Below are 144,179 nucleotides of genomic sequence, written 5' to 3'. Positions count from 1 at the left end.
GAGGCCTGTAATTTTCATCATAGGTACACGTCAACTATGACAGACAAATTGAGAAAATAAAATCCAGAAAATCACATTGTAGGATTTTTAATGAATTTATTTGCCAATTATAGTGGAAAATAAGTATTTGGTCACCTACAAACAAGCAAGATTTCTGGCTCTCACAGACCTGTAACTTCTTCTTTAAGAGGCTCCTCTGTGCTCCACTCGTTACCTGTATTAATGGCACCTGTTTGAACTTGTTATCAGTATAAAAGACACCTGTCCACAACCTCAAACAGTCACACTCCAAACTCCACTATGGCCAAGACCAAAGAGCTGTCAAAGGACACCAGAAACAAAATTGTAGACCTGCACCAGGATGGGAAGACTGAATCTGCAATAGGTAAGCAGCTTGGTTTGAAGAAATCAACTGTGGGAGCAATTATTAGGAAATGGAAGACATACAAGACCACTAATCTCCCTCAATCTGGGGCTCCACGCAAGATCTCACCCCGTGGGGTCAAAATGATCACAAGAACGGTGAGCAAAAATCCCAGAACCACACGGGGGGACCTAGTGAATGACCTGCAGAGAGCTGGGACCAAAGTAACAAAGCCTACCATCAGTAACACACTACGCCGCCAGGGACTCAAATCCTGCAGTGCCAGACGTGTCCCCCTGCTTAAGCCAGTACATGTCCAGGCCCGTCTGAAGTTTGCTAGAGTGCATTTGGATGATCCAGAAGAGGATTGGGAGAATGTCATATGGTCAGATGAAACCAAAATATAACTTTTTGGTAAAAACTCAACTCGTCGTGTTTGGAGGACAAAGAATGCTGAGTTGCATCCAAAGAACACCATACCTACTGTGATGCATGGGGGTGGAAACATCATGCTTTGGGGCTGTTTTTCTGCAACGGGACCAGGACGACTGATCCGTGTAAAGGAAAGAATGAATGGGGCCATGTATCGTGAGATTTTGAGTGAAAACCTCCTTCCATCAGCAAGGGCATTGAAGATGAAACGTGGCTGGGTCTTTCAGCATGACAATGATCCCAAACACACCGCCCGGGCAATGAAGGAGTGGCTTCGTAAGAAGCATTTCAAGGTCCTGGAGTGGCCTAGCCAGTCTCCAGATCTCAACCCCATAGAAAATCTTTGGAGGGAGTTGAAAGTCCGTGTTGCCCAGCGACAGCCCCAAAACATCACTGCTCTAGAGGAGATCTGCATGGCGGAATGGGCCAAAATACCAGCAACAGTGTGTGAAAACCTTGTGAAGACTTACAGAAAACGTTTGACCTGTGTCATTGCCAACAAAGGGTATATAACAAAGTATTGAGAAACTTTTGTTATTGACCAAATACTTATTTTCCACCATAATTTGCAAATAAATTCATAAAAAATCCTACAATGTGATTTTCTGGATTTTTTTCCTCATTTTGTCTGTCATAGTTGACGTGTACCTATGATGAAAATTACAGGCCTCTCTCATCTTTTTAAGTGGGAGAACTTGCACAATTGGTGGCTGACTAAATACTTTTTTCCCCACTGTACAGTATATATATCATTAGGCTATATGTATTTTTAGATATGTACCTATTGTAAATGTGTATTATTGTAGTGTCACCACCAACAGTTACAGAAATCAGGAATGCAGACAAAGACTTCTATATATGAGTGACCGTGTCCAACACACCAAGGGCTGTGGCGGTCATGAAATTTTGTCAGCCGGTGATTGTCAAGCAATTATTGTTTTGGTGGACGGTTGTTGTGGTTGGTCCTGTGTTCTCCCTGCCGTCCTTTCCCCCTTGCGGCAGGTGTGGGATGCAGGCACGCGCTCGGCCCCTATCCTCCGCAATCAGCCATGTGGAAATTATCTCAACTGAGATAAATGTCCTCCTGTGTGCTACCTATATCCCCCCACTAGAATCCCCATACTTTAATGAAGACAGTTTCTCCATCCTGGAGGGGGAAATCAATCATTTCCAGACCCAGGGACATGTACTAGTCTGTGGCGACCTAAATGCCAGAACTGGACAAGAACCTGACACCCTCAGCACACAGGGGGACAAACACCTACCTGGAGGTGACAACATAACCAACAAAAACGGGTCACGACTCCTGCAGCTCTGTCGCACACTGGGTATGTACATAGTCAATGGTAGGCTTCGAGGGGACTCCTATGGTAGGTACACCTATAGCTCATCTCTTGGCAGTAGTACTGTAGACTACTTTATCACTGACCTCAACCCAGAGTCTCTCAGAGCGTTCACAGTCAGCCCACTGACACCCCTATCAGACCACAGCAAAATCACAGTCTACTTGAACAGAGCAATACTCAATCATGAGGCATCAAAGCCAAAGGAACTGTCACGCCCTGGCTCTGGGGACTCTTAAATGTTGAGCCAGGGTGTGTAGTGTCTATATTTTGTTTTCTATGTGTTTCTTTCTAGATCGTTTATTTCTATGTTGGCCAGGGTGGTTCCCAATTAGAGACAGCTGTGGCTCGTTGTCTCTGATTGGGAACCATACTTAGGCAGCCTATTGTGCACTTGTCTTTTGGTGGGATCTTGTTCCGTGTAGATTTGTGTTTATGACCGAGGACTTCACGTTTCGTTTTGTTGTTTTGTTTCATGTTTGTAAGGTACTCATTAAAAGATGGACGCATATCACGCTGCGCCTTGGTCCACTCATTACGACGACCGTGACAGGGAGATCGTTTTTACTATTAGGCTGATGGCATGGTAAAACATTTTCGTAGGTTCTGGATTTATTAAACAATAGGTTTATATTTTTATAAATTAATGCAACAGGTTTAAATCAGTAGATTACCGGTAAATGGTTATGGGTTTGCTATTTATAGGTTTAGTGAATTTAATGAAACGTGGAGTTATCCGACGTGTTCTTGTCATGCCCTGACCTATATAACTCTAGTTAGTTTGGTCAGGGTGTGCATGTTTAGTTCGATGTTATGGTAGATCTATGTTTATATCTAGGTTTTATACGTCTATGTTTGGCCGGGTGTGATTCCCAATCAGAGGCAGCTGTCGCTCGTTGTCTCTGATTGGGGATCATACTTAGGCAGCCAGTTTTCCTGCCTGTGTTGTGGGATCTTGTTTGTGTTCGGTGAGTTTGGGTTTGTGTGTATAGCCTTCCGCCGTCACGTTTCGTTGACTTTTGTTGTTGGTTTAATGTTTATACGGTTTTATAAACATGGATGCATTTCACGCTGTGCCTTGGTCTGACCCGTCCTTCAACGTCCGTGACAGTTCTGAGGGAGTGTTTTTTTGTTTTCCTTTCTTTCCCAGGATTGATGGAAATCCCCTACAGTATATGTTAAGGGACAGTAGGAGACAACGTATCAAACATTTTTTTAAATAGATGCCTGGGATAAAATATCACTGCTTACTTACACGGAGTAAGGGATTATATTGGCAAATGAGTGAAATATGACATTAAGAAGGGTGACTGGAACAATATGGGGAAACAGATATTTCCTATGTTCTTGATCAAGTAAAGAAGAGGGGCAATCCTACGAGATCTATTAAAGTCACTGTTTCATTTCCAGACCCAGGGACATGTACTAGTCTGTGGCGACCTAAATGCCAGAACTGGACAAGAACCTGACACCTTCAGCACACAGGGGGACAAACACCTACCTGGAGGTGACAACATAACCAACAAAAACGGGTCACGACTCCTGCAGCTCTGTCGCACACTGGGTATGTACATAGTCAATGGTAGGCTTCGAGGGGACTCCTATGGTAGGTACACCTATAGCTCATCTCTTGGCAGTAGTACTGTAGACTACTTTATCACTGACCTCAACCCAGAGTCTCTCAGAGCGTTCAGTCAGCCCACTGACACCCCTATCAGACCACAGCAAAATCACAGTCTACTTGAACAGAGCAATACTCAATCATGAGGCATCAAAGCCAAAGGAACTGTCACGCCCTGGCTCTGGGGACTCTTAAATGTTGAGCCAGGGTGTGTAGTGTCTATATTTTGTTTTCTATGTGTTTCTTTCTAGATCGTTTATTTCTATGTTGGCCAGGGTGGTTCCCAATTAGAGACAGCTGTGGCTCGTTGTCTCTGATTGGGAACCATACTTAGGCAGCCTGTTTTGCACTTGTCATTTGTGGGTTCTTGTTCTGGAGAGGTTTGTGTTTGTTAACCTTAGGACTTCACGTATCGTTTTGTTGTTTTTGTTATTATTAATAGTACTCATTAAAAGATGTACGCATATCACGCTGCGCCTTGGTCCACTCATTACGACGATCGTGACAGGAACTGAATAAAATTAAGAAATGCTATAGATGGAAGGAAAGTAGTGTTGAAACCTACCAAAAAACAATTAGGAAACAACTAATTCAATCCATTCTAGACAACTTCCTGGACAAAACGTTCCACTGTAATAGTGAAGGTGTAAACTTGGCAGTAGAAAACCTAAACAGTATATTTGACCTCTCAGCTTCCCTATCTGAGAGGTCAAATGCAAATCTTAGAATCAACTACTAAAGACTACCAGAACCCACTGGATTCTCCAATTACATTGAATGAACTACAGGACAAAATACAAACCCTCCAACCCAAAAAGTCCTGTGGTGTTGATGGTATCCTCAATGAAATGATAAAATATACAGACCACAAATTTCAATTAGCTATACTTAAACTCTTTAACATCATCCTTAGCTCTGGCATCTTCCCCAATATTTGGAACCAAGGACTGATCACCCCAATCCACAAAAGTGGAGACAAATTTGACCCCAATAACTACCGTGGGATATGCGTCAACAGCAACCTTGGGAAAATCCTCTGCATTATCATTAACAGCAGACTAGTTCATTTCCTCAGTGAAAACAATGTACTGAGCAAATGTCAAATTGGCTTTTTACCAAATTACCGTACGGCAGACCACGTATTCACCCTGCACACCCTAATTGACAAACAAACAAACCAAAACAAAGGCAAAGTCTTCTCATGCTTTGTTGATTTCAAAAAAGCTTTTGACTCAATTTGGCATGAGGGTCTGCTATACAAATTGATGGAAAGTGGGGTTGGGGGAAAAACATACGACATTATAAAATCCATGTACACAAACAAGAAGTGTGCGGTTAAAATTGGCAAAAAACACACACATTTCTTTCCACAGGGCCGTGGGGTGAGACAGGGATGCAGTTTAAGCTCCACCCTCTTCAACATATATATCAACGAATTGGCGAGGGCACTAGAACAGTCTGCAGCACCCGGCCTCACCCTACTAGAATCTGAAGTAAAATGTATTCTGTTTGCTGATGATCTGGTGCTTCTGTCACCAACCAAGGAGGGCCTACAGCAGCACCTAGATCTTCTGCACAGATTCTGTCAGACCTGGGCCCTGACAGTAAATCTCAGTAAGACAAAAATAATGGTGTTCCAAAAAAGGTCCAGTTGCCAGGACCACAAATACAAATTCCATCTAGACACCGTTGCCCTAGAGCACACAAAAAACTATACATACCTCGGCCTAAACATCAGCGCCACAGGTAACTTCCACAAAGCTGTGAACGATCTGAGAGACAAGGCAAGAAGGGCCTTCTATGCCATCAAAAGGAACATAAAATTTGACATACCAATTAGGATCTGGCTAAAAATACTTGAATCAGTTATAGAACCCATTGCCCTTTATGGTTGTGAGGTCTGGGGTCCGCTCACCAACCAAGAATTCACAAAATGGGACAAACACCAAATTGAGACTCTGCATGCAGAATTCTGCAAAAACATCCTCAGTGTACAACGTAAAACACCAAATAATGCATGCAGAGCAGAATTCGGCCAATACCCGCTAATTATCAAAATCCAGAAAAGAGCCGTTAAATTCTATAACCACTTAAAAGGAAGTGATTCCCAAACCTTCCATAACAAAGCCATCACCTACAGAGAGATGAACTTGGAGAAGAGTCCCCTAAGTAAGCTTGTCCTGGGGCTCTGTTCACAAACACAAACAGACCCCACACAGCCCCAGGACGACAACAACAACAACAACACAATTGGACCCAACCAAATCATGAGAAAACAAAAAGAGAATTACTTGACACATTGGAAAGAACAAACAAAAAAACAGAGCAAACTAGAATGCTATTTGGCCCTAAGCAGAGAGTACACAGTGGCAGAATACCTGACCACTGTGACTGACCCAAACTTAAGGAAAGCTTTGACTATGTACAGACTCAGTGAGCATAGCCTTGCTATTGAGAAAGGCCGCCGTAGGCAGACCTGGCTCTCAAGAGAAGACAGGCTATGTGCACACTGCCCACAAAATGAGGTGGAAACTGAGCTGCACTTCCTAACCTCCTGCCAAATGTATGACCATATTAGAGACACATATTTCCCTCAGATTACAGCGATCCACAAAGAATTCGAAAACAAACCCAATTTTGATAAACTCCCTTATCTACTGGGTGAAAAACCACAGTGTGCCATCACAGCTGCAATATTTGTGACCTGTTGCCACAAGAAAAGGGCAACCAGTGAAGAACAAACACCATTGTAAATACAACCCATATTTATGTTTATTTATTTTCCCATTTGTACTTTAACTATTTGCACATTGTTACAACACTGTATATATACATAATATGACATTTGAAATGTCTTTATTCTTTTGAAACTTCTGAGTGTAATGTTTACTGTTAATATTTATTGTTGATTTCACTTTTGTTTACTATCTACTTCACTTGCTTTGGCAATGTTAACACACGTTTCCCATGCCAATAAAGCCCTTAAATTGAAATTGAATTGAATTGAAATAAATGCAGACAGAGACCTACTTGAGCAGTACTGCCCCCTCAAGATTCTGAGCCTGCCTGGCAGGGTTGGTCCTACAAAGCCAGAGCCCCCAATGGGGGAGCATAATATACAAGGAAATTCTCAAAGCTGCTAATGAGAACATTGACGACCTTGTAGCTAGCCAGTGGTGATTCCGGTGGGGTACCCCCACCCAGGTAGTGGCAGTGCTGGCAACACTGGCTGCAGTAACCCATGGGGAGGGAGTCACACTCGGACAATCAGAGAGGGGGCTTACTATTGTGGCCCAAGTGGTACAAAATAATCAAAGGTATGACTGCACGGAGATGCTTGGGAAAATGGTTACAACGGGGGACCAGAGTGTTTGTGTCTCAGGTGAAGAGGGTGGATCTGATCTCCATCACCTAGGATTTAACATAGATTAAATAGATTAATCAAATCTCACATTGTTGTTCACTTTTGCTCAATCTTGCATGCTTTCTCAAACAGCTGTAACTGTATATGCATTCGTAAATCAGGTCCTTTCTTGAGTTGGGCTCTGGGTTGTATCAACCATTGAGCATCTGATCTTGTGGCTGGTTGTGGGGGGGGGGGGGGGTTGAGTGTGTGAGCGTGTGTGTGTGTGTGTGAGTTTTAGTCCAGCATATATTGCGGGGGGGGGGGGGGGGGGTTGAATCGCATTGGTTGTTTGCTGAAGTGGTAGTTGCTTGTTAAAAATATTATGTAATACAATGGCAATTTGGGTTATAGGTTAAAATCCTACGCATGAATGCCGACATTATTACGCACATTAATTGATAATGATGGAAAAATAAGATATGCAAGATATTTGAATAGATCTTTTTTTAAATAGCTATATAAATATATTGAGGTGAGAGCATTGGAAATGCTTTTGGCGGTTGACCTGCTTCTGTTTTGTGGGTGGCACTATGTGATGTTTTCGATGGATGGGTCCTGGCCACTCGGGGGCATAGGGATCCGGGGGGACAGGGGTGGTATCCTGATCACTGGGATTACGGCCCAACTTGGGATGGGGAGGGGTTTTAGCTGGGGAATTAGTAGAGAACAATTGGAGGGTTATTTAGTAACATTGCAAATATCATGGTATAACTATATGGACACTCAATCACTATGGTATTTTCTATTGGTAAATTTACAAACATATATAATGACAAATAGATTTGAAACTTGTATCTCATTATGGTATGTGGTGAAATATGTATAGCCAGTTATCATTGTAATGGCTTAGCAGATATCAACAAAAGAAGAACAATATTTACATGGCTCAAAGAGAAGGAATATAATATCTATTGTTTACAGGAAACCCATTCAACAATTCTAGATAAGGTTGCGTGGAAAAAGGAATGGGGGGGCGAAATATACTTCTCCCATTGTCACGATCGTCGGATACAGAGGACCAAGGCGCAGCGTGGAAGGCGAACATACTTTTATTTATTAGAATAATCACCCGAACAAAATAACAAATCGATACGTGACGTCCTCGGTTCAAACACAAACCTACACTGGAACAAGATCCCACATAAAACAATGCCAAACGGCTACCTAAGTATGGCTCCCAATCAGAGACAACGAGCTACAGCCGTCTCCGATTGGGAGCCACCCTGGCCAACATAGAAATACAAAACTAGAACAAACAAAGAAAACTCACACCCTGGCTCAACATACAAGCGTCCCCAGAGCCAGGGCGTGACAGTACCCCCCCCCCCAAAGGCGCGGACTCCGACCGCGCCAACCAAACACCACAGGGGAGGGACCGGGTGGGCACTCCGCCTTGGCGGCGGATCCGGCTCCGGGCATGATCCCCACTCCCTCTCTAACCCCCCAAAGTACCCCTGGTCCGGTCTGGCCCTGCTGGCCGGAGCTGGACTGAACACTGGTGGAGCGGATTGCTCTAGGTCCGGCGTGGAGCAGCTGACCGGTGCCGGACCAGGCACCGGTGGAACAGGCACGGGCTGTGCCGGACTGACGACGCACACCACTGGTTTGGTGCGAGGGGCAGGAACAGGCCGGACCGGGCTGGCGACGCGCACCACAGGCTCGGTGCGAGGGACAGGAACAAGCCGGACCGTACTGGGAACACACACCACTGGCCCTACGCGGGGATCAGGAACGGGCCGGACCGGACTGGCAACACACCCCAGTACCTCTCGCCGTGCCTCTACATCCTCCTTCCCCCTGGTGACCAGTGACTCCCGTAACCTGGCGGCCTCCTGCTGCCCCGTCGTCCACGGCGTGAGCCCCCCCCTAAAAATGTTCTGGGCGTCTCTCCTCCCCATGGGCCAGGCCTCCATAGCTCTCGCCAGACTTTCGCTCCTCTGCTTCCAAGTCCAGCCTCTCTCCTCCTCCCGCGGCTTGACCCAGTCGAGGTGGATATCCGCTAGCGATACCTCTGGCGTTGGCTCCTGGACACGCTGCTTGGTCCAGTCTTGGTGGGATCTTCTGTCACGATCGTCGGATACAGAGGACCAAGGCGCAGCGTGGAAGGCGAACATACTTTTATTTATTAGAATAATCACCCGAACAAAACAACAAATCGATACGTGACGTCCTCGGTTCAAACACAAACCTACACTGGAACAAGATCCCACGTAAAACAATGCCAAACGGCTACCTAAGTATGGCTCCCAATCAGAGACAACGAGCTACAGCTGTCTCCGATTGGGAGCCACCCTGGCCAACATAGAAATACAAAACTAGAACAAACAAAGAAAACTCACACCCTGGCTCAACATACAAGCGTCCCCAGAGCCAGGGCGTGACACCCATGGGCTAAGAAACTCAAAAGGGGTGATGATATTAATTAACAGTAATTTCGATCCGAATGTGCAAATTGTCCAAACAGATACGCAAGATAGATGGATTATTTTAAATATGTTATTGGACCATAAACAAATATGGCTCATTAACCTTTACGGACCAAATAATGATGATCCACACTTCTTTGAAAATATATATAATAAATTATCGACCTTGCAAGTAATTCAAGACTCTATTATTATGGTGGGAGATTATAATACCGTTTTAAATAGCTCAATGGACCGTAAAGGAAATCACACTACAAACAATTTTTTCTATTGATCATGTAAAATTAACAGCCATACAGAAAGACTCATGTGAAGGTGAAATTACAGAGGAGGAACATCTGGATGCAATTAAAGACTTTAAGTCCGAGAAAACTCCAGGGTTGGATGGCATACCAGTCGAGGTATACCAAACCTTTTTTGATATACTCAGAGGACCGTTATTAGCATGTTTTAACCACTCCTATGTAAATGGTAGATTATCAGACACTCAAGAAGAAGGCCTGATTTCATTATTACTGAAACAGGATACAAGTGGAAAATATAAAGATCCAGTCCATTAAAAAAATGGCGGCCCCTTAAACTTCAGTGTTGTGATGCAAAAATTCTAGCAAAATATATAGCGCATAGAATTAAAAAGGTATTGTCGGACATTATTCATTCTAATCAGACAGGTTTTTTACATGGGCGATACATTGGAGATAATATAAGGCAAGTACTGGAAACAATAGAACACTATGAAAAATCTGGGAAGCCAGGCCTACTATTCATAGCAGACTTCGAAAAGACATTTGATAAAGTACGACTGGGGTTTATATATAAATGCCTGGAGCATTTCAATTTTGGAAAATCTCTTATAAATTGGGTTAAAATCATTTATAGTAACCCTAGGTGTAAAATAGTAAATAATGGCTATTTCTCAGAAAGTTTTAAACTGTCAAGAGGAGTGAAACAAGGTTGTCCACTATCGGCATATCAATTTATTATTGCCATCGAGATGTTAGCTATTAAAATCAGATCCAACAATAATATCAAGGGATTAGAAATCCAGGGCTTAAAAACAAATGTGTCATTGTACGCTGATGATTCATGTTTTCTTTTAAATCCACAACTTGAATCCCTCCACAGCCTCATAGAGGATCTAGATACATTTTCTAACCTCTCTGGATTACAACCAAATTATGATAAATGTACTATATTACGTATTGGATCACTAAAAAATAAAAATGTTACATTACCATGTAGTTTACCAATAAAATGGTCTGATGGTGATGTGGATATACTCGGAATACATATCCCAAATTGATAGAAGAATTTGGTAATGACTAATTATTACACCCCGAAACTTTGGGAAATGTGTTAGAATCATAAGACTATAATCTGATAATGTGTGTAGTACAATGAGGCAGTTGTCTTATTTTTGTAGTTAGGCAAGCAGAAGTGCAAAACGATTGAAACCAATAACAGGAGACAGGTTTCAAAAACAGATGTCCCCACACAGGAAAAGGGAGTGAGAGGCTTGCAGAATATTGTGAGAACAGCGATAACTGTGTATGGGAATAGAGAAAAAATGCAGCCTGCCCGAGAAAGGAGTAGGCTATGATAAGAACATGTGTGTGTGTGTGTGTGTGGCCTGATGGTCAGGAGTGCAGAGGATAACCACATGAGCTGAACCCAGGTGTGAGTTTACAAGATGTGTACAGTGGAAAAATACAGCCCGCCTAAAGCGGGGTGGGATTTTTCCTCTGATGTATGTGTATAAAAAGATTGTGCGCCCATTTTGGGACAGAGTGCTCTCTGAATAAACATACTGACCATTGCAGAAAGGAGTCTTTGTTAATTCATTATTTAAACTAGAGATTTACAACCTCTGGGAATTATTCAAAGATTTGAGAAGTAGTTGACCAACCATTGAGATAACAAAATTCTCGTGACAATTGGTCCTTCGAGCCGGATCTCAAGACCCGTTGTTGTCATCCCAGGGAACCCCGAAACCGTGCACGGGCGGATCTAGGATCCGTGAGACAAAGACCTGACATCTGAGATTGATGGTTTAATTCAGGCCGGTGGTGACTTGGTTCACGACAGGAATGGTGACGAGATCTAACCAAAATTGAAAGTTCAGTAATCTTTATTCATGGGTTTTGGGGAATTGAATCTGTAACCTACAGTAAAAATTAATAGTTAAAATTTGCTGTAGTGAGTTTCCGTCAAATAATCAAAAATGGGATCGACATCGCGGTAGCCCGTTTTAGACGTTTATCTAGAGAAAACCCAATGAGCTAGTATTCTAGATAAATATAAAACGGGGAAAGGCTGGGTGTAAGATCAAAACTGGAGTGGGGGTCCGAAATTGACTCCAGGTAATTGAGGCCATTACCAAAAATAAACTAACCTTGTGTTGTGTTCAATCTGGGATTGTCAATAGTACCCAGGAAGGAAGTAAACTTTGGCGTTTTTAGATGTTCATCTAGAGAAAACCCAATGCGCCAGTATTCTAGATAAATATAAAACGGGGGTGAAACTTCAAGGAGGGAAATAACTATTATCGTGAGAGATAGATACATTAAACAAGTCAAAAGTCATAAACAACTGTAGATTAGCCGTAACTCTATCAGTTTCAGTGAAAACTGGAGCCTTACAAACTCCAGGTTACCGATAGTGTTAACTAATAATCATATAAGGTTGTATACGTGTGAGACCTAATGATACCGGTACCCAATGATAGCCTTACCCAATCCATTGGCAGGGGCTGAGGGATCCCCGGCAACCTTAGATGTATACAGGGCATGGACGCAGAGAGATGTGGTCCGAGCCGTAGAAGGGGTGGTACACCCGAAAACAGGAATAGAGGGATTCAGGAGAGATATGGAAGGGCTCACTGCAAGGTTTAAGTTAAACACGGGGGAATTGGAAAGGGCAGTGAGACAGATAGTGGTAGGAAAGGATTGGGCAGCTGTGAAGGGAGACTGGAACCCAGGAAGGGGTGACAGAGTTATTTTACAGTGGGCGGTAGACGGAGAGTATCGAGATAAACTTAATCAACTATGTAACAATCTCAGAGATTACTACCATAGACATACTGATTTTTCTAAAATCCATGAGTGCAAACAGGTAGCAGATGGGCCGTATCATCAACAATTAAAAATAGCCTTTTTAAGAGGAATAAGGCCTGAAATTTCTCAAACAATGAAAAATACCCTGATTGGCTGGGGCACAGCAACACTGATTGAGGTTAAAAGGTATGCCGTTCACCAAGAGCAGAACAGGAGAGAAAAGAGGAGTAAGAGAGACCTGAAGGGAGTTGAGTATCTCATGCCAACTCTCGGGGAGATAGGAGGCCAGAACAAAGGGTCTGTTTTTTGTCAGTTCTGCTGGGAGTATATTTGATGAAGGGGATTTGTGTTGAATGAGAGGCTAGAGATTTCATAAAATAATAATTGGAATAATAATAATATATTAACTTGCTCACCCAAATGTAGACATACGTCATGGGTGAGACATAATTAATATGGGTTTTCTGAATCAACTGACCATAAACTCCCGAGTGGCGCAGTGGTCTAAGGCACTGCATCGCTGTGCCACTAGAGATCCTGGTTTGAATCCAGGCTCTGTTGTAGCAGGCAGCGACCGGGAGACCCATGGGGCGGTGCACAATTGGCCAAGGGTAGGGGAGGGGATGGCCGGCAGGGATGTAGAGCATGGCGTTTGCAACGCCAGGGTTGTGGGTTCGATTCCCACGGGGGGCCAGTATGATTTTTAAAATGTTTTATAATGTATGCACTCACTAACTGTAAGTCGCTCTGGATAAGAGCGTCTGCTAAATGACTAAAATGTAAATGTAATGTATAAGTAATGTGGTTAAAGACGTAAGTTATAATATTGTACAAAGCCAATTTAGGGTTTCCATTAAGGAATGTCATTTTGTATCAGATGGTAAGACGACAAACCATTGTGATAGTAGTGGGATTTATTTGTCATTTTAATCACATAGAGTGAATAAATCTGTCTTTATGAGTGTACATCATCTGCTGGTATGTGTTGCTGGAACGGATACCACAGAGTATCTGGTTTGGGGATGTATAAGGGAAGGTTTGAAACGTTTGCGTGGTAGTCATTTATTTATTTGTTTATTTCGTTGCCTAAGGGTTTGCTAGAGTAATGTCTATAAATAAATTGGATATTGATAATATGGATATGAATTCAATATATGATGGTAAAATACAGCAAGTGTTCGGTGTTACTTGTAGCCTACTTAGAAAGGACAGATGCCTAGATCTGCTGTATTCTAAACAATGACGGATTGGGGGTTTCATAAGAGGTGGCTATAATTTTAGTTGATAACAGAGGTAATAGGATGTAGTTTACGACGCCTAGAGAAGCGAATGTCTTATATTCATGGGAAGTGAAGTAAGGGAACTCAGAGAATAATAGGATTATTAAACAAACACTAAGAATAATGAAGCAGTGTTGGAAGAAAGCAGAGTATGTAAGATAACATCGACTAACTGGTCTAATTGATACATTTATACGAAAGAGATTATCCTAGCAACACATGGTGGATAGTATAACATAGTAGTTTAAGTTGCATCTCTGGGAATAGATGTTTTGTTTGTTTTGACTATAACTTAAAAATAATTGGTTATCTGTTAAAGCAATGTTAGATGGAAAGACAGCGGTAGAGGATAGAGATTGTACAGGGTTTCCTGTGTAAAAAAAAAAGTGAGTTATGCAGACAGTTCACATTGAACAATGGGAGTGTCACGCCCTGGCTCTGGGGACTTTTATATGTTGAGCCAGGGTGTTAGTTTCTATGTGTTAGTTTCTGGGTGTTAGGTTCTATGTTTCGTTTTCTATGTTCTTGTTCTAGTTTATGTGTTTCTATGTTGGCCGGGGTGGTTCCCAATTAGAGACAGCTGTGGCTCGTTGTCTCTGATTGGGGACCATACTTAGGCAGCCTATTGTGCACTTGTCTTTTGGTGGGATCTTGTTCCGTGTAGGTTTGTGTTTATGACCGAGGACTTCACGTTTCGTTTTGTTGTTTTGTTTCGTGTTTTGTAAGGCACTCATTAAAAGATGGACGCATATCACGCTGCGCCTTGGTCCACTCATTACAACGACGGTGACAGAAGATCCCACCAAAACAGGACCAAGCAGCGTGTTTCGGAGCAAACGCCGGGTAAGGAGCTGGAGAAGTTGGCGATGGCCCAGGTGGGCCAATGGTGGTCCTGGGAGGACATGTTCGCGGGCAAAGGGCCATGGGCAAAGGTTAAAGCCCTGGCGAGAGAGGAGGTACGGCGCCAACAGTGTCGTCGTCGGACAGGCGAGAGGCACCCCCAATAAACATTTTTGGGGGGGCACACGGCATGGACGACAGGGCTGCTGGAGGCAGCTACAGGGCGTATCTGCAGAATAGGAGAGGAGGCCACCAGGTTATGGGGGCTATTGGTCATGAGGGAGCAGGAGTTAGTTGGTCAGAGGGAGGAGCTACTGGAGGCGATAAGGGAGAAGGAGAGAGTAGAGGCACGGCGAGAGGAACTGAGTAGGCAGCAGAGGGAGCGGAGGTTTATGAGGAAACCCAGTCCCGCTCCTCGCACCAAGCAAGTGGTAAGTGTCACCAGTCCGGTCCGGCCTGTTCCTGCTCCCCGCACCAAGCCAGTGGTGCGCGTCGTCAGCCCGGTCCGGCCCGTTCCTGCTCCCCGCACCAAGCCAGTGGTGCGCGTCGTCAGCCCGGTCCGGCCCGTTCCTGCTCCCCGCACCAAGCCTGTGGTGCTCGTCGTCAGCCCGGTCCGGCCCATTCCTGCTCCCCGCACCAAGCCTGTGGTGCGCGTCGTCAGTCCGGCACAGCCCGTGCCTGTTTCACCGGTGCCTGGTCAGGTACCGGTCAGCTGCTCCACACCGGAGCCTAAGCAATCCGCTCCACCGATGTCCAGTCCAGCTCCAGCCAGCGGGACCAGACCAGGGGCGCTACGGGGGGTTAGTTAGAGGGTGGTGGTCACGCCTCCGAGGCGGAATGCCCACCCGGCCCCTCCCCTGTTGGGTTTAGTTGGCGCGGTCGCAGTCCGCGCCTTTGGGGGGGGGGGTACTGTCACGCCCTGGCTCTGGGGACTTTTATATGTTGAGCCAGGGTGTTAGTTTCTATGTGTTAGTTTCTGGGTGTTAGGTTCTATGTTTCGTTTTCTATGTTCTTGTTCTAGTTTATGTGTTTCTATGTTGGCCGGGGTGGTTCCCAATTAGAGACAGCTGTGGCTCGTTGTCTCTGATTGGGAACCATACTTAGGCAGCCTATTGTGCACTTGTCTTTTGGTGGGATCTTGTTCCGTGTAGATTTGTGTTTATGACCGAGGACTTCACGTTTCGTTTTGTTGTTTTGTTTCATGTTTGTAAGGTACTCATTAAAAGATGGACGCATATCACGCTGCGCCTTGGTCCACTCATTACGACGACCGTGACAGGGAGATCGTTTTTACTATTAGGCTGATGGCATGGTAAAACATTTTCGTAGGTTCTGGATTTATTAAACAATAGGTTTATATTTTTATAAATTAATGCAACAGGTTTAAATTAGTAGATTACCGGTAAATGGTTATGGGTTTGCTATTTATAGGTTTAGTGAATTTAATGAAACGTGGAGTTATCCGATGTGTTCTTGTCATGCCCTGACCTATATAACTCTAGTTAGTTTGGTCAGGGTGTGCATGTTTAGTTCGATGTTATGGTAGATCTATGTTTAGATCTAGGTTTTATACGTCTATGTTTGGCCGGGTGTGATTCCCAATCAGAGGCAGCTGTCGCTCGTTGTCTCTGATTGGGGATCATACTTAGGCAGCCAGTTTTCCTGCCTGTGTTGTGGGATCTTGTTTGTGTTCGGTGAGTTTGGGCTTGTGTGTATAGCCTTCCGCCGTCACGTTTCGTTGACTTTTGTTGTTGGTTTAATGTTTATACGGTTTTATAAACATGGATGCATTTCACGCTGCGCCTTGGTCTGACCCGTCCTTCAACGTCCGTGACAGTTCTGAGGGAGTGTTTTTTTGTTTTCCTTTCTTTCCCAGGATTGATGGAAATCCCCTACAGTATATGTTAAGGGACAGTAGGAGACAACGTATCAAACATTTTTTTAAATAGATGCCTGGGATAAAATATCACTGCTTACTTACACGGAGTAAGGGATTATATTGGCAAATGAGTGAAATATGACATTAAGAATGGTGACTGGAACAATATGGGGAAACAGATATTTCCTATGTTCTTGATCAAGTAAAGAAGAGGGGCAATCCTACGAGATCTATTAAAGTCACTGTTTTGATATGCGGAAATATTGACACATCGGTAAAGCCATGTGTCAACAGAGGGGATGGTAGAGCAGGTTAGGAAACACTTTGTGGCCTATGGTATAACGAACTATTAAAAGATGTGTCATCTGTGCACAGAATAATCACCAAGTTAGAGAGAGCACCCCAGGGGGAATATCCCCTGGCAAAATATCCAGTCCAGCAATTGGAAATTGATTTTATAGAGTTATCACGGAGTGAAGGGAAGAAATTGGGTACAATGCCTACCAATAGTGTTGATCACCATTAGAGTAACCCTAGATAAAGATGGTTTATCCCCCATCGAGAAGGTATTTGGGAGACCATACAGAATGCCTGAGTTAGTCGGACCAGAGCAGGCAGAGATAGAAACTGAGCGCACCCTAGCCGAACACATGAGAAGGTTGTTTATTAACCACACCCGTATGTCAAAGGTTTTGTGCCCCACAGGAAAACTAAAGGAGAAGGTAACCCACTCTATCCAACCAGGTGATTGGGTGTGGATCCAATCCCTAAAGAAAAAGGACTGGAAGCAGCCCCGTTGGGAAGGTCCATATCAGGTCCTGTTGGTGACGGCCTTCGCTGTAAGAATTGCGGAAAGATCCACCTGGGTGCATGTCACACACTGCAAAAAGGTAAACCCAGCCACACCTGACGAACAAACACAGAGTTAGGAGAAAGAACCGATCACCACTAGGGCTCGGGGGTTGGCTCCTTAATAAAGATTCCCTTACCCTGTCTGATCATCCCTGTGTTAGTTCGATAAAAGGTAAAGCAATGGGTTGGCCTCTGGCGTCTGACATGTTCGCAGGACAAGGGTGGGAATTTACATGTTTCCTGACAGTAGGTGGCTGTCTGATTGTGGGAGCCATATTCCTAGCACACCCAAACCCGCCTGACCCGCCAGAAGTAGCAGTTAACCTAACTCAATTTAGGAAGGTAATGCCCAGGGAAAGCAAAAGTAGGCAGAAAAGACAACTTGATGTAGGGAAAGTTTCAGTGGTTGAAGGAAAGGACGCCTCATTCGAGTTCTTTATAGACCAAGTGGGGAATCTGGCCGATTGGCAGGCTAAGAGTCTCACAACCTGGGGACGATATGTCTGTATGTCACCATGTAACTCCTGGGATCATGTTGTGGCTCATACAGAGCGTGCAGGGTATGTAAATTTGAACACCCGTTACGGTCCAGATGGACGGTTGTGAAGGCAGGGAAATATATCCCAAGTCATGAGTGTAACCCCAGACGACAGAAATATAGTTTAAAAGTACGGATGAACATAAAAAAGGTACAGCAGATGGATTTCAGTCTATGGTATGTAGGGTTTGACCAAAATGGAGTGGATACCGTAGTGCCCCTATGGGTAAAAGAGCAGCAGGTCAAATCACAATACATCCTTACCACTGATAATACAATAGTGAATTCCTCTAAAGGTCAGGGAATTGAACCATTCAATTCGATGGAAATGATACAGGTAGTGGAGACCAAGGACCTAAAAGAAGTGGTGGAAGTGGAGACTGGGTTCCGGGATCCGAACCTATGGTTGGAATGGATACAGTATACGGTAAGAACTATGTCCAAATAGGACTGTTACTCCGTTCCCCTTGACGGCCTTTAACTCTCCGTCAGGTTTATCCTGCATGGTTAAATTGTTCAAGCCACCTGGGAATGTGGTGAATGAGTCTTGTGTTAACTTGCACTATCTGTATCCCCCGGTAACGAAGTCTCCACGACCTAGATTACCTCCGTTTGAAGTCTCAGGGGAATCTCATTATTGTTTTTCTAGGATGAATAAGATAGGGTAGGGCATCTTAGCTCCTGCTCCCACACAGAGAATGTCACAACTAAAGAGACCATGGCTAATCTCTCCTCTTTGTTGCAGCCAGAGGATTTTAGGCACCAAAATCAGGCCCGCGCTGACATCTGGTGGTTGTGTGGTGGTAACAGACTGTGGCCCAGACTACATGTAAATTGGACTCGAACCTGTGCGTTAGCTCAGCTGATAATGCCTTTCACTCTCATCAAACAATCTAACAGGTCAAAGACTGGTGGGTTGTCGCGTAGAAAGCGAGACCTCCTCCCGGGATCCTTTGATGAGAGAGTGTATATCGATGGGATAGGAGTACCTTGAGGGGTTCCAGAATAATTCAAAGCTAGGAATCAGATCGCGGCTGGGTTTGAGTCAAGTCTTTTAAATTACATCTACTACAACCAGCAAAGATTTATTAACCACACTCGTGATGCGATAAAGGGATTGGCTGAGCAGACAGCGGCAACTAGCTTAATGGCATGGCAGAATAGAATAGCTTTAGATATGCTTTTGGCTGAGAGGGGCAGGGTTTGTGTTATGTTTGGATCTATGTGCTGTACATTCATCCCCAATAAAACAGCACCTGGTGGGTCAGTGACCAAAGCTCTTCAGGGACTCACCACGCTGGCGAACGAACTGGCTGAGAACTCTGGTATTGATAACTCACTAACCGGTTGGTTTGATAACATGTTTGGAAAATGGAAAGCTATTGTTGCAACTTTATTAGGGGGGGCTCTGACTGGGATGTTCATGTTGATGTTATGCGGATGTTGCTTAATTCCGTGTGTGAGAGGTCTTGTGTTTAGGTCACTGGAGAAAGCAGTGACCCAACAGATGGTGAGGTATGGACCCATTCCAGACTCAGACCAATGGAACGACAACCTATATCCTCCCGCTCTGGTGGACGATGCAGACGATTTCAATCCTGATGAACCTGAATTGGATGAGACAATTATTAATGTTTAGTATACTATCTTTTCAATGAAGATCATATCGAAAATCCTAACAAGAATTGATTCATGATTGGAAGTAAAATTTGGTAGTATGCCAGGCAAATTGTGTTATTATTGTGTGTTTTGTACTAGTGATTCATTTTATATGCAAATCAAGTTATATGCTTCGATGTGTGTGTTTCATTTTATAACAATGTATATTTTGAGTGTATGTGTGTAATATTTAGTCAAAGGGTGGATTGATAGAAGAATTTGGTAATGACTAATTATTACACCCCGAAACTGTGTGAAATGTGTTTCATAAGACTATAATCTGATAATGTGTGTAGCTTAGATAGAAGTACAATGAGGCAGTTGTCTTATTTTTGTAGTTAGGCAAGCAGAAGTGCAAAACGATTGAAACCGAACAGATTGAAACCGAACAGCGATAACTATGTATGGGAATAGAGAAAAAATGCAGCCTGCCCGAGCAAGGAGTAGGCTATGATAAGAACATGTGTGTGTGATTGTGTTTACTTGATAGCTACCTACACATAATTAGCTACCTGGAATCAAATGTGTTTAAGATAAAAAATTCATTAAAAGTCTTAAAAGCAATACAAATCCATTTGTCCAGTAGGCATCTACAGAGGGAGCTAAGAGCTGTGTTGTCTGTCATTTCCCAGCAGCTTCAGTAGAAAGGCAGAGCCTCGGGAGGACTTAGCAGAGACACGTTGCCAAACTTTGATGGTCAGGAGTGCAGAGGATAACCACATGAGCTGAACCCAGGTGTGAGTTTACAAGATGTGTACAGTGAAAAAATACAGCCCGCCTAAAGCGGGGTGGGATTTTTCCTCTGACGTATGTGTATAAAAAGATTGTGCACCCATTTTGGGACAGAGCGTTCTCTGAATAAACATACTGACCATTGCAGAAAGGGGTCTTTGTTAATTCATTATTTAAACTAGAGATTTACAACCTCTGGGAATTATTCAAAGATTTGAGAAGTAGTTGACTTCAACCATTGAGATAACAAAATTCTAGTGACACAAATGAAATAAATGATCTCACTCCAAAAAAATGTAATAGAAAGTTAGCAAAAATAGATAAGATCTTGCTACCATGGAAAGGTAAATACCTGTCAATTTGCGGGAAAATCACCCTGATTAACTCTTTAGTATTATCCCAGTTTACCTATTTGCTTATGATCTTGCCTACGCCTAGCGAACAGTTTTTTAAATTAAATGAGAAAAAAAAAATCCATTTTATTTGGAACGGCAAGCCAGACAAAATTAAACGGGCTTATTAATATAATGAATATGAATTAGGAGGACAGAAATTATTAAATATTAAAGCATTAGACCTATCACTAAAAGCTTCAGTCATACAAAAATTATACTTAAATCTGAACTGGTTCTCTAGCAAACTAGTAAGATTGTCTCACCCAATGTTCAAGAAGGGACTTTTTCCCTTTATTCAGATTACAACCCCTCACTTTCAGGTATTTGAAAAGGAAATAATATCCCAAATATCACTATTTCTAAAACAAGCCATAGAAATTTGGTTGCAATTTCAATTTAATCCTCCAGAAATGACAGAACAAATATTGCAACAAATATTGTGGTTAAACTCAAATATACTAATTGATTAAAAAAACGTTCTTTTTTGAGAAAATGTTCAAAAAAAGGTATAATCTTCTTAAATGATATTATCGGTAGGAATGGTGGAGTTATGTCGCACATGCAGCTAACAAAAACATATGGAAATGTCTGCTCTACCCAAAATTACAACCAAATAATTGCAGCATTACCGCAAAAATGGAAGAGGAAAGTGGAAGGAGGAAAAAGTAAGGAACTTGTCTGTCGGCCTTGCATTAAAGAACATAATTGGTTAAAGAAAATTGTGATAAATAAAAAAGTTTACCAGTTTCATTTAAGGACCAAAAGATTGACAGCCGTCCCATATAGATTGCAAAATAGTTGGGAAGAGATTTTTGACGTACCGATTCCATGGCATAGTGTTTATGAACTGATACGCAAAACGACGCCGGATTCAAAACTTTGAATTTTTCAATTTAAATTATTATATAAAATTCTTGCTACCAATAGAATATTATTTGTATGGGGGATACAATCTTCCCAGCTCTGCAGATTTGGCTGTGAAGAGACATAATCATTAGTTCATTTGTTTTGGTACTGTCCATTTGTAGCTTGTTTCTGGACACAGGTCCAGGAATGGCTGAAGGATTACAATATTTGCATGGAGTTGACCCTGCAGATAGCACTACTGGGTGATCTGAAAAGTCATAGTCAATCGATCAATAATATAATAATACTTTTAGCAAAGATGTTTATTTTCAATTCACAAACTGTAGAAACAATGAGAATAGAAAGGTTCAGAACTTTTGTAAAACATCACAGTACAGTTGAAAAATATATGGCAAATAGAAATCCAATATGGATGGTGTTAAGAGATAGATGGGAGGTGTTGAATGGAGCTGAAGGATGGGACTAATAACAACAACTAATAACAACAAGATAACTAGTGTAAGACATGCTGTGTCCATAATAAGTATATAGGGTATATATTGTGAGCTTTTGTGAAAGAGCACAGTTAGAAAGATATGGCATATAGAAGCATACCAGATGGACATCATGAAAATGATCGGAGGAAGTTCAGGAGTAAAAACAAACAAAATATAATTAGTGACTGTGTCTATAAAATGTATATAGTATGTATAAGCATGAAGTAGAGGCCTAAGCATTGTTGTTCACTAGTTTACTCCAATTAGAGAGGGGATGGTGGGGTTGGAAAGTAATAAAGGGAAATATATATATTTTTAAAGGATAAGTATGTATGTATATATGTACAGTGAGGGAAAAAAGTATTTGATCCCCTGCTGATTTTGTACGTTTGCCCACTGACAAAGAAATGATCAGTCTATCATTTTAATGGTAGGTGTATTTGAACAGTGAGAGACAGAATAACAACAAGAAAATCCAGAAAAACGCATGTCAAAAATGTTATAAATTGATTTGCATTTTAAATGAGGGAAATAAGTATTTGACCCCCTCTCAATCAGAAAGATTTCTGGCTCCCAGGTGTCTTTATACAGGTAACGAGCTGAGATTAGGAGCACACTCTTAAAGGGAGTGCTTCTAATCTTAGCTTGTTACCTGTATAAAAGACACCTGTCCACAGAAGCAATCAATCAATCAGATTCCAAACTCTCCACCATGGCCAAGACGAAAGAGCTCTCCAAGGATGTCAGGGACAAGATTGTAGACCTACACAAGGCTGGAATGGGCTACAAGACCATCGCCAAGCAGCTTGGTGAGAAGGTGACAACAGTTGGTGCGATTATTCGCAAATGGAAGAAACACAAAATAACTGTCAATCTACCTCGGCCTGGGGCTCCATGGAAGATCTCACCTCGTGGAGTTGCAATGATCATGAGAACGGTGAGGAATCAGCCCAGAACGACACGGGAGGATCTTGTCAATGATCTCAAGGCAGCTGGGACCATAGTCACCAAGAAAACAATTGGTAACACACTACGCCGTGAAGGACTGAAATCCTGCAGCGCCCGCAAGGTCCCCCTGCTCAAGAAAGCACATATACATGCCTGTCTGAAGTTTGCCAATGAACATCTGAATGATTCAGAGGAGAACTGGGTGAAAGTGTTGTGGTCAGATGAGAACAAAATGGAGCTCTTTGGCATCAACTCAACTTGCCGTATTTGGAGGAGGAGGAATGCTGCCTATGACCCCAAGAACACCATCCCCACCGTCAAACATGGTGGTGGAAACATGATGCTTTGGGGGTGTTTTTCTGCTAAGGGGACAGGACAACTTCACCGCATCAAAGGGACGGGGCCATGTACCGTCAAATCTTGGGTGAGAACCTCCTTCCCTCAGCCAGGGCATTGAAAATGGGTCGTGGATGGGTATTCCAGCATGACAATGACCCAAAACACACGGCCAAGGCAACAAAGGAGTGGCTCAAGAAGAAGCACATTAAGGTCCTGGAGTGGCCTAGCCAGTCTCCAGACCTTAATCCCATAGAAAATCTGTGGAGGGAGCTGAAGGTTTGAGTTACCAAACGTCAGCCTCGAAACCTTAATGACTTGGAGAAGATCTGCAAAGAGGAGTGGGACAAAATCCCTCCTGAGATGTGTGCAAACCTGGTGGCCAACTACATGAAACGTCTGACCTCTGTGATTGCCAACAAGGGTTTTGCCACCAAGTACTAAGTCATGTTTTGCAGAGGGGTCAAATACTTATTTCCCTAATTAAAATGCAAATTAATTTATAACATTGTTGACATGCGTTTTTCTGGATTTTTTTGTTGTTATTCTGTCTCTCACTGTTCAAATAAACCTACCATTAAAATTATAGACTGATAATTTATTTGTGAGTGGGCAAACGTACAAAATCAGCAGGGGATCAAATACTTTTTTCCCTCACTGTATGTACAGTGGGGAGAACAAGTATTTGATACACTGCCGATTTTGCAGGTTTTCCTACTTACAAAGCATGTAGAGGTCTTATCTATATAATATTTTTATTTGGAATTTGGGATAAATTTTGTCAGTAGTTTATAGAATAAAACAAAAATGTTAATTTCACCCAAACACATACCTATAAATAGTAAAACCAGAGAAACTTATATTTTTGCAGTGGTCTCTTAATTTCTTCCAGAGCTGTATACAGTGGGGAGAACAGGTATTTGATACACTGCCGATTTTGCAGGTTTTCCTACTTACAAAGCATGTAGAGGTCTGTCATTTTTATCATAGGTACACTTCAACTGTGAGAGATGGAATCTAAAACAAAAATCCAGAAAATCACATTGTATGATTTTTAAGTAATTAATTTGCATTTTATTGCATGACATAAGTATTTGATCACCTACCAACCAGTAAGAATTCCGGCTCTCACAGACCTGTGTAATGAATACTCGGACAGAGTGGTAAGATCCAATCGCAGAATTGCGATGCTTTATTAGAGTACAGACAAGGGAATAGCTTAATCGTGGTCTGGCGAGCTGTGGTCAAAACCGGGCAAGGCAGAGACAGGCAGAGGTACCAAGGGAGCGGGCGTAGTCGTAGTCGAGGGCACGGGCACAGGTTCAGAATACGGTAATCACTGGGATAGACAAGCAGAAGATTAAGCAATTCGGGGAGTCAAACAACGAAGCACAGGTCTGGTACACTGGTAATCAAAAACAAACTCTCTCTCTCTCTCTCTCTCTCTCTCTCTCTCTCTCTCTCTCTCTCTCTCTCTCTCTCTCTCTCTCTCTCTCTCTCTCTCTCTCTCTCTCTCTCTCTCTCTCTCTCTCTCTCTCTCTCTCTCTCTCTCTGAACAAAACGCTTAGCAAGTCACAAAGGAACAATACCTCGCACCGACTGAACTTCTGAGCACACCTTATATCCTACTCTAATTACTGACAGGTGTGCTCAGAACTCAGGTGAAACAGATCGAGTCTGATGACTCCCCCTCTCAGTAGATCGGGGAAATGTCAGACTCTGTCTAGATCCAGCCAAACCCCGATCCCTTATAACCTGTTAGTTTTTCTTTAAGAAGCCCTCCTGTTCTCCACTCATTACCTGTATTAACTGCACCTGTTTGAACTCGTTACCTGTATAAAAGACACCTGTCCACACACTCAATCAAACAGACTCCAACCTCTCCACAATGGCCAAGGCCAGAGAGCTGTGTAAGGACATCAGGGATAAAATTGTAGACCTGCACAAGGCTGGGATGGGCTACAGGACAATAGGCAAGCAGCTTGGTGAGAAGGCAACAACTGTTGGCGCAATTATTAGAAAATGGAAGAAGTTCAAGATGACGGTCAATCACCCTCGGTCTGGGGCTCCATGCAAGATCTCACCTCGTGGGGCATCAATGATCATGAGGAAGGTGAGGAAGTTATATGGAATTGTTTTAAAAAGGTAATGCCAGGATTATTTAGCTATTTCATTTAGAATATAAAAAAGTAAGTATATAAAGTATATAAAATACAAATACAAATGTATTTGATGAAACATTATTTTTTTCCTTACTGCTATTAGCACATACAAACCCATTGAATAACAGATTCACTACATGGAACAACAGATAGTCCCAAGATAATATCAAAAGGAAGTTTGTTCTGAAGTGTCTCTCCTACATCTGAGAAATATTTTTTGGCATTAAACAGTCTCCATATGAACTTCCATTAATTTTTTCAACTGGTTCCAGGGGACCTTCAGATGAGTCTTGTGAGGCCTGTGGGTATCCTAGAGCAGTGTGTAGCCCAAATGGATCGGACGCTACAGACAGATCGGCTGTACCGACTTAAGAGGAGTCTCCTGACACTTGTCAAAACGTAAAACACCATTGTGTTCTTGAGAGTCTCATCTTTCCAGAGAGGGGTCATAATAGTTTGTATGCCAAACCGTTCAGATGCTACAGATTATTTTGTGAGAAGACAGATTTTCGGGATGTCTCATGGTCTGACAAACACCGCTATAGCGCTGTCACTTTCCACCGCAGATGCGGAAGTGCGACATCGGTGGGGCGGATGCGGCGGATTGAGACGCATCCAATGCAAAACCAGATATCTCTAGCTTAAACTGACAGATTCTTATGGGGATTTTTAAAAAATGCTTATTAGATTTCCATGGGGGCGCAGACATCGACCTTAGGGGGCTAACTTCTATGCGGTCCCAAATCACGTTATTGTAGGAGCACCTACTCTAAGCGTATGAATGACGCTGTTTGAGAAGGTTTGAATCCTAAGCAACCTGCATACACATTGTTTGAAGTAATAGACCCACATAGCTACTGTAGTAGGTCAAAGCTGTGTACTGGAAAACCTTGGTAGAGCATGGGTGGAGTAGGCATTGTGGTGCTCGTGAATGTCCTTTCTTTTTCGGCTTCAGACCAATGCCTACTTCTCACTTAAAATGTAGTTTTTGGTTTTTAATATACTATATACAGTGGGGAGAACAAGTATTTGATACACTGCCGATTTTGCAGGTTTTCCTACTTACAGAGCATGTAGAGGTCTGTAATTTTTATCATAGGTACACTTCATCTGCGAGAGGCGGAATCTAAAACAAAAATTCAGAAAATCACATATGATTTTTAAGTAATTAATTTGCATTTTATTGCATGACATAAGTATTTGATCACCTACCAACCAGTAAGAATTCTCACAGACCTGTTAGTTTTTCTTTAAGAAGCCCTCCTGTTCTCCACTCATTACCTGTATTAACTGCACCTGTTTGAACTCGTTACCTGTATAAAAGACACCTGTCCACACACTCAATCAAACAGACTCCAACCTCACCACAATGGCCAAGACCAGAGAGCTGTGTAAGGACATCAGGGATAAAATTGTAGACCTGCACAAGGCTAGGATGGGCTACAGGACAATAGGCAAGCAGCTTGGTGAGAAGGCAACAACTGTTGGCGCAATTATTAGAAAATGGAAGAAGTTCAAGATGACGGTCAATCACCCTCGGTCTGGGGCTCCATGCAAGATCTCACCTCGTGGGGCATCAATGATCATGAGGAAGGTGAGGGATCAGCCCAGAACTACACGGTAGGACCTGGTCAATGACCTGAAGAGAGCTGGGACCACAGTCTCAAAGAAAACCATTAGTAACACACTACGCCGTCATGGATTAAAATCCTGCAGCGCACGCAAGGTCCCCCTGCTCAAGCCAGCGCATGTCCAGGCCCGTCTGAAGTTTGCCAATGACCATCTGGATGATCCAGAGGAGGAATGGGAGAAGATCATATGGTCTGATGAGACAAAAATAGAGCTTTTTGGTCTAAACTCCACTCGCCGTGTTTGGAGGAAGAAGAAGGATGAGTACAACCCCAAGAACACCATCCCAACCGTGAAGCATGGAGGTGGAAACATCATTCTTTGGGGATGCTTTTCTGCAAAGGGGACAGGACGACTGCACCATATTGAGGGGAGGATGGATGGGGCCATGTATCGCGAGATCTTGGCCAACAACCTCCTTCCCTCAGTAAGAGCATTGAAGATTGGTCGTGGCTGGGTCTTCCAGCATGACAACGACCCGAAACACACAGCCAGGGCAACTAAGGAGTGGCTCCGTAAGAAGCATCTCAAGGTCCTGGATGGCCTAGCCAGTCTCCAGACCTGAACCCAATAGAACATCTTTGGAGGGAGCTGAAAGTCTGTATTGCCCAGCGACACCCCCGAAACCTGAAGGATCTGGAGAAGGTCTGTATGGAGGAGTGGGCCAAAATCCCTGCTGCAGTGTGTGCAAACCTGGTCAAGACCTACAGGAAACGTATGATCTCTGTAATTGCAAACAAAGGTTTCTGTACCAAATATTAAGTTCTGCTTTTCTGATGTATCAAATACTTATGTCATGCAATAAAATGTTAATTATTCACTTAAAAATCATACAATGTGATTTTCTGGATTTTTGTTTTAGATTCCGTCTCTCACAGTTGAAGTGTACCTATGATACAAATTACAGACCTCTATATGCTTTGTAAGTAGGAAAACCTGCAAAACCGGCAGTGTATCAAATACTTGTTCTCTCCACTGTATGTAACTGACTCTCTCCTGTAGTATACTATCCCTGTTTGTGTGCACGAGAGCAATCTGAATGCAAGGACCTAACCCTGCCAACTTCTACAGGCTTGGATTCTCTCTTCCATTATTAAATACAGTATTTTCAATGGCTATTCTCATGTTTCCTTTCAGTCAACAGCCAGACAGAAAAGATAAGGTTACGTTTTTTAACATTTACAATCTGTAGAGAATAGAAAGGTTCAGAACTTTTGTGAAACATCACAGCACAGTTGAAAAATATATGACAAATAGAAATCAAAAACTGGATGGTGTTCAGAGATAGATGGGAGGGGTTGAGTGGAGCTGAAGGTTGGGACTAAAACTAACAAGATAACTAATGTAAAATATACTGTGTCTTTAAAATGTATATAGTATGTAGAAGCTGGAAGTTGAAGCCTAAGTGTTGTTGTCCATTAGTTTACTTCAATTAGGGGAGGGGTGGTAGGGTTAGGGGAAAATAATAAAGGAAAATATGTTTACAAAATACAAAAATATATATATGGGGGATTGGAAATGATTCAGACAATTACATTGATGGAAGCCACAATCTATCTGCAATATTACAGCTGTAGGAATTCTGTGATGACTTAAGCACAATGACAATGTGTTCATTTAGCATGAATATCCCAAATCAGGATTTCTTTCCTGATCGATTATTATAATTGAATAGGATGTTGATTACCCAGAGTGATTATATGGGGTAGAACATTCCATGACTTCTGATGCAATCTGCTCCATATGTGGGTGTGTTCTGTCATGTTGAGGTACCGTTGAGAGATCATACTGTACCTTGTGGACTTGGCCTTGATGTGCTTTGTCAAGGCAGTTCATTATGAGATAAGAGTGCATACCTGTTGGAACGGAATTCTTTAGGTAAAGAACACGGCTGTCACATTTGAAAGACGTCCTCAGGGCTGTTCCCCGACAAACATTGAAAGGTCACATATAACATGTACATTTCTATAGCTGACTCTATGGGTCTTTGTTTATTGAGTAACCTGGAACATTCCAGGTTGAATATACTTTCTCAGTGAAGCGTAATCCTTCTACTCAACATAACATATCATATTCAACATATTAATGTATGATAAGATACTATTTTATTCCAGAGCACTGTAGCAGTGGGGCTCTATATACTACACTAGCCAGGGCCATAGCCTATGTGAAAAGAAAAACTAATGAATAAATATGCTGAGCTACAGGGTATTTAAAGTACCTAGTACAACATACACATTTTCTGGTAGGAGGACTGTCCAACAAAAACAAGCCATTGGTTCCCATTAGGAGCGGACACACACACACACACATACACACAGGGGCGGCTGAGTGGACACAAGGCCCAGACAGAGGGCCTGGGACCGGCACAGACACTCCACCCCGCATCACTGGGCATGGCCCGCTCCTCTTCTGGCCCTAAGCCTCTGTTGTTTCAGAAATTCCTCCTCTGTTAACCAGTCACCAGCATGCTGCACTGAAGTACATGCACATCAGCCTCCTTAATATCAAGAGCTGTGAAATACAGTATAGCCTATTGGTTTGCCTTTGAGTTAAGTTTTTATTGTGGTATACACCGTCCAATGAAATGCTTACTTGCAGGTTCCTTCTTGACAATGCAACAACAACAAAAAAAACATAGCTGCAAGCAGCAATGCCGAGGTTCAGCTGTGGGACCACTGTGCCACCCTCAGGACAAATTGGACACATCGCCCTATGATGAGTTACTTCTGTACTGTTTACCACACTTGCCAAATATCAGAACTCAGAATCAAACTGATCATGCAATATGCTTATGATGTATTTTGTACAATTTATATTGATGTTGATAACTTTAAACAGCCTCTCCAGAACTGCTGGACCAATCAGCACCAAATTTGGTATATAGCATCTATGGATGCACAACTTCAACATTTTCCAGCTTGCATTAATGTTTTTTCCTGTCCAATAGCGCCACCATGCGGGCAAAACTGAACCATACTTTCAGGTTAGCTAGACTCATCCCTGAGCATGTGTGACCAATTTCATCACTCTGAGTCAAACAGATCAAAAGATACAAACATATGGCCCTTATAGCGCCACCGTGTGGTCGATCTAAATGTGCCCACATGTGTTGAGTCTTCACAGTGGTTGGAACGTGTACTAAGGTGTTACAATTTGAATATCTGTGATTGATTTATACGTACAGTACCTGTCAAAAGTTTGGACACACCTACTCATTCAAGGGTTTTTCTTAATTTTTTACTATTTTCTACATTGTAAAATAATAGTGAAGATATCAAAACTATGAAATAATACATATGGAATTATGTAGTAACAAAAAAAGTGTTAAACAAATCAAAATATATTTTATATTTGAGATTCTTCAAAGAAGCCACCCTTTGCCTTGATGACAGCTTTGCACACTCTTGGCATTCTCTCAACAAGCTTCATGAGGTAGTCACCTGGAATGCTAACAGGTGTGCCTTGTTAAAAGTTAATTTGTGGAATGACAAGGTAGGGGGGGGTATACAGAAGATAGCCCTATTTGGTAAAAGACCAAGTCCATATTATGGCCAGCACAGCTCAAATAAGCAAAGAGAAACAACAGTCCATCATTACTTTAAGACATGAAGGTCAGTCAATACGGAACATTTCAAGAACTTTGAAAGTGCAGTCGCAAAAACCATCAGACTAGCTATGAAACTGGCTCTCATGAGGACCGCCACAGGAATAGAAGACCCAGAGTTACCTCTGCTGTAGAGGATAAGTTCATTAGAGTTACCAGCCTCAGAAATTGCAGCCCAAATAAATGCTTCACAGAGTTCAAGTCACAGACACATCTCAACATCAACTGTTCAGAGGAGACTGTGTGAATCAGGCCTTCATGGTCGAATTGCTGCAAAGAAACCACTACTAAAGGACACCAATAACAAGAAGAGACTTGCTTGGGCCAAGAAACACGAGCAATGGACATTAGACCGGTGGAAATGTGTCCTTTGGTCTGGAGTCCAAATTAGAGATTTTTGGTTCCAACTGCTGTGGCTTTGTGAGACGGTGTGGGTGAACGGATGATCTCCGCATGTGTATTTCCCACCGTAAAGCATGGAGGAGGAGGTGTTAGGGTGTGGGGGTTTGCTGGTGACACTGTCTGTGATTTATTTAGAATTCAAGGCTAACTTAACCAGCATGGCTACCACAGCATTCTGCAGCGATACGCCATCCCATCTGGTTTGGGCTTAGTGGGACTATAATTTGTTTTTCAACAGGACAATGACCCAACATACCTCCAGGCTGTGTAAGTGCTATTTTACCAAGAAGGAGAGTGATGGAGTGCTGCATCAGATGACCTGGCCTCCACAATCCCCCGAACTCAACCCAATTGAGATGGTTTGGGATGAGTCGGACAGCAGAGTGAAGAAGAAACAGCCAACAAGTGCTCAGCATATGTGGGAACTACTTCAAGACTGTTGGAAAAGCATTCCAGGTGAAGCTGGTTGAGGGAATGCCAAGAGTGTGCAAAGCTGTCATCAAGGCAAAGGGTGGCTATTTGAAGAATCTCAAATATAAAATATATTTTGATTTGTTTAACACTTTTTTGGTTACTACATGATTTCATATGTGTTATTTCATAGTATTAATGTCTTCACTATTATTCTACAATGTAGAAAATAGTAAAAATAAAGAAAAACCCTGGAATGAGTAGCTGTGTCCAAACTTTTGACTGGTACTGTATTTATGTGCCAGACCACTCCCGCGTGAATGCTTATTGATCAATAGCGGCCATGTTGTTTTAGGTCTGGAAAATATTGCGTTGGGAGAACTTCGCTGCTGAACCCCTAATAATAAAAGATAATAATACGAACATAAAGTAAATTGCTCAGTAGAATAAAATAAACATTTTGGCATAAATACACTGAACAAAAATATAAACGCAACATGTAAAGTTGACCTTACAGTGAAATGCTTACTTACAATCCCTTAACCAACAATGCAGTTTTAAGAAAAATAAGTGTTGAGTAAAAAATAAATAAGTAAAAATAAAAAAAATAAGAAAAATAGAAAACGAACATGGAGTGAATACAAAAACAGGAGAAGCGTCGGAAATTGTCCATACGCACAAAAAGATTATTTCTCTAAAATTTGGTTCACAAATCTGTTTACATCCCTGTTAGTGAGCATTTCTCCTTTGCCAATATAATCCATCCACCTGACAGGTGTGGCAAATTAAGAAGCTGATTAAACATCATGATCATTACACAGGTGCTGGGGACAATAAAAGGACACTCTAAAATGTTCAGTTTTGTCACACAACACACTGTCACAGTTGTCCAAATTTTTGAGGGAGTGAGCAATTGACATGCTGACTGCAAGAATGTCCACCAGAGCTGGTGCCAGAGAATTTAATGTTCATTTGTCTACCATAAGCCGTCGTTTTAGAGATTTTGGCAGTACTTCCAACTGGCTTCACAACCGCAGACCACGTGTAACCACGCCAGCCCAGGACCTCCACATCCAGCTTCTTCACCTGCAGGATCGTCTGAGACCAGCCACCCAGACAGCTGATGAAACTGTGAGTTTGCACAACCAAATAATTTCTGCACAAACTGTCAGAAACCATCTCAGGGAAGTCTTGACCTGACTGCAGTTTGGCATCGTAACCGACTTCAGTGGGCAAATGCTCACACTGGAGAAGTGTGCTCTTCACGGATTAATCCCGCTTTCAACTGTACTGGGCAGATGGCAGACATCGTGTATGGCGTCGTGTGGGCGAGCGGTTTGCTGATGTCAACGCTGTGAACAGAGTGCCCCATCATGGCGGTGGGGTTATGGTATGGGCAGGCATAAGCTACATTCAACATTTGACCGTCAAAGGTCGTCAGAGGCGCTACCCCATTGTAGCGAGCTCATTCACGTTCGCATCAACAATTGTTTTTTGTTTGTCTTGCGTATATTAGTTTGTGTTGTAGTTGTACCGACGGCACTAAGAAGATGGAGTACTGGAAGTATTTGTTTACTCTGTTGTTAGCTGCAGTGAGTTTAGAGACTAGAGTGTACCAAACACTTGGATAATGCAGAGACCTTGATAACATACAGCCGGGATGAACTCCATGCCCTACAGCCAAGTAAAGTTGGCCGACTACAGCTAGAGCTGCCCCCTGAGATTAAACAGTACAGTTGTCCGACTACAGCTAAAGCTGACCCCTGAGGTCCCAGCCACAATGGCTAACCACGTTGCGGGCTGCGTTCAAGCCCACAAGAAAACCCAGCTAGCTTGATAGGCTGCTAGCTAGCAGCTAGGCTAGCTGTTACGCCAAACAGCTCCTCAGACCCGGCCTTGGTCAGCAGGATCACTGGACAGATAGTAGCGGTCCCAGCAACTGATGCCAACCGCGTCGCGGGATCCAAATTCAAAAGGTAGATAGCTAGTAACCAAACTTTTTCAATAGACTTCCCAAAACAACAAACCGAGCTCTCCCTCATTGCATGTTCAAGAGGAAGTGACGAGCACCGCCTCTGGATGTGAAAACCAAAGACGAGGTGGGAAAGATTTTTTTGTCATTCCCATCAAAGAAATGAGTGTTTACAAAATGACAGCCGTGCCGGGTGTATAAATTGAGCATTATTGTTACGGCAGGACAATAGTGCTCAGTGTGTTTTGTTGTGGAGTGCCAGAGTGATTTAAAGCTGCTGACTGCACCAGACGCTTACATCGCGCTCGCTTCTCGCTGGCTCTCTCTCCCTCCGTCATTTGTATGGATGAGCGCAATCTGTCTGCCTGCATGGTCTGGTCACAGCCTGCTGCTGCCTGTCTCCCTGCCAGTCACCCACAATGGGCACATGCTCTCACTCGCTCTCAATTCAATCGTCTATTGCTCTCTCTCTGTACTGTCTATCTCCCCCATAGTCGCTCTCTCTGATTCTCTCTCTATTTCATTCACTCACTTAATCTTCCTCTCTCCTCTCCACAAACACACATCCCTCTCTCTCCCTAACTCCTCTCACCATACAGCGTCCCACCTGAGTGTAACAGTCCTGAGTGTAAGAGTCCTGAGGGCCTTCTGGTGTTTTAATTAACTAGCTGGTGGCTGTGACTGAGCAAATTAGTCAGGGATGGGAGGAGGTGAGAGGAGAGTAGAGGAAATAGGATGAGAGGAGAAGAGAGAATAGGAGGAGAGGAGTATGTCATGACAACGATAGTCAGAGAAGTTGGCCAAACAAAGCACATTCAGATGGTACCAGACTATCTGCTGTTATACACTAAGACATTCACAACAACAGGTAGGTCTGGTCTCCATGGCAGCCCACACTGATAAAACAGAAGGCACCAGAATACAGGGAGGTGGAGGTACAGTGTACACATCCAGAACACACTTCCTGGCGACGGGAGGGGTTGTTGACCTGGAGTACCCACCACAATAAACACACACACACACAATACATGCATGTAGAATAATCGTCAGTGCAGTGAACACGTCTGGCCGCTCCATTCTGTCTGCAGAATAGTCCAGTACCTCTCTGCATGTCTTTGTTTCACAATAAAAACACACAACTGATCTTGTTGTTTGTGTTGTTAGAGTTTTGTTCAGACCAAAACATTTCCTTTTGTTGTTTTTGTTAGAAGTTAAAGGTAAAACAGAACTCTGAGGCCCTATGAAAACGACATAACAATATGGCTGATGGAACATACACTTTTTAAGTGATTTATCGCACCATGTTGATACTCTTGTCTACTGTTCATGAAAATTATGTGATTGGCATTATGACACCCATAACACATTTCCCTATCCATCTCTCATAAGCCTATTTGAAATCATGACAAGCTGCAAGCACATGCTTTTATCCAGTTGAGTTGCACAAGGGTAAAGGAATGGGAATATGCTGTAAGAGTCGTTCTGCCCCACTGTCTCTGTCCCTTGGTATTTTAGGCCTACTGAAACTCTTTTTTTGTCCGTTGCCTGCCTCTCCCCTGTTGTTCCTCATCCTCTTCTCTCCAGACTGCTTTTTGTCTAGCTTGTCTGGGCGTCAGAGAGCATGCGCGGTCGCCATGTTAGCAAGTTCTCTCCTCCTCGGTCGTCACTAGTTACCACAGCCACAAATTCATAAACCACGCCCATTTCTACAAATTGTCTTCCGATTTTAAACCTAACCCTAACTTCAACCACACTGCTAATATTATGCCTAACCCTAACCTTAAATTAAGACCAAAAAGCTTTTTTGTTTTCATGAATTTTTACGATATAGCCAATTTTAACGTTGTGGCTGTGGTAACTATGTAGAAAGCCTCCTCCCGTCACACTCCAACGGCTCGAGCCACAGTGCAAGAACAAGAAGGCGGACTGGCTGTGGATAGCTTTTGGAAGAGGGAGTGATACAGCAAACATTGGACTAGCTAGCTATAACAAAGACTTTTCAGAATGGATTAACCCGTTTTGCGAGACAATTAAGTGGATATATTCTCCTAAGGACAACATTATATCGGTAAAGGATTGCTTGTTTTCATTTTTTGCTTCTGAGAAATTCAATAATGCAACTCACCACAGTGTGTGGATAGTGATGGAGTTAACGTTGCACTTCTGTATCAGCTCTCGTTTTGGATGTGTATTGCTTACTCAGTTTGTGTTATAACAATTTATTTGACCTATTGAGATAATATATTAAACGACGAAATGTTGGCTTGTATGTGAGAACATACGCGTCTGTAACTGGCTAGCAAGCCCAAACGCGGATGTTAGTCTAGCTAACTAGCTAGTTAGCTTGTTAGCATTTCGGCTCGTCAACTGATTGTCAAACGCGAGCATTCTCCGTCACGAGGGGAGACGTTTAGATAATCCAAAAAGCTAAATAATTTGACCTTGTCTTTCAGACGGATTATTTATTGTCGGTTGATATATTGTTAAATAGCAGTCTTTGTCAAAACGGCGGCCCTAACGAAGTGTAACGTTATCCCCTGGAATCTTTCAAAATGCACCATCCTCATTCTGCAGGAGACTCTGGCAGCGTCAGAAAGATGGCGCACCCGGCGAATTTTCCTAGAAGGGGTAACGTTAGTAACATTAACACCGGCGCCGGGAGTGTTCCCACGTTGTCAACACCGACTAGTTCGGCTGTTAGCAAAAGCCACGTTCCCATTGAAGACTACCAATCCGCCCTCTTGATGCAGTCTCAACCCCCTGTTGGATCATCCTCCCCCGGGCCTCAGCACCCTCCCCACAGCCTGAACCTGCACTCCCAGCCCCCGCCACAGCCCCAGCCCCAGGCTCCCTCCTCTGGGTCTCAGCTGATGAAGAAGAAGAGCGGTTTCCAGATCACCAGTGTGACTCCAGCCCAGATCTCTGTGAGCACCAACAACAGCATAGCAGAGGACACAGAGAGCTATGATGATCTGGATGAGTCTCATACAGAGGATCTGTCCTCTTCAGAGATCCTGGATGTCTCCCTCTCCAGGGCCAATGACATGGCCGGGGGCGCAAGGAGCTCCTCGGAGGAGACGCTGAATAACTTCCATGAGGCGGACACCCCCGGGGCCATCTCCCCCAACCAGCCCCCCCACTCCTTACCCCAGGGACCCCAGCCCGGAGGGATGGTGAACGGAAATGTGCACCACTACCATCATCACCAGGGGCAACATAATCATCCTCAGCAGGCCCTGGCTCAGCCTCCTTCCTCTGCCCCCCACTCTACCCCCACCCCTGGAGGGGCTGGGGGTGCCCTAAAGATGCCTTCTACCATGGAGGTCCCTCTAGAGAATGTTTCAGTGGGTTCTGCCAGTGTTGCTACTCAGCCTGTAGCAGCTGTCTCTCTCCCTGGAATGCACAGCTCTGCTGTGGTAGCTACCGTTAGCATAGCTAATCCCCTGACCAGCAATGTTTGTAATGTGAATATGTACAGTTCTTCCAATGTGCCTGTGATGGGAGGTGTTAGCACCAGTGCTAGCAGCAGTGGTGGTGGCTTCCCCCCTAGTGTGATGAGTAGCGGTGGGGGGGTTGGAGGTTCGATGGGGAGTAACTTTGGCAACACCAATGTCAATCCGATCCAACACCAAAGCTCTGGAACTGTGAACTCGAGCGTCACTATGCCTTCTGCTGCTGCCAGTGCCTCTGTGGTGTTGGGGCCCTCCAGTGGCACACAGGGTGGAGGAGCTGCCATGCCCCAGCCAGGGATGAGCTCCTCGGGCATGGCTCTAGCCTCTGTCCCCTCCTCTCAGCCAGCCCCAACCCCAGCTCCTGCCACCACCAGCTCCCGTTTCAGAGTGGTCAAGCTTGACTCCAGCTCAGAGCCATTTAAAAAGGGCAGATGGACATGTGCTGAGTACTATGACAAGGAGACCCCAGCTTCGGCCCCTGCCCCCATGTCCTCTGAGGCTACTGCTCCTAGTGGCCGGGTTGTGGAGAGCATGCGACCGTGTGGGCCTGAGAGTGTGAAAGGGGGGTCGGAGAGGGAGGGCACCAGTGGGAGTTCAGTGACCAGCACACTGAGTCACTACATAGAGAGTGTGGGCAGTGGAGAGGCTGGAGGCCCCCCATTACTCCAGCCCCACCCTCACTACCAGGACTACGCCAACCCCCCTCAGGCCTTCCAGACCTCCCACCCAGGTTTCCCCATGGGGTTGTCCCACCCCCAGTCTCACCTGCTGACCACCGTGGCTCCCTCAGTCCCTGCCAGCATTCACCAGCCTGCCCCCATCAACATGGCAGGCCTCCAGACCACCATAGGCCACCCTACCACTCCTATGCCCCAGCAGCCGCTCACCTACGCCCAGGCAGCCTCGATCCCGGCCCCAGGCTCAGCTCAGGGCCTAGTGGGGGTGTCCCAGCAGCAGATGGGCTATGCTCTTACCCAGCAGGCTTCTGCGCCTCCCGAGGTAGCCCTAGCGCACAGGCTGAGCGAGGGAGGGGGCATGCCTCCAGACTACCCCCAGCCCCAGGCAGGCCTACCCCAACCTGCTGTCCCGCAGACCCTGCCTGGACCCGGGCAGATGATGGGAGTCTCGCAGCAGCAGGTGGTTGGCTCCGTGCCCCAGCTCCAACCCCAGGGTCTCGTCCAACAGCAGCCCCAGCAGTCCTCAATCCAGGCCTCTGCTATAGGAGGGGGGTTAATGCCTCAGATGGGCCCAGGAGGAGTGACCGGGTTTGGGCAGCAGCCACAAGGACATACTCTCCCCCTGGACCACCAACATCAGCAACAACAGCAGTCATTCCCAAGCCAAGCCCAAGGACTTGCCACCCAGCTGTCCAACACTTTCCCCCCTAATCAGGGCTGCCTAGTCTCCAATGTGCTTCCTCCTAACCCCCAGAGCGACCCCCAGCCCCAGAACGGCGGTGGACTGGCCCAGTCTCACCCCCAGGTCAGCATGCTCCAGGACTTCAGCAGTGCCCAAGCCCACACCCAGGCTGTGGCTTCCCAGGCCAGTGCCCTGTACGCCAGCCTGCCCTCCTTCACCACCACCCAGCTGGAGGATGCCCAGCGCCTGCTTTTCCAGCACCAGTCTGCCCTGCTGGCCCAGGCCCTGCCCAAGCTGGCTGTGGAAGGTGGCTCTGCGACGGGCACAGGCCTGGGGCTGGGGACCGAAAGTAACGCTGCCGCCGCCACGGCGGTCAGTGCCTTAACCTCCTCCGCTGGACTCTTCAAAGCCATGGACAGCGACGATGATGGGTGAGTCCCAAATCAGTGCCTTTTAGTATATGTTTTTGATCTATTTATAGATTTTTGGGGTATAAAAGTGACAGTAGGCCCTACACTAGTAGGTCTGCTGATAGACAATATCACTGAAGAGATGGTCCCATGTTGTCTCCTTTCTACCTTCAGCATACTGCTTTTAAAATTCCTTCCCTAATGTTGGATCTGATGTGCTGAATGGCATTTAGACCATGAAATGTTTAGTCAGCGTTGGCCTTAAAACACAGTGTCCTGAACATGACCTTGCATTCTAGCCTTCGAGGGGGCGGGGGGGTTTCTTCCTAGTGGAGTGATGCAGCCTGCTGAGTGCCTGGTGGTTGTTTGGTTTGGGTAAATCCAGGTCGCCACGGCAGCACCGTGTGTGGGTGAGTGGGATGCCAGACAGTGTGTATGTGAGATGGCAGACAAAACCATGTGTGCACTCTCACTGTCTGAGAGAGCTCTATGCTACTCTGCCTCTCCTCCTCCTTAGACACTAGACAGGGCATGCTTAGCTGGAAGTGACATTTTGTTTACTTCAGACTGCACTGACTCTGCATTTAAAACACACAGACTAGGGATGTGACAAATTGACAATTTTGCTTGATGTAAAAAAACCCCCCACCAATTTCAGTTTTTCTATTCACAGTGCAGAATAATGGTCCTATTAGGTATGTACGAACGCTAGGGCCGGGCAGTCATGTACCCTTGAAAGCGCCTCAGCTACGGCATGTTTGTCTGTAAGGGTACACTACTGCTTTTTAAATGCCGACACGAAACCTTCTCTGGAGATAGTTTAGAAGTGCCACTGAACGGCATTTAACTTATCTGTAAAGGATTCTGCTTCTGAAGCGGGACTAACGTCCATCACTAGGCGGCCAGAATTTTCAATCAAATAATCTCAACCACTCTATCCTAAAAAAGTACTTTTAAAGTTTATTAAATACCGTAACTTACCAAGACATTTAGTATAAAGAAAACGCATCTTCTGCTAGGAATCGACTCCTAAGATTCAGTATTTTTGGAACGGAGGAGACTGATAAATTGCAGTACTTCAGAGAACACAAACACTCGCATCTTTCATAGTGAGCTAGCGAGGGATGGAGAGAGAGGGTTCGGCCACCAGGAATGCTGTATTTCGCAGTTTCTTGGCTTGCGTTGTCTCAACTTCAATAAAGCATAGCCTATCATCAATTAATAGGCTAGGATATTTTACATGCAACAGACTGAAGGCTGAACACACTCACTCATTAGCGAAGAGAGAGCAGGCGAGCCAGCTGCACTGTGATTTTAATTTTGTGGTGGAAAACCACCACAAAATGTTTCTTAATGTTAAGGATCCCAATTTAGTTTAAACGTTCACACCCCTAACACACACATAGGTACACACACACACAAACTGCCCAAGTCGTGTCAGCTTTTGACAGACATGCATCACAGACAGATTGATCCATCCCTGTCTGCTGCACAGAGCAGTATTTCTTCTTCTACCATGTTGTTTTCACCTTTTCCGATCTGTGCAGATGAGGAGGGGAAAAATAGAGAGGCTGGATTGCCCTATACACTCAGCACTTTGTTTTACTGCACTGGAAAGGGGGTTTAGGTTTCATACACATTTAATGATCTGACACAGGCCTAGAGGTGGATGCAGCAGTACTATAGGAAACTTCTTATGTTATGCTGAAGAATGAACTGTTAAATTGTTGAGACGGATGTAATGCTTTGGCAGTGCTATGAATGTAAGGGAAAGCCAATGGAATTTCACTCTAATATGTTTAGAAATCAGTATTTGAGGTTAGTGGGGAAGGAATTGTAATGTGCTTGCCTTTGCAGCAGAAAGTAATCAGCGTTTAGGTTACTAACCTTCTTAAACCTCTATTTTGTCTAGAACTGGCTCTCATGTGATGGTGTTGGAATATGGTGCCACCATGTGATCTTAAAGCCAGCGTGTAGAGCATGTTTTAGACAAAGTGTAGTGAACCAGGGATATGGACCAACAAGAACTTTGTTTCTCATTTTGAATATTCTACAGCCAGCTAGACGTGGTCATATGGCGGTCTTTGCCACTTAGCCGTAGCGATATTGGAGCTGAGGGATGGCTGCTGTTGTCACATGATGATGTACTCTGAGGAATGTATAATCTAGGAGGATAATGTGGATTACAGTCTTAAATAAATGCAGTGTTTGAGCTCGCAGCCCAAAGCCCTTCACAAATGAGCAGATCATCTTGGTGAATTAGCCTCCTAGCCAGTGGTTTACCTTCTGTATGACATTGACTTGTATTGAGTTTAGCCTTAGCCACCTCAGGATAATCTATTAGTTTGTGACAAGAAGTACAATTAAATGTTCTGCAAATGGGGGTAGTATGATAATTGATGTTTGTAACATGTAGATGTATAGACCTAGTTTTTTCAGTACCTGACAGAGCGTGCTGTAGCAGATGTCAGTAGGATATGATGATGATAATGATGAGTGGCTGTGTCAGTGACACACCTAAACAGCCCAGGCAGCTCCACTGTCAGAGTTCATCAGCACAGGCAGGCAGCAGGAATTAATGAATGCTTACTCTGTGTTAACCCCTCATTACACACGCCGCTATGCTGCACACTCAACCAGGGTGTTACACCTCGATCACACTGACAGCTTCATTGCGTTTTGGTACAAAAGAAGTACATTCATTTCCAATTGAACTCTGAATTTGCCTTGCAGCATTACGTTGCAGAGGCAGTTACAGTGCGTTCTGTGTGGTGCATACGTTGGATTTATCGAACGTGTGCATTAAACTGTATGCGTAGACAGCTTGACAGAAATGTTGAACTTTTGTTGCACACATATCCAGATGCGGTTACCATTTTGCGCAATGACGCTGTCGGTGTGATCGAGACCTTAGTGTTAGGAGATGGATAACTAATGACTGCCTTCTGAAGTTGGGCCTCTATTGTACTAGGCTAATTGACATCATGCCTTGCATCGTTTTACCTTTCGTTCTTGTAATGCTGATAGTGGTCAGATTTTTTCAGCCCTGAAATGCAAGGTATATTGAGTCATATTGCTGACGTCGTTTTCTGTTTAGTTGGATCCCCAAAACACATAGGCCTAAGGTTTCATCACGTTAGCATCTTCGTTTGCAAACCCTGCAAGAACCCACTGCTCTGGTCCCTTGCCAATAATTCTCCTTGTGCTGGCAGATTTCTCAATTTCACTGATTTGCATCTCTTTATTAGGGCCAGGAGTTTTTTTCTCTCACATTAACAGCCCAAACTCTGATGATGTTGGACATAATGATAAAAACTCACTGAATTGTAATGTTGTTAGTTTGGACAGGCATTTTTGGGAGAACAGACACATCGACAAAAGTCTGTATCTCAAAGTCTTAGGGTAAAATATAGCCATATATAGCTATATAGCCACTTTGAAAGGAAGGCTTGGCTACACACAAAAACAACAATAAGGAAAATATTCACATTTTCAAATATACCATGTATTCAGACCCCTTGACTTTTTCCACATTTTGTTACTTTACAGCCTTATTCTAAAATGGATTAAATTGTTTATTTTCCCCTTATCAATCTACACACAATACCCCATAATGACAAATCAAAAACAGGTTTTTAGAAATTATTTTTTTTATTAGGTATTTAAATTTTTTGTATATTTTTTTTATTTTTTATTTTCAGATATGTTTTTTTTTGTAATTTTAAAAAAATTCGGGGGGATGGATCAGCTTAATATTGCAGATAGATTGTATCTTCTATCAATGTAATTGTCTGCATCACTTCCAATCCCCCATGTTTTTTATATATATATATATATACTCCCCTTTATTACTTTTCAACCCTGCCATCCTTTCCCTACTTGGAGTAAATTAGTGAACAACAATGCCCAGGCCTCTACTTCCGATCTATACTTACTATCTACACCTTATGGACAGAGTTAATTTTACATTAATTCTATTATATATATATATATATATATATATATATATATATATATATATATATACTTTTTTATTTCTTATAATTTTTTGCTCCTGAACAACTTCTACTCTCAACCTCTCCGATGATGTCCATCCGGTTTGCTTCTATATGCCATATCTTTCTAACTGTGCTCTTTCCCAAAAGCTCCCAACATACAACGTATATACTTATTATGGACACAGTATGCTTACATTATTAGCATTCTTTGTTATTATTTGTTGTTATTGGTTATTAGTCCCATCCTTCAACTCTATTCAATACCTCCCATCTATATCTTAACACCATCCAAATAGGATTTCTATTTGCCATATATATTTCAACCGTACTGTGATGTTTTACAAAAGTTCTGAACCTTTCTATTCTCATTGCTTCTACAGATTGTGAATTAAAAATAAACATTTTTGCTAAAAGTATTATTATATTATTGATTGATTGACTATGACTTTTCAGATCACACAGTAATGCTATCTGCAAGGTTAGCTCCAGGTAAATATTGCAATCCTTTAGCCATTCCTGGACCTGTGTCCAAAAACAAGCTACAAATGGACAGAACCAAAACAAATGATCTAATGATTCTGTCTCTTCACAGCAAAATCTGCAGAGCTGGGAAGATTGTATCCCCCATATAAATAACATTCTATTGGTAGCAAGAATTTTATATAATAATTTAAATTGAAAGATTCTCATTTTTGAATCCGGTGTCGTTTTGCGTGTCAGTTCATAAACACTATGCCATGGGATCGGTACGCCAAAGATCTCTTCCCAACTATTTTGCAATCTATATGGGACGGCTGTCAATCCTTTGGTCCTTAAGTGAAACTGATAAATAAAAAAGTATATCACAGTTTTCCTTAACCAATTATTTTCTTTAATGCAAGGACGACAGACAAGTTCCTTATTTTCTCCCCCTTCCACTTTCCTCTTCCACTTTTGCGGGAAGGCTGCAATTATTTGGTTGTAATTTTGGATAGAGCAGACATTTCCATATGTTTTTGTTAGCTGCATGTGCGACATAACTCCACCAGTCCTACCGATGATATCATTTACGAAGATTATACCTTTTTTAAACATTCTGTCAAAAAATAAAGGTTTTTTGTCAATTAGTATATTTGAATTTAACCACAATATTGGTTGCATTATTTGTTCTGTCGTTTCTGGAGGATTAAATTGAAATTGCAACCAACTTTCTATGGCTTGTTTTAGAAATAGTGATATTTGGGAGATGATTTCCTTTTCAAATAACTGCAAATGAGTTGTTGTAATCTGAATAAAGGGAAAAAGGCCTTTCTTGAACATTGGGTGAGACAATCTTACTAATTTGCTTGAGAACCAGTTCGGGTTTAAGTATAACTTTTGTATGACCTGAAGCTTTTAGTGATAGGTCTAATGCTTTAATATTTAATAATTTCTGTCCTCATTCAAATTCATTATATAAATATGCCCTTTTAATTTTGTCTGGCTTGCCGTTCCAAATAAAATTGAATATTTTTTTTCTCATATAATTTAAAAAACTGTTCGCTAGGCGTAGGCAAGACCATAAGCAAATAGGTAAACTGGGATAATACTAAAGAGTTAATCAGGGTGATTTTTCCACAAATTGACAGGTATTTTCCTTTCCATGGTAGTAAGATCTTATCTATTTTTGCTAACTTTCTATTAAAATTTATTGAAGTGAGATCATTTATTTCCTTTGGGATATGTATTCCGAGTATATCCACATCACCATCAGACCATTTTATTGGTAAACTACATGGTAATGTAAAAATTGTATTTTTTTAGTGATCCAATATGTAATATAGTACATTTGTCATAATTTGGTTGTAATCCAGAGAGGTTAGAAAATATATCTAGATCCTCTATGAGGCTGTGGAGGGATTCTAGTTGTGGATTTAAAAGAAAACATGAATCATCAGCGTACAATGACACCTTTGTTTTTAAGCCCTGTATTTCTAATCCTCTGGTATTATTATTGGATCTGATTTTAATTGCTAACATCTCAATGGCCACAATAAATAGATATGCCGATAGTGGACAACCTTGTTTCACTCCTCTTGACAGTTTAAAACTTTCTGAGAAATAGCCATTATTTACTATTTTACACCTAGGGTTACTATACATGATTTTGACCCATTTTATAAGAGATTCTCCAAAATTGAAATGCTCCAGGCATTTATATATAAACCCCAGTCGAATTTTATCAAATGCCTTTTTGAAGTCTGCTAAGAATAGCAGGCCTGGTTTCCCATATTTTCAATAGTGTTCTATTGTTTCCAATACTTGCCTTATATTATCTCCAATGTATCTTCCATGTAAAAAACCTGTCTGATTAGAATGAATAATATCCGACAATACCTTTTTAATTCTATGCGCTATACATTTTGCTAGGATTTTTGCAACACTGAAGTGTAAGGGGCCTCCAATTTTGTAAATGGACTGGATCTTTATATTTTCCACTTGTATCCTGTTTCAGTAATAATGAGATCTTCTTCTTGAGTGTCAGATAATATACCGCAGTGGTCTAAGGCACTGCATCGCAGTGCTAGCTGTGCCACTAGAGATCCTGGTTCGAATCCAGGCTCTGTCGCAGCCGGCCGCGACGGGGAGACTCATGGGCAGCGCACAATTGGCCTAGCGTTGTCCAGGGTAGGGGAGGGAATGGCCGGCAGGGATGTAGCTCAGTTGATAGAGCATGGCGTTTGCAACGCCAGGGTTGTGGGTTCGTTTCCCACGGGGGACCAGTATGAAAAAAATAAACATATATATATATATATATATATATATATATATATATATATATATATATATATATATATATATATATATATATATATATATGTGTATTCACTAACTGTAAGTCGCTCTGGATAAGAGCGTCTGCTAAATGACTTAAATGTAAATGTTTACATAGGAGTGGTTAAAACATGCTAATAACGGTCCTCTTAGTATATCAAAAAAGTTTTGGTATACCTCAACTGGTATGCCATCCAACCCTGGAGTTTTCCCAGACTTAAAGTCTTTAATTGCATCCAGAAGTTCATCCTCTGTAATTTCACCTTCACATGAGTCTTTCTGTGTGGCTGTTAATTTGACATTATCAATAGAAAAGAAATCTCTACAATTAGCTTCAGTTAGAGGAGATGGAGGCGACTGAAAAGAAAACATATGCTTAAAGTACTTTGTTTCTTCCGTCAAAATATCATTTGGTGATTTATGGGTGACTCCGTCAATTGTAACCAGTTTCATTAAGTTCTTTTTGGTAGCATTCCTATGTTGAAGATTAAAAAATAATTTTGTGCATTTTTCCCCATATTCCATCCAGTTTGCTTTATTTTTATAATATATTACACTTGATCTTTCTTGAATAAGTTTTTCCATTTCTTTTTGTTTTTCCTCTAATTTATTCTGAGCCTCTATGTTACAGTTTTTATTGCCATTTATCTGTTCTGTTAGACTTTCAATTTTTTTTTAGAAATGTTTGCAAATTGTTTAAAAATAAAAAACAGAAATAAAACATTTACATACAGTGGGGGAAAAAAAGTATTTAGTCAGCCACCAATTGTGCAAGTTCTCCCACTTAAAAAGATGAGAGAGGCCTGTAATTTTCATCATATGTACACGTCAACTATGACAGACAAATTGAGGAAAAAAAATCCAAAAAATCACATTGTAGGATTTTTTTATGAATTTATTTGCAAATTATGGTGGAAAATAAGTATTTGGTCACCTACAAACAAGCAAGATTTCTGGCTCTCACAGACCTGTACTTCTTCTTTAAGAGGCTCCTCTGTCCTCCACTCGTTACCTGTATTAATGGCACCTGTTTGAACTTGTTATCAGTATAAAAGACACCTGTCCACAACCTCAAACAGTCACACTCCAAACTCCACTATGGCCAAGACCAAAGAGCTGTCAAAGGACACCAGAAACAAAATTGTAGACCTGCACCAGGCTGGGAAGACTGAATCTGCAATAGGTAAGCAGCTTGGTTTGAAGAAATCAACTGTGGGAGCAATTATTAGGAAATGGAAGACATACAAGACCACTGATAATCTCCCTCGATCTGGGGCTCCACGCATGATCTCACCCCGTGGGGTCAAAATGATCACAAGAACGGTGAGCAAAAATCCCAGAACCACACGGGGGGACCTAGTGAATGACCTGCAGAGAGCTGGGACCAAAGTAACAAAGCCTACCATCAGTAACACACTACGCCGCCAGGGACTCAATTCCTGCAGTGCAAGACATGTCCCCCTGCTTAAGCCAGTACATGTCCAGGCCCGTCTGAAGTTTGCTAGAGTGCATTTGGATGATCCAGAAGAGGATTGGGAGAATGTCATATGGTCAGATGAAACCAAAATAGAACTTTTTGGTAAAAACTCAACTCGTCGTGTTTGGAGGACAAAGAATGCTGAGTTGCATCCAAAGAACACCATACCTACTGTGAAGCATGGGGGTGGAAACAAATGCTTCTTACGAAGCCACTCCTTCGTCCGGGCAACGAAGGAGTGGCTTCGTAAGAAGCATTTCAAGGTCCTGGAGTGGCCTAGCCAGTCTCCAGATCTCAACCCCATAGAAAATCTTTGGAGGGAGTTGAAAGTCCGTGTTGCCCAGCGACAGCCCCAAAACATCACTGCTCTAGAGGAGATCTGCATGGAGGAATGGGCCAAAATACCAGCAACAGTGTGTGAAAACCTTGTGAAGACTTACAGAAAACGTTTGACCTGTGTCATTGCCAACAAAGGGTATATAACAAAGTATTGAGAAACTTTTGTTATTGACCAAATACTTATTTTCCACCATAATTTGCAAATAAATTCATAAAAAATCCTACAATGTGATTTTCTGGATTTCTTTTTCTAATTTTGTCTGTCATAGTTGACGTGTACCTATGATGAAAATTACAGGCCTCTCTCATCTTTTTAAGTGGGAGAACTTGCACAATTGGTGGCTGACTAAATACTTTTTTTCCCCACTGTAAGTATTCAGACCTTTTACTCAGTACTTTGTTGAAGCACCTTTGGCAGCAATTACAGCCTCGAGTTTTCTTGGGTATGACGCTACAAACTTGGCACACCTGTATTTTGGGAGTTTCTCCCATTCTTCTCTGCAGATCCTCTCTCGCTCTGTCAGGTTGGCTGGGGAGCGTTGCTGCACAGCTATTTTCAGGTCTCTCCAGAGATGTTAGATCGGGTTCAAGTCCGGGATCTGGCTGGGCCACTCAACGACATTAAGAGACTTGTCCTGAAGCAACTCCTGCGTTGTCTTGGCTGTGTGCTTAGGGTCGTTGTCCTGTTGGAAGGGGAATCTTCACCCCAGTCTGAGGTCCTGAGTGCTCTGAAGCAGGTTTTCATCAAGGATCTCTCTGTACTTTGATCCGTTCATCTTTCCCTCGATCCTGACTAGTTTCCCAGTCCCTGACGCTGATAAACATCCCCACAGCATGATGCTGCCACCACCATGCTTCACCGTAGGGATGGTGCCAGGTTTCCTCCAGATGTGATGCTTGGCATTCAGGCCAAAGAGTTCAAGCTTGGTTTCAGCAGACCAGAGAATCTTGTTTCTCATGGTCTGAGAGTCCTTTAGGTGCCTTTTGGCAAACTCCAAGCGGGCTGTCGTGCCTTTTACTGAGGAGTGGCTTCCATCTGGCCACTCTACCATAAAGGCCTGATTGGTGGAGTGCTGCAGAGATCGATGTCCTTCTGGAAGGATCTCCACAGAGGAACTCTGGAGCTCTGTCAGATTGACCATCGGGTTCTTGGTCACCTCCCTGACCAAGGCCCTTCTGCCCTGATTGCTCAGTTTGGCCGGGCGGCCAGATCTAGGACGAGTCTTGGTGATTCCAAACTTCTTCCATTTAAGAATGATGGAGGCCACTGTGTTCTTGGATCTTCAATGCTGCAGAAATGTTTTGGTACCCTTCCCCAGATCTGTGCCTCAACACAATCCTGTCTCGGAGCTCTATGGACAATTCCTTCGACCTCATGGCTTGGTTTTTGTCTGACATGCACTGTCAACTGTGGGACTTAATATAGTCAGATGTGTGCCTTTCCAAATCATGTCCAATCAATTGAATTTAACACAGGTGCACTCCAATCAACTTGTAGAAACATCTCACGGATGATCAATGAAAACAGGATGCACCTGAGCTTAATTTCAAGTGTCATAGTAAAGGGTCTGAGTACTTACTTAAATAAGGTATTTTTGTTTTTTTTATTTGTAATACAGATGGAAAAAAAATTAATAACCTGTTTTCACTTTGTCATTATGGGGTATTGTGTGTAGGTTGATGAGGGAAAAACGTTTATTTAATCAATTTTAGAATAAGTCTGTAGTGTAACAAAATGTGGAAAGAGTCAAGGGGTCTGAATACTTTCCAAATGCACTGTATATCCTTAACTAGGCTTGTCACGATACCAACATCTTTACAAACTATATACCAGGCCAAGCATCCTGTCAGCCCCGTCCCCCGGACGCTTGTTCATGTTTTCTAAACATTCTCCACAAACTTGTCACTGAAATTCATACTTCTACGCAATACGACACATTGAATTTAACTTCACAGTAGGTATGGTCTGAGGCAGGGATTGGGAGACTAGTCAGGATCGAGGGAAAGATGAACGGAGCAAAGTACAGAGAAATCCTTGATGAAAACCTGCTCTAGAGCGCTATGGACTCAGACTGGGGTGAAGATTCCCCTTCCAACAGGACAATGACCCTAATCCCACAGCCAAGACAACGCAAGAGTAGCTTTGGGTCAAGTCTCTTAATGTCCTTGAGTGGACCAGCCAGAGTCCGGACTCAAACCCGATTGAACATCTCTGGAGGGAACTGAAAATAGCTGTGCAGCAACGCTCCCCATCCAACCTGATAGAGCTTGAGAGGTTCTACAGAGGAGAATGGGAGAAACTCCCCAAATACAGATGTGCCAAGCTTGAGGCAGTAATCGCTGCCAAAGGTGCTTCAACAAAGTACTGAGTAAAGGGTCTGAATAATTATGTAAATTTGATATTTCAGGATTATTTTTTTATATATACATTTGCAAAAATGTGTATAAATCTGTTTGCTTTGTCATTATTGGGGTATTGTGTGTAGATTGATGAGGAAAAAAAACAATTTAATCATTTTTAGAGTAAGGCTGTAACTTAAGAAAATGGGTCTGAATACTTTCCGAATGCTCTGTATATAGGCTACTGTATCAATCAATCATTAATTTGTTCATGTCGTCACAAAGCATACGAGTCATTCATGATTTGAAATGCAATCAAGCATTTTAGTTTCAAAATAAAATAACAAAGCTATCCTTGAATAATTTAGCTTAAACCACAAATAAACCGTTCAATTTTGGAAATTGCATTCCCGAATGAATGGGACTGTTTTTAGCCTTTGCTGTAATAAAGGCTTGACATTTTGTTTTACAACAGACTCTGGTACGCTTAAAGTTTTAGTGTTTACATTGTTCCAAACGGTTAGAAAAATGATATTGTAATCTAACTGTACATGTTTGGCACACATAATATGCATGCAGTGCTTGCTCCTTACCTTCTTTTTCTTGACCTCCAATATTTTTCACAACTAGTCAAATTTATTCCACACATCTGACTTCCCCTTTACCTCCTGAGCAACCAGTAAACATTCCGCCGTTTGGAGTTTATTTGTCACGTCCTCTGCATCCATTTTGCTGTCAATGTGTTCGGAGTTTGTTTTAACCAATTTATTCATGTGATTATGATAGGCTTTAGGTCAAGCCCTATTGGTAACGTGCATGCGATGCATAAATGTCATGTAAAGAGGGCAAGGGTTGAGGGAATAGGGAATATTTTTCCTAAACAAATGCGATTTTTTGGTAACAGAACTTTTCAGTCAGATGGCTGTAATTATGTTGCAGCTTCAGCAACGCGGACAGTGTGATAAACACTGATGTTCTGCGGTGGTCGCTGCAGCAGGGAGGAGAGAGCGAGACAACGGGTGCTAGTCACAGTCACTCGCTGTCATTTATTTATTCATTTATTTAACACCACGCAGCAAGTCTGAGCCTGGCACAATCGAATCAATTGCGGTATTACCCCCTCTAGTCATTTGTCAGTCTTAGTTATTTCATCATTATTTTCATCACTGCATATAGTTGATTTGATTAAAACACATAGGATGTGTCTATTTACACTACCGTTCAAAAGTTTGGGGTCACTTAGAAATGTCCTTGTTTTCAAAAGAAAAGCAATTTTTTGTCCATTTTAAAATAACATCAAATTGATCAGAAATACAGTGTACACATTGTTAATGTTGTAAATGGCTATTGTAGCTGGAAACGGCTGATTTTTTTTTTTTTTTTTGAATATCTACATAGACGTACAGAGGTCCATTATCAGCAACCATCAGTCCTGTGTTCCAATGGCACGTTGTGTTTGCTAATCCAAGTTTATCATTTTAAACGGCTAATTGATCATTAGAAAACCCTTTTGCAAATTATGTTAGCACAGCTGAAAACTGTTGTGCTGACTAAAGAAGCAATAAAACGGGCCTTCTTGAGACTATTTGAGTATCTGAAGCGTCAGCAATTGTGGGTTCGATTAAAGGCTCAAAATGGCCAGAAACAAATAACTTTCTTCTGAAACTCGTCACTCTGTTCTTGTTTGAGAAATGAAGGCTATTCCATGCGAGAAATGGCCAAGAAACTGAAGATCTCGTACAATGCTGTGTACTACTCCCTTCACATAACAGCGCAAACTGGCTCTAACCTGAATAGAAAGAGGAGTGGGAGGCCCCGGTGCACAACTGAGCAAGAGGACAAATACATTAGAGACTAGTTTGAGAAAAACACCTCACAGGTCCTCAACTGGCAGCTTCATTAAATAGTACCCGCAAAACACCAGTCTCAACGTCAACAGTGAAGAGGCGACTCCGGGATGCTGACCTTCTAGGCAGAGTTGCAAAGAAAAAGCCATATCTCAGATTGGCCAATAAAAAGAAAAGATTAAGATGGGCAAAAGATCACAGACATTGGACAGAGGAAGATTGGAAAAAAGTGTTATGGACAGACGTATCGAAGTTTGAGGTGTTCGGATCACAAAGAGAACATTTGTGAGACGCAGACCAAATGAAAAGATGCTGAAGGAGTGCTTGATGCCATCTGTCAAGCATGGTGGAGGCAATGTAATGGTCTGGGGGTGCTTTGGTGGTGGTAAAGTGGGAGATTTGTACAGGGTAAAAGGGATCTTGAAGAAGGAAGGCTATCACTCCATTTTGCAAAGCCTTGCCATACCCTATGGACGGCGCTTGATTGGACCCAATTTCCTCCTACAACAGGACAATGACCCAAAGCACAGCTCCAAACTATGCAAGAACTATTTAGGGCAGAAGCAGTCAGCTGGTATTCTGTCTATAATGGAGTGGCCAGCACAGTCACCGGATCTCAACCCTATTGAGCTGTTGTGGGAGCAGCTTGACTGTATGGTACGTAAGAAGTGCCCATCAAGCCAATCCAACTTGTGGGAGGTGCTTCAGGAAGCATGGGGTAAAATCTCTTCAGATTACCTCAACAAATTGACAACTAGAATGCCAAAGGTCTGCAAGACTGTAATTGCTGCAAATGGAGGATCCTTTGACGAAAGCTAAGTTTGAAGGACACAATTGTTATTTCTATAAAAAAATCGTTATTTCTAACCTTGTCAATGACTACATTTCCAATGCATTTTGCTATATTTCCTATTCAAACTCATTTCATGTATGTTTTCATGGAAAACAAGGACATTTCTAAGTGACCCCAAACTTTTGAACGGTAGTGTGTGTGTGTACACACACACACACACACACACACACACACACACACACACACACACACACACACACACACACACACACAGTACCAGTCAAAAGTTTGGACACGCCTACTCATTCAAGGGTTTTTCTTTATTTTTACTATTTTCTACATTGTAGAATAACAGTGAAGACATCAAAACTATGAAATTACACATATGGAATCATGTAGTAACCAAAGAAGTGTTAAACAAATCAAAATATATTTTAGATTTTAGATTCTTCAAAGTAGCCCCCCTTTGCATTGATGACAGCTTTGCACACTCTTGGCATTCTCTCAACCAGCTTCACCTGGAATGCTTTTTCCCACAGTCTTGACGGAGTTCCCACATATGCTGAGCACTTGTTGGCTGCTTTTCCTTCACTCTGCGGTCCAACTCATCCCAAACCATCTCAATTGGGTTGAAGTCCGGTGATTGTGGAGGCCAGGTCATCTGATGCAGCACTCCATCACTCTCTTTCTTGGTCAAATAGCCCTTGCACAGGCTGGAGGTGTGTTGGGTCATTGTCCTGTTGAAAAACAAATGATAGTCCCACTAAGCGCAAACCAGATGGGATGGTGTATCGCTGCAGAATGCTGTGGTAGCCATGCTGGTTAAGTGTGCCTTGTATTCTACAGAAATCAGTGTCACCAGCAAAGCACCATCACACCGCCTCCTCCATGCTTCACGGTGGGAACCACACATGCAGAGATCATCCGTTCACCTACTCTGCGTCTCACAAAGACACGGCGGTTGGAACCAAAAAGCTCAAATTTGGACTCATCAGACCAAAGGACAGATTTCCACCAGTCTAATGTCCATTGCTCGTGTTTCTTGGCCCAAGCAAGTCTCTTCTTCTACCTATTGTCCTTTAGTAGTGGTTTCTTTGCAGCAATTCAACCACGAAGGCCTGATTCACGCAGTCTCCTCTGAACAGTTGATATTGAGTTGTGTCTGTTACTTGAACTCTGTGAAGCATTTATTTATTTGGGCTGCAATCTGAGGTGCAGTTAACTCTAATGAACTTATCCTCTGCAGCAGAGGTAACTCTGGGTCTTCCTTTCCTGTGGCGGTCCTCATGAGAGCCAGTTTCATCATAGCGCTTGATTGTTTTTGCGACTGCACTTGAAAAAACTTTCAAAGTACTTGAAATGTTCCAGATTGACTGACCTTCAATTCTTAAAGTACCGTAACTTTCGTGACTATAAGCCACGCCTTTTTTCCCATTTTTCGACCCTGCGGCTTATATAACTGCGGCTAATCTATGGATTTTTACAGCTAATGGCCACTAGAAGACCTCCTAAATCTATGGATTTTACAGGTTACAGTCCACCAACTTTAACTCTATGGGCTCTATGACCGGTCCGCGCCCCCCACCTTTAAGCGGCGGGCTCCAGCAGGAAAAGCTGGAGGCCGGAAAAGAGTGAGACAGGTAGCGCGCAAAAGTAAAAGTGGAACCGAGAGTGGTACGAGCGACAGAACGAGAGACAGAACGAGAGCAAGACAGACAGACATTACGAGAGCGAGACAGTTTGTCTCTTTCCCGACAATCCCCTCTGTGCACGAACCCTTACATATGGTAATTAAACATTAAAACACCTGCGGCTTATAGTCCAGTGCGGCTTATATATGTACACATCATTCAATATCATTCAATTTAGCTGCTGCGGCTTATACTCCGGTGCGCCTTATAGTGCGGAAAATACCGTAATGATGGACTGTCTTTTGTCTTTGCTTATTTGAGCTGTTCTTGCCACAATATGGACTTAGCCCTATTTGGTAAAATACTATCTTCTGTATACCAACCCTACCTTGTCACAACACAACTGATTGGCTCAAATGCATTAAGAAGGAAAGAAATTCCACTAATTAACTTTTAAGAAGGCACACCTGTTAATTGAAATGCATTCCAGGTGACTACCTCATGAAGCTGCTTGAGAGAATGCCAAGAGTGTGCGAAGCTGTCATCAAAGCAAAGGATGGCTATTTGAAGAATCTCAAATATAAAATATATTTTGATTTGTTTAACACTTTTGGATACTACATGATTCCATGTGTTAGTTCATAGTTTTGATGTCTTAACTATTATTCTACAATGTAGAAAATAGTAAAAATAAAGAAAAACCCTTGAATGAGTAGGTGTGTCCAATCTTTTGACTGGTACTGTATATGGAAAACTGCACCTCTTTAAAACTTTGACCAATCGATTGAACAGTCTACTCTCGGTCTACCAAGATTTTCGGGACAGCCCTAATATATTTGCTGCTGCTCTACAAAAAAAATCTTGGTCGACCAACAGCTTATCGACCAATCAATCGACCAGTCGAATGTTTGCGGTCAGTCCTAAAAAAAACTTAGCATGCCGGTGAAAGTTTCTTATGGATTTTTAAGACCTTTTTAATTATGTTTATGTATTTAAGATATTTTATTATGCCATGTGATGCGATCACATGCAATGCTCCAGTTAGCAGAACAACGCGTGATTGCAGTTAATATGAGAACGTGAGTAATACCAGAAATGGATCACAATCACACAGAGTAAGATTGCCTGCTATCTAGTTTGCTAACATAAGCACACTTCAGAAGCAGTAGGAAAGGCATGAACATTTATCATGATAACGTTATGCAATGATGCTGACTAGTCCATGATCATGCTGTGAAGTGTCCGTAACGGTCACAGACTAACAAAATTACAATTCACTGTGAGGTTTTTATCATAATGTTCAACAAAATCAGAGTTAGTGAATGTGAAAAAGTTAACTTTGCACAGAAAGTTTGCATACAATCATACTTGAAACGAATCTACAATAACAACTTTTACTCAAAAACGTTATGGACTTGAAACACTGCCTGTCCAAATCATAGTTTAATCTTTACTAGCTTGTATAATTCTGTACTAACACTCAATGGACTAAAATTAGTTGGATATTGTTTCATTAACCTTCCAACTTGGTCAGAAACACAGGGGGACAGATGTGAGTACCTAAAAAAGTTATGTAAGCCATTGCCAAAGGCTATGAAATATGGTTGACTGAAAAGCCTTATTTTGAGACTTTGTATCCTACTTTATGTTAAAAATAACATTCAATTTGGCAAATATAAAGGCCAAATGTTGCCTGTACTTCAAAATATGAAAGTAGTTTAATTTTAATGTTTTTTTCATGCTCAGGTTGACCTAACTATGGAATTGCTCCTCTGTGATGGAAGCGTTGTTTTTCTCCATGTAGACTGTAAATGAAAGTCATATAGCAGCCAGAAACACTGTGTCGTAGGCTGGGATTCCTCTTTGATCTAATGGCCAGAGCCATGCCATTCTAGCAGGCCATTAGGTATTTGTCCGATTTACCTCATTTAATGCTAGACATGTTGTAGACTGAAGGGGGTGTGGTGGTGTGTATGTCACACACACTGATTGATTGACTGCAATGCTAAAAGGCTTTTAATGTCAACATGGTTACTTTCGTTTAGCAGATTGAGAGGCGCTGCATGGTGTGCTGACTGTGTATGTATGCATGCATGTATGTACAGTGGGGGAAAAAAGTATTTAGTCAGCCACCAATTGTGCAAGTTCTCCCACTTAAAAAGATGAGAGGCCTGTAATTTTCATCATAGGTACACGTCAACTATGACAGACAAAATGAGAAAAAAAAATCCAGAAAATCACATTGTAGGATTTTTTTATGAATTTATTTGCAAATTATGGTGGAAAATAAGTATTTGGTCAATAACAAAAGTTTCTCAATACTTTGTTATATACCCTTTGTTGGCAATGACACAGGTCAAACGTTTTCTGTAAGTCTTCACAAGGTTTTCACACACTGTTGCTGGTATTTTGGCCCATTCCTCCATGCAGATCTCCTCTAGAGCAGTGATGTTTTGGGGCTGTCGCTGGGCAACACAGACTTTCAACTCCCTCCAAAGATTTTCTATGGGGTTGAGATCTGGAGACTGGCTAGGCCACTCCAGGACCTTGAAATGCTTCTTACGAAGCCACTCCTTCGTTGCCCGGGCGGTGTGTTTGGGATCATTGTCATGCTGAAAGACCCAGCCACGTTTCATCTTCAATGCCCTTGCTGATGGAAGGAGGTTTTCACTCAAAATCTCACGATACATGGCCCCATTCATTCTTTCCTTTACACGGATCAGTCGTCCTGGTCCCTTTGCAGAAAAACAGTCCCAAAGCATGATGTTTCCACCCCCATGCTTCACAGTAGGTATGGTGTTCTTTGGATGCAACTCAGCATTCCTTGTCCTCCAAACACGACGAGTTGAGTTTTTACCAAAAAGTTCTATTTTGGTTTCATCTGACCATATGACATTCTCCCAATCCTCTTCTGGATCATCCAAATGCACTCTAGCAAACTTCAGACGGGCCTGGACATGTACTGGCTTAAGCAGGGGGACACGTCTCACACTGCAGGATTTGAGTCCCTGGCGGCGTAGTGTGTTACTGATGGTAGGCTTTGTTACTTTGGTCCCAGCTCTCTGCAGGTGTGGTTCTGGGATTTTTGCTCACCGTTCTTGTGATCATTTTGACCCCACGGGGTGAGATCTTGCGTGGAGCCCCAGATCGAGGGAGATTATCAGTGGTCTTGTATGTCTTCCATTTCCTAATAATTGCTCCCACAGTTGATTTCTTCAAACCAAGCTGCTTACCTATTGCAGATTCAGTCTTCCCAGCCTGGTGCAGGTCTACAATTTTGTTTCTGGTGTCCTTTGACAGCTCTTTGGTCTTGGCAATAGTGGAGTTTGGAGTGTGACTGTTTGAGGTTGTGGACAGGTGTCTTTTATACTGATAACAAGTTCAAACAGGTGCCATTAATACAGGTAACGAGCGGAGGACAGAGGAGCCTCTTAAAGAAGAAGTTACAGGTCTGTGAGAGCCAGAAATCTTGCTTGTTTGTAGGTGACCAAAGACTTATTTTCCACCATAATTTGCAAATAAATTCATTAAATCCTACAATGTGATTTTCTGGATTTTTTTTCTTCTCAATTTGTCTGTCATAGTTGACGTGAACAAATTATGAAAATTACAGGCCTCACTCATCTTTTTAAGTGGGAGAACTTGCACAATTGGTGGCTGACTAAATACTTTTTTCCCCCACTGTATATGATGTGTGTGCGCTGTGCACACCTATAGGCACACATCTGGACTCTTCCTCTAGCCTCTCAGGTCAGGGTGTGATTTTCTGTACTGGCAGGTGGGTATAGGGAGATGAGATGGTTATCTGTGCTGTCTCTGTTGTGAATGTGATGTGGTAGTAGGGTAGGGAGCAACATGAGTGAGGCTGTGTGTGAGGCTGACATTGTGTGGAGATCATCTAGATAAGCTCCCAAATTAACACCAGGAACAGAGATGAAGTGGCTCAGGTCAGCTCAGTCAGATGGTACCAGTTTAGACCAGTACTCAGGAACAGACTGGATTTGACTGGGGAGCATGTCATGGGATGGTCACTATCTGAAATATGAAAAGCCCTCGGACATCCTATGATTTGTTATGCAGGTGTGTGGGAAAAGTAATGACTTAGAGAACATGTCGGAGCTAGGGCTGTGACAGTGATGGAATTTTGGATGGCTCCAATTGGCCAGCCAAATAACTGTTTAAAAAAAAATGGCCACACATTTCCTCCACTCCTGACTGCATGTTCTGCCATAGAATGATGGAATAATTGGTGGACTGGCGGCCATTTTAAAGTGTACCCATAAGAGCAAAGCAGGAAGTAAAGGCAGGAAGTAAAAGCAGGAAGTGTACCCATCAGTATGTGCTGTGATTTGTTGATTCAACTCAAGTGACATTACAAAAAATATATTCCATTGCATCATTTAAATGAACATTCTACATTACCATGGAAATTATTGAATCACAATATCCATTAGTTTACCCTTCATATTGCTAGGGTTAGAGGTTCCAAGCACAGAAGTAGAATTAATAGAATTCCCACGGGGGGGGGTGGGGGGGGGGCAGTATGAAAAATGTATGCACTCACTAACTATAAGTCGCTCTGGATAAGAGCGTCTGCTAAATGACTAAAATGTAAATGTAAACGGGTTTAGAACCTCTAACCCTGGCAATTTGACACCTACCATCTTGCTCTGTTTAATTAAACAGTTTAGTGTTTGGTGCTTAAGGTACACGCGTGACTGTTTGTGTGCGCATACCTGCCTGTGTGTGTGTGTGACTGTGGAGTGCCTTCATTAAGTATTCTACCCCATGATTTATTCTACATTTTGCTCTCGACCTTCGCCTCTCCCAAGTCGTCTGTACGGGAGTTGCAGCGATGGGACAAGACTAACTACCAATTGGAAATCACGAAATTGTGGAGAAAAAGTAATAATTATATATTAAAAAACAAATATATATATATATATATATATATATATATATATATATATATATATATATATATATATATATATATAAATAAAATAAAGACATGGTAAAAAAAAATTTGGGGACCTAATGGTTCCTCATTGCATTTTTTAAAATTGTATTTTAAATGTAGCCTATATTAAAATCCAGATGCATCTTATTCAAAAGACAGCCTATAGGATAGGCTAAAATGTTCTGTCAAACCTTGAAAGACTTTGCACTTTTTCTTTCACTAATTTAGGTTATTTTGGTACTTATTTTGTTTGGGCTACTTTATTTATTTTATAACTTGTATGCCTATATTTAGGATTTCTACAGTTCGATAGGCAAAAGCCATATTCCAATAGGCCCAGGCTGTTATAAAGAATGTTAAAACACATTTATTTAGCTAATATCTTATTGTTGACTTTTATATAAATATAAAAATAAAGTTGTTTGTGTGACAACTACGACACCCTGCTGATTGAACGTGCTGCTATGGGAGCTTTTATGCCATATTGCCCGTTGCGCAATTCAAGGACATTAATAAACACTTAGTAAATATTAGTTTAACTTGTCAAAGTAATGTTTAGTCTACTGCAACTTTTATTGACAGTAGCCTATATGTAGGTCTATAGCCTATTATTGGCTTTTTGGTTTGCCAGGAGGAATTTTCCAACTCTTTTACACTTTTCTCAAGTGGAGCATTAGGGTATCAGGTTAGTTTAAACTTCCTATTCTATTAGTCTATCTTGCAATTGTTTGTTCTCTCGTTATTACTATACTATGTTTTTATTTAGGCTATTCGCAAACAACTTTCTGAGATGGAACTCCGTAAGGCCTATAGATTCATTTGATGTTTAATCATGAAAGACTAGGCTATGCGTAGGCCAACAAGTCACATTCAAATCGAATGGGGATTGGGGAGAAAAAGGGGAAATTTAAGATTTTAAAATGATAAGCCAGACAACGGAGTGTCCGCTGTAAAAGGCCTATGATCATCCGACATTGGAGAGGAGAGAGTAAAAAACACGTTAGGCCCTATCGGACATTTTGCGCTGCTTTGGTGCTCTCCGTTCTTTATACAATCTACATTGTTCTCTTGCATTAGCCTATGTTAGTAGTCGAAGTGCCACATATGTATTGAACATTTAGGCTATGGCAAATGGGGAATAGGCCATTTGGCATGTCTCCCTGCTGTGTGCTCACTGCACTGCAGTGCTCTGCCAGACTCAAATATGCTAAAACATAGTTTGTGACATCATGATGACGTCACCATCGATGATGGCTATCAAACATCGTTGATAGACGATGCAATCGTAAAATCGCCCAACCCTAGTATGTACACTGAACAAAAATATAAATGCAACATGCAACAATTTCATATAAGGAAATCAGTCAATTGAAATAAATTCATTAGGCCCTAATCTATGGATTTTACATGACTGGGAATACAGATGTGCATTAAAAAAAGGTAGGGACGTGGATCAGAAAACCAGTCAGTGTTTGGTGTGACCACCATTTGTCTCATGCAGCGCAACACATCTCCTTGGCATAAGGTTGCAGGCTGTTGAATGTGGCCTGTGGAATATTGTCCCACTCCTCTTCAATGACTGTGCAAAGTTGCTGGATATTGGCGGGAACTTGAACACGCTGTCATACACGTCAATCCAGAGCATCCCAAACATGGGTGACATGTCTGGTGAGTATGCAGTAAGTAAGTAGCCTTGCACAAGCCTTGGCTTGTGCGAGCCGGAACGACTCACAGGGCAGGAGCCTATCTCCTGTTTCTGTAGCGTGAGGCAGCTTGATGTACAAGTACACCCCCTGGACAGGACGCGTGTCTATCGCAGGGCCTTAGCCCCAATCTATCTCCTTAATGCTGAGTGCCAAGCAGATTTGTACAGTCTTTGGTATGACTGGGCCAGGGATGGATCTCACAACCTTTTAATCTCAGGGCAGACACTCTAACCACAAGGCCACTGAGTTGTTCTTGAGTATGCAGGCCATGGAAGAACTGGGACATTTTCAGCTTCCAGGAATTGTGTACAGATCCTTGCGACATTGGGCGGTGCATTATCATGCTGAAACATGAGTTAATGGTGGCAGATGAATGGCACAACAATGGGCCTCAGGGTCTCATCACGGTATCTCTGTGCATTCAAATTGTCATCCATAAAATGCAAGTGTGTTCATTGTCTGTAGCTTATGCCTGCCCATACCATAACCCCACTGCCACCATGGAACACTCTGTTCACAACGTTGACATCAGCAAACTGCTCGCCCACATTACACCATAAACACTGTCTGCCATCTGCCCGGTACAGTTGCAACCGGGATTCATCCTTGAAGAGCACACTTCTCCAGCGTGCCAGTGGCCATCGAAGGTGAGCATTTGCCCACTGAAGTTGGTTACGACGTCGAACTGCAATCAGGTCAAGACCCTGGTGAGGACGACACGCATGCAGATGAGCTTCCCTGAGACGGTTCCTGACATTTTGTGCAGAAATCTTCGGTTGTGGAAACCCACAGTTTCATCAGCTGTCCGGGTGGCTGGTCTCAGACGATCCCGCAGGTGAAGAAGCCGGATATGGAGGTCTTGGGCTGGCGTGGTTACACGTGGTCTGCGGTTGTGAGGCCGGTTGGACTTACTGCCAAATTCTCTGGTAACACCTCTGGTGGACATTCCTGCAGTCAACATGCCAATTGCACGCTCCCGCAAATCTGTGGCATTGTGTTGTGACAAAACTGCACATTTTAGAGCAGCCTTTTATTGGCCCGGTACAAGGTGCATCTGTGTAATGATCATGCTGTTTAATCAGCTTCTTGATATGCCACACCTGTCAGGTGGATGTATTATCTTGGAAAAGGAGAAATGCTCACTAACAGGGAGACATTTGTGCATAGAATTAGAGAGAAATGAGCTTTTTGTGCGTATGAAACATTTCTAGGATATTTTATTTCAGCTCATGAAACATGGGACCAACACTTAAAATGTGCATTTTATATTTTTGTTCAGTGTATATATTGTTTATGTATGTGTTGGGCTTTATTAATTGTTTATTTTTATGTGTTTGGGCTTTGGCTGAGATTATTCTTTACGGAGTCAAGTATATTTGTCCAGGCCTTAATTGTTCCTTGACTAGCACCGTAACTTCTAATAGTAACTGTATCCACTGACTAATTGGGAGAGAGTAAGGTGATTGCCATCTAAGAGCCAACATCTTTTTTGCTGCAGTGCTTTCTGCCAGAAGTAATCATCTGATTGCTTGAGAGATTCAAGGATCTATCATCCTTAAGTAACATAATAGATGCAAAACATTGAATATTTACATTTATGCACTTCTAAACAAATTTGGTAATTTTGTGCCAGAAGCATCTAACTGCAGGGCGCTCCCACATCATATGGCGGAATGTGCCTAGCTGATTTAGGGGACACAGTGAAGAGTTGGGGCAAATTTCATCGTAAAAATGTTTCCTTTGTGTTAAATACAGTCCGTGAACAAACTTCAAATGTATAAATTGATGGTTTGCATTATAGGATGCCAAGGTCATATTTTTCCATGTTCTGTACCAGTTAAAGGTTAGTTCAGATTCAGTTAGATCTCTGCACCATACTTTTTTAATGGCTAGCTCAGAATATGAGCTTTCCAAAAGCTGTTTATATATTATTGAGATCAGTCCTTTTGGGAGCCCTCCAGATCGCATAGCGTTATTGTGAAATATTGGAGTATGGGCATGCCATTTTGATTCCCAGTTACATTGTTTTTAAATTTTGCGCCAAATATAAATTGTGTGAGAAATAATAGGACCAAAGCGTAGTTTACATTGTTTAAGGGATATATCAGTGAACACCACCTCTTCCAGGGCAATAGGAGACACCATATTTCTCTCTATTCTCAGCCAGTGGGTGCATGAATCATGCCTAAACCAATTTAGGATGGGAGGAAATGCAAGTGCCTGGAAATACAATTTAACGTTTGGTACGGATAGTCCCCCTACGGCTTTCCTTCTTTGCATGTTTGTTACCTTGCCATATACATTTTTAAACCGCACTATGGATTTTATCCCAATAGCCAGAAGGGTGATACAAGGGAAGCATTGAACTACAGAAATTCAGCCGTGGCAATATATTCATTCTGCTGGTTAAAGCAACTGGGATATTAGTCCATCTACTGAGGTCGGCTTGATCTGAAGGTTCTTGCAATGGTTTTGTCTAAGGAATCAAATATCTATTCCCAAATATTTAAAATGGGAAATGACTGGGATTCCATAAGTAGAGATGGAGTCCTCCATCGTGTCTTGAGAGGCAGTAGGGCAGATTTAGTTAGATTTATTTTATAGCTTGAGATGGAGCTGAATTTGTCTATGATCTTCAAAGCCTTTGGGAGGGATTGAGATACATTGTCTAAACAAAAGTAAGATATCTTCGGCAAATAATAAGATGACGTGATCAATATAATTGAGAGATATTGGTGTAATTTCTTTTGATTGTTGAATTGCTTGGGCCAGGGGCTCCATAGATAATACAAATAGCAGAGGTGAGATGGGATCACCTTGCCTGCTACTTCTAGTTATTCTGAACAAGGGGCTTATTTAATCATGAATTAAGACCCATTGAAGTATAATATATATATATATATATATATATATATATATATATATATATATATATATATATATATATATATATATATATATAAATGTGTGTATATATAACTTTGCTATATTATTTTTGGCCTTACTGCTATTAGCCTGTACAAAAGCATTGAATAACAGATTCACTACATGGATCAACAGATCGTCCCTCAAAAAAATCTAAAGGAAGTTTGTTCTGAAGTGTTTGTCCTATATCTGAGAGATGTAAGAAAGATCAGGAAAACATTTTTTGTATTTAACCCCATATTTTGGCAAGGATTGTAATCTGTAGCCTCATTAAATCAGCTAAAACAATTTCAATAACTCAATGCATGCACACACTCCTATTGAAATAATATGTATTCACTTGATTTGTGAACAGACCTAGGCTACATATTGATTTACCCAGTTTATCAATAGAGATTTACCATTCAAATAAATGATTAACATTATGTTGTTTTGTAGTTAGATTGGTAAAAAAAATTACGAAGTCAAATTGATTGTACTAAATTGTACTATTATGTGTGTTTTTTTGCGTTATTTGTAATTTATTCTGTACATAATGTTTCTGCCATCGTCTCTTATAACCAAAAAGAGCTCTGGATATCAGGACAGCGATTACTCACCTCGTATTGGACGAAGATTTTTTCTTCAACGAGGCGGCCGCGAAGGATATCCTACAGACACCCGACAAGGCCCAAATCCCCGTCATTCGCAGGAGAAAGAGACAGAGATATCGTGGACGTAGGTCGGGGTGCCTCGTAAGGATCCGACGGCGAGCGAGTAAACTGCCTCTTCCATCAAACCTATTAGTCAATCTTCAAACATTGGAAAATAAATTAGATTACCTACGATTATGCTTATCCTACCAACGGGACATTAAAAACTGTAATTTCTTATGTTTCACCGAGTCGTGGCTGAACGACGACATGGACAACATACAGCTAGTGGGCTATACGCTACATCGGCAGAATAGAACGGCTGACTCCGATAAGACAAGGGGTGGCGGTCTGTGTATATTTGTAAACAACAGCTGGTGCGCAAAATCAAATACTAAGGAAGTCTCGAGGTTTTGCTCGCCTGAGGTAGAGTACCTTATGATAAGCTATAGACCACACTATTTACCAAGAGTTTCCATCTATATTTTTCATAGCTGTCAATTTACCACCACAAACCAATGCTGGCATTAAGATTGCACTCAATGAGCTGTATAAGGCCATAAGTAAACAGGAAAATGCTAATCCAGAGGCAGCGCTCCAAGTGGCCGGGGACTTTAATGCAGGGAAACTTAAATCCGTTCTACCTAATTTCTACCAGCATGTTAAATGTGCAACCAGTGGGAAAACAAACTCTAGACCACCTTTACTCCACACACAGAGACGCATACAAAGCTCTCCCTCGCCCTCCATTTGGCAAATCTGACCATAACACTCTCCTCCTGATTCCTGCTTATAAGCAAAAACTAAAGCAGGAAGCATCAGTGACTCGGTTAATAAAAAAAAGTGGTCAGATGACGCAGATGCTAAGCTACAGGACTGTTTTGCTAGCACAGACTAGAACATGTTCCGGGATTCTTCAGATAGCATTGAGGAGTAGAACTACATCAGTCACTGGCTTCATCAATAAGTGCATCGATGATGTCGCCCCCACAGTGACCATACGTACATACCCCAACTAGAAGCCTTGGATTACAGGCAACATCCGCACTGAGCTAAAGGGTAGAGCTGCCGCTTTCAAGGAGCGGGACTCTAACCCGGACGCTTATAAGAAATCCCGCTATGCCCTCCAACGAACCATCAAACAGAGAAAGAGTCAATACAGGACTAAGATTGAATCGTACTACACCGGCTCTGGTGCTCGTCAGATGTGGCAGGGCTTGAAAACTATTAGACTACAAAGGGAAGCACAGCTGCGAGCTGCCCAGTGACACAAGCCTACCAGATGAGCTAAACCACTTCTATGCTTGCTTCGAGGCAAGCAACACTGAAGCATGCATGAGAGCACCAGCTGTTCCGGATGACTATGTGATCACGCTCTCCGTAGCCGATGTGAGTAAGACTATTAAGCAGGTCAACATTCACAAGGCCGCAGGGCCAGACGGATTACCAGGACGTGTACTCCGAGCATGTGCTGACCAACTGGCAAGTGTCTTCACCAACATTTTCAACATGTTCCTGACTGAGTCTGTAATACCAACATGTTTCAAGCAGACCACCATAGTCCCCGTTCCCAAGGACACTAAGAGAACCTGCCTAAATGACTACCGACCCGTAGAACTGACGTCTGTAGCCATGAAGTGCTTTGAAAGGCTGGTCATTGCTCACATCAACACCATTATCCCAGAAACCCTAGACCCACTCCAATTTGCATACCGTCCCAACAGATCCACAGATGATGCAATCTCTATTGCACTCCACACTGCCCTTTCCCACCTGGACAAGAGGAACACCTATGTAAGAATGCTATTCATTGACTACAGCTCAGCGTTCAACACCATAGTGCCCTCAAAGCTCATCACTAATCTAAGGATCCTGGGACTAAACACCTCCCTCTGCAACTGGATCCTAGACTTCCTGACGGGCCGCCCCCAGGTGGTAAGGGTAGGTAACAACACATCTGCCATGTTGATCCTCAACACGGGGGCCCCTCAGGGGTGCGTGCTCAGTCCCCTCCTGTACTCCCTGTTCACCCATGACTGCATGTCCAGGCACGACTCCAACACCATCATTAAGTTTGCCGACGACACAACAGTGGTAGGCCTGATCACCGACAACGATGAGACAGCCTATAGGGAGGAGGTCAGAGATCTGGCCGTATGGTGCCAGGACAACAACCTCTCCCTCAACGTGACCAAGACAAAGGAGATGATTGTGGACTACAGGAAAAAAAAGAGGACTGAGCACGCCCCCATTCTCATCGACGGGGCTGTAGTGGAACAGGTTGAGAGCTTCAAGTTCCTTGGTGTCCACATCACCAACGAACTATCATGGTCCAAACACACCAAGACAGTCGTGAAGAGGGCACGACAAAACCTATTCCCCCTCAGGAGACTGAAAAGATTTGGCATGGGTCCTCAGATCCTCAAAAAGTTATACAGCTGCACCATCGAGAGCATCCTGACTGGTTGCATCACCGCCTGGTATGGCAACTGCTCGGCCTCCGACCGCAAGGCACTACAGAGGGTAGTGCGTACGGCCCAGTACATCACTGGGGCCAAGCTTCCTGCCATCCAGGACCTCTATACCAGGCGGTGTCAGAGGAAGGCCCTCAATATTGTCAAATTCTCCAGCCACCCTAGTCATAGACTGTTCTCTCTGCTACCGCACGGCAAGCGGTACCGCAGTGCCAAGTCTAGGTCCAAAAGGCTTCTCAACAGCTTCTACCCCTAAGCCATAAGACTCCTAAACAGCTAATCATGGCTACCCGGACTATTTGCACCCCCACCCCATCTTTTTACGCTGCTACTCTGTTAATTATTTATGCATAGTCACTTTAACTCTACCCACATGTACATATTACCTCAACTAGCCGGTGCCCCCGCACATTGACTCTGCACCGGTACCCCCCTGTATATAGCCTCCCTACTGTTATTTTATTTTACTTCTGCTCTTTTTTTCCTCAACACTTTTTTGTTGTTTTATTTTACTTTTTTATTAAAAAATAAGTGCATTGTTGGTTAAGGGCTGTATGTAAGCATTTCACGGTAATGTCTACACCTGTTGTATTCGGCGCATGTGGCAAATAAAATTTGATTTGATCTGGGAGCCAAAACAGCATCAGCAGAGACGGTCTCACTGTCACCTGCCCTGCCTGTCTTGTCCTGTCCTTTCCTTACACAACCTCAGCTGTCTGTGTGGACAGCAGTATTGGATTTATTCAGCTGACGTATGTGGTTAGCTACCTCTTGTGTTTAGATCCCTGGCTTTCTGGATACTAAAATACTTGTCATGGTCTGCAAGCATTGATTATAGGCCTCCCTATTAGACTACCATAGCAGCATACACATTGAGCTTAGTCATAAATTGCAACAGGTTGGGATCCATTAATTCTGGAATATGTATCTTCATGTAGCGTATGTGTTGCTCTCTCTGTTATTATACTACCAGTGTTGGAACCCAGACAACATACTTAGACTCTAGTATTTCCATTTAGCAGTCAGTGTAGGCATAAATTAATACTTAAGTACTGTTGCAATACTCCACTGTCTGTGCTCCAGAGGGATCAATGAGTTAGCCAGCTAACTTTGATAAACAGACAGAAGTAACTATTGATTTTCTGATTAATTAAGAAAGCTTAAGTTAGATACAGTGGGGAGAACAAGTATTTGATACACTGCCGATTTTGCAGGTTTTCCTACTTACAAAGCATGTAGAGGTCTGTAATTTTTTATCATAGGTACACTTCAACTGTGAGAGACGGAATCTAAAACAAAATAGCAGAAAATCACATTGTATGATTTTTAAGTAATTAATTTGCATTTTATTGCATGACATAAGTATTTGATCACCTACCAACCAGTAAGAATTCCGGCTCTCACAGACCTGTTAGTTTTTCTTTAAGAAGCCCTCCTGTTCTCCACTCATAACCTGTATTAACTGCACCTGTTTGAACTCGTTACCTGTATAAAAGACACCTGTCCACACACTCAATCAAACAGACTCCAACCTCTCCACAATGGCCAAGACCAGAGAGCTGTGTAAAGACATCAGGGATAAAATTGTAGACCTGCACAAGGCTGGGATGGGCTACAGGACAATAGGCAAGCAGCTTGGTGAGAAGGCAACAACTGTTGGCGCAATTATTAGAAAATGGAAGAAGTTCAAGATGACGGTCAAACACCCTCGGTCTGGGGCTCCATGCAAGATCTCACCTCGTGGGGCATCAATGATCATGAGGAAGGTGAGGGATCAGCCCAGAACTACACGGCAGGACCTGGTCAATGACCTGAAGAGAGCTGGGACCACAGTCTCAAAGAAAACCATTAGTAACACACTACGCCGTCATGGATTAAAATCCTGCAGCGCACGCAAGGTCCCCCTGCTCAAGCCAGCGCATGTCCAGGCCCGTCTGAAGTTTGCCAATGACCATGTGGATGATCCAGAGGAGGAATGGGAGAAGGTCATGTGGTCTGATGAGACAAAAATAGAGCTTTTTGGTCTAAACTCCACTCGCCGTGTTTGGAGGAAGAAGAAGGATGAGTACAACCCCAAGAACACCATCCCAACCGTGAAGCATTGAGGTGGAAACATCATTCTTTGGGGATGCTTTTCTGCAAAGGGGACAGGACGACTGCACCATATTGAGGGGAGGATGGATGGGGCCATGTATCGCAAGATCTTGGCCAACAACCTCCTTCCCTCAGTAAGAGCATTGAAGATGGGTCGTGGCTGGGTCTTCCAGCATGAAAACGACCCGAAACACACAGCCAGGGCAACTAAGGAGTGGCTCCGTAAGAAGCATCTCAAGGTCCTGGAGTGGCCTAGCCAGTCTCCAGACCTGAACCCAATAGAACATCTTTGGAGGGAGCTGAAAATCCGTATTGCCCAGCGACAGCCCCGAAACCTGAAGGATCTGGAGAAGGTCTGTATGGAGGAGTGGGCCAAAATCCCTGCTGCAGTGTGTGCAAACCTGGTCAAGACCTACAGGAAACGTATGATCTCTGTAATTGCAAACAAAGGTTTCTGTACCAAATATTAAGTTCTGCTTTTCTGATGTATCAAATACTTATGTCATGCAATAAAATGCAAATGAATTACTTAAAAATCATACAATGTGATTTTCTGGATTTTTGTTTTAGATTCCGTCTCTCACAGTTGAAGTGTACCTATGATAAAAATTACAGACCTCTACATGCTTTGTAAGTAGGAAAACCTGCAAAATCGGCAGTGTATCAAATACTTGTTCTCCCCACTGTATGTGTTTTTAGTTTAGTCAATTAGATCATGCCCACTGATATTTAGTCATGTATAGAGTAACTTTGATCGCCAATGACATTGTTGTGAATTGCGAAACACGACGTTCATAAATTCAGAGCGTTATGTTCCTCAATTAATCTATCTACAGTGGGGGAAAAAAGTATTTAGTCAGCCACCAATTGTGCAAGTTCTCCCACTTAAAAAGATGAGAGAGGCCTGTAATTTTCATCATAGGTACATGTCAACTATGACAGACAAAATGAGAAAAAAAATTCCAGAAAATCACATTGTAGGATTTTTAATGAATTTATTTGCAAATTATGGTGGAAAATAAGTATTTGGTCAATAACAAAAGTTTCTCAATACTTTGTTATATACCCTTTCTTGGCAATGACACAGGTCAAACGTTTTCTGTAAGTCTTCACAAGGTTTTCACACACTGTTGCTGGTATTTTGGCCCATTCCTCCATGCAGATCTCCTCTAGATCAGTGATGTTTTGGGGCTGCCGCTGGGCAACACGGACTTTCAACTCCCTCCAAAGATTTTCTATGGGGTTGAGATCTGGAGACTGGCTAGGCCACTCCAGGACCTTGAAATGCTTCTTACGAAGCCACTCCTTCGTTGCCCGGGCGGTGTGTTTGGGATCATTGTCATGCTGGAAGACCCAGCCACGTTTCATCTTCAATGCCCTTGCTGATGGAAGGAGGTTTTCACTCAAAATCTCACGATACATGGCCCCATTCATTCTTTCTTTTACACGGATCAGTCGTCCTGGTCCCTTTGCAGAAAAACAGCCCCAAAGCATGATGTTTCCACCCCAATGCTTCACAGTAGGTATGGTGTTCTTTGGATGCAACTCAGCATTCTTTGTCCTCCAAACACGACGAGTTGAGTTTTTACCAAAAAGTTATATTTTAGTTTCATCTGATCATATGACATTCTCCCAATCCTCTTCTGGATCATCCAAATGCACTCTAGCAAACTTCAGACGGGCCTGGACATGTACTGGCTTAAGCAGGGGGACACGTCTGGCACTGCAGGATTTGAGTCCCTGGCGGCGTAGTGTGTTACTGATGATAGGCTTTGTTACTTTGGTCCCAGCTCTCTGCAGGTCATTCACTAGGTCCCCCCGTGTGGTTCTGGGATTTTTGCTCACCGTTCTTGTGATAATTTTGACCCCACGGGGTGAGATCTTGCGTAGAGCCCCAGATCGAGGGAGATTATCAGTGGTCTTGTATGTCTTCCATTTCCTAATAATTGCTCCCACAGTTGATTTCTTCAAATCAAGCTGCTTACCTATTGCAGATTCAGTCTTCCCAGCCTGGTGCAGGTCTACAATTTTGTTTCTGGTGTCCTTTGACAGCTCTTTGGTCTTGGCCACAGTGGAGTTTGGAGTGTGACTGTTTGAGGTTGTGGACAGGTGTCTTTTTATACTGATAACAAGTTTAAACAGGTGCCATTAATACAGGTAACGAGTGGAGGACAGAGGAGCCTCTTAAAGAAGAAGTTACAGGTCTGTGAGAGCCAGAAATCTTGCTTGTTTGTAGGTGACCAAATACTTATTTTCCACCATAATTTGCAAATAAATTCATTAAAAATCCTACAATGTGATTTTCTGGATTTTTTTTCCTCAATTTGTCTTTCATAGTTGACGTGTACCTATGATGAAAATGACAGGCCTCTCTCATCTTTTTAAGTGGGAGAACTTGCACAATTGGTGGCTGACTAAATACTTTTTTCCCCCACTGTATCTGCTCCCATACAACACAGCCCAGAGAACACCAGAACACAGCAGAGCAGCAACGTGTGTGTGTGTGTGTTGCATTGTATGAGAGGCCAATTATTACCACTCTTTGATCCAGGTGCAGATGTGCCTTTTCTTTCGGACTTTTTATTTCTCTCTGTTTTGATGATTTCTGTTATTCAAGCCATAAAGGGAATCGATTGGTGCATGTGCGTGTGTGTAGGCCTAGTTATTGCTAATAGGTTATAATGGACTGTTTGTAGTCTACCTTTCATCTCAGAGGCCTTAGAACTTTAGATAACATAACATCCTCTTTCACCAATAGATAGGAGTAGGAGGAACCACCTTTATATAAAGCAGATGTGGGATGCCATTTTAGGCTACACATTTTCAACAGGCACAGCTCCTCCTTTTAGGCCTTTTATCTCTTTGAAGGGGTATGACATTGTATTGGAACTCTTCTAATTTGAGCAGCGTTTAATTTAAACTTCAGTCATTGAATGAAACTTAGGGGTAAGTCTCTCTCGGTCTCTGTCTCTGTGTGTGTCCCTGTATTTGTATTGAATGGTGTTGATAGAGGTCGTCTACTAGTCTGTTAGCTCTCTGAACACTGTAATGTGCTGAATCATGCCTGGAATTCCTGTGACCAATACGCTGTTGGGTCCTGGACACAGGAATGTACTCGTGCACATAGGCACACGCACTTGCAATGGATTACTTTGCACATCAGACACTGTCTGCCTCAACTTACCCCACCCCCCCTCTCTCTAATGCTCTCTCTCTGTGAGCATGCTGCTGCCTTGAGTGAAGGCCCATGTGTCTCTTCTGCTCTGGTGAGCAGGCACAATTACATTTCCCCTCCTTGTGTCACCGGCTGAACAGCCCCAGTCTAACCAAGCCATGGAGCCCTCCCTAACCCAGCCTGCCCGGCCCATGTCAAATGAGGTCACGGGGGGAGACAATAGCTTGGCACAAAAATAATTTCTCCCCCTCCTTTCTTTTTCTCTTGCTCGCTCTCTCGCTGCAGTCTCTCACTTTATTACCTGAACCTAAAATCCAAGAATGAAGTTCTTCTGAACTCAAACTCTCACTCCTAAATGAGCTGCCTCAAATCTCCACTTTCCTGCTCAGTAGTACGTAGTCTCACATTTCTGAAGGACCTGAGGCACATCATGTTTGGGTTTTAACTGCCATTAGATATTGATGTTGGAGCCTGGCGCAGGTTAAATTACAGCCTTGGGCTCTAAAACAATCTGTCTATTTAAATGTATCCATATCATTTGATAGGATTATACCCCACATATGACCTGTCTCAATGGATTTGATAGCTGCTCCCCCTCACTTTGTGTGAGCTAATCCCCTTTTCTATGGTGACAGAGCTGAATGCGAGCCCAGGGGTTTTGTGACTCTGTGGCTAGCATGTTAGCATTAGCATACAGCATGACCCTTCTCTGTTAGCCTTTAGTGTAGCCTTTAGCTTAACCTTTAGATTACCAATAGAAATAGCTCCTCTGTAGCATGCTCATCCCCTGTGCTAGCCTTCAGCACTGAGTAGCCCTTGTTTTAGCCCTTAGCTTAGCAGTGAGTCATTTTTTAGCATCAATGCCAGAGCTTGCGTGGCTGCCTGCCTGCCATGTTCTCACCCCTCACCACACCTCTGACTGCCTCTTTTCTCTGGCTGGTCAATGATTCATTCCTTTCGATTCATTCTATTTCTATGCATTTAATCCTATCCGATTCTAGATAACTTTTGAAAACTGGGCCCCAGCGATTGAGCCTTCAGTCAGCCATGTAACCCCCATCTAAACCCGAGCCCCTCAGAAGCCTGTTCAGGCAGTCAGCTGGGTTAACCAACCTATGATGATGACGACAGGGCTGTTCTGTCTGTATATGTCTGACATGTTGTATTTACTGCGGTGTTGCCCCGGGTACATCTTACTGTACCTGCTTATCTGGGCTCCTTGCCCAATTTTTTCCTCCTATAATTAATTAGAATTTGTTTGTTTATTCTTTCACTCAGGTTTTTTTCACCACTGCAACCAGGTGCGTGTGTCTGTGCGTGTGTTTGGTGTGGTAGGTGCTTTGAGTTTATTATCTAAATTTAAGAGGCTGGTGACTGCTTCTGAATAACAGGCAGGCATGACAGTCAATCTGATCTTTGCACTGCAGGTTGTGTGCTTGGGTGCGTGTGCCAGGTCATAAATTGGGAACTTGTCAATCAGTTCTAATCGTTGCTGGTTCCATAGCAAGTGTTGTCTGACTGTACCCAGGTTCTGAGCTCTTCATATTTATAACGTATACAATCACAGATTATTTTAAGAGTTCTGTTATTTTACAAGCAGTTTATTGTGTTATGACACGTTTTCATGGTACCCAGTCTGTTGTGCCACATTGTACACATGCATAAGCAGACACACTCACACATTGAGCTCCAGTGTTAGTATCATGCAGTATTGATGAATAACTTTTCCTGTGGACACGCATACTAACACACACACAGGCTTGCACTGTGAGCTGTAATAGGTAACGTGTGAGGTAGGTTGGTTGGGGGGGGGGGGGGGTTCAGGCATGGCTGTTTGATGTTGCCGTCCTGTTGATAGATGAATATATCACGTGCATCAACACAGTTCTGCTCTGTCACAACTGTTTATTGTTGCATCAGAAACACATGACTCACAACAGGGTGAATGTCCTGCAATAACCACAAAACAGTTTGTTTTATTAAACCTCCTGTTTAGTCTCAAACGCACACTGAGGTCATGGGCAGTGAGTCATGCTGATCTCAGTGAGTCAGACCTTTGTTAAAGCCCTAATATTACACAGATTCATTTGCAGAGATCATATTTTCCACCTGGTTCCTACATGGTGAAATGCGTGTGTGTGAGAGAGAGAATCGGTTTGATCATGTCTTGTCAACTGACAGAACACACCCACAGGCAGAGAGGGCACTGAAGGCACTGTGTTATTTTCTAAAGCTGCATGGATTGGACACTCACACTCACCCACCTAGCTTCACCCATGCAGTCCTGTGGCGATAGAGGTGTAGGTAGTAGAGGAGCTGTCATATCTCTGATGGATGCGTTGTGTTCAGAACAAGAGAGTCGTTTTAACATTACTTACTTTGTGCTGTTTGTTTTTGGGCCAGCTAGTTACATTAAACCAACCTTTACATGCTCATGCACACATACTCAAATAGTCAGTGAAATGATAGCTCTGTAAAACATTCATGCATCACCTATATGCACAACACCTCTCATGGACTATTTATTGAAACATATTTTTTTAAGGCACACTGATGCTTTACCTTGACACTCTTTCTAGGTCTTTGTTACCATAAAGGTTGGGCAAAATGGAGGAATGGTTTACAAAGTTTCTGTTTCGAGAGGAGCATTTTGCTGCAGTGTAGAGGCCTGGGTGAGCAGAGCTGTTAGTTACAGGGTTAGTATTATCTGCAGACTGGACAGAACTCAGGAGGTAATATCTATGACGGGGCAGAACTGAGGAGAGAGAGGTAATGGGTCTATTGTATTGATTCAGCCATTACAGTCACTGAGTAGTGTTTGTTAGTCTCTTGCTCCATCTAGTGCCTATTGGCTGTCAGGAAGTTGTTTTATATTCAGTTTTCATATTTCACAAATATTTCATCTACATTCCGTTGTATACAATATCAGATCACGTCATATATTCAGATGGGTCATGCACAGTCAAGGACATTGTTGGAGGGAAATGCTTCCCAACTCCTGGCCCTGGGAACCCAAAGTGGTGCACACGCTCACATTTTTTCTAGTTTTAAAAAGTGAATCAAATCGTGCAGCCATCGACTGTGCAATGGAGGGAGGCCATTTTTATACTCAAGAACTATACGTCTCTTCGAGGATAGTAGAGAAAGCAAGAGCATCCTGCATTGGTCTGGACACAATTAACCCAGTAGGTGGTAGACCAAAAAGGGCCACCAGAGAACACAATTCTACATTAACTTGAAAAATTTGATATTGATGCAAAAACACTGGACCAAAACATAACCATCTTGGGACCAAAACATATGAGTAAGAGCTGCAGAAGCATCTCTACATCAGTCACATAGAGGGTCTAGGTTTGGATATGTTTATTTAGCCTGGACTTAGTCCAATAGATTCGATGTAGCAGCTTGAACTGAACAAGTGCATGTCTAGCACAAATATACGATGAATGAACCCCCTCAACAATACTTGCTTCCATTCCTCATCTGAGAATTCAGAGTTCAGATCTTCCCATTTTGTTTTAATGTTCAGAATAGGGGAGGGTTGTACCAATATGATGGAGGCATATATTGTTGCAATTTTCACCTTTTCAGGCCCTGGATTAAAATTGTATCTAATAGTGAAGCTGGGGGGAGTAAAAGAAAGGTAGTGAAGGTCCTACTCACAAAGTTGCGTATCTGAAAATAACGAAATAAATGATGTCTTGGAAGATCAACTTTTTTGACCAGTTGGTCAAACGAGGCAAAATTATTGTCCAGAAAAATATCAATACATGAATGAACACCTTTCTTCTGCCATACATCAAATGCTCTGTCTTCACATGATGGAGGGAACATATGGTTGTTGTGTAGTGACATGCCGAGTGAAGCAGAAAATGTTTTCGAAATTTGATCCATATTATCATACATTGTTTAACAATGGGATTAGATGTGTACCTGGATATCGGCAGAGGTATGGGTGAACATAACAGTGTGTCACAGGCTGAGAATTCAATTTACACCCAAGAGGGATGACGTGAATAATTGAGAGTCAAGCCAGTATATAATATTTCTGATGTTTGCAGACCAGTAGTAGAACTATAAAATTAATGAGGTAATAACTTGATCTAGATTGTTGAAGGGTTTAGAAAGGGAAAAACTGGAACACATTGAAATAGGTGAATAAACCTTGGAAAGACATTCAATTTCACAGTATTTATGCGTCCAGATAGCGAAAGGGGGAGAAGCGACCAGCGCTCAAAGACAAGTTTAGTATGTTCTTGTAGTTTTGAAAGTTTGCCTTTAGGAGGTCTTTAAAATGGCGTTTAACTGAAACACCCAGATATGTGAATTTGTTTGTGACCCTTTTGAATGTTAGTGTAGCCAAACTGGTGCATCCATCATGCTGGAGAATACAAAACATTTCACATTTATGCAGATTCAGTTTATACCCAGATATTTTCCCCAAGATTTCAAGAGTATTCAAAACCATTGGTGCAGATAACATTGGATCAGAGATAAATAAAAGTATATAATCAGCATGAAGTGAGATTTTGTGTTCGAGACGACCTCTTATCACCCCTTTCACTACCTCACCGCTACGTAGAGCGATGGCTAGTGGCTCTATGGCTATAGAAAAAAGGAGTGGAGACATCGAACAGCCCTGCCCAGTGGAACGTTGTAAAGGAAAGTATTCAGAAAGGATGCCATTAGTTCGAACTGAAGCCAGTGTAGATTTGTATATTATTTTAACCCATGAAATAAATGCATCTCCAAAACCAAAGCCTTTTAATGCTTGGAATAAATAATCCCATTCTATACGGTCAAATGCTTTTTCTGCATCCATCGAAGTAACTGTTTGTGAGTTTGCAGAGGGTGGAGTATTCCATGCCTTCAAAAAGTATTCAGACCCCTTGACCTTTTCCGCATTTTTTTTTTATGTTACAGCCTTATTCTGAAATTGATTAAATCGTTTTTTCCCTCAATCTACACACAATACCCCATAATAAGTTTTTAGAAATTTTTTGCAAATGTATTACAAAAAAAAAACGGAAATATCACATTTACATAAGTATTTAGACCCTTTACTCAGTACTTTGTTGAAGCACCTTTGGCAGCGATTACTTCTTGGGTATGACGCTACAAGCTTTGCACACCTGTATTTGGAGAGTTTCTCCCATTCTTCTCTGCAGATCCTCTCAAGCTCTGTCAGGTTGGATGGGGAGCATTGCTGTACAGCTATTTTCAGGTCTGTCCAGAAATGATCGATCGGGTTCAAGTCTGGGCTCTGGCTGGGCCACTCAAGGACATTCAGAGACTTGTCCCAAAGCCACTCCTGCGTTGTCTTGGCTGTGTGCTTAGGGTCGTTGTCCTGTTGGAAGGTGAACGTTCGCCCCAGTCTGAGAACCTGCTCCAGAGTGCTCAGGACTTCATCAATGATCTCTCTGTACTTTGCTCCCTTCATCGTTGCCTCGATCCTCACTAGTTTCCCAGTCCCTGCCACTGATAAACATCCCCACAGCATGATGCTGCCACCACCATGCTTCACCGTAGGGATGGTGTCAGGTTTACTCCAGACGTGATGCTTGGCATTCAGGCCAAAGAGTTCAATCTTGGTTTCATCACACCAGAGAATCTTGTTTCTCATGGTCTGAGAGTCATTTAGGTGCCTTTTAGAAAACTCCAAGCGGGCTGTCATGTGCCTTTCACTGAGGAGTGGCTTCGGTCTGGCCACTCTACCATAAAGACCTGATTTGGTGGAGTGCTGCAGAGATGGTTGTCCTTCTGGAAGTTTCTCCCATCTCCACAGAGGAACTCTAGAGCTCTGTCAGAGTGACCATCGGGTTCTTGGTCACCTCCCTGACCAAGGCCCTTCTCCCCCGATTGCTCAGTTTGGCCGGGCGGCCAGCTCTAGGAAGAGCCTTGGTGGTTCCAAACTTCGTCCATTTAAGAATTATGGAGGCCACTGTATTATTGGTGACCTTCAATGCTGCAGACACTTCCCCAGATCGGCGCCTCGACACAATCCTGTCTCTGAGCTCTACGGACAATTCCTTTGACCTCATGGCTTGGTTTTTGCTCTGACATGCACTGTCAACTGTGGGACCTTATGTAGACAGGTGTGTGCCTTTTCCAAATCATGTCCAATCAATTGAATTTACCACAGGTGAACTCCAATTAAGTTGTGGAAACATCTCAAGGATGATCAATGGAAACAGGATGCACCTGAGCTCAATTTCGAGTCTCATAGATCAGGCAGTATAGACACCACATTTTTTCAAGAAGTTTTTATATATCTCGTCCACATTGGGGGCATTCCAGATCCTCTTCTGACTGATCAAAAAAGAGTAGCTAATGTTTCTAGTCAAAGCTTGAAGCAATAAATGACTCACCACCTGACTGAATCAGTGGCTGGTGTTCAGACGCTATCACTGTTTGTATAAGTGATGGGTATTGTTACCCTAGGAACGTTTGTCATTTTAATGTGAATTGGTAATGTTAACTTAGATAACTATGTACTAAATTTAATATTTCACAGATCTGGTACTGAAGTATACTGAACAAAAATATAAATGCAACAATTTCAAAGATTTTACTGAGTTACAGTTCATATAAGGAAATCAGTCAATTGAAATACATTCATTAGGCCCTAATCTATGGATTTCACATGACTGGACTTGGGTGCATCCATGGGTGGGCCTTGGAGGGCATAGGCCCAACCACTGGGGAGCCAGGCCCAGCCAATCAGAATGAGTTTTTCCACACAAAAGGGCTTTATTACAGACAGAAATAGTCCTCAGCACCCCCACTCAGACGATCCCGCAGGTGAAGAAGCTGGATGTGGAGGTCCTGAGCTGGTATGATTACACGTGGTCTCCGGTTGTGAGGCCGGTTGGATGTACTGCCAAATTCTGTATAATGACGTTGGAGACAGCTTATGGTAGAGAAATGAACATTCAATTTTCTGGCAACCGCTCTGGTGGACATTCCTGCAGTCAGCATGCCAATTGCACGCTCCATCAAAACTTGAGACATCTGTGGCATTGTGTTGTGTGACAACTGCACATTTTAAAGTGGCCTTTTATTGTCCCCAGCACAAGGTGCACCTGTGTAATTATCATGCTGTTTAATCAGCTTCTTGATATGCCACACCTGTCAGGTGGATTCAGCTCATGAAATGTGGGACCAACACTTTAGATGTTGCATTTATATTTTTGTTCAGTGCATGTCAGTGCTTTCAGAAATTATTCATACCTCTTGACTTTTTCCACATTCTGTTGTGTTATTCTGAATTTAAAATGGATTAAATTGAGATTGTGTCACTGTCCTACACACAATACCCTATAATGTCAAAGTGGAATTGTGTTTTTAGACATTTTTACAAATTATTAAAATATGAAAAGCTGAAATGTCTTAGTATTCAACCCCTTTATTATGGCAAGCCTAAATAAGTTCTGGAGTTAAAATATGCTTAATAAGTTGCATGTTTGTCATGATTTTTGAATGACTACCTCATCTCTAACCCACACATAAAATTATCTGTTAGGTCCCTCAGTCGAGCAGTGAATTTCAAACACAGGTTCAATCAGAAAGACCAGGGAGGTTTTCCAGTACCTTACAAAGAAGGGCACCTATTGGTAGATGGGTAGAAATAAAAAAGCAGACATTGAATATCCCTTTGAGCATGGTGAAGATATTAATTACACTTTGGATGGTGTATCAATACACCTAGTCACTACAAAGATACAGGAGTCCTTCCTAACTCAGTTGCCAGAAAGGACGGAAACTGGATAGGGATTTCACCACGAGGCCAATGGTGACTTTAAAACAGTTAGTTTAATGGCTGTGATAGGAGAAAACTGAGGACAGATCAACATTTTAGGTACTCCACAATACTAACCTAATTCAAAGAGTGAAAAGAAGGAAGCCTGTACAGAATGAAAATATTCCAAAACATGCACCCTATTCGCAATAAAGCACTAAAGTAAAACTGCAAATGATGAATACAAAGCATATGTTTGGGGCAAATCCACCACAGCACATCACTGAATACCACTTTTCATATTTTCTAGCTGGTGGTGGGTGCATCATGTTATGGGTATGCTTGTCATCGGCAAGGACTATGGAGTTTTTAAAGATATAAATAAACTAAATAGAGCTAAGCACAGGCAAATCCTAGAGGAAAACCTGGTTGTCTGCTTTCCAACAGACACTGGGAGACATTCAGCTTTCAGCAGGACAATAACCTAAAACACAAGGCCAAATATACACAGGAGTTGCTTACCAAGATGACGTTTAATCTTCCTGAGTGGCCTAGTTACAGTTTTGACTTAAATCTGCTTGAAATTCTATGCCAAGACTTGAAAATGGCTGTCTAGGGGCCTGAGGGCACACACTTAATGTGTTGGGAAATCTGTTGTGAATGTATTGTAATGTTTTAAAAAATGGTATAACTGCCTTGATTTTGCTGGACCCCAGGAAGAGTAAATCCATTACAAATGCAAGTACAACAACCAACTTGACAGAACCTGAATAATGTTAAGAATAGTGTGCAAATATTGTACAATCCAGCTGTGCAAAGCTCTTAGAGACTTACCCAGAAAGACTCAGTTATAATCACTGCCAAAGGTGATCTTTTGACATCTTCTATCGATTTGAATGGACTTAATTTGGGACTACAGGGGAGGGATAAAATGGTTTGTGCAGTTTGTTATAGAGACTTATCCGCAAAGCTAGTCAACTGAGATATGCCATGCATAAAAGGTTTATATGTGTAACAAAACAAGACAGAGAAAATATCAAAATGATATTGAAATAGAAAATAGAACAGAATATGATGCTGGTCAACTGATATGCCATGCATAAAATGTTTGTTTCCTATGTGTAAAAAAAAAATAACAAAAGATGAGGCTATGTATGTAAAACGGACAGGAAGTTGAAATGAATTAATGTGATGCAGGTCAACTGTGTTCCATTATTTAAACAATTTAATGAACTGAATTAGGCTAATCTTAAAGCACTTAAAATGAACTTTTAGCAACATTTAATTTGAATAAAATTACGTTATAAGATTATAATTGTTGCGCATTGTTTTTTTATACCGATTTTAGGAAGAGTAATGAAAATGTCTGGCTCCCCTGTAAATAACCTTTTTCCAATCTGGCCCTTGCCTAAAATATCATTATTTTGTTTGCCATTGTCCTCTAAAACCTCGATTTGTATAATTGGCAGTAATCTGGAAGCATAGGGCCCTAGGCTATTTCTGGCATTTAGCTAGAGATCAAATTCATGTTGGCAAGACAACAAATGTGTTGCATACATCTGAGACCTGTGAACTATGCTGTTACCTCTGATGTCCACCAGTTGTCAGTGTCACTCCTCTAATCAGCCTCCTCCCTCTACTGCTCACTGGATAATCTCCCTGATGGGTTGAGTTTGTCTGCTGGTTTTGGAGGAAGAGGAGAGAGAGAGAGATGGCATGGGTGGAGAGAGACCTAGAGAGAAAGGACAAAACGTAGCCCTATACGTGTAAATATTCCCCACGGGGTATATTGAAGTGGTTTAGAGTCGGTAAAGATGTGCTGTACTGGTGTGAACTGGGAGGAGGCCAGTGGACAGTTACGTAATGATGTCAGCACATGGACTTTGAGCTAGGGCTGGGCGATATGGCCTAAAACTAATCTCACATTTTTCAAATGTATGGGCGATTCACGAGATAGATATATATATATATATATACACTGCTCAAAAAAATAAAGGGAACACTTAAACAACACAATGTAACTCCAAGTCAATCACACTTCTGTGAAATCAAACTGTCCACTTAGGAAGCAACACTGATTGACAATACATTTCACATGCTGTTGTGCAAATGGAATAGACAACAGGTGGAAATTATAGGCAATTAGCAAGACACCCCCCAATAAAGGACTGGTTTTGCAGGTGGTGACCACAGACCACTTCTCAGTTCCTATGCTTCCTGGCTGATGTTTTGGTCACTTTTGAATGCTGGCGTTGCTTTCACTCTAGTGGTAGCATGAGACGGAGTCTACAACCCACACAAGTGGCTCAGGAAGTGTAGCTCATCCAGGATGGCACATCAATGCGAGCTGTGGCAAGAAGGTTTGCTGTGTCTGTCAGCGTAGTGTCCAGAGCATGGAGGCGCTACCAGGACACAGGCCAGTACATCAGGAGACGTGGAGGAGGCCGTAGGAGGGCAACAACCCAGCAGCAGGACTGCTACCTCCGCCTTCGTGCAAGGAGGAGCAGGAGGAGCACTGCCAGAGCCCTGCAAAATGACCTCCAGCAGGCCACAAATGTGCATGTGTCTGCTCAAACGGTCAGAAACAGACTCCATGAGGGTGGTATGAGGGCCCGACGTCCACAGGTGGGGGTTGTGCTTACAGCCCAACACCGTGCAGGACGTTTGGCATTTACCAGAGAACACCAAGATTGGCAAATTCGCCACTGGTGCCCTGTGCTCTTCACAGATGAAAGCAGGTTCACACTGAGCACGTAACAGACGTGACAGAGTCTGGAGACGCCGTGGAGAACGTTCTGCTGCCTGCAACATCCTCCAGCATGACCGGTTTGGCGGTGGGTCAGTCATGGTGTGGGGTGGCATTTCTTTGGGGGGGCGCACAGCCCTCCATGTGCTCGCCAGAGGTAGCCTGACTGCCATTAGGTACCGAGATGAGATCCTCAGACCCCTTGTGAGACCATATGCTGGTGCGGTTGGCCCTGGGTTCCTCCTAATGCAAGACAATGCTAGACCTCATGTGGCTGGAGTGTGTCAGCAGTTCCTGCAAGAGGAAGGCATTGATGCTATGGACTGGCCCGCCCGTTCCCCAGACCTGAATCTAATTGAGCACATCTGGGACATCATGTCTCGCTCCATCCACCAACGCCACATTGCACCACAGACTGTCCAGGAGTTGGCGGATGCTTTAGTCCAGGTCTGGGAGGAGATCCCTCAGGAGACCATCCGCCACCTCATCAGGAGCATGCCCAGGCGTTGTAGGGAGGTCATACAGGCACGTGGAGGCCACACACACTACTGAGACTCATTTTGACTTGTTTTAAGGACATTACATCAAAGTTGGATCAGCCTGTAGTGTGGTTTTCCATTTTAATTTTGAGGGTGACTCCAAATCCAGACCTCCATGGGTTGATACATTTGATTTCCATTGATAATTTTTGTGTGATTTTGTTGTCAGCACATTCAACTATGTAAAGAAAAAAGTATTTAATAAGATTATTTCATTCATTCAGATATAGGATGTGTTATTTTAGTGTTCCCTTTATTTTTTTGAGCAGTGTATATATCTTGATCGATCAATTATTATTATTTTTTAATCTTTGAGCTTTGTTGTACAATTTAAAGGTCAAATACACTGCATTTAAAACAGTCAGCAATAATCCTAATGAATTCAGAGCTTATGAAATTATACCTAGGCTGAATATATGCCTTCCACAACAGTAAGACCTACAAAAAAAGTTTTTTTTTTTTTTTTTTTTTTTATACAATGATCACTGATCTGGATTTCAGGTCTGTCTATAAAAATGCCCTTTTTTGTTACAAATTTAACCAGAACCATGCATAATGCACATTCACTAATAATGTAGCAGGCATAAACAATCTCTCAATACAAGCCCACGTGCTCGAGAGTAGCCAGCTAATATTTATATTTCAAGTTTAGCCAGCTTGGATCTAGGTATAATTTCACAAGCTCTGAATTCAGATAACAAGGCAAAACAGTTGAATTTTTATGAACACAACCTTCTTAACTTCTCCAACTGTTTGAACAGCATGCTAGCCTGTCCACTTTGGTCAGATGTTGAAATCAAGTAGCCTACCTTATCAGAATGAGAACGTGTTGGCAATTCCTTTATATAATTGTTTTATGCATATTGCACATTTATAAAACAGACTAAACAGCTAGTATAACAATCTTTATTTGACTAAAATGCTGCTAGCGATACGTGGTACTGTAATGCGTGCGCGACAAACTGAGCATTAACTTTCCAGAATGAATGTTCATTGGTACATCCGTTTTAGTAGTGTCTGCTCTTCTCGAAATTTGAGGAGTTGAAATAATAATAATAATAATATGCCATTTAGCAGACGCTTTTATCCAAAGCGACTTAGTCATGCGTGCATACATTTTTGTGTATGGGTGGTCCCGGGGATCGAACCCACTATCTTGGCGTTACAAGCGCCGTGCTCTACCAGCTGAGCTACAGAGGACCACAAACATAAACTGGGTATGGTTCGAAAGGTTAATTTCTCTGGTGTAAATGGGAAGGTGCACAGCACAGAAGGAGCGAACGAGACGAGACCAAAAAGACAACATTAGAACACGCGGACATAAATGCTCATAAAAACAAAAAATACAAAAAACCTAGATTCTGCTATACAGGCATTTGAAATATTGCGCAAAAACATACATTTGAATTAATTAGTTATCGCCTAACCCTACTTTGAGCCCGGGAAACACCAGCAAGGTGACTGTTTGATTGATTGATTGATTGATTGATTTGAGAATGAGTAACCATGACAAAACCACACCCTGGCCTCAGTCTGCCTTTGAATGTATGGAACACAAAGCCTTAAACCTAGTCATGGCCTATAGATGTAATGTATGCCTATTTATGGTCATGATGTAGTGTTGATTTAGATTAGGCTGAGTGAGGATAGGCCCTGTGGCTCTGGGTTGAACGAGTCTACAGGCTTAGGGACTAAACAAAGGAAGAGTGAGCAAGAGGGTGTGTGCATGTGTGGGGTGACTCACAGGTGGCAGGGGTATCTATACTATGTGGGAATTTATTAAGAAGTGATTTTCTGTGGTGTAACTGTGTGTAGCCTACACACAGAACTACCATTATTTGTTTTGCTCTACCCTCCCCTTTTAGCCTAGTCACTGGTCCTGTCCTGCCCTAACCTTAACCTTGCCTAACACAAAACCCCTCATACATCAACACCTACACACTATTTGCCTGTGTATTATACACACATATTTACTGTAAACCTATGGGCAATTCCGTAGCAACGGAATTACGCTGAAACTCCGATTTTTCACTTTAAAATGTATACCAAACAAAAACCATTGATTTCAAAGTTTAACAAACCATACAACTCTATGCACAAGGAATACTTTTAACAATTTTCGCTGAACATTTTACAAAAACACATTTACATGAAGAACTGTGCAGATATACATTTTGATAACAGAATGAAACAAATTTTACCGTAATTTTTCCAGTAAATGTGTTTTTGTGAAATTTTCAGTAGAAATTGTTGAAAGTAGTCCTTGTTCATAGAGTTGTATGATTTGTTAGACTTTGAAATCAATGGTTTTTGTTTGGCATACCTTTTTAATGTGAAAAGTCTGAGTCTGCATAATTCCGTTGTTCAGAAGTGACTCATGGCACGGTCGCACAATTGTAGAACCGTGTGTGTGTGTACTATATGTTAATCTGTTTGTCTCCCTCTCTTTTTTCCATGTTCTCTCCTGACCTGCCCTTTCGCTAACCATCTGCAGGTAAGAGTTATCTTTCTCTGCCATTACATAAAATTGTGAAGTGTGTTAGAAATGTTAACTTAAGACTTCACTTTGACCACTTGACAGCAGTTTGGCAGGGTTGACCAGTAATGGCATCAGGTGGTGGACCCCAAATGGCCCCAGGCCCTATGTTTACCAGTCAGCCCTGTGCTTTTACTTACTACTGCAGGCCTCTGGCTAAAGCATTCTAACTGTCCTGCAGGGATGTAATGTTGTAAAAGGGGCTGTCCTTTCAACTCTCAGTAAGAGTCACAGCCGACCGGTTCAAACCGGCCGCTACCACCCACGCACCACAGCTACTCTTTCTCTCGCTCCATCACTCTGGCTTTCTCTTAATTTGTTATTCTCTCTTTCTCTTTCCCGCTGACCTCTGCTTTCTCAATATCATAATATAAACACACTCTCAAATGCTCACAGCAACTCCATTGGCCTCAACAGTAGTAGATAGGCTATAGGTTGTATCTGTGAGTGTGTTACAACCCAGGACATAGGACTCAGGCCAGTGTCTTTTGAGTTAACTAGCATATAAATACCTTTTGTGATTTCCTGTGAAAAGTAGCATACCGGGAGATGGACTCTCTCTCTCACTGTGTTGGTGGTCCATAAATACACACTCAGGGTATATATACCAGTCCATGAATGGAGCTGCAGCCACTGAGCCGTGTGTGTGTATGTAGGATCAAGCACTGCTTATGTTAGCCCTCTGTTGTCACTGCCTTTGGCCTGACGCAGTCTCTAGTTAGTCCACTCGCTTCTTCCTCTCTCTCTGGACATCTAATAAGATGCAGCGCACACACGGAGGAAGGACGGAAGGAATGGGTCAGATCCTATAGTTCTACAGGCCAGGGTTTAAGCTGGACAGCCTCCCAGAATGAACTGCAGAGTACAGATCAACAAAGCTCATGTGTTGATCAACTCATCTCTTTAAGTCAATACCAGATTCAGAGCAGGAGAGATGATAGTGGTCTGTAGTACACACAGACCTTTTCTAGCTAGCATCAGTCATCCAATTTACTGAAAGGGCTATTCAAGTGTTAATCTAGTTGGTGTTTAAGTGATAGTGTACCAGTTTTCACTCTTCCACCTGCTCTTTAGGTTTTCTACAGGTCCAGTTTCACACACAGTGAACACTGGTGGATTTGAGAAGGAGCAGTGACTACTCTAATGGGTGCATCATATAATGTGGAAATGATGTAATTTCTCCTATATTCTGGCCTGACAGACAGACCTATGGGGACTGGGTATTGGAGCATGTAATCAGGAGCTTCAGTAGGCTCGTTCAGGGAGCTAAGCACTATTATTATATAGACCTTTTCAACTGTCAAAACAATAGCACGTTCTATATGCACGCGCAACCAAGAGGTTCCCCAGTAAACATCCGGTGCTGCAGCGCTCCATAATTGCTAGCTAGCTAGTTATTTCTTGATCCAACCAAAAAACTGAACGAACGAGTTATATACACACATTGACTTGTTGCTATCAGATCTACTAAACAAAATCATCAAACAATGTTTATTTCCTGTTTTATCTGTTTGCTCTGGTGGTGTTGTCTACATTTGGCTAGCACAGCAAATATCCTCGTTAGCCAGCTAGATAGATGAATTTCTCTCACGACAGCCAACAATATAACTAATTGTTTACATCAAAAGTTGGCTAGCAGCAGTACTATCAACCTTTCTCCCCCCTCACCAATCTGTCTCTCCTAGCTCTTAATTTGCTTCCTCCAAAACGCAACTATATTTTACCCAGGTGTATTGCCCACTTAGTTTCAATTAACAAACATACTGTAGTTTTTATTAACTGCTAGCTTGTGCTAGGCATGTATTATCAACCTCATGTTACGAGACCTAGCTAATTGTGGTGATAATTGTGAACTGCATATTAATTAAACATAACATGAAGCAAACAAATTGCAACTTTATTTCAAGCAACATGTATTTTGAAATTAAATCAAATTAACCTTAACATATTCCTTTCTGCACACCCTCATGATAGTGATATTTGCTAATAATGTCTCTCCTGTGCATGTCATCCTTAAGGCCTACCTTCATTACAAGGGTGGGGCTTGCACTAATCCGTTTCATGACTGCATGTACAGTAGCTATAGAAGTCTGGTATCCTTCAACATGGTTAGCCTCATTAATTGTCTAATGAAAAAGAAAAACCCACACACTGATCTTGCTAGTATCAGCCTTTTCTTTTCTTTCAAGTTATTAGCAAATTATTCCCACACACAAGTGCTCAGATGTGCAAGTGCTTTTCCTATTTCTAATTGTATCATTTAAAATGGAGAAAACATCTCAACAAAATGTAAACAATGTTTGAGGATTTGTTAATCCTGTTTCAGTATAGAAATGACAAGCCACATGTACAAGTGCATTGGACATGCCCACGAGACCAATACTAATCCCATTATATGTCTGCATTGGGCATGCATGCCATAAATAATCTCACATTCACTGTAACCAAGAGGGTAGAGCAAGGATAGTGGAAGCAAGAGAAAAATATCCTGGAGAGTGACTACAATGAAGGGTCACTTTTACATGGGCTGCAAAGTAGCCATGTAATGTATGAGTTCCATCCCTGTATGGTTGGCCGGGACACAAACCCTAATCAAATTACACTTGTAGCTAGCATGCCAACCACTGGAGAGTGTAGCAGAATGAAGCAAATCGGCTCAAAATTGCAGGAAGAGATCCTCCTGCAGCAGAGATGCTTACGGTATTAAAATATGCTGTAGATACATTCATGATAGACAGGAGGAGACACTACTTCAAGTTTCAGGGGGTATCACATCAGTGGCTACTAGAACTCACCTGCAGCTTACCTCTGTGTGCAGTCACACCCCTTTCACCACCTCCTACGCCACCGACAGTATAACTCAGCCACCGACTGTGTGATCTGAGTCAATGTAGCAGAATGAAATACCCAATGTATTATGTGGGTGCTAGATTGACTCAGTTCATACAGTCTGCTCTGCTGGCTACTGAGGTTGAAGCAGAGAAGGAGGTCAGTGATCATAGCAGAGGGCTGAGTGTATAGTACATGTGAGCTAGTTGACAGGCGAGTGCTAGGCTCTTTCTCAATTCATCCTTCCTCGATTCCTCTCCTCGCCTCATTGGAGAAGAAGAGTAGAAGGAAGGGACCTTGTACCTTCTCCATCAATACAGTTGCGATACAATACAGGTGAGGAGATAGGATGCGAGTAATCAAGGAAAGACAAAGTGAGACAACCCTAGGAGCCAGCGTGTGGTGATGTCACCCTCCCTGAGACCTAAAGTACTGTTATCCTAGCCCAACCAAGGCCATTGTTTTGGTAGGATAATGGACGCTGCTTTGTGGGTATGAAGTGCTGTTGTGGACAGGGGTTGCATTCTAGGTCAGCCATACAGGGATTGTCACACCCACACCAATGATCAAGGACATCAGCTGCAAATCTGTGCAATATCACCAGACAAAATGAAAGTGAATGACAACCGAGTAAAACAGACACACGGAATGTTCAATGACTAAAAAATACACTATACTTAAATCAAAGAATCAACACTTTATTTAATATCATACAAAGAATGCCTGTGTAAATGGTTAGTGGGTTTAGACATTCATCTTACTCCAAAACAAGAGATAATTGAATAGTTAAATTATTATTTTCTAATACAAATAATAAGCAGAATGTCAGGGTTGGGCTGGAACAGAAACATGTGCACCAAGTAGCCAGTTTGGCCATGCATGTTCTAGGTCTATGCATTGTTACTTTTAACAGTATTTTTGTAGTCTTACAGCCAATTCTAACAGTAAACCAATAGCATATAAACCCATTGGAGATATACCCACTCCAGGACTTGGGACTTTCTTTGGGACCTTTATCCGCAGACAGGGTTTAGCAGCTTTCACAGGTCTCTGTATCTGAGGTTAGGAAACATAGAAATTAGACTAGGACTTGCTTCATTATTCTCAAGCGATATAACATTTTTATATTTTGTTGCCATTGTGTTTTTATATTGTCATAGTTCTCTCTTATGGACTGGAAGTGTGTTCATTAGATAGCTAGTTTAGCTACTTGCTAGGTAGCTAGCAATGTTGTTTTTAGCAGATCATGCTAACGTTTGCATCATTAAAAAAAACGAATATTGGATGGCTGTCTATCCTATTTATATCTAGCTAGCTGACGTTACCTAGAATAGATGGTTAACTTGATAAAAAAGCGTACCTGTGTGCTGCACATCATCCTGGCGCCGCCACCTCCTGCTGCTAAAGTTACTATCCATGCAGGCAATGCAGCCCCCTGCGATGCTTCTTTGGGAAATCTATTAACTTTAATTTTCAAAAATAGATTTGTCCTCGGACATGAGTACCATCCCACCCACGCATACTATGGTCAAAACCTTGAGAAAACAACTAGACTAAGTTACCTAATTTAGCTAGCTAGCTGTTTGCAACCGCGACATAACAGCTGTTGTTTACAAACGCACCGGAAGTGTTTGGGGTTCCACGGTTCACTTCCGCTGCTCTTCAAACAGCTGTTAAAAAGGTCTATAACATGGACCACCGCTTATTACACTATGTGCTGATTGTATTAGTCCCTTAGTTAAACCACTTTATGTAACGTCCTCGTCCAATAATGTGCAGATGGATACATATTATTAGGCTATACTGTAGCATTTCAGAGAAGCGGTGAGGAAAAGCCATATTGAGACCCTCTGGCTCAGAAAATGTTTGAGGCTCCGTTAGGTGTGTATGTGTGTTTGTGGCTCTTGGTAGTAGCCTATCTGTGTTTTCTCTGTGTGTACATGAGTATAGAGCCTGATAGAGTGAATGATGAGGGGGTTATATCACTGAGCCCCAGTAGTTAATGTGTCTCTGTGGGAGGGCATGGATGGGCAGGGCTGGGTGATAAGCTGGCAGTGGGCAGCAGCTATGTCCTCTCTATACCCTCTACCCTCCTCTACTATCAGTTATCTGCTGTGTCATGGAGCTGTATGTTGGAAAGCTATTTGGCTGTGTCCTTCTCTCCCTCCCCTTCTCTCTCTCCATCCAAACCGGATTGTAGGACAGAGCAGGGCAATTCCACGGTAACGGAATTACGCTTTGATTCATTTTATTCACTTTAAAATGTATGCCAAACAAAACATTGATTTAGAAGTTTAACAAACCATACAAATCTATGCACAAGGACTACGTTTAACAATCTCCAATGAAAAATGTACAAAAACGAATTTAGTGTAAGAACTGTACAGATGCAAACTTTGGTAACGGAATTACGGTAAAATCTCCCTCAGGTATTTTATGCGACCACATTTTCCAAAAACTCTTAAATATCTACTCCAAATTAAGATTCAAAGATGTCTGCAGAAAGAATGGGATGTCAGCTATGACATGCCACCTTGAGTTTGAAGAAATCTCTTTTGGTTATTGAACTAGAGCAAGTGAAGTGGATTTACACCTGGTACAGTAACGGATTACATCATGGATCCCTGATCTCTACTACACAGAAATGCATAATTATGGATATGAATGTCATTCTCCTCATGTTTCACAAGTTTGGACATCACAGCAGAACACAGTAGACTACAGTGCAGTACAATACAGCACAGAATAGCAAAGCAGAGTAGGGTAGAGTTCAGTGCAGTGCAGTAGAGTACAGTACAATATACTATACTCTACTGTACTATACTCTACTTTTCTGTACAGTATTGCACTATATTTTGCTGTACTATTGTACTGTACTCTACTGTGCTCTACTCACTGTACTGTAATGTACTGTGCTATCAAACTTGTGAAACATACTTCTATGATGGGTACAGATTTGGTCCAATCCGGTTCGTCTGTGGACGTTAACATCAAGGCCAGGGTGGAGTGACCAAATTTCAACTACTTTTCAACGTCCATGGACGTCCTGTGTCGGTCGGTGCTCAGTGGGTGAGGATGCTGGTTACAGTAAATGGAAAGAGAGGGGGCTCATGGGTAGGTGTCAGTAGGAGCTGGGAGAGGTGACATTAACTATAGAGTGAGAGGGAGGGAGGGGTTGTCCAATCTCTGACTGTTTTTAACTCTCTTGGTTTGACAACCAGACAACAGAAATACAAAGAAAACCGTTATGAGCTGAACATAACAGTATGCCAGTGGAAGGGAGGACATTAGCAGGTGACCCAACTGTGGTTTGTGACTATTATGATTTCCCATTGTAGCCAATTCAGTTGCAGTAATTCCGTAACAGATTTTTGGGTAATGGTAACGGAATTACGAGTTTTAATCACGTAATAATTCATGAACAAAATTGATATCAGTAAAATCACTGTAATTGGTAGGTCTCATCATGAGGGAGAGAAATTAGAAAATATTTTGAAGATATGTGGTTTTTTGGTAACAGAATTACAAGGCACAAGGCAATATTTCTTAAACTTAAAGAAGGCAATCAATTTAACTAAATATAAGTGTTGATATTACGTCAACATTATTGTGTTTTGATGCATTTCTGATACCTGTTAAGACTTTTTCTGGTAGTTGTTTTCTAAAACCCCTTTTCCATCTGTTTATCCAGAAATCAAAGCCTTTACTTATGCCTCATTTTTCAGATGGAAAATGGTTAAAAAATGTATATGCCTAAATTTATCCAAAATCTATACTCTTAGCTTTCATTTGACACCCAATTTTATATGCTTCTATGAACTTCACATGTTGGTGCTCATGGGTCGTTTTCGTTGGAAATGCCCATCAGTCATCAGCCTGACCAGACAGATGGACAGATGAAGAGGGGGAAGGGGGAGAGGGTGGGCAGGAGGAGTTTGTTGAGCCGTAAATCTGGTAGTGTAGTAAGTGTTATTTTGGGGGATCTCCATTAGCTGTTGTGATAGCAGCAGCTACTCATCCTGGGGTCCACACAAAACATGAAACATGACATAATACAGAACATTAATAGACCAGAACGGCTCAAGGATAGAACTACATAAAGATGAAATCCCCTAGTTAGGACAGAGAGAGGCTATATTGTGGAGAATAGGGATTAGAATGGGGATGTTCTATTTGAAGAGGTTAGAGATAAATACTAAAACATTCTGTATGGAGGGATTTGGCCTTGCTTTTCTGAAATATCACACAGAGTTCTGACTACGCTCTGTGTACTTCACACTATATTCTCTCTTGTGTATGTGAGTGGGGGATGGGTTGTGTGTTTTATTGCAGTATTTGTGTTCTGAAGTCTCCTTGCCGATGCCAGGTAAAAGCTGCTCAGTAGAACATGAGCTGCACAGGAGTACACAGCACATCACACAAACATGCACACACGCACACAAATGCATCCACAGACACGCATGCATGAACACACTGACCTCCTCTAACAGAGCAACAGTCCACAAGAACACAATGTCCCCAACTTATAGTACACTTGACACGTGTGTGTCAGCTGCTCTAGTTCCGAAGAATCTTTGGGAAAAGCACAAACACATAATCTCACACACATAGCCTGTCCAATGCATTTAAAAGCAGGTGGCTAGTTTACACTCTACATGAACTGTACACATCTGCCCTCAGCTTAACCCTTCTGTCATCGGTGGCAGTATGAATGTAAGGGAATATGGCTGCGTTCACACAGGCAGCCCAATTCTGATATTTTTTCACATCAAATCTTTTCACATCAGATCTTTTTCATAGCTGATCTGGTTGGCCAAAATACCAATTAGAATTGGGCTTCCTGTCTAAACGCAGCCTAATTGTGTGAGAGCGCTTGTATGTGGTGCATTTGGCATTGTTGATTACTGACAGTCTGTTCATTTAGATAGCTAGTTTATACTGACAGTATATATTGATGAGGACCTGTACTAGGTTACTTCACATGTATGATTATTTTTTTTAATGCATTTTTATCTAGACTTATCAGCTCTAATTTCCCAGAAAATAAAAACAATTGGTATGTAATAGATTATGGATTATGATCTATTATCTGGTTCAAACCAGCAGGTAGTGTGAAGCCCTGGTCTGGAGTTACAATCACAAACAACCCATCTGCCCGTCTGTGTTTATGTCTTGTGTGTGTGTGTGTCCTGAGGTTAATAGTGTGGAAGGGCCAACCAATCCTGTTTTGATTAAGCTATCACGCAGGGTGGTCCATATAATGCACTATATAACATGTGACTGACCCTAACACTTGATGAGTGTGCAGTATTATACATCCAGCTCAGCTTAGCCCTCCCAATCCCCTCAGCTGCTGCAGTGGAAGTAATGTTCTGGTTTGACTAGCCGTCTGGAGCTAGAACATCATGTTCTAGGCCAATATATAGATCCCCCTCCTCTCTTTTTTCTTTCCCGCTCCTCCTCTTCCCTCTATCGTCATCGCCCCCTCTTTCTCTCCCATCGCCCCAAATCGGACAGCTCTGCCATTGTCTCTGTGGATAAGCCCCAGTTCACACCGCACATACACACACACACAAACATTGAAGTGGCCTAGCCGTGTTGGTGATTGCGTGTGGAGGGGAGCAGCATTTGGTTCTAGGCTATAGTAAAGGCCTCTTACATCACCCCTCGTGTCACTTCTCATCAACAGCCCAGTGGCACCACACAAAGACTGACTGGAGGGACACTACTGTTACAGATGCAGGCACGACTGACTGTCTCTGTCCCTCTCTTCCTGTCTGTCCCCCTCTCTCTGTTTCTCTGTCCCTCTCTCCCTTTCTGTCCCCCTCTCTCTGTTTCTCTGTCCCTCTCTCTGTCTCCTTTCTCTGTCTCTGACTTCTCTGTCTTCCCTCTCTCTGTTGCCCCTCCTCTCTCTTCATGGTTCATGTAAGAATCACCAGCTTTTCCGCCCCAGGTCTTTCTCGTTGAGCGCTGTGTTCAACAGGTCTTTGAGCAGTGCATCGTGTGTGTTTGTTTTCTGAGTGTTAGTCCTGCTAATACCAGGTTTCACGCCACATTAGTCATACCTGCTGCCCTTGTTTTTCTTACAAACACCTATGTAATGACCGGGATCAGCACGCACTTTCAATCAGACACCTCTCCAGTGATCTCTATCAGACCATACATGCGCATAGCAGAGCACCTATGTGATAACTCAGCTTAGTAGACCTGTACTGATCTTAGTAATGTTTGGGAATACTTGTTGAATGGTGGGCTGTAAAGCTCCATCTGAACTTATCAAGACGTATTGGATCCAGTTGACCACATGATGTTTAGTGATGGGGGGAAAAAACTATACAGGAACATATCACAATATTATTTTGGACGATATTATATCAAAACTTGACTCCATACTTGTTTATTTTACTAGGTAGCGTTATCTAGCGCTAGTAGGGTGTACCTGCGTCATAACTCTGGTATTTTTCATCATATAGCTTGTTCCCCATCTTCTTTTTAAATAGTGAGCCAACATGTTTTCAGCACTTTTATTTCCGTGACTGATCAACTCATTTTATCATGCTCTCTCGTCTCTCTGCAGCAAACATATAGTGAGCAATATGTTCGGACATCAAATCTCAGTAAAATTGAAGTATCAAATCGCAATACATATAGAATCATGAGAATCGCAATACATATCATATCGGCACCTAAGTATCGTGATAATACCGTATCGTGAGGTCCCTGGCAATTCCTATCTCTCGCTCTCTGAGACAGAGCAACGTGCTGAGGCAGTGTATCTGGTTCATTCTCCCCTGGTGAGAGCTGGAGAGAGCAGGACTCAGCTCTGTTGTTTGACCTGCTGCTGTCAGCCCAAATGTTCAAATGGAACCTCTCACCCTCTCCCTTTCTACCTCTCTCACGCCACCACGTAATGCCAACATGGCTACTCATCATTTTGCCACAGTGAATTACTCTATCCATAGTTGTCCTATCCAGGCCTGAAACTTCCGGTATAGTCTGCATTTTTGGGCTATGGAAATGAGAGCCTAGATATCCCATTGGTGATATGACCGTACTCTGTATAAACTGGGGGATATTCTTAAAATGGCGTCTCATTCTTAAAATAGACCTACATGGAATCACCATCAGACAGTGAATGTTACGACTTGCTATTTATAAACTGGTGGTTACGTAAGAAGTAGGCTACACATTCATAAACATTGGGCACACACACACACACATATATGGTAGGGATTAGACTGAAAGGACAGGGGCAGCATCTTTAACACGCTGTTTCCAAAATCCCAAATTTCCCAAAATAATACAATATGACTGGATCAATCCCCTCAGGGTTAATTTGGGGGGGGGGGGTCTGTCCTAAACACAGAGAGGGCTCCAAATGTACCCCACCCTGGAGGGAGGGAGACCCAGGACTCACCGGAAAGGAGAGAGAGAGAGAGAGAGAGAGAGGGAGAAGAGGAGGAGAAGCGGTGCTCATCAGGGCAGAAGCTAATCTGTGTTGATGCTTTATGTAAGACTAGGTCACATGACCTCGCAGTGCTGTGATGTCACGGCTGCCCTACACTTGTTTTTGCTCAATCAGTCGCTAGTTCTCCTGCCTTGGCGATCCATGCAGAGGATAGAGAGACACACACACACACTCCAACTGACACACGCAGCCCTGGCTTGTCCCCTCATCTCTACCAATGCTCTCCACACTCCGGTGGGACTCAGAGAAGAGAAAAAGAAAGGGAGCGAGGGACTAGAAAATAGGAATATCTGATTCTATTGAAGGAGAGTGAACGGACAGCCCGATGAGAGAGCGGGTGGTCCGGGTGCAAGGCCAGGACGAGATGGCCATGAAGCTGTTGTTCTGGGAACTGGAGCAGCACCTCAAGAGGTAAACTAAGACTTAAACTGGAGATAAACAAACAATACCGACCTAGTCCTCCCTTAGTGGAGCTAGTCTACTGTTGACAATACCGACCTAGTCCTCCCTTACTGGAGCTAGTCTACTGTTGACAATGCCTAGTCCTCCCTTAGTGGAGCTAGTCTACTGTTGACAATACCGACCTATTCCACCCTTACTGAAGCTAGTCTACTGATGACAATACCGACCTAGTCCTCCCTTACTGGAGCTAGTCTACTGTTGACAATGCCTAGTCCTCCCTTAGTGGAGCTAGTCTACTGTTGACAATACCGACCTAGTCCTCCCTTAGTGGAGCTAGTCTACTGTTGACAATTCCGACCTAGTCCTCCCTTACTGGAGCTAGTCTACTGTTGACAATACCAAGCTAGTCCCCCCTTAGTGGAGCTAGTCTACTGTTGACAATACCGACCTAGTCCTCCCCTACCATGTCTGCTAACAACAGGGTTAGTGTCTTAATACTGTAGCTGAAGAGGTATAGGCTCTGTCTGCTCTTACTGTACAGGAGTCTGGAAACAAACCAAGGAAGGGACGGACTAAGCTGCATTGTCTCTTTCTTTTGGCTTGGTCAGACTAATGATTGGTCTGACGATTGGTGTTAAGTGTAGAGATGGGCATTTGAAAAGATTTCAGAATTTGAATAATAATTTTTTTTTCAGGATATCCAGATAGTCTAAATAAATGTTTTAAAGAAAAACTTTATTTTAAAAAGTCAATGGAGACCTGATCATGTGACTCGAGAGAGCGCTGGTGCGCTGCGCTCTGCTTGTTTTAGCAGAAGGGTGGGGGAGGAGCAAGAGAGGAGCAGGGGCCGGTGTGTGTGACAGTTTGTGTCTGGCTGTGTGTGGCGCGGAGGAAGAGAGCGAAAGTAGCCAAACAAACTCGTGCTAGTTAGACACACTTGTTGATGCCATAGGTAATCTATCATACCATCTGGTAGTGCCTGTCTTGACTGCATCAAATCATTGTAAAGAAGCTAGCTAGCTACAGTAGCCAGCTAGCTAGCTAAAGTAGCAAGCATAGCCGCGGGAAGTAGTTTGGGGGTGGGGGTGCAACTTTTTTCACAGGGGGACAGGTGCTGGAGAAACTTTTTGCCAACGCTGCAGACTGCTATATCGGTCCGCTATTAAAGGACTATAAAATCCCAGTGCACTATTGTGGAATAAAATATATCAATATTGTTTGATTTTCAGGGTCAGCACCCCTACTTCCAGCAGCTATGGTAGCCAGGCTGATTGAGGCTATTTTGTTGGCCTAAATGTGTCAACATGTTTGAGGTGTTTGCAGCTTCATACGCTATTCTCGTTGAGCAGTGGCAACATACTCTCTCTGTCCATCTCCATTGTAATCTACTGGGAAACCAAAATGTTCCAAAACTGGAGATTTAACCCAAAAATAGTCTAAGCCAGGGGGGTTTACTACTAAGCTATATGGAATTGTTTTAAGAAGGTCATACCAAGGATCATTTTGCTATTTGATTTTGAATTGTAAGACCCCTTGAAGTATAATTTTGGCCTTACTGCTATTAGCCCATATAAATGCATTGATTAACAGATCCACTACAATGGATAGTCCCCCCCCCCCCCCCCCCAAAAAAAAATTAATGAAAGGAAGTTTGTTCTGAAGTGTCTATCCTATATCTGAGAGATATAAGAAAGATCAGAAAACATATATTTTTCAAACATTTATTTAACCCCTTATTTTTGTCAATAAACAGTCTCCTCCATATATACTTCATTACGTTTTTCGACTGGGGCGTCCAAGAGGCCTGTGGGCGTCCAAGAGCAAAACGTGTTTGTGAGAGTCTCACCTTTACACAGAGGGGTCTTATTAGTGTCTAGCCCAAACTGTTCGGACGCTACAGACAGAAGTTGGCAGATCGGCCCAAGACTCTTGTGGGGGTTGTAGAGCCAAACCGTACAGACGATTTTGTGAGAAGAGATGTCTCATGGTCTGACAAACACTGCTCTAGCTCTGTCACCTTTCACCGCAGATGCGGAAGTGTTACATAGGCGATTCTTTATTATTATGCTAATTAGATTTCCGCGCGGGCATCGACCTTAGGGTAGTTAAACGATGATGGAGAATCCTTCTGGTTTATCGACACTACCACTCGCCATAATACAGAACTAGTTCCTGGCTGCATATCACAAAAGGACAGTTTGAAATGCGCCAATTAAGATTTGAATTGTGATTACAACATGCAAATAGGCTCTTTCTTTTTTAACGGAATAGGGTCAATAATAATTTTAGCTCAGATTTACTCGAGGCATACAAAATCAGTGTAGGTAAGGCCTATAGGCCTAGTAATATAATAATAATAATAATAATAATAATAATAATACAAAAATGTATTCATTCGGGTTCACAGTGCAGACCGAACCCAAAGTCCCCATACCATTCGGTACGAATACATGTACCATTACACCCCTACAAGTAATCGAATATTGACGCCTGTTTGGATATTCGAATAACCATCCCTAGTTACGCGTTTCATTTTAATCTTGGTAGGTGATTAGTTTAGAGCATAGACATTGAATTGGAATGTGCATTTCAGTATTTAAAAATGGACTGTACAATAGTGTTGTCTGTCATGGGGAAAAAATCATTATGAATGATACTTAGTAAAGATATTATGTAGTGTAAGGGTTAATTGTTTGTGTTGTTTATTACAGAAAAACATTTTATTTTTAGTTTGTCTCATTTTGTTATCAAATTTAACCAGGGCAGATACTGTATGTAAACTTTTTTGTGTTGATAGTTGTGTGACTGTTCAGTTGTTTTAATAGCTGCATGGTTTAGGGCAGGGGTTCTAGGGCTGTCCCAGACCAACAAAAAAAACGACAATCTTGGTTGACCGAAAGTTGCCTGTTCTTTCGACCAATCGTTTGGTCTAAATTTTTAAACATGTTTTTAATGAAATCAACTATATGCATTGAGCTTGTCTGATGCTTAAAGCTTACGGTTTTATGAAATAAGACAAATGCCTCGAGGGTGCCAGAGATCTAGAAAACCAGAAGAAAAAATAAATTAACCTGACCCAACTATTCTCGTCCCGATCCTGCTGGCTTTTGCAGATTCTGCCATTACTCTCCTGAAGTTGCCGGTAATAGGCTACACGAGGAGTCTGCAACCTTTCTCATGTGGAATGCCATTTTATCTTACCATTTCTACCGATCTGCCTGCCAGTTATGGTTTTCATATGCACATTTTCGTGAAAGTTTCATTTAATTTATAATAGTCTTCATATCTCAAAATCATTGTCATGTGGTTAATCAAAATGATATCCATTGCCAATTATGTAAAAATAGCCTACATAATGCCAACAAATAAAAACATTGCAGCCTGCAGGTAGAAAATATTCTGATAAAATAAATATCCTATAAATAACATTGGCTACACATGGCCTGTCTGCAACAAACTTGAAACATTGTATCAACTATTAACTTGGGTCTGGGCCCTCAGCGCCAGTGAGCTCGGGACAGACACAGCTGTAGGCTATTTGCGCAAGGGATAAGAAGCAGCGCTTGACTTGGGCAGGAGCTCACCGGAGCCGACTACCGGCACCTCAAGTTTTGTACTGCTTGAGCTCCTGTTCCTCTTTTTATAGAAATTAGCTCAAAACTATTGTGGAGCTCCTGCACCTAAATATAAACAGTACCAGCACCCAAAATGAGTACCGGAACCTATTTCAGTCCAAGTCAAGCACTGATTAGATGTAATCAGGTATGCCTATTTTATGACATTTCCACTGGGTCCGAGCATCACATTTTTCCCTTTCACGCTGATTGGTTATTGAAAGGGAGAGCGCTGAAAATATTTTTCGAATACATTGATAAACTATTGTAATTCTCAATGGATGTAAAAACAGACTTCGTTTGCTTCCTGTTTGAGGTGAAGAAAACATTACTTTGAGAAGCTCCACAGGTGGTGGTGCATTAAGCCAATCAGAAATACTATCAGATCCCCAAATGAGCACATTTATATGCCTACATTTGCGCGCAGGCCAGGTAGCCTATAGGCCTACTTCTATACGTGCGCGTCCTTACTCAACATTGACAGGAGCACTCCAAACAAAAGACAAAGACTAAATTGACAAAACTCGTAAATGGAATGAAATAAACCTAAACTTGTTTCTCACAAGTGGCGAAAGTATTCACCCCCATTGGCATTTTTCCTATTTTGTTGCCTTACAACCTGGAATTCAAATTGATTTACACAACATGCCTACCACTTTGAAGATGCAGAATATTTTTCTTGTGAAACAAACAAGAAATAAGACAAAAAAACAGAACTTGAGCGTGCATAACTATTCACCCCCCCAAAGTCAATACTTTGTAGAGCCACCTTTTGTACCAATTACAGTTGCAAGTCTCTTGGGGTATGTCTCTACAGGGAGGGGGGAAAAGTATTTGATCCCCTGCTGATTTTGTACGTTTGCCCACTGACAAAGAAATTATCAGTCTATAATTTTAATGGTAGGTTTATTTGAACAGTGAGAGACAGAATAACAACAAAAAAATCCAGATAAACGCATGTCAAAAATGTTATAAATTGATTTGCATTTTAATGAGGGAAATAAGTATTTGACCCCCTCTCAATCAGAAAGATTTCTGGCTCCCAGGTGTCTTTTATACAGGTAACGAGCTGAGATTAGGAGCACACTCTTAAAGGGAGTGCTCCTAATCTCAGTTTGTTACCTGTATAAAAGACACCTGTCCACAGAAGCAATCAATCAATCAGATTCCAAACTCTCCACCATGGCCAAGACCAAAGAGCTCTCCAATGATGTCAGGGACAAGATTGTAGACCTACACAAGGCTGGAATGGGCTACAAGACCATCGCCAAGCAGCTTGGTGAGAAGGTGACAACAGTTGGTGCGATTATTCGCAAATGGAAGAAACACCAAATAACTGTCAATCTCCCTCAGCCTGGGGCTCCATGCAAGATCTCACCTCGTGGAGTTGCAATGATCATGAGAACGGTGAGGAATCAGCCCAGAACTACACTGGAGGATCGTGTCAATGATCTCAAGGCAGCTGGGACCATGGTCACCAAGAAAACAGTTGGTAACACACTACGCCGTGAAGGGCTGAAATCCTGCAGTGCCCGCAAGATCCCCCTGCTCAAGAAAGCACATATACAGTGGGGAGAACAAGTATTTGATACACTGCCGATTTTGAAAATCACATTGTATGATTTTTAAGTAATTAATTTGCATTTTATTGCATGACATAAGTATTTGATCACCTACCAACCAGTAAGAATTCCGGCTCTCACAGACCTGTTAGTTTTTCTTTAAGAAGCCCTCCTGTTCTCCACTCATTACCTGTATTAACTGCACCTGTTTGAACTCGTTACCTGTATAAAAGACACTTGTCCACACACTCAATCAAACAGACTCCATCCTCTCCACAATGGCCAAGACCAGAGAGCTGTGTAAGGACATCAGGGATAAAATTGTAGACCTGCACAAGGCTGGGATGGGCTACAGGACAATAGACAAGCAGCTTGGTGAGAAGGCAACAACTGTTGGCGCAATTATTAGAAAATGGAAGAAGTTCAAGATGACGGTCAAACACCCTCGGTCTGGGGCTCCATGCAAGATCTCACCTCGTGGGGCATCAATGATCATGAGGAAGGTGAGGGATCAGCCCAGAACTACACGGCAGGACCTGGTCAATGACCTGAAGAGAGCTGGGTCCACAGTCTCAAAGAAAACCATTAGTAACACACTACGCCGTCATGGATTAAAATCCTGCAGCGCACGCAAGGTCCCCCTGCTCAAGCCAGCGCATGTCCAGGCCCGTCTGAAGTTTGCCAATGACCATCTGGATGATCCAGAGGAGGAATGGGAGAAGGTCATGTGGTCTGATGAGACAAAAATATAGCTTTTTGGTCTAAACTCCACTCGCCGTGTTTGGAGGAAGAAGAAGGATGAGTACAACCCCAAGAACACCATCCCAACCGTGAAGCATGGAGGTGGAAACATCATTCTTTGGGGATGCTTTTCTGCAAAGGGGACAGGACGACTGCACCGTATTGAGGGGAGGATGGATGGGGCCATGTATCGCAAGATCTTGGCCAACAACCTCCTTCCCTCAGTAAGAGAATTGAAGATGGGTTGTGGCTGGGTCTTCCAGCATGACAATGACCCAAAACACACAGCCAGGGCAACAAAGGAGTGGCTCCGTAAGAAGCATCTCAAGGTCCTGGAGTGGCCTAGCCAGTCTCCAGACCTGAACCCAATAGAAAATATTTGGAGGGAGCTGAAAGTCCGTATTGCCCAGCGACAGCCCCGAAACCTGGAGGATCTGGAGAAGGTCTGTATGGAGGAGTGGGCCAAAATCCCTGCTGCAGTGTGTGCAAACCTGGTCAAGACCTACAGAAAACATATGATCTCTGTAATTGCAAACAAAGGTTTCTGTACCAAATATTAAGTTCTGCTTTTCTGATGTATCAAATACTTATGTCATGCAATAAAATGCAAATTCATTACTTAAAAATCATACAATGTGATTTTCTGGATTTTTTATTTAGATTCCGTCTCACAGTTGAAGTGTACTCATGATAAAAATTACAGACCTCTACATGCTTTGTAAGTAGGAAACACTGCCGATTTTGCAGGTTATCAAATACTTGTTCTCCCCACTGTATGTATATATATATTATATATATGTGTATATATATATATATATATATATATATATATATATATATATATATATATATATATGTGTGTGTGTGTATATATATATATATATATGTGTGTGTATATATATATATATGTGTGTGTATATGTGTGTATATGTGTGTGTATATATATATATATATATATATGTGTATGTGTGTGTATATATATATATATTTATGTATGTGTGTGTATATATATATATATATATATATATATATATATATATATATATATATATATGTATGTATATACGTATGTATATACGTATGTATATACGTATGTATATATATATACGTATGTATATATATATACGTATGTATATATATATACATACGTATATACATACGTATATGTCGCTCTGGACAAGAGCGTCTGCTAAATGACGTAAATGTAAAAGTAAATGTATATACATACATACATACATACAGTTGAAGTCGGAAGTTTACATACACTTAGGTTGGAGTCATTAAAACTCGTTTTTCAACCACATATTTCTTGTTAACAAACTATAGTTTTGGCAAGTCGGTTAGGAAATCTACTTTGTGCATGACACAAGTAATTTTTCCAACAATTGTTTACCGACAGATTATTTCACTTATAATTCACTGTATCACAATTCCAGTGGGTCAGAAGTTTACATACTGTTGACTGTGCCTTTAAACAGCTTGGACAATTCCATAAAATGATGTCATGGCTTTAGAAGATTCTGATAGGCTAATTGACATCATTTTAGTCAATTGGAGGTGTACCTTTGGATGTATTTCAAGGCCTACCTTCAAACTCAGTGCTTCTTTGCTTGACATCATGGGAAAATCAAAAGAAATCAGCCAAGACCTCAGAAAAAAATGGTAGACATCCACAAGTCTGGTTGATCCTTGGGAGCAATTTCCAAACGCCTGAAGGTACCACGTTCATCTGTACAAACAATAGTATGCAAGTATAAACACAATGGGACCACGCAGCCGTCATACCGCTCAGGAAGGAGACGCGTTCTATCTCCTAAAGATTAACGTACTTTGGTGTGAAAAGTGCAACAATCCCAGAACAACAGCAAAGGACCTTGTGAAGATGCTGGAGGAAACAGGTACAAACGTATCTATAACCACAGTAAAACGAGTCCTATATCGACATAACCTGAAAGGCCGCTCAGCAAGGAAGAAGCCAATGCTCCAAAACAGCCATAAAAAAGCCAGACTACGGTTTGCAACTGCACATGGGGACGAAGATCGTACTTTTTGGAGAAATGTCTTCTGGTCTGATGAAACAAAAATAGAACTGTTTGGCCATAATGACCATCGTTATGTTTGGAGGAAAAAGGGGGTTGCTTGCAAGCCGAAGAACACCATCCCAACCGTGAAGCACGGGGGTGGCAGCATTATGCTGTGGGGGTGCTTTGCTGCAGGAGGGTCTGGTGCACTTCACAAAATAGATGGCATCATGAGGAAGGAAAATTATGTGGATTTTTTTAAGCCACATCTGAAGACATCAGTCAGGAAGTTAAAGCTTGGTCGTAAATGGGTCTTCCAAATGGACAATGACACCAAGCATACTTCCAAAGTTGTGGCAAAATGGCTTAAGGACAAACAAAGTCAAGGTATTGGAGTGGCCATCACAATAGGCTTTGTTGTGCCCTCTTCACGACTGTCTTGGTGTGTTTGGACCATGATATGGACACCAAGGAACTTGAAGCTCTCAACCTGTTCCACTACAGCCCCGTTGAATAGAATGGGAGCGTGCTCAGTCCTCTTTTATTTCCTGTAGTCCACAATCATCTCCTTTGTCTTGGTCACGTTGAGGGAGAGGTTGTTATCCTGGCACCACACAGTCAGGTCTTTGTCCTCCTCCCTATAGGCTGGCTCATCGTTGTCGGTGATCAGGCCTACCACTTTTGTGTCGTCGGCAAACTTAATGATGGTGTTGGAGTTGTGCCTGGCCATGCAGTCATGGGTGAACAGGGAGTACAGGAGGGGTATTTTCAGACTCAGTCAGGGACATGTTGAAAATGTCAGTGAAGACACTTGCCAGTTGGTCAGCGCATGCTCGGAGTACACGTCCTGGTAATCTGTCTGGCCCTGCAGCCTTGTGAATGTTGACCTGCTTAAAAGTCTTATTCACATCGGCTACGGAGAGCGTGATCACATAGTCATCCGGAACAGCTGATGCTCTCATGCATGCTTCAGTGTTGCTTGCCTCGAAGCGAGCATAGAAGTGATTTAGCTCGTCTGGTAGGCTTGTGTCACTGGGCAGCTTGTGGCTGTGCTTCCCTTTGTAGTCTGTAATAGTTTTCAAGCCCTGCCACATCCGACGAGCGTCAGAGCCGGTGTAGTACGATTCAATCTTAGTCCTGTATTGACTCTTTGCCTGTTTGATGGTTCGTCTGAGGGCATAGCGGGATTTCTTATAAGCGTCCGGGTTAGAGTCCCGCTCCTTGAAAGCGGCAGCTCTACCCTTTAGCTCAGTGCGGATGTTGCCTGTAATCCATGGCTTCTAGTTGGGGTATGTACGTACGGTCACTGTGGGGACGACGTCATCGATGCACTTATTGATGAAGCCAGTGACTGATGTGGTTGTACTCCTCAATGATATCGGAAGAATCCCGGAACATATTCCAGTCTGTGCTAGCAAAACAGTGCTGTAGCTTAGCATCTGCGTCATCTGACCACTTTTTTATTAACCGAGTCACTGGTGCTTCCTGCTTTAGTTTTTGCTTATAAGCAGGAATCAGGAGGATAGAGTTATGTTCAGATTTGCCAAATGGAGGGTGAGGGAGAGCTTTGTACGCGTCTCTGTGTGTAGAGTAAAGGTGGTCTAGTGTTTTTTTCCTTCTGGTTGCACATTTAACATGCTGGTAGAAATTAGGTAGAACGGATTTAAGTTTCCCTGCATTAAAGTCCCCGGCCACTAGGAGCGCTGCCTCTGGATGAGCGTTTTCCTGTTTACTTATGGCCTTATACAGCTCATTGAGTGCAATCTTAGTGCCAGCATCGGTTTGTGGTGGTAAATAGACCAAATATAGATAAAAACTATCTTGGTAAATAGTGTGGTTTACAGCTTATCATGAGATACTCTACCTCAGGCGAGCAAAACCTTGAGACTTCCTTAGTATTAGATTTTATGCACCAGCTGTTGTTTACAAATATACACAGACCGCCACCCCTTGTCTTACCGGAGTCAGCCGTTCTAACCTGCCGATGTAGCGTATATATCCCGCCAGCTGTATGTTATCCATGTCGTCGTTCAGCCACGCCTCGGTGAAACGTAAGATATTACAGTTTTTAATGTCCCGTTGGTAGGATAACCTTAATCTTAGGTCGTCCAATTTATTTTCAAATTATTGAACATTGGCTAATAGGATTGATGGAAGAGGCAGTTTACTCGCTCACCGTCGGATCCTTACAAGGCACCCCGACGTACGTCCACGATATCTCTGTCTCTTTCTCATGCGAATGACGGGGATTTGCGCCTTGTCGGGTGTCTGTACTCGTGTCGTCCGACTCGTTGAAGAAAAACTCTTCGTCCAATACGAGGTGAGTAATCGCTGTCCTGATATCCAGAAGCTCTTTTTGGGCATAAGAGACGGTAGCAGAAACATTATGTACAGAATAAATTACAAATAACGCGAAAAAACACACATTGGTTAGAGGGCTGTATAACAGCAGCCATCTTCTCCGGCACCATTCTGCGCCTTGATGACAGCTTTGCACACTCTATATTTATATTTATATTTATATTTATATATATATATATATATATATATATATATATATATATATATATAGTGGGGGGAAAAAAGTATTTAGTCAGCCACCAATTGTGCAAGTTCTCCCAGTTAAAAAGATGAGAGAGGCCTGTAATTTTCATCATAGGTACACGTCAACTATGACAGACAAAATTAGGGGGAAAAATCCAGAAAATCACATTGTAGGATTTTTAATGAATCTATTTGCAAATTATGGTGGAAAATAGGTATTTGGTCACCTACAAACAAGCAAGATTTCTGGCTCTCACAGACCTGTAACTTCTTCTTTAAGAGGCTCCTCTGTCCTCCACTCGTTACCTGTATTAATGGCACCTGTTTGAACTTGTTATCAGTATAAAAGACACCTGTCCACAACTTCAAACAGTCACACTCCAAACTCCACTATGGCCAAGACCAAAGAGCTGTCAAAGGACACCAGAAACAAAATTGTAGACCTGCACCAGGCTGGGAAGACTGAATCTGCAATAGGTAAGCAGCTTGGTTTGAAGAAATCAACTGTGGGATCAATTATTAGGAAATGGAAGACATACAAGACCACTGATAATCTCCCTCGATCTGGGGCTCCACGCAAGATCTCACCCCGTGGGGTCAAAATGATCACAAGAACGGTGAGCAAAAATCCCAGAACCACACGGGAGGACCTAGTGAATGACCTGCAGAGAGCTGGGACCAAAGTAACAAAGCCTACCATCAGTAACACACTACGCCGCCAGGGACTCAAATCCTGCTGTGCCAGACGTGTCCCCCTGCTTAAGCCAGTACATGTCCAGGCCCGTCTGAAGTTTGCTAGAGTGCATTTGGATGATCCAGAAGAGGATTGGGAGAATGTCATATGGTCAGATGAAACCAAAATAGAACTTTTTGGTAAAAACTCAACTCGTCGTGTTTGGAGGACAAAGAATGCTGAGTTGCATCCAAAGAACACCATACCTACTGTGAAGCATGGGGCTGGAAACATCATGCTTTGGGGCTGTTTTTCTGCAAAGGGACCAGGACGACTGATCCATGTAAAGGAAAGAATGAATGGGGCCATGTATCGTGAGATTTTGAGTGAAAACCTCCTTCCATCAGCAAGGGCATTGAAGATGAAACGTAGCTGGGTCTTTCAGCATGACAATGATCCCAAACACACCGCCCGGGCAACGAAGGAGTGGCTTCGTAAGAAGCATTTCAAGGTCCTGGAGTGGCCTAGCCAGTCTCCAGATCTCAACCCCATAGAAAATCTTTGGAGGGAGTTGAAAGTCTGTGTTGCCCAGCGACAGCCCCAAAACATCACTGCTCTAGAGGAGATCTGCATGGAGGAATGGGCCAAAATACCAGCAACAGTGGGTGAAAACCTTGTGAAGACTTACAGAAAACGTTTGACCTGTGTCATTGCCAACAAAGGGTATATAACAAAGTATTGAGAAACTTTTGTTATTGACCAAATACTTATTTTCCACCATAATTTGCAAATAAATTCATTAAAAATCCTACAATGTGATTTTCTGGAGAGAAAAAATTCTCAATTTGTCTGTCATAGTTGACGTGTACCTATGATGAAAATTACAGGCCTCTCTCATCTTTTTAAGTGGGAGAACTTGCACAATTGGTGGCTGACTAAATACTTTTTTTCCCCACTGTGTGTGTGTGTGTGTGTGTGTGTGTGTATATATATATATATATATATATATATATATATATATATATATATATATATATATATATATATATATATATATATATATATAATATTTTTTTCAATGCTGGACTAAAACCGTCTTGGTCGACCAACAGCCTAACGACCAAACAATCGACCAGTCGACTAATTGGGGTCAGCCCTAAGGGGTTCCCAAACCTTTTCACTCGGGGGCCCACCTTTCCAGCATTGGGGAACATCCTGCGCCCCCCCCCCCCCTGCACGCATGCCATATCTATTTCTATGGGCACAAGCACTGTTCATGACACAAACTGTTCACACCCCTCTTGTTGGTGGAGAGAATTTAGCAGGTTTAAAGCTTATTTCCTGCAATTCTACACATTTTGTCATGGGGCGCAAAAAAAATGTGGTTTTAAAGCTCATTTTCTTGCAATTCTATACATTTTGCCATATCTAATGTGTATTCATGTGATATTTGAGTGACAAAAAAATTACAACAATATCTATGGGGTAAAAAACCTAAATAGAAAAACGTTAGCTGACATGTTCTAGTTGATCTGGACATTTCTGACAAGTTATAAATAGCTCTCTAAGGTATGCAGTAACTAACATGACAAGAGGAACGGAGGATGCACTACCCAGTTTCGAAATTGCACCTTGTGCATTCTGCTATTACAACTTTCAAGAGTACGTTTTACAGCCGGACTGAGTTCCTTTAAAAAATAAATAATGTTTTGGAACCACTGGTTTAAAGGATTGATGGTGTCACTTCATTTGTCAGTTTACAGTTGTGTGATGGTTGCGTAGTGGTTGCATGCTGGTTGCATGGCATCGGTCAGTATGTGGTTGTTGCATGCATGATGTAGGTGAGTGTTTTCCTGAAATTAGTGTTGGATTGGGATCAGAGCATCACTGTGACTTCAGTAGGTCTCCAACCTAACCATGTATGGCACAGCAATGTGGCACAAAAGGCCCTGCTACATAGTGGTCAAAATGTTAGACTACATGGAGCCTTTAATAGAGTGTATCTTAGATCTGTGTTTAAGGAACCTCTACATCTACCTATTGAGCCCATACTCCATGCCATCATCCCATAAACTGCTTGTCAGAAAATCACACATTGAATGGACAATGTGCGCAAATACATGAACTAAGTAAGCCTGGGTCCGAGCCAGAATGGCCCATGTACATTAACTACTTATTTTTTTATTAGAATACGTTTTTATTTAGGGTTCGGGTTAAGAGTAAGGGTTAAGGGTAGGGTTGATAAAAATCCCTTCTATGATTGGAAAATGCTGTTCTTCCAACCTTTCCATCATTCCAGATAGTGACCTCCGACCTCAGCTATATGCTGCTTGTCATTGGCTGCGTACGTACAGGTCAGTGACACTGAGAAGGTACAGAACATTGGTTAAGCACAGCTTCCTGAAAGCCTGTCCCAGTATGGCCCTGGGTGCTTTATGAATGGAGCCCAGGATAGCTCAGGGCTAAGTAGCTTTGGTCACAGTGTCACTGTTGTGTTAGGTAGACTGAGGTTAGGTTGTGCGCTTCCCAGGTGTATATTTGGGTGTGTCTAATAGGTTAAAGACACCTCCAGTCAAAGAGGACAGGAAGAGATAACAGCACATTGTGCTGCTCTGTTTAATTAATTAATTAGGATCACTGCTCTACACAGAGTGTACAAAACATTAGGAACACCTGCTCTTTCCATGACATAGGCTGACCAGGTGAATTCAGGTGATAGCTGTGATCACTTATTGATGTCCCCTGTTAAATCCACTTAAATCAGTGTAGATGAAGGGGAGGGGACAGGTTAAAGAAGGATTTTTAAGACTTGAGACAATTGAGACATGGATTGTGTATGTGTGCCATTCAGAGGGTGAATGGGCAAGACAAAAGATTTCAGTGCCTTTGGACAAGGTATGGTAGTAGGTGCCAGGCGCACCGGTTTGAGTGTGTCAAGAACTGCAACCCTGCTTGGTTTTTAACGTTGAACAGTTTCCTGTGTGTATGAAGAATGGTCCACCACCCAAAGGACATCCAGCCAACTTGACACAATTGTGGGAAGCATTGGACTCAATATGGGCCAGCATCCCTGTGGAACGCTTTCAACACCTTGTAGAGTCCATGCCCTGACGAATTGAGGCTATTCTGAGAGTGAAAGGGGGTGCAACTCAATATTAGGAAGGTGTTCCTAATGTTTTGTACACTCAGTGTATATTCACTGTTACTGTTGGATGGACTCCGTACAGTACTGAGCACTGGGCTATGTTTGAACCTCAGGCTAACGCCAAGCCAAGTTCTGCAGAATTAGATAACTTGCTGTGAATTGTGTGTAAAGATGGATGCCTTTCCTATGACTGATAGATCTGTGAATAACGAAATGGTGGCCTTAATTACTATGTAGTAGCCTATTTTGTGTTTATCGTTAATAATGCGTAGTATGCAGTTAGTATCGGATCTTAATATCATGTGGTGAGCCTTTTTGTCTTTCCTATGAAACCACACACCCCTACTTCATATTCTATTTTTCTCAATGTGTAAGGCTCTAGTGTGTCTCTCTCTAACTTTCTATCTCTGTTTGGTATTAATCCCTACACCCTGCTGGCAGGATTAAGACATTCTTTAACAGTGGCCTCCACCCTCTCTCTCCCTCTTTCCCTCCATGTATCCAACCCTATCTCTTTCCCTCTATGTATCCCACCCTTCCTCTCTCCCTCCTTTCCTCCCAGGTAGGGTGTGTAAAAGAGGGCACACGCATAAATCACCCCAGCTCAGCACACAGCCTGTACACAGCGGGGGTCAGATTTCTGTCGTCTGTGACTGTGTGTGGAATGTAAGATGTGGGGTGGGTCGAGGTGTGTGAATGAAATCAGTGTGTGAAGCGTTATGGCTGCATGTAGGGGTAAGTCTGTTTTTGAGTTGTTTGAGATCTGTGTGTATATGATGTCTTGGATATGTGGATGAGTGTTGACCAGACAACACTGTTCCATTCTTCCCCCAGAAGTACTGAGACTGCAACACACAATCCCCTGTATGTGTGAAGGCCTTTTCTGCTGCACATAGTAGGCCAGCCAGAGTGCTCATCCACATCCTTGTTGTGTTATGGTTTGGTTTGCATTCAAATGAATATAGAAACTAGGATGTCTATGGTTATATAGTTCATGTTCTGGATTTCAACAAGAACGAAACCCTCCCTAGGCCTTGTGTCTTCTTATGAGATAAACTGTGCTCTCATAGCTTTAGGCTTACTTTAGGGACTCATAAGGAGAATGTGCAATCCTCTCTCCCCTGGAATGTCAAGTCCATATTCACAGATTCTAGCTCCCTGAGGCAAGCCTGCGCAGCCAAAACTTTTCCAACAGTCTTGAAGGAGTTCCCACATATGCTGAGCACTTGTTGGCTGCTTTTCCTTCACTCTGCGGTCCAACTCATCCCTAACCATCTCAATTTGGTTGAGGTCGGGGGATTGTGAAGGCCAGGTCATCTGATGCAGCATTACATCATTATTCTTCTTGGTAAAATAGCCTTTACACAGCCTGGAGGTGTGTTGGGTCATTGTCCTTTTGAAAAACAAATGATAGTCCCACTAAGCCCACACGAGATGGGATGGAGTATCGCTGCAGAATGCTGTGGTAGCCATGTTGGTTAAGTGTGCCTTGAATTCTAAATAAATCACAGAGAGTGTCACCAGCAAAGCATCCCCACACCCTAATACCACCTCCTCCATGCTTTACGGTGGGAAATACACATGTAGAGATCATCCGTTCACCCACACCGCGTCTCACAAACAAAAACTTTTGACCGGTAGTGTATATTTATTTGATTTCAAGCTATAGTTTGGTATAGTTAAGACGCCACTGTTTCAGCAGCACTGAACAAATATCAGCCTGTGATGGCTGATGCGTGTGACGAGCTTATCTCTGGTGCAAAATGGCTGCCATGGCATCACCCAGTTGCTTGCTACACACGGATAATGGATATGGTGTGTTTCTTTGTCCCATACAATAGAAAGTGCTTGGAGCATCTGGAAAAGCGCTATTTAAAATGAACCCCTTAATTGAGTTGATGGATATCTCCTACTTCAGACTCAAAAAATCTAAAGGTTCTCCTTCCAGCTCTTATTTCAGAGGAGGTGTAGTTTTGGGTCAGGGAGAAGCCACCTCACCAGGCACTAGCCTATAGTATCGTTTCTAAGTCTGTGAATACGAGGAAGTGATCAGTTGAATCCGTGCTCTGGGTCTGATGGTGTGTTTGTGCTGTCTTTGATAGAAAGGGTGGTAATGTTATCTTGGTTTATCATGGTGGCATGAGTAGAAAAAACCCTATCTCCAGTAATGGTTGTCATAAGGTGTGTAGGGCACAGGGCAGGCTAATGTCTGACTTAGTGTAAACAAGTCAAGGACTCTGGATGGACAGTCTACGGCAGTGTTTCCCAAACCTCTCCTCAGCTGATTTGACTCATGAGAGGCTTGATGATTAGGTGACCATTTGAATCAGCTGTGCTAGTTATGGAATACATCAAGTACTGGCTGAGGATACTGAAGGAGGTTTGGTAAATACCGGTCTAAGGTCTCTGATTTGATTTTTCTAACATTATTTTCATGAGGACATTAACGAAACAAGTACATGTTATTATCCATCTTGCCCGTCAATTCACTTACCCACTTTTTGCTTACAGTCAACAGGTATTTTGTGAGGCTACACACAACAGGTATTCTCCTAATTCCTGGAGCACTAATAAAATGAGCAAATGCATCTCTATCAAAAATGGTTTGAGGCATGGTGCAAGGAGCACTTCCCTCATGTGAAATGGGTTAGTGTCTGACTCATCTATGGTCTGAGGGGCCTGTGTTCCTGGGACATATACAAAACATGTGCTGGAAGAGCGCTGAATGCATCTGTTTACTTTTTGTAATTGTGTATTCTTAACTGGTTTGGGTAAACCCTGTGTGGACTGGAGCGTTATTCTTGTCTTGTGTGGGGCTGTGCTAATAGTAACCGCCAGGGGGCGGCATGTTGACGTGCAGACTTTGTATACAATTCAAATATGTTCAGTTTTTGCACCTACAACGGTCTTGAAAGGATTTTTTCTACTATGTGAATGATTTAATTAGTTTTTGTTCATAATATCCACTTTCATCGCGTTTACAGTCATTTTGGTAGTTGTAAATGTACCAAATACGTCAGTTTGCATTGTCACCTTTCTCGTGTATAATTCCTGGCATTCAGACAATTCTTGGTAGCCTGATTCTCGATAAGTAAACATGTCTCTTCTTTGTGTCTTTGAAGTACTGTTGTGTTCCTCCCCATCTCATCCGGTTTTTCCCAGTTTCGGCATACTCTAAATAATTTATGAAAATTAAGTCGGCTGAGCGGTAGGTAGGGGCGTTCCTACATAGATTATGCAAATATCAGTATCCCTCCACCAATGGGGTGCATCGGAGTGCTGTTTTTCTTAGATGCATTATGCAAATCTCCCCGGGCTGCAGGTTTTCAACCGAGCGTAGATGAGTTGACCTTGGAGATTCTTTGTGCTGCAGCGGTAGATAGATGTTCAGGCTTCCAGGGATACGAGGCTTTTCTGAAGGGATACAAAGTGCCTGCTAACGCCTCCGAACCACGGAACTAAAGAATGTGATTTGTGAAACACGATAATCGTCGAGAGAGGAGTTTTTCGTTGCTTAAAGCTTGGTTTATATCTGTGAAATAGCATGAATAGTCCGTACTATACAACAGTGGCGATGGATCTCGGTGTTTGCCAGTTAAGGAATTTTTCTATCTCGTTTTTATCTTCGTTACTGAGCACGGATAGTTCACCTGTCAGGCTCGACAATAGGTAAATATATTTTCTGAGAAGGACATTGTGCTGCAAGGAGGATTACTATTGTTGGCAGCTAATATTCTTTCTTTATTCCCGAAAGAAGCGCTGCTTTATACACTGATTATTCAACACTGAGTCTATGTATTATAGAGAACTTGATTATTAAATGTATAGCCAAATGCCTTTGTATGACATTAATGCTGAGGCTGCCATTTTGATTGGGCTCAGTGAGAGAGAAAATGCACTTGTCGTGATGGGGCATCACTAGGTTGGCATTGCTTACTGCTGGCCCAGGAAATGCTGTAGCTGAACCCCTTAGTTGATTTACACTGATGACAGTAAAATTACATGTACGGCTTATTTGTGGCATTTGAGAGGAATATTGTCTACGGTCTTTTTAATACACCCTGAACACTTGGCTCTAGAATGGTCTTTAGTCGAAGTGACGTCACCTATATAAGGATATTTATACTGTATTTCATTGTATTGAAATGGCTGGTGTTAGACCTGCAACATCGACAGTACATTCTTACCGATGCAGTGTATTAAGACTTTTTTCTTTTCATTCTTCCAGTTCGTCAGGAGCCAGTGTGGTGGCCATAGACAACAAAATCGAACAGGCAATGGTAAGTTTATACATTCTAAAACTCACTTTTCTTATCTGCAATCTATACTACACAAATCACATGCAAATATAACTTATTTCGAAGAATACATTCGGAGAATGATCAGTTAAAAGAAAAGGTTGCTTCAGTTTGCTCAATGAATGGATTACATAACCACGTAACCACCTAGAACTGGGAAGTCACGCAATATACTGCCTTTTGCTGATTCTCTTTCTAAACGCTACTGGAGTTGAAAAACCTCGGATCACTCTCGATTTGCTCGTTACTTTGTAACCAATTTAATTTGGTGTTGTTACATAGATCGAGAATAGCTTGATGCTCTGGCAACAATGTAGCAGCATATGGTGTTATTATGCGCCCAGATGTCAATGTAATATTTTGTTTGCTAAAGTGTATTTATGGGGGCCTAGGCGTTAGCCAAGTTTGTCATCACTCAGTCGTATCATAATTACATGCAATTTCACATCCATATTACCATGGTAGCACATGGGCCATATGTAAATTATAATATGCCATTTAGCAGACGCTTTTATCCAAAGCGACTTAGTCATGTGTGCATACATTTTTACGTTTGGGTGGTCCCGGGGATCGAACCCACTACCCTGGCGTTACAAGCGCCATGCTCTACCAATTGAGCTACAGAGGACCACATAAATGTATGTAATAATATTACTATAATAATACATGTATGTCATGTGTAGTATCCACTTTTGTAAAACATTGTTTCGATTTCTACCTGAAGCTACCGTTTATTTAAATAGACACGTTGACACAGGGAAAACGAGATGAGCGTGCGTGCGTGCAGGATTTTATTTTCATATCCTGTGTTCTAGTGTTTTATTGTCCCTGGATCCCTTCCCGCTCAGGACGCTCTCTCACTCGCGCCATACTGTGCTTGCCTTTGTTGCTAGGCAAACAGAACATCTTTGACGCCTGGATATAGGATATAAATATCTCAGGCTCTGATAGGCTAAAACGTATATGTGGGCCGGCCATTTTGTCTGTTTGGTGACGTTGCGTCCTCGGCATGGCTTTAAGAGGAAGGGGAGTTTTAGACCCTGGGAATATTTGGCTCAGAATCTACAGAATCTTTCTTTTGATTTTAACCAAATGCTCAGCAGATTATGTGTTTAAGATCCACTTCTTATATTAAAACAAACAGAAGCTAGCTACAATAATAAACATATATGTTGTATTACATTGTAATAGTAATTCCCACAGAAAGAGCAGTAGTAATGCTATGCTTACATTATTATCATTGTATCAAGAGTATAATGTATATTTATGGTCTTTTAAAAACATTGTTTTTGTATGTCATTGTTGTCATTTGAGAAGCAGAACACTATCTTTGTCTTCTTTCATATTATATATTTAATTATTGTCATGTTAAAAAAACTCAGCACTAATGTCTCTGTGTTCTGTTTGTTCATCTCTCTGTCCCTTTAGGACCTGGTAAAGAGCCACCTGATGTACGCGGTGAGGGAGGAGGTGGAGGTTCTGAAGGAGCAGATCAAGGAGCTGATTGAGAGGAACTCCCAGCTTGAGCAGGAGAACAGCCTTTTGAAGACACTGGCCAGCCCAGAGCAGATGGCTCAGTTCCAGGCCCAGACCCAGACAGGCTCCCCTCCCACCTCCACACAGCCTCCAGCCCAGGCACCAGCCCTACCCCCGACCCAACCCCAGCCATCACACAACTCTGGACCCTCTGCGTAGCATCACCTCCTACCCCCGGAGAGGGGTAGATGAGGAAGCCTATCAACCAACCAGGGCCTGACTGACTGACAGTCCACAGACAGACTCCTGTTCTAATGCTGCAGAACAAACAGGCCTCCACTGCAGGGGGCTACGCTGTTAAGACAAGAATTTGCACATATTTAACTTTGAGAGCGGCGACGGGTGGTGTCGTCGTTTCAAGACTATTAAAACACACTATCAAAGACAATCTGCATAGGAGAGGAGGGAAAGGGGCTGTAATAGGAGAATTAACATTGCCAAAAAAATGCATGGACTTAGGAGAAAATAAACAAGATTGTCTGACTAAGAAAAACAAAACCAACATAAAAGTGGACATGACTTAGTCACTGTGCCTGTGTCAATGGATTTCAAGTGATGTCGACTTCAGTGGTAACGATGATGGAGGGAGATAGTAACGGCCATGCTTTGCTGAATCCTGATAATGTAAATAAATACAGCGGTTCTCTTCTGCCTGCGCGCTACAGAGCGAGAGAGACAGACAGAGAATAGAGCACCTCTCATGGTGACACTGTGAAAAATCGGAGGATTATCATGGTGTGATAGTCCCCATCTGGCAAGGGGCGAGTGGAGTGGAGGAGGTCAAGAGGGAGAACACAACAACACTTCCTTGGACGTCATCAAACTGTGGGGTTGAAGGGAGTATAGTAGCCTACACTTGCTTATTAAAAGAGAGATGATGATTATGAAATTCTTTCATTATTTAAGTTTCAGCCCCTCAGACTTGCGCCCTGTTAAACCTATCATGGCGGCTTCTCTTCTCATGTAAAGGAGCACAGGGGCTGAGATGTTGGGCTAAGCTGCATTTTCAAAGAGAAGTTGATGGGCGTTCTACATGATGTATATTTCTGTATATTTAGTGTAAGTACTGTGTAATATAGTGACATAAGGAGAGAAGACGGGATGCTATTTAGATTATGTACAAATGGAGAGTGATCTAGGCCTAGTAATGGGCTGGTCTGAAGATTTGTGCCGTCTCTTTAATGCTGTAATTCAGGACTATAGAGAGCTGTGGAGGTTATTTAACTGACAGACAAAAATCCAGTATCCATATCCTCGGCTGCAACATTAACACCTACTGTAAACCATCGTTCACTTTATTTGAAGTATTGCACCCCTTGTGAATTTTTTTTTCTTTTCTTTTCATTTTTTGAAGGTGAATACTTCCGTATGATCAGCTCTTAAACATAACAAACACGTTACTCTGAATATCATAAAGAAAAACTGAAATGGAATTTTTTGCATTCTATGTATAAGTTGTATGCTCATGTTCCATGCATGTTTCCTCAAACCAGATGAGATATTGTAAACATACTTAACACAATTGCACTTGACAGTTTCACTTCACAACTTTCAATAAAAATGTTAAAGGAATAATAATTATCTTGTTCATGCCTCTTCTTGCTCTTCATGCTTACTTCCATATTTCAATAATTCATCTTCATTTACTTCTGTAGTGTAAATAATTAACCTTATTTAACCTGTAGGCCATTTAACATCAACTTCTTACTTACAATGATGACCTGCCAAGTGAACAAAAGTTGAGGTGTTATGAATGAACTTGTGGTCCTCCTTGGCCTACTGGTTGCATGGATACCACATGCCTGTGGGTGAGGTTTATGAAAATAACAAACCAGCCCCTGGTCCCTGATTGGAGGCATGTTATAGCTGCAGGGCGGGATGAGCTCTGCCACATATTGCCATGGCTAGGTTATATTTCAGGAGTGAGTTAGGGAAACCCTGTTGTATAGGATAGGAAACACACACACAGATCTGTGTAGGACAGGCCCAGGCAGTGTTTGCGTTCTCTATCTCCCCGAGACAGAGAAATGCCAGGCCGAGCATTGACCTCATGGTGTTCAGCAGACACTTTGCTGTGGGTTACTGTTGTAATAATCAGACCTGTCTGTCTGCTGGTTACTTATTGCAGAGTCTCTCTCTGTCCTCATACTGTAGCATGCTTCAACACCGCTGTGCCAGGGATGTCAGCAGAATTAAGCAGCAGTTTAACCTTAGTCCCAACCTTAACCATTATGGAGGGGAAATGTAAAACTGACCTTAGTTCAGTGTCTGGGCCAACATCTTCCTACTGTGTACTGAAGAGAGAACATATGAAACAGACAGCAACAGAGCACTGCCTGAGCTCTTCCTCTCTCTCTGCTTTTCACCAGGGTCAGCCTTAGCTAACAGCTGCATAGATTACATGGTCCACAAATCACCCCAACTGAGCATGAACACACCTTGCTCAGGCCGATGATTTCAAGTGAACAAACAGCGATTGTATAACTCCACAACTCACCGCACTGGATAAACGTGTGAACAGCATTCCATTCCTTGAAGAAGGATGGTTAAGGGGAGACAATGTTGAGAGGCTGAGTAACAAGACATTCCCCCTGGTGTCATACAGGTATGTTGGAGAAAGGACATGACAGAATCCTGGTAAATAGTCATGATGCTTTAGCACGTGGAATTGAGACATTAAGACGCCTGACATTCCATGAAGGCGTGGTTCTTTAGTGATAAGTTAACACGCACACACATACACACACACATACCAGGAAACAAAGAGCTAGGAAGCCCCAAATGAACCACACTGTTAGCAAGCTGAATTTGTGCACAACATGCGCTGGGATAGGAGCAGCCAAAGTGGAACTGAAAGCAGACAAACAGACATGTCCCAGACAAGTCACATTTATTTGAAAAAGGTTCTCACACAACACAGATATACACTCACCGGCCTGTTTATTAGGTACTTCCATCTAGTACCGGGTCGGAACCCTGTTCCATCTCATCCAAAATATACTTTATTGGGTTGAGGTCTGGGGACTGTGCAGGCCACTCAAGTAAACTGAACTCGCTGTCATGTTCCAGGCAATGTTTTTCCACTCCTCAATTGTCCAGTGTTGGTGATCGCGTGCCCACTGGAGTCATTTCTTAATGTTTTTAGCTGATAGGAGTGGAACCCAGTTTGGTCGTCTGCTGCAATAGCCCATCCGTGACAAGGATCGACGAGTTGTGCATTCCGAGATGCCATTCTGCACACACCATTCTCGGTAAACCCTAGACACTGTCATGCGTAAAAAGCCCAGGAGGGCGGCCATTTCTGAGATACTGGATCCGGCGCGCCTGGCACCGACGATCATACCACGCTCAAAGTCGCTTAGATCACTCATTTTGCCCATTCTAACGTTCAATCGAACAGTAACTGAATGCCTAGATGCCTGTCTGCCTGCTTTATATAGCAAGCCACGGTCACTGTCTGTAGGAGAGATCCATTTTCGTGAACAGGGTGGTGTACCTAATAAACGGTCTGGTGAGTGTATATAGAAACACAGCAGTATTGCACAACAGCCAGTCACATCATCGACTTCACAAACACACACATACATTCACAGTCTCACACACATATATGAGCAGGTGTAAAACACACTGTACGGGGTTGAGCCAGCCAGTGGTTGTGGTTTAGACTGTCAGTAGAAAAGCTGTCATCTCCACGGCCTGGAACTCTGTAAACGTGATGGAAAACAGAGAGGGGGGAAGGGGGGTGGTCCACTCATCTCTCAGGCCTTCCCTGATGGACACAGAGCTGTCCGGACCTCCAGGCCTCCTGGAGGTGTTAGGGAGGTACGTAGGTTGGTGAGCAGCCCCAGGTCTGATGAGGGAGTGTAGGGAGAGAGGGCAGAGTCTGGTGGGGCCTATGGATCACATTCCCATCCTGATGCTCTGGATGATCTGAAAGATGGCTGAGAGAGAAAGTGGCTGTTGTTACACAAGACAACATCCAGTTAAGCAAAGTAATTTAGCAGAAAACTGAAGTGGTAAACCAATGTTCCCTAGGTGAGTAATATCAAGGCTAATGTGAAACAGAATGTTGAACACTGGATGTTTGGGCCTTACCTGATCCACAAACGACGAAGACGAACAGAGCCAGGAGCCACGGCCCCACAGGGTACTTCTCCTCCTGAGGTCGCTGAGAGGAAGTGGGGAGAGAAAACAACAACAATGTTCAACCACTGAGACATACAGGTCAAACGTCATTCAAATGTCACTATTTATGTAATATGTCTTGTCTTAGGACCCCTTTCGAAACAACAGGATCCTTCGGAATTAAACAGTTGTGATAGGAGTTCTTCCGTTAGTTAACTATTTTAGTTGTAGAGATATGTCATTTTAGGACCTGATAGGGCCTGAACCCCCAGTGAGCATGTTTAGTGTAACAATGGCCAGGAAACCTCCACTGTAGGAGGAGGAAATCTTGAGAGGCATCCTCCTCTGACTGGCCACACACACCAGACATAAGGTCGGACATAAGGTCAGAGTTACTATGAAGGTCAAGGTCGGACAGTTGTTGTTCAAGGGCAGTCAAAACTGGCCAGAATATGCGACTACAGGACACACAGCTTGGTGGAGGAAGACCAACCAGGTTGAACAAACATCCATTGGATGAAGTTTCATACAGTGTTATGACCTTTAGGCCTACATCAACAACACGTGCTGAATAGGACACGTTTCCAACCAGATAAGAGGTTAGTCCAGTCTCAGTCTGACTGTTTTAAACCCTGTCCTCATTACGGTGTGGATGTTTTGTACCCAGTTACACCAGAATAGACTGGATCTAATAATAAACTGAGTTCTGCAGAGTTAGCATTTAGCCCCTCAGACTCAGCTATGAACACATCTAGTTCTTATGGAAAACAGGAGTGGAAACCAAACCACTGATGTAAAAACATTTGATATACAATATGTCTCTGGAAACCCTCAGCCTGCCTGGCTGTCTAGACCAGCAGCATGAGACTCACCATCATAAACTATCACAACCACAAGATGTGGTTTGGTGTGGGTGATGTCATAATACAGTTGGATAGCACCCATGTGCTTTCTGATGGTGTTATGGTATTATTGTGAATGACACAATAGCTATCTAGAATATACAGTGCAAACCCCAAGGATTCCTTTATTCTAATACACACAATGACAACAATCTTTATCCCACAGTGAGCTATTCCATTCAGTGTCACCTTGCACAATGCAGTCATGTTGAAGGCCTGTAAAGATTTCTGGTATAGTTTCATAATTCAAGGTTGTCAGAAGAAAAACGGACATCTTAAGGAACACCAAGAGAACAAATCAGCCAGCCGTAAAAAGGAATCTGTTGGAGGGTGGATAGATTGGGAATCAAATGCTATAACATTACATTCAGCAGTTATGATAATTTAATAAATTATGAACACCTCCCATTTCCCTAAGGCTATAGGCTATTACAGCACAATCATACAAGTGCTTAGTGTACACTATCTAAACCAATACAGGCCAGTGTAACCAATCCACATGAGGAAGTGAAACCTACATTCCAGCGTTACTTAATAATCAGTATCACTACCTGTCCTATATCATCTGTGTGTGTGTGTGTGTGTGTGTGTGTGTGTGTGTGTATTTGTTTAACTATCCTTGTGGGTACCAGAAGTCCTCACATGGATAGTAAAACAAGGAAAATGCTGGGGACATTTTGCTGGTCCCTACAAGGAAAAATGCTATTTTAGGCTTAGGGGTTAGGTTTAGGGTTAGAATTAAGGTTAGGTTTAGGGTTAGAGTTAGGGTTAAGATTTAGGGTTAGGGGTTATTAGGGAAAATGGGATTTTGGATGGGAATCAATTATTTGGTCCCCACAAGGATTGCAATACAAAACTGTGTGTGTGTGTGTTTGTGTTTGTGACCTGGTCAGGATAGAGATGGACCATAGAGTTCATCAACAACCTTATGCTTTCTTTATGGACTGAACAACCAGATGATGATGCCATCCTTGTTGACAATCTCCACCGTTATCTACGTGGCATTGATCTCTCATTAATTATTGATCAGGAGAATACCGGGCTGTAAACCCTGTGGCAAACCGCGGGTTCAAGATAATAGACCATAAAGGAAACATACAGCCATCAGTAGTGATAAACCAACCAACCAACGGCCCATGAATTACAATGGCCCATGAATTACAATGAATGGAGAATAACTTGAAAACTCATTCATTGCGGCTTGTACGTGTCCTGTGATTGATCAGAATGATTATAAATGAATCATATTAGATAGGCTACAACATGCGGGTTTTTTTATGTGATGAGAGAGATGAGCTGCGTTATCGATACCCAATTAGAACCATAACATTAGATAGGCCTACACAATCAATAATTTATCATTATGAAATGGATGTGTCACATTTATTGAAATCATGCAATTCTTAGTGATGATTAACTGAATCGGTGTCATCATGCTTGCATCTCCTTTCGTCTGATGATGGAACACACAGCCTGAAGAAAAGCTTCGCCTCACCAGGGTCTTTGCAACGTTGCCTCTCTGCGTGATGTTTTTGCTGTGCTTTTCGTTTGCCATACGGATCCTTTGTTTTGCTACCATTTTCTGAGAATGTTATATTGATGTAAAATTGTTATATGCCGGCGTAATTTTGATGCAGTGATGATGAAGCCGCGAAACCCCACACTCCTCTCTGCACCTGCTGACGTGCGCGCGGACGGAAGTGCGCTTCCATGGTGCGTGGCGCGCGCGAGCCGGTAAAGAGCTTTTTTTCTGCCTCACCTCTCAATCTAACCAGCCATTGGCATTTAGTCAAACTATTTATTCTTTAACATGAAATGCATAAATAGTTCTGCCATTTGCCATAGAAACATACTTTTAAACTGTAGCCTAACCCTCAGTTGTCACCAATACTCAATCAGTAGGCTAAAGTTCTTCTACCTTTCTCAAACAGAAGCTGTTGCCAGGGCCTTGCCTGTGTGCTGCACATGCCTGGAATGTCTGGAGAAACAGCATTATGTGTTTATCTGAAAAATAGCTTACATACAGGACATTAAGTGTGGTGGCCTAGAAAATGGTGCAAAATTAGGTTAGAAACATTTGAGTGACCTGTTTTTTTTTATTTTAAAGACAAAAGTTTAAGTTAGAATTACAACCACCTACGCCACTCATAACTATCAGCTTCTGGGGTTTCTAATACTCACAAAATGATATAATATCTTCAAATGTGATTAGCTTAAGTACCGATAAAGAGAGGAGAGAGAGAGAATAAGAATAAGATGAGAGAGGAGAAGAGAACAGCACTGTAGTCAGCAGTGCTGCACTTGGACCCATGGTGCTGATAAGAGTGGTTGCCTAGCAACTGCATCTAGGGGTGGGCCACCCAGGGTTTCACAGCAGCACTGTGCCTTGGCAGGGAAGACTTCAGACATAGCTGGCCCACCACTTGATTCAGTTGATAGGCAACCGCTCTTTTCAGCACCATGGGTACAATAGCTCAACCCATGGATGGATTCCATTCGCTTTACTTTATTTACATACAATTAATAAACGTCTAATAACATTGTCTTTATCTATTAAAAGTCTGTTACTGTATGTAAGATTTCCAGTAATTTCAACCAATGAAAAATGTGTTCTGTGTGCACAGTGTGTAATGCTGACTTCATGCTCTGTTTTACTAATTGGGTTGTTCTGGTGTTGCACAGCACTGAACATTGTGAGCCCAAACACATGTCATCCAGACAGTTCACTTTGCAACAACCGTTTGGCTCCTCTTGCCCACAGTATCTAGATTCTAGGCCTATATTCAGCCAAACTGCATGCAGTGCAACAACCTCCAATACGAAAACTCAGCTTTGACACGCACAGATGTGTTTGTGTTTATTGTGACTATTCGGTGAGTGTGTGTGGTCTACCTTGCTCCTGTATGTGTTTCACAGCTTTACACCATGTGGAGGGCAGTCTCAGCCCAGCCCAAGGACACACTAGAGGAGGGGAAAAGGACAGGACAGGACAGGGGAAGATGAGAGGAGGGGACAGGGGAAGAGGAGAGGAGGGGACAGGGGAAGATGAGAGGAGAGGAGGGGATAGGGGAAGGGGAGGGGACAGGGGAAGAGAAGAGCAGGGGACAGGGGAAGATGAGAGGAGGGGACAGGGGAAGATGAGAGGAGGGGGACAGGGAAAGATGAGAGGAGGGGACAGGGGAAGATGAGAGGAGGGGGACAGGGAAAGATGAGAGGAGGGGACAGGGGAAGAGAAGGGGGACAGGGAAAGAGAAGAGCAGGGGACAGGGGAAGATGAGAGGAGGGGACAGGGAAGAGGAGAGGAGATCAGGGAATAGGGGAAGGGGAGGGGACAGGGGAAGAGAAGAGCAGGGGACAGGGGAAGGGGACAGGAGAGCAGGGGACAGGGAAGAGGAGAGGAGAGCAGGGGATATGGGAAGGGGAGGGGACAGAGGAAGGGGACAGGAGAGCAGGGGACAGGGGAAGAGGAGGGGACAGGGGAAAGGAGGTATGGGAAGAGAGAGAGGGTAGGAGAGGAGGGAGCAAGGGAAGATAGAGGAGAAAAGGCAGCAAGGGGAGATGAGAGAGAGAGAGATTGGAGATTGGGGTCCTTCATGCCTGCTCCTATGGGGATCCACTGACAGTAAATCCCTGTCCACTGTAAAACAACTTCACCCTCTGCACTACACCATTTATTTCTAGAGAGAAACAGAGAGAATATCTGACCTAGTTTCAGACCTGTTTATCTCCAACTTACATCTAAACAGGCCATATCTCACTCTCTCTCTCTCTCTCTCTCTCTCTCTCTCTCTCTCTCTCTCTCTCTCTCTCTCTCTCTCTCTCTCTCTGCGTTTAAGTATTCTGTGTATTTCAGTATTTTCAAATACACAGCCTAAAACAAGTAATTTTATTTCAGTATTTGAATGGTTATTTGTAAAAACCAAATAATCTACCCAATTGTATTGGAGTGTCTTCAAATACATATTTCAAATACTAATTTCAAATACCGGGGTTAAATGCATAGGAGTGTATTTGAGTATTTTCAAATACTTTTTAAGTGTATTTCCAAATACATGGAACAGCAATACATACATCAAATTGGGGTAAGTGCGTGAATTGGACCATTGTTCTGTCCTGCTAGCCATTCAAAATGTAACGAGTAAAAAGTGCATTATTTTCTTTAGGAATGTAGTGAAGTAAAAGTAAAAGCTGTCAAAATAGTACAGATACCCCAAAAAACTACTTAAGTAGTACTTTAAAGTATTTTTTACTTACACTACTGGTCAAAAGTTTTAGAACACCAACTCATTCATGGATTTTTCTTTCTTTTTACTATTTTCTACATTGTAGAATAATAGTGAAGACATCAAAACTATGAAATAACACATATGGAATCATGTAGTAACCAAAAAAGTGTGAAACAAATCAAAATATATTTTATATTTGAGATTCTTCAAATAGCCACCTTTTGCTTTGATGACAGCTTTGCACAATCTTGGCATTCTCTCAACCAGCTTCATGAGGTAGTCACCTGGAATGCATTTCAATTAACAGGTGTGCCTTCTTAAAAGTTAATTAGTGGAATTTATTTCCTTCTTAATGCGTTTGAGCCAATCAGTTGTGTTGTGACAAGGTAGGGGGGTATACAGAAGATAGCCCTATTTGGTAAAAGAATAAGTCCATATTATGGCAAGAACAGCTCAAATAAGCAAAGAGAAACGACAGTCAATCATTACTTTAAGACATGAAGGTCAGTCAATACGGAACATTTCAAGAACTTTAAAAGTTTCTTCAAGTGCAGTCACAAAAACCATCAAGCACTATGAGGAAACTGGCTCTCATGAGGACTGCCACAGGAATGGAAGACCCAGAGTTACCTCTGCTGCAGAGGATAAGTTCATTAGAGTTACCAGCCTCAGAAATTGCAGCCCAAATAAATGCTTCACAGAGTTCAAGTAACAGACACAACATCAACTGTTCAGAGGAGACTGTGTGAATCAGGCCTTCATGGTTGAATTGCTGCAAAGAAACCACTACTAAAGGACACCAATAACAAGAAGAGACTTACTTGGGCCAAGAAACACAAGTAATGGACATTAGAACGGTGGAAATGTGTCCTTTGGTCTGGAGTCCAAATTTGAGATTTTTGGTTTCAACGGCTGTGTCTTTGTGAGACACGATGTGGGTTAACGGATGATCTCCGCATGTGTATTTCCCACTGTGAAGCATGGAGGAGGAGGCGTTATGGTGTTGGGGTGCTTTGCTGGTGACACTGTCTGTGATTTATTTAGAATTCTTAACCAGCATGGCTACCACCGCATTCTGCAGCAATACGCCATCCCATCTGGTTTGGGCTTAATGGGACTATCATTTGTTTTTCAACAGGACAATGATCCAACACACCTCCAGGCTGTGTAAGGGCTATTTTACCAAGAAGGAGAGTGATGGAGTGCTGAATCAGATGACCTGGCCTCCACAATCCCCCAACCTCAACCAAATTGAGATGGTTTGGGATGAGTCAGACCGCAGAGTGAAGGAAAAGCAGCCAACAAGTGCTCAGCATATGTGGGAACTCCTTCAAGACTGTTGGAAAAGCATTCCAGGTGAAGCTGGTTGAGAAAATGGCAAGAGTGTGCAAAGCTTTCATCAAGGCAAAGTGTGGCTATTTGAAGAATCTCAAATATAAAATGTATTTTGATTTGTTAACACTTTTTTGGTTACTACATGATTCCATATGTGTTATTTCATAGTTTTGATGTCTTCACTGTTATTCTACAATGTAGAAAATAGTAAAAATAAAGAAAAACCCTTGAATGAGTAGGTGTTCTAAAACTTTTGACTGGTAGTGTAAGTCCTTTACACCACTGGTAAGATGTGTGTCAGGTATGATAGACACTATTGATTGTTGTGGTTCTGGCGTGGGCCTGCATTTGAATTCCTACAGCTCTCTTCATGTACAGTCCTTCTCAACAGGACACGACTTGTTATTGTCCCTCTTCACAAGTAACTCAACCACATCCTGAGCTAGGGCACCACTTCTAAACTCTCTGCACCTGCAGGCACAGCCATCCACTGTGGCAACATCCTTGTTTGATACAATATTAATCTAACTGGAAAACCAGCAACCTTTCTGCACAGCCAGATATCCAGAGCGAATCCACAGTCTTTCTCCCACCGTCTCTTGACAGATACAGCTGGGACGCAGCAGGTTAGTAAAGAGAGGGAAGCAGCAGCAGCAGCAGATACAGTGGGGAAAAACATTATTTAGTCAGCCACCAATTGTGCAAGTTCTCCCACTTAAAAAGATGAGAGAGGCCTGTAATTTTCATCATATGTACACGTCAACTATGACAGACAAATTGAGAAAAAAAATCCAGAAAATCACATTGTAGGATTTTTTATGAATTTATTTGCAAATTATGGTGGAAATAAGTATTTGGTCACCTACAAACAAGCAAGATTTCTGGCTCTCACGGACCTGTAACTTCTTCTTTAAGAGGCTCCTCTGTCCTCCACTCGTTACCTGTATTAATGGCACCTGTTTGAACTTGTTATCAGTATAAAAGACACCTGTCCACAACCTCAAACAGTCACACTCCAAACTCCACTATGGCCAAGACCAAAGAGCTGTCAAAGGACACCAGAAACAAAATTGTAGACCTGCACCAGGCTGGGAAGACTGAATCTGCAATAGGTAAGCAGCTTGGTTTGAAGAAATCAACTGTGGGAGCAATTATTAGGAAATGGAAGACATACAAGACCACTGATAATCTCCCTAATCTGGGGCTCCACGCAAGATCTCACCCCGTGGGGTCAAAATGATCACAAGAACGGTGAGCAAAAATCCAGAAGAGGATTGGGAGAATGTCATATGGTCAGATGAAACCAAAATAGAACTTTTTGGTAAAAACTCAACTCGTCGTGTTTGGAGGACAAAGAATGCTGAGTTGCATCCAAAGAACACCATACTTACTGTGAAGCATGGGGGTGGAAACATCATGCTTTGCGGCTGTTTTTCTGCAAAGGGACCAGGACGACTGATCCGTGTAAAGGAAAGAATGAATGGGGCCATGTATCGTGAGATTTTGAGTGAAAACCTCCTTCCATCAGCAAGGGCATTGAAGATGAAACGTGGCTGGGTCTTTCAGCATGACAATGATCCCAAACACACCGCCCGGGCAACGAAGGAGTGGCTTCGTAAGAAGCATTTCAAGGTCCTGGAGTGGCCTAGCCAGTCTCCAGGTCTCAACCCCATAGAAAATCTTTGGAGGGAGTTTAAAGTCTGTGTTGCCCAGTGACAGCCCCAAAACATCACTGCTCTAGAAGAGATCTGCATGGAGGAATGGGCCAAAATACCAGCAACAGTGTGTGAAAACCTTGTGAAGACTTACAGAAAACGTTTGACCTGTGTCATTGCCAACAAAGGTTATATAACAAAGTATTGAGAAACTTTTGTTATTGACCAAATACTTATTTTCCACCATAATTTGCAAATAAATTCATTAAAAATCCTACAATGTGATTTTCTGGATTTTTTCCCCTCATTTTGACTGTCATAGTTGACGTGTACCTATGATGAAAATTACAGGCCTCTCTCATCTTTTTAAGTGGGAGAACTTGCACAATTGGTGGCTGACTAAATACTTTTTTTCCCCACTGTATGTAGGTCAGAAGTGGAAAGTGGCCCAAGCGTTTCCATCAGACCCCCTCCCCTCCCCACCCCACCAGCCTTCTCCCTGGGGTGTCTCTCCAATGTGGATTGTTCCCTCTAATGGGCTGGGCTGGCTGGGGCTGACTGACTGTGGCTGGAGATGAAGCTGGGGCTGCAACCACACACACACACAATTTTCTACACTCACGTGCATACACGCTAGCACGCACGTTGTTAACAATAACGCACTTAAGCACACAAACACGTACAGTATGCCAGCTGACAGACAAGACAGGCAATCCTAGTTAATAGAGGGCTGCTAGTGACAGAGTGACACTTTAAGAATGTCATTGTTATGATAGCTGAAGCCATCGATGATAAGCCTATACTGTTGCTGAGCCTGTCTGGATGACAGAGAGGAATGCGGCTAATCTTAAAAGAGAGCACATGTGGACTCATACACAGGCATGCATGCACACCTTTGTCCAAGTGGCCCCAGACGTTTTGACTGACACCAGTCACACAAGGACATGAGGGGCGAGAAAAGGGAGAGAGGAAAAGAGGGTAGGAGAAAAAAACACTCTCAGAAAGGAAAACAGGATATTGGCCAAAGATGAAAGAGGGTAGAGGCAGCAAGGCTTTTACAACACAAGTTTTAAACAAGTGTCTGTAGGGCAGGTGACAGGGTGGGTAGGGGGGTCACAGGCAGAGAGAGAGAGAGAGATAATTTCACTTGCTTTGGCAATGTAAACAGATGTTCCCAATGCCAATAAAGCCCTTTGAATTGAATTGAATTGAGATAAAGACAGACTAGCCCCTCTGGTTGTGGCTGCAGCAGACACCTGTCTCTCTCTCTTTCTCTCTCCCTTCACATGTAACTTATGAAATCACATTTGATTTGTCACATGCTTCGTAAACAACAGTTGTAGACTAACAGTGAAATGTTTACTTACGAGCCCTTCCCAACAATGCAGAGAGAAAAATATAAAATGAATATAAAATAATAACACAAGGAATAAATAGACAATGAGTAATGATAACTTGGCTATATACACGTGGTAACAGTACCGAGTCGATGTGCAGGGGTACGAGGTAATTGAGATAGATATGTATATATAGGCAGAGGTAGAGTGACTAGGCAACAGGATAGATAATAAACAGTATCAGCAGCGTATGTGATGAGTCAAAAGAGTTAGTGCAAAAAGGGTCAATGCAGATAGTCTGGGTAGCTATTTGGTTAACTATTTAATAGTCTTATGGCTTGGGGGTAGAAGCTGTTCATGGTCCTGTTGGTTCCAGACTTGGTGCATCCGTACCGCTTGAGTAATACAGGCTTGTAATGAAACCCCAGTTCAGTTGAATGTAGTTTAGATCCCAAAGAACACAGTGTACCAGACAGGACACACACATCATGCAGGCACGTGCACACTGATGGAAACAAACACACACACACACACAGAGAGAGAAAGAGAAAGAGAGAAGAGAAGAGAGAGGGGTGGGGTTTGGAGGGTGATCGTGGGCAGAGATATGGAGGCAGGGTAGAGGAGATCGGTGTAATATTAGTAGTCAGCTACTTATTCACTGGTTACTGATTCACTATATTCCCCCAGCCAGAGGCTGAATCAACAGGTGTCTACTGCAGCCACAACCAGAGTGGCTAGTCTGTCTCTCTAACAGCTGGAATCAATATTTAATAACAGGAGAGAACACTGCCTCAGTCCACAGCTACTCCTCAGAATAACTGCCTGTTTTTAGACTGCCACTAAAAGAGTGAGAGAGAGAAAGAGGGAGAGAGAGAGAGCGAGAGAGAGAGAGGAGGAGAGATGAGGGTAAGAGAAAGTGATTAGCAGCAGCAGCAGCACTTCGCCATGTGAGCAGCACCAGGGGCTCAGAGACTATAATCAGCTAATGGAGAGAGGGAGAGAGAGAGAGAGTGGGAGGGAGAGAGGGACAGAGAGTGGGAGGGAGACAGAGAGACAGAGAGGGGGGGGGGTGATAGAGAGAGATGGGGGAGAGAGGAAGAGGGAGAGAGATGTACAACACTGATGTACAACACTGTACATAGGCAATAATATAACATTTTAAATGTCTATACTTCTTTTAAGTGTAATGTTTACTGTTAATTTCTGATTGTTTATTTCCTTATTTTTTCATTTTTTTTAAATAGTCTGTTCCCCTTACCAATAAAGCCCTTGAATTTAATTGAGAGATAGACAGAGACAGGGGGGGGGGGGTTTAACTCTCTTTATCCAGTGATTAACCGTCTCTTCTCTATTTGTCCAGAATTTGTAGTGGTTCTGTAGGGTATTTTGAGCTCATACGAATCCCCGAGCCAAGTAGGTGAAAAATCTGTCGATGTGCCCTTGAGCAAGGCACTTAACCCTAATTTGTCCCGTAATTCGCTCTGGATAAGATCTTCTGCTAAATTACTATAAATGTCAATATAAATATGCACACACACACACACACAGCTATGTCTTACTATACTTGTGGAGGACTTTTTGGGGACCAACAATTGATTCCCATTTTCCCTAACCCCTAACCTAACACTAACCCATACCCTAAACCTAACCTTAACCCCTGACCCTAAACCTCTAAACATAATTCTAACCCTAACCCTAATTATAACCCTAAAATTAGATTAGATTTTATTTGAAACATGCACGCGCACACACACACACACACACACACACACCCACACACACACACACACACACACACACACACACACACACAGCTCAGTTCATATTGTCCACACTGCAGTGCATTACAAAACCCCAGCGCTGCGGTCACTGTTTTAGCTGCTAACCTTTACGGGGACAAAGCAGCACTTGACAATAGAACCACAATGACCACAGGCCTGAAAAACCCAGAGAACGCAAGAATGAGGTACACATAGGCTGATGCACACACACAGACACACACACACACACACAAACACACACACACAGGGATTTCTGAGTTCAGCAAGATGTGACACGCACTCAAATGCTGACACACATGCACAAAAGCACACAGCACTATATGGAAGCATGAAGCTTGCACTTGCTGTGTGCCTCTCTCCCCCTCTCTTTCTCTCCCTCTATCGCTCTATCCAGGGTGTGTGTCAGTATAATGCTGTATAACTCTCTGCTACTTTGATGTTCCTCCCTCAGTAAGACAAGACATGACCTCCTTTGTACCTGTGTTTACAAAATCATTCCTCTCTCTGTTTTCACTGTATATCTCCTCCTTCTCTCTCTGTATCTCTCCTCCCTTCTCTCTCTCTCTGTATCTCTCCTCCTTCTCTCTTTGTATCTCTCCTCCCTTCTCTCTCTCTCTGTATCTCGCCTCCCTTTTCTCTCTGTATCTCTCCTCCCTTCTCTCTCTCTCTGTATCTCTCCTCCCTTCTCTCTCTGTATCTCTCCTCCCTTCTCTCTCTGTATCTCTCCTCCCTTCTCTCTCTGTATCTCTCCTCCCTTCTCTCTCTGTATCTCTCCTCCCTTCTCTCTCTCTCTGTATCTCTCCTCCCTTCTCTCTCTGTATCTCTCCTCCCTTCTCTCTCTGTATCTCTCCTCCCTTCTCTCTCTCTCTGTATCTCTCCTCCCTTCTCTCTCTCTGTATCTCTACTCCGCCCATTTCTCTCCTGTTGTAGCATCCAACCACTGAGTTCACCGTAACATTCATTCTCTTGTATCAAATATGCTTAATTGGCATGGCTGGTAAAGGAACAAGCTTTGTTTGAGATATTACAGTGCCCTCCTGTAATGGAAGGTTTTAACTGTATAAAGGCCTACTCTAGTTTTAGAGACTGTTGATTTATTGGTGTTTTTAGAATGGAGGCTTTGATGATGATGTCCCGTCTCCCTTATGAATATGTAACAGCTCAACACAGACTCCCCTCCCTGCTGTCTGCAATAACATCATTATTTCTGCAATGCTATCCTGTCACATTGTGTGTATGTGTCTCTGTGTGTATATGTATGTGTGAGTGAATCTCTGCGTGTGTGTGTGTTTTCAAAGACCCTGCTCATCACACATGAGGCAGTCCACACAAATAAACTATAATGAGATACCTAGATTCGCTCATGTTTTAGCAGATAAACAGACAACCCTGCTCTCTCTCTCTGACAGACTGGCAGGAATAGCAGCAAAAACTAAATTAGCATCAGATTGGAGCAATGGAATTCCAATCAGTCCCAGTGTGTGTGTGTGCGTGTCTGTGTGTTTTAGGTAAACAAGTTGGTAAATGAGTTCCCTCCGTGGCCCGGCCCTGCTGTAAAACGTTGAGGCCTGTTCAAAGGCAGCTGGATCACTTACACGCAGCCAAGGTCAACACACACATAAGCCAGGTTTCCGCACGCACACACACGCACACACACACAGCACGCAGTGTTTCCACAACACACGCATGCCTTGGTGAATGACCCACTGTACGTCTGTTAGCGCTGACCCTTGCTGCCAACCCACAGCAGGGAAACTGGGTTGAGCTCTGATAGGCCAAACAGACACACACACATTTTTCTTGCACGGGTGAGGTGACAAAATTCTCCCTGTTTTATGTGTAGAGTGATGTCCATCCAGTAAAGTTGTTATGAAGAGATTATGTATTTATTTCAAAGTCCCATTTACTACCCACCATTGTGACCTGTACGCTCTCGTTGGCTGGCCCTCACTACATATTCATCGCCAAACCCACTGGCTCTAAGTCATCTATAAATCTCTGCTAGGCAAATCCCCTCCTTATCTTAGCTCATTGGTCACCATAGCAACACCCACCCATAGTATGCGCTCCAGCAGATATATCTCACTGGTCATCCCCAAAGCCAACACCTCCTTTGGCTGCCATTTCTTCCAGTTCTTTGCTGCTAATGACTGGAACGAACTGCAAAAATCTCTGAAGCTGGACACTCTTATCTCCCTCACTAACTTTAAGCATCAGTTGTCAGAGCAGCTTACCGATCACTGCACCTGTACACAGCCCATCTGGAATTAGCCCACCCACCCAACTACCTCATCCCCATATTGTTATTTATTTTGCTCATTTGCACCCCAGTATCTCTATTTGTACATCATCTTCTGCACATCTCCCGAGTGGCGCAGCGGTCTAAGGCACTGCATCTCAGTGCTAGAGGCGTCACTACAGACCCTGGTTTGATTCCAGGCTGTATCACAACCCGGCTGTGATTGGGAGTCCCATAGGGCGGCGCACAATTGGCCCAGCGTCGTCCGGGTTTGGCCGGGGTAGGCCTTCATTGTAAATAAGAATTTGTTCTTAACTGACTTGCCTAGTTAAATAAATAAATAAACATCTATCACTCCAGTGTTAATACTAAATTGTAATTATTTTGCACTATGGCCTATTTATTGCCTTACCTCCATAACTTACTACATTTGCACACACCGTATATAGATTTTGTATTGTGTTATTGACTGTATGTATTGTTTATCCCATGTGTAACTCTGTGTTGTTGTTGTTTTTATCGCACTGCTTTGCTTTATCTTGGCCAGGCCGCAATTGTAAATGAGAACTTGTTCTCAACTGGCCTACCTGTTTAAATAAAGGTGAAATAATAAATAATACATGTATTTAGCCTTTTATGGGCGAATGGAGCACACACTAATGCCACCCCACTGGGCAGAGACATCAATTCAATGTCTATTCCACGTTGGTTCCACGTCATTTCATTAAAATGACGTGGAAACAACGTTGATTCAACCAGTGTGTGTATGTTGCAGCATGTGAGGCCAATGTAAGAAGGCCACTGTCTCCTCTCATGGCCTGTCTTTCTCGCCGGTGTCATATACTGTGATGGCCTAAGTTTTTTTTTTAAAGAACACACCCAGAGGGCAGCTGATTCCAGGTATGCCCCTAATTAAACCGCATCCAAGGATTCTATGGAACACACAGACTCAACTTCCTCACTTCACAGACTTCTTAAAAATCACACACCATCCTATCTGCTGAACCAGTCAATCAGATCGACTTTCATGCCTGGGTGCCCTGGGTAGAAGTTGCCTGTAGTTGCAGGGCCAGATCTAGGATCAGCTTACCTTCCCTGAATCAAGTCTTAAATAAACCCAAAACTGACCTTAGATCAGCATCTGGTAGCAACGTCATCCCACTCCCTGATGTGCCTTCTGTCTGAAACGTTTCCAACGTTCGCCCACTATGACATTGTATTTATAGGAAAACATTACCATTTCCATCTGATAAACATGTTTTGAATAATAATTGGTGTGAAAACAGTCTCCAGGAGAAACAGCGTCTCGTCTTGATGATGTTATGAGACAGTTTGGATGGATGAGGTCATGGAGCTGGCTTATTCATACCAGACAGGCTCTGTCACGCTCTCCACGACACCAGCGTGTGGTGAACATGCAGGCACACACACACACACACACACTTTCTCAGCTAACAGACACTTTGAAGTTATCAACATTCTCTCTGCCAACAGTACCTAGTGCCTGGCCATAGGACTCTGCCAAGGTATGTCAGCAGTGAGTTAGGAGTTGCCGTTTGGGAACGTTGGTTTGACCCTAACCCTGTAAGACACACACATCTGTACCCTCACGAGTGACATCCATGAGGTAATGTTTGAGGTGACCATTTGTTTGTGTGTGTGTTTTTGAAATGTTTGAACTGGACATTCCTCATTGTGGTGTGAGAGCGGAGCCCTACACGATGTGCCAGTGTGTGTGTGTATGGGACATTACAAAGGTATGTGACACCCTCCCCACTCCTGCCTGCCAGCTCCTGTGATGCTACACAGATAGGAAAGCAATGATGGGCTGTGATTTACAGTATTTCCACATGAACAGAAATGGAATGTACTAGAATATGAATGGTCTGGTAGTGCTCACCAGGCAGGGACTGATATGGCTGCAAGGAGAGACAGAGTGAGTTGGCAGAGAGGCTCCGGCTATCGCCACTGGTTTCCCTGAGAAGGAATCATCATCCACTGTAACTGCAACAGACTTCAGTATCAGGCAGACCCAGAACAGAACACATGGACACACACACACACACACACAGCCACCTGTGGATTTGATGGTAATTGTATGTGAGCCAAAAGATTGCTCAGAACATTCTATTCTCTGCTCAGTCATCTGAGAGGCTTTTCACACAGCCCCCTCTTTCAGACACTACAATACTAACCCTATTGCCCTAACCCTAAAGCTTGTCACTTAAATCTCGCTGCATTGATTCCTTTGATTTTACTCCTGCGACTCTTTCATACTCTTGCTTGTACCTGTCGTTTTTCCTCGTTAACATTATGTCCGCGGAAATGTTTGTAATTACCTGTTAAACGAACCCCGGTAATGGCTGAAATGGGCTCAATGGAATACATTGTCTTGCCATTGTCTCTATAAGAACGCTAAAGCTTCGTCTGGGATTTAACGCACCGTCTCGACACTTAAAGTGCCTTTTGAAAGTATTCACACCCCTTTACTTTTTCCACATTTTGTTGTGTTACAGCCTGAATTTAAAATGGATGAAATTGAGATTTTGTGTCACTGGCCTAGACACAATACCCCAAAAGTCAAAATGGACTTATGTTTTTAGTAAATGGTAAACAAATGTATTGAAAATTAAAAGCTGAAATGTCTTGCCCTTTGTTATGGCAAGCCTAAATAAGTTCAGGAGTGAACATTTGCATAACAAGTCACATAATAAGTTGCATGGACTCACTATAATAGTGCAATAATAGTGTTTGACATGATTTTTGAATGACTACCTCATCTTTGTTCCCCAGACATACAATTATCTGTAAAGTCAGTGAATTTCAAACACAGATTAATTTAAGGCAGTGAATTTCAAACAAAGATTCAACCACAAAGACCTGGGAGGTTTTCCAATGCCTCGCAAAGAAGGGCACCTATTGGTAGGTAAAAAAGCAGACATTGAATATCCCTTTGAGCATGGTGAAGTTATTAATTACACTTTGGATGGTGTATCAATACACCCAGTCACCACAAAGATACAGGCGTCCTTCCTAACTCAGTTTCCGAAGAGGAAGGAAACCGCTCAGGAATTTCACCATGAGGCCAATGGTGACTTTAAAATAGTTATAGAGTTTAATAGCCGTGATAAGAGCAAACTGAGGATGTATCAACAACATTGTAGTTACTCCACAATATTAACCTAAATGACAGAGTGAAAAGAAGGAAGCCTGTACAGAATAAAAACAAAAGTATGCGGACCCCTGCTCGTTGAACATCTCATTCCAAAATCATGGGCATTAATATGGAGTTGGTCCCCCCTTTGCTGCTATAACAGCCTCCACTAGATGTTATAACATTGCTCTGGGGACTTGCTTCCATTCAGCCACAAGAGCATTAGTGAGGTGCACATAGGCTGATGCACACACACACACACACAAACACACACACACACAGGGATTTCTGAGTTCAGCAAGATGTGACACGCACTCAAATGCTGACACACATGCACAAAAGCTTGCACTTGCTGTGTGCCTCTCTCCCCCTCTCTTTCTCTCCCTCTATCGCTCTATCCAGGGTGTGTGTCAGTATAATGCTGTATAACTATCTGCTACTTTGATGTTCCTCCCTCAGTAAGACAAGACATGACCTCCTTTGTACCTGTGTTTACAAAATCATTCCTCTCTCTGTTTTCACTGTATCTCTCCTCCTTCTCTCTCTGTATCTCTCCTCCCTTCTCTCTCTCTCTGTATCTCTCCTTAACCCGGAAGCCAGCCGCACCCCTGGCATCCGCCAAACCCAGATTGACATTGCGCATGGTGTTCTTAGACTTGTGTGCGGCTGCTCGGCTATGGAAACCCATTTCATGAAGCTCCCGACGAACAGTTCTTGTGCTGACGTTGCTTCCAGAGGCAGTTTGGAACAGGGTAGTGAGCATTGCACCCGAGGACAGAGGATTGTTACGCGCTACGTGCTTCAGCACTCAGCGGTCCCATTCTGTGACCTTGTGTGGCCTACCACTTCGTGGCTGAGCCGTTGTTGCTCCTAGACGTTTCCACTTCACAATAACAGCACTTTGAGTTGACCGGGGCAGGTCTAGCAGGTCAGAAATTTGACATTGGCATCCTCTGATAGTGCCACGTTAACTGTCACTGAGCTCTTCAGTAAGGCCATTCTACTGCCAATGTTTGTCTATGGAGATTGCATGGCGGTGTGCTCGATTTTATACACCTGTCAGCAACAATTGTGTGGCTGAAATAGCCAAATCCACTAATTTGAAGAGGCGTCCACGTACTTTTGTATATGTAGTGTATATTAGTGTTTTTTTTTTTTTTTTTTTTTTTTTTTTACAAATTTAAGAATTGTTGTTCCACTTTGACATTAGAGAATTTTGTGTAGATCGTTAACAAAAGAATTACAATTAAATCCATTTTAATCCCACCTTGTAACACAACAAAATGTGGAAGAAGTCAACACGTGAATACTTTCTGCAGGCACTGTACATCACAAGGAAAGAGAAGAAAGATCACTTTATTTTGATGGGTTTTCATTTTTTGTGCAATTAAAAAAAGTAATCATTTAGTTCAGTTGAAATGTTTACAAATTAGAACCGCTGAAATTAAAGCAACTTCCGAAAATGAACACTCGGATTACAGTGATTTTATGTCTGATTTCGCAAACAATGTAAAGTATGTTTAGATAGATGTAATCTAGAGCCAACCGTGTAGATTTTTAACCTGAGGGTATCCTGCTTATTGACACACTTGTTGAATTGTGCAAGAGAACGTGACAACAACAGTAACTAATGAGGAAGTCTAGACAGCACAGGTGAGTACAGGTAGGTTGGGCGGCAGGTAGTTTAGTGGTTAAGAGCGTTGTGCCAGTAACCGAAAGGTCGCTGGTTCTAATCCCCGAGCCGACTAGGTGAAAAATCTGTCGATGTGCCCTTGAGCAAGGCAATTAACCCTAATTGCTCCTGTAAGTCGCTCTGGATAAGAGCGTCTGCTAAATGACTTATTATAATTATAGGTAGGTTAGACAGAGCAAGTGTTTGGTGGTTGCAGCCCTGTTCCACCCCTTTATGTTAATGTACAAATTAGGCACATATAATATAAAATACCTGATACAATAAGAACATGTATGTATGGGTGCATTATAAGATTTGTATTTATTTATTTGACAATAAATTGAATACCTGAATTCCCACCAAAATCCCTGAACTCCATTCATTATTTGTCCGTGCCAGTAAAATGTTTTATGTTCTATAATTCTGTAAATATCTGATGGATTATAACAATTCTAAAAGATGGAGTATCTTCATCCATTGTCCAACTTGCATTTATTAGAATTGTTTCTAAAACATTTGAACAATTTCGATGACCGTTGCTACTTACAAGAATGCAAGTATATCAATTTGAACATGTGGCATGTATGCACTATTCCATATCAGGATTACCGTTTTCTAAACAAAACAAACAAAGATTCTAGAGAGTAAGAAACTAGTTTGTCTTTCTAGGAGTGACAGTTGAGTCAATAGGAAAGTGATGTCACTCACAGTGCTAGACAACCAGCTTGACAACCAACTACAAACAAACAAACCTTTTTTCCCGCTATTTATATTCCCAGAGGTCAAACAGACCTACCTCCCCTGTAGCTGTTTGTGTAGCTGTGCTGTGCTCAGACCTCTCGCTCCTCCTTCTTCAACCCTGCTGAAGCACCTTGGTTTCACTTTAAGAGACAAATGATAGATACGGGGAGTCCAATGGTGAAAGATTAGGGACCATATAGTCAAACAGTCTGTATGTGTCTCTGGGAGGGACAGAATGCTGAAGGCATTGAGTTATCATTAATGTAGGTGACAAAACACACTGCTCTTATCATGTAGCACTACTGACAACTGAGTCCAAAGGTTAGGTAACACTGTGTGTATAGATAGGATAATGTGTGTGTGACCAGTCTGTTGTAGGTTTATGTGTATAGTTGTGTGTAAGGGAAAATGTGTGTATGCGTTCCCTGGGGATTGACCCTGTGTATAGTGACACCAGACACTGTCACTGATTACCCTAACAAGTGCATCGTGTGGGAATAGCTAATTAACTAACACTAACACACACACACCTGTCCTGCTTACAACAACCCTCTCTTCTTCATGTCTCTGAGTCACACAAACACTCTCTCAAACACTTTCTCTCTCGTCCTTTCTCTCTCTCCCTCTATTCCACTGATTTAAAAAACAATTGATTTCAAAGTTTAACAAACCATAGAACTCTATGAACAATGACTACTTTGAACAATTTACATAAACAATAAATACAAATAACATTTACTGGAAAAACTGTGCAGATGCAGTTTGGTAACAGAATTACAGTAACATCTCCCTCTGTTTTTTTCTGCTACCAAACTTTGTATCTTCACAGTTCTTCCTGTAAATGTTCAGTGGAAATTGTTAAAAGTAGTCATTATGCATAGTGTTCTATGTTTTGTTAAACTTTGAAATCAATGTGTTTTTTGTAAAATAAAACATTTGAATCTTAGCGTAATTCCGTTACCGTGGAATTGCCTCTATCTTTCTTTCTTTCTTTCTTTCTTTCTTTCTTTCTTTCTTTCTTTCTTTCTTTCTTTCTTTCTTTCTTTCTTTCTTTCTTTCTTTCTTTCTTTCTTTCTTTCTTTCTTTCTTTCTTCCGTCCTTCCTTCCCCTCTTTCTCTCTTTCTCTCTCTCTGATAACATTTAAATGAGGGCCTGTGTGTCATTGGAGATTATGACATCATATAGTGTATCTGCACATTGAAAGTCAAATTCCTCTGTACAGTTTTGAATTTGGTTGCATAGATACAATCTCCCTCTCACAAACATAGACACACACACAAGTACATTATTGTCCTCCACACCCGAATGAATCCTGATGTCACTTTGTTTTCCTCTCTGCGTCAGACTGCGGAGTTCCCTCCCAGTGCTGCATACAGACAAACACCAACAAGGTAATAATAGTGATTAATGTGATGTAGAATCAAATCAATCTGATTGGTCGTCTTATCAGATATGTTCTCCCTCTAATACACTCTCTGTCCTTGCAGTAGTTGACATTGATATAGACCCACCCAGGAATGTACACACACACGAGTGCACACACACAAAGTAACAGATGCCATAAAGAGGTAGTTGTAAAACCTAATTGCCTCATGAGAGAGAAATGTAACTTTGGACTGTAGTGCCTGTGGTTAGTTGTGTGTTGTGTGTGTTGAGTTATGTGTGTTTGTGTGTAGGTGTGTGTGTGTTGAGTTCTGTGTGTGTGTGTGTGTGTGAGTAGAGAACATCCATCAGTGACAGACTGGACACAGGACACATCCAAGACAAATAGTGCAATTCACTTCAATCAATTTTCAATCAATTTTATTTTATATAGCCCTTCTTACATCAGCTAATATCTCGAAGTGCTGTACAGAAACCCAGCCTAAAACCCCAAACAGCTAGTAATGCAGGTGTAGAAGCACGGTGGCTAGGAAAAACTCCCTAGAAAGGCAAAACCTAGGAAGAAACCTAGAGAGGAACCAGGCTATGAGGGGTGGCCAGTCCTCTTCTGGCTGTGCCGGGTGGAGATTATAACAGAACCATGCCAAGATGTTCAAAAATGTTCATAAGTGACAAGCATGGTCAAATAATAATCAGGAATAAATCTCAGTTGGCTTTTCATAGCCGATCATTAAGAGTTGAAAACAGCAGGTCTGGGACAGGTAGGGGTTCCATAACCGCAGGCAGAACAGTTGAAACTGGAATAGCAGCAAGGCCAGGCGGACTGGGGACAGCAAGGAGTCACCACGGCCGGTAGTCCCGACGTATGGTCCTAGGGCTCAGGTCTCTCAGTTGGCTTTTCATAGCCGATCATTAAGAGTTGAAAACAGCAGGTCTGGGACAGGTAGGGGTTTCGTAGCCGCAGGCAGAACAGTTGAAACTGGAATAGCAGCAAGGCCAGGCGGACTGGGGACAGCAAGGTGTCATCATGCCCGGTAGTCCTGACGTATGGTCCTAGGGCTCAGGTTCTCAGAGAGAAAGAGAGAACGAGAGAATTAGAGAGAGCATACTTAAATTCACACAGGACACTGGATAAGACAGGAGAAGTACTCCAGGTATAACCAACTAACCCCAGCCCCCCGACACATAAACTACTGCAGCATAAATACTGGAGGCTGAGACAGGAGCGGTCCGGAGACACTGTGGCCCCATCCGAAGAAACCCCCGGACAGGGCCAAACAGGAAGGATATAACCCCACCCACTCCGCCAAAGCACAGCCCCCGCACCACTAGAGGGATATCCCCAACCACCAACTTACAATCCTGAGACAAGGCCGAGTATAGCCCACAGAGGTCTCCACCACAGCACAAACCAAGGGGGGGGGGCGCCAACCCAGACAGGAAGATCACGTCAGTAACTCAACCCACTCAAGTGACGCACCCCTCCCAGGGACGGCATGAAAGAGCACCAGCAAGCCAGTGACTCAGCCCCTGCAACAGGGTTAGAGGCAGAGAACCCCAGTGGAGAGGGGAACCGGCCTGGCAGAGACAGCAAGGGCTGTTCGTTGCTCCAGCCTTTCCGTTCACCTTCACACTCCTGGGCCAGACTACACTCAATCATATGACCTACTGAAGAGATAAGTCTTCAGTAAAGACTTAAAGGTTGAGACCGAGTCTGCGTCTCTCACATGGGTAGGCAGACTGTTCCATAAAAATGGAGATCTATAGGAGAAAGCCCTGCCTCCCGCTGTTTGCTTAGAAATTCTAGGGACAATTAGGAGGCCTGCGTCTTGTGACCGTAGCGTACGTATTGGTATGTACGGCAGGACCAACTCGGAAAGATAGGTAGGAGCAAGCCCATGTAACGCTTTATAGGTTAACAGTAAAACCTTGAAATCAGCCCTTGCCTTAACAGGAAGCCAGTGTAGGGAAGCTAGCACTGGAGTAATATGATCAAATTTCTTGGTTCTAGTCAGGATTCTAGCAGCCGTATTTAGCACTAACTGAAGTTTATTTAGTGCTTTATCCGGGTAGCCGGAAAATAGAGCATTGCAGTAGTCTAACCTAGAAGTAACAAATGCATGGATTAATTTTTCTGCATCATTTTTGGACAAAAAAATTCTGATTTTTGCAATGTTACGTAGATGGAAAAAAGCTGTCCTTGAAACAGTCTTGATATGTTCGTCAAAAGAGAGATCAGGGTCAAGAGTAACGCCTAGGTCCTTCACAGTTTTATTTGAGACGACTTTACAACCATCAAGATTAATTGTCAGATTTAACAGAAGATCTCTTTGTTTCTTGGGACCTAGAACAAGCATCTCTGTTTTGTCCGAGTTTAAAAGTAAAAAGTTTTCAGCCATCCACTTCCTTATGTCTGTAACACAGGCTTCTAGCGAGGGCAATTTTGGGGCTTCACCATGCTTCATTGAAATGTACAGCTGTGTGTCATCCGCATAGCAGTGAAAGTTAACATTATGTTTTCGAATAACATCCCCAAGAGGTAAAATATATAGTGAAAACAATAGTGGTCCTAAAACGGAACCTTGAGGAACACCGAAATGTACAGTTGATTTGTCGGAGGACAGACCATTCACAGAGACAAACTGATATCTTTCCGACAGGTAGGATCTAAACCAGGCCAGAACTTGTCCGTGTAGACCAATTTGGGTTTCCAGTCTCTCCAAAAGAATGTGGTGATCGATGGTGTCAAAGGCAGCACTAAGGTCTAGTAGCACGAGGACAGATGCAGAGCCTCGGTCTGACGCCATTAAAAGGTCATTTACCACCTTCACAAGTGCAGTCTCAGTGCTATGATGGGGTCTAAAACCAGACTGAAGCATTTCGTATACATTGTTTGTCTTCAGAAAGGCAGTGAGTTGCTGCGCAACAGCTTTTTCTAAAATTTTTGAGAGGAATGGAAGATTCGATATAGGCCGATAGTTTTTTATATTTTCCGGGTCAAGGTTTGGCTTTTTCAAGAGAGGCTTTATCACTGCCACTTTTAGTGAGTTTGGTACACATCCGGTGGATAGAGAGCTGTTTATTATGTTCAACATAGGAGGGCCAAGCACAGGAAGCAGCTCCTTCAGCAGTTTAGTAGGAATAGGATCCAGTATGCAGCTTGAAGGTTTAGAGGCCATGATTATTTTCATCATTGTGTCAA

General features: G+C 42.6%; 2 protein-coding genes across 3 annotated transcripts; one reads left to right on the top strand and one right to left on the bottom strand.

The window, feature by feature from the left end:
- The first annotated feature begins 35,558 nt into the window (after positions 1-35,558).
- On the top strand, positions 35,559-117,999 carry LOC311143326 (TSC22 domain family protein 1-like). 2 transcript variants are annotated; one of them, XM_084179159.1, is made up of 4 exons: positions 35,559-35,698; positions 36,205-38,872; positions 114,822-114,873; positions 116,320-117,999. In XM_084179159.1, the coding sequence occupies exons 2-4, from the start codon at positions 36,228-36,230 to the stop codon at positions 116,584-116,586; spliced, it is 2,964 nt and encodes a 987-aa protein (XP_084035285.1). In that variant the 5' UTR covers positions 35,559-35,698; positions 36,205-36,227; the 3' UTR covers positions 116,587-117,999. The 2 variants fall into 2 exon arrangements, with proteins under 2 accessions (XP_084035285.1, XP_084035284.1); XM_084179158.1 differs by having other exon boundaries at positions 35,559-38,872.
- Positions 118,000-120,282: 2,283 nt separating this feature from the next.
- serp2 (stress-associated endoplasmic reticulum protein family member 2) lies at positions 120,283-123,033 on the bottom strand (the record flags this gene model as incomplete). Its single annotated transcript, XM_084179173.1, has 3 exons — positions 120,283-120,368; positions 120,523-120,595; positions 122,950-123,033. 3 exons carry the CDS (start codon positions 123,031-123,033, stop codon positions 120,328-120,330), a joined length of 198 nt encoding a protein of 65 aa, XP_084035299.1. The 3' UTR covers positions 120,283-120,327.
- Positions 123,034-144,179: the final 21,146 nt, after the last annotated feature.

Source organism: Coregonus lavaretus, assembly GCF_964263955.1.
Source record: "Coregonus lavaretus genome assembly, chromosome: 16".
NCBI lineage: Eukaryota > Metazoa > Chordata > Actinopteri > Salmoniformes > Salmonidae > Coregonus > Coregonus lavaretus.
Note: the sequence above shows the minus strand (reverse complement) of the source record. Positions and strands in the feature narration are given on the sequence as shown.

Coding starts and splice junctions, on each gene's coding strand:
- LOC311143326 (XM_084179158.1), top strand. CDS start 36,183: ATGCACCATCCTCATTCTGCAGGAGACTCTGGCAGCGTCAGAAAGATG. Junction 38,873..114,821: donor ATGGACAGCGACGATGATGG/GTGAGTCCCAAA, acceptor TCATTCTTCCAG/TTCGTCAGGAGCCAGTGTGG. Junction 114,874..116,319: donor ACAAAATCGAACAGGCAATG/GTAAGTTTATAC, acceptor CTGTCCCTTTAG/GACCTGGTAAAGAGCCACCT.